The 123,298-nt window shown below is 39.4% G+C and overlaps 2 protein-coding genes across 2 annotated transcripts; one reads left to right on the top strand and one right to left on the bottom strand.

Annotated features, from left to right (window-relative positions):
• Window positions 1-361: 361 nt before the first annotated feature.
• Window positions 362-35,620, bottom strand: HEATR1 (HEAT repeat containing 1). Its single transcript, XM_084201969.1, has 45 exons — window positions 35,597-35,620; window positions 35,212-35,390; window positions 33,294-33,510; window positions 32,264-32,405; window positions 31,634-31,735; window positions 30,575-30,715; window positions 29,900-30,111; window positions 28,660-28,793; window positions 27,850-27,958; window positions 27,402-27,512; window positions 26,860-26,977; window positions 25,480-25,587; window positions 24,972-25,067; window positions 23,860-23,948; window positions 23,348-23,559; window positions 22,945-23,066; window positions 21,524-21,721; window positions 20,608-20,791; window positions 20,194-20,342; window positions 19,340-19,532; window positions 18,638-18,810; window positions 18,138-18,305; window positions 17,059-17,301; window positions 16,176-16,307; window positions 15,666-15,772; window positions 14,474-14,617; window positions 13,633-13,751; window positions 13,272-13,393; window positions 11,678-11,806; window positions 10,213-10,443; window positions 9,410-9,536; window positions 8,939-9,105; window positions 8,270-8,316; window positions 7,482-7,605; window positions 6,562-6,702; window positions 6,057-6,346; window positions 5,170-5,320; window positions 4,488-4,646; window positions 3,678-3,812; window positions 3,334-3,438; window positions 3,075-3,243; window positions 2,232-2,386; window positions 1,731-1,889; window positions 946-1,054; window positions 362-564 (listed from the first exon to the last, which is right to left on the bottom strand). Exons 2-45 carry the CDS (start codon window positions 35,351-35,353, stop codon window positions 476-478), a joined length of 6,474 nt encoding a protein of 2,157 aa, XP_084058095.1. The 5' UTR covers window positions 35,354-35,390; window positions 35,597-35,620; the 3' UTR covers window positions 362-475.
• Window positions 35,621-53,021: 17,401 nt separating this feature from the next.
• On the top strand, window positions 53,022-120,828 carry ACTN2 (actinin alpha 2). The gene is made up of 21 exons (XM_084202053.1): window positions 53,022-53,446; window positions 76,115-76,229; window positions 77,466-77,585; window positions 83,544-83,630; window positions 84,688-84,775; window positions 86,830-86,908; window positions 89,543-89,624; window positions 92,946-93,031; window positions 94,474-94,566; window positions 95,619-95,849; window positions 96,976-97,123; window positions 98,638-98,788; window positions 105,846-105,954; window positions 106,789-106,929; window positions 107,073-107,255; window positions 108,379-108,513; window positions 109,001-109,180; window positions 109,548-109,694; window positions 117,078-117,143; window positions 118,046-118,204; window positions 119,516-120,828. The coding sequence occupies exons 1-21, from the start codon at window positions 53,312-53,314 to the stop codon at window positions 119,672-119,674; spliced, it is 2,694 nt and encodes an 897-aa protein (XP_084058179.1). The 5' UTR covers window positions 53,022-53,311; the 3' UTR covers window positions 119,675-120,828.
• Window positions 120,829-123,298: the final 2,470 nt, after the last annotated feature.

Genomic DNA, 123,298 nt, shown 5'->3' with positions numbered 1-123,298 from the left:
AAGGCTGTAAAACAGATTTAGTTTCTACATGAATCATAGTTTCTTGGAACTTTTTTTTCAGTATCTTCAGTGGGTATACTTTTTACTTCTCTATAGCTGACAGAAAAAAAACAGATTTTCAGGATTGCCGTGAACTGGTCCAGTGAGGGCCATGCTTGGAGCATGACAGCCCCTCCACTGGAACAGTAACTGTATGCTCCAAGCACAGTGGAATTCACTGAGTCTCACATGTTGTCATTCAGGATTTGTTTATAGCCTGTGCCAGTTTCCCACTGATAAGAAAAGAGCAGTTAAGGAAAAGTCATAAGAAAAGTCCCCAATCCATCCAGAAATGATAAAGCCAGATTCTTAAAATATTTTATTAAAAAGTTAAAATCTTGTCTCTGATAAAAACTGTTATGACAGTTTGCCTGTAACATCTGAATGTGTAAAGCTAACACAATTCAGACAAAATTTGAAAATGAAGGGCATAAAATTAGAAGTAGCTTTGGAGTGGTTCTCCCAAAATGACTTCCAGCTGTTGAATTGTCTTCTGACATTGCTGTTCAACTTCTTCACATTCATCTAGAAAAAGAAATTGAGCAGGAATTAAGTAGAGCAGTGATTACAAGGCTACCCGAGGAAGGGTTCACCATCAAGGTTAGAACCATCCTCAAACACCATATATGAAATTATTATTCAGAAGTATTTTGTCACTGAACTAGGCAAACTCTTTCTACTAACAGTGAGCTAAACATGGGGAGATGTGCAAAGGCTACAACACTGAAGAAGCCACTGTAATTTAACTGAACTTCATGAGTGTTTGACATAATCCATTTTAGTTTGGATTTTGCACAGTATAAGCTACCATACACAAATTCATAAGATTTATAGTAGTTATAACAATTAGCCTGTCTGAATCTTTGAAATGAGTCCCCTTTTACTAATGCCAGTTTAGAGCATTACCTTCCATAAGCTCAGCTAAGAATGGAATAGATTCTGGTAGCAGGACCAGGTAGTTCTCCTTCAGTTTTTGTGCAACTTCTATCAAAGCAAGCAGGGCAGCAAATCGGACCTAAACCAAAAGAATTACATAAGGAAACAAACATTACAGTATAGTTCCCTATTTCCCCCACCCCTACCTTCCTTCCATTCATTGTAAAGTTATAATCTTTTATTACTGAAGGGAACTAGTTTTAAGCTAATTTAAATACTAACATCTGGGTTAACATAATGGCAAATAAAAAACAGGTAAGAAGCAGGTAATGTTGCTGGAAGTTATTTGATATAATGGGCTTTAACTTCCTGTCACAATGCCACTTCGACTCTTTCAGGGTTTAGCTCAGCACTGTGAAAAACCAAGTGCACTCCCTTGATTTCTGTAACCCGTCAAGAGGAGAGTCTTGACAAAACTCTATGAGAACAGGTCTGAAAGCTGATAATTGTCTTCCAGTTACCCCTCTAAAGTGCCCCTGTCTTTGTACACAAACAATTATCTCTTATTCCTACAGATACCAAATCTTCAAAAAGCCCAAACCCCACAGCACGAAAGACATGGAATATTAACTGCTTACAGCTAGAGCAGAAGAGCATGTTGCACCCATCTCTACAACTTGGCAGTACTGGGGTACAGCACCAGTATTTTAATTTAGACTACTATTTCAGCCATGACTTGGTTCTGATTTTGGGAGCACTGTTCCCATTTTCTAGCACGACAAAGAAAACCAGTTCATATTCTGATGGCTCCCAACCTTAGGAGAACTGTGCCTTGTCTTCAGCAGGATCTGGTAGTTCAGGGGTTTCCAAAGAGAATCATCTGCCATTGCCACTGAAAACTGAGCTATGCAGGGTATCAGGTGTGCTGTCACTCTTTCCTGGAACTTCTCATCTCCTCCAAGCACATTTTCTAGCTGTGGAAGTAAAACAGATCCAGGCTCAGATAAACCCAGCCAAAAACACTAATAGCTTTGGCTTTTAGGTACTCAAGAACTCACTCAAAGCTCATCAGTGGGAGTGCACGGGTCTGAAAGAACTCAGTAAACATGCATGAACCTTATAGAATGAAGACATTTAAAAAAAGGATACTAAAAGTCAGTAATTCAGAGCCTTAAGCAAAAAAATCAATACCGCCTGTGGCCCAAAAATGATGAACTAATGCCCCCTTATTTGTTAAGAGAGAGGAATGATTTTTTTTGTTAACTATGGAAAAAAACCAAAACAGCTATGAATTGTTTCGATGGATTTGTCAATACCTGATCGACCAGAGGCTGCATCAAGGTTTCTGCTCTTTCTTTACTCAAGAACTTCTGGGTGTCAAACAGGAAGAGCTTGTGCAGACAGTCCATGGTGAACTGCAACAGCAGACAGCTCTTTTCTGTGTTACTGTCTGAGTCAAAGAACGCTTCATCTACACGAGCCAAGAAGAAAAAAAATATCATCAATGATAGGAAAACACAAAACTTTCCACAAAACTGCAGGACAGAAACAGAGCTAGTCTGTCAATGCAGCTAAGGGATGTACTACATAGCAACTCATCACTCAAAACAGTCAAATGGATGTGATACATTATCTGGCTTTGAGCTACTGCCCCAGCAGGTCTGCTACTGATGGAAATAAAAGAGAATGGCCACTGGCTACGGAAGTGCTTGGCCATACCTGTGGATATGGAGAATTTCTTCAGGTCACAACTGTGATGGGCAACATTTCCCACAAAAAATAACAACACCTGTTTTTGCCCAAGAAAGCAGAGGAGTCTAGATACACCAGGCAGCATACAAGAGAAGTCAATGAATGAAAAAGAAAAAAGTGAAAAGAGAAACCCTCTTTCTACACAATTTCAGATTCATGGAACTCTCTGGGGCTGACAGAAAATTTTCATTTGGTCACAACATTGTAATAGCAGCCCCATGCCCATGGAGGAAAAACGTCCTTTGGTTCCATCAGAGAAAGATTTCTCATTTACCACAGGAAGAAAAAGGAGAAATGAATTCTGTGTGCTGTGAAATAAATCCTGTAAGACTAAAATTTCTGCAATTAAAGTTAGCCTCTCAGCAATCAAGACTAAGCCTCTCTGTAGCCAGTAATTGACAACTTACCAGTTTTAGAAATGTTGACCTGGTTCAGTGTCTCAGCAAACGGCTTCACTAAATGACCAGCAAAGAGGGTGAAGAGCCCCTTGAGCTTGTCTGCAATGCAGTCTGCTATTCGGTGGAATGTCAGCAGCCTGTCTCTTAGGGTAGCCTCTGTTTTGGACCAATCAAAGAGCTGAAAGTGAAAGGCAGATTAGCTGTTTCCTGTGTCTGTGCACTGGAGAACACAAACATGCTGATGCAGATGAATTACACTTAGACTTACCTTGAAGAAGAGGGGCCTGAAAGAAGCCTCGGAAAGTTTCATAACCATACTGATTAGACAGTCAATAATGTAAGCCTCTATCTTACCAACTTCCTCTAAATCATCCTAGAAAAATCAGAAAACATAATTCTAAGTTTGAAATGCAAAGAATCTGAGCTTTCAAAGCACATTTTAATTTTGTCTGTTTCAGACTAAATACTTAACTACCATGTTTTCCACCATAAAACCAATGTAGAACAGAATACCTGATACCCAGAATTTCAGAGTATGTGTACAATGGAATCTACTAATCTTTTCTTAAGCAAGTGATGCAATTGGCATGTAGAGAGGTGCAATCAAGCTACCTCGGCATGCTCTGTTCGGAAGTCCAAGACTTTCATGAAAAATGCTGTCAGTTCAGGCTGATGGGAGATCAGGTGCTCCTTCTCCATACCAACAATGTGCTCCTTCAAAATGTTCATAAGGGGACCCAGGCAGTTCTGCCAAAACAAAAGCAAAGCAATGCAAAGGCAACTGTGATATTGATAACAACCTAAAAACACAACTAGGGAATTGAATTTATGTACTTCATGCATTTACTCAACTAAATACTGTCAATAAAATAAATAAGCTTTTCCCCTGTACTTTTGGGGGTCTTAAATTAGTAGGATTCCTGAAAAGCATTTTGTCTACCCTCTGCCATACTGGAGAAAATTCTGAGTCACTCATGTTCCTAGCACATAAGTGAAGTCCTTTATGAATGGGATGATCTCCCAAGCATTCATCATCTAACATGCAAAGGACATTAAACTGCTGGATCTCTTCCAGATCTACCTTTCCTGAATCACTGCAGCACTACAAAAACCCCCAGAGATCATAATATAAAGACTGTGGCAGATTTGGCTGGGACGGAGTGAATTCTCTTCAGAGCAGCTCACATGGTGCTGTGCTTTAGATCTGTGACCAAAGCAATGCTGATTGCACAGCGGTGCTTTAGCTATTGCTGAGCAGTGCTTGTGAGACTTCCTTTGTTTCTCACCCTTCAGCCACAGCGAGCAGGCTGGTGCTGGCCAAAGTGCTGGGAGGGGAGGCAGCTAAACCAAATCTTGGCCTGGTGGTTTCTTTGTTTTGTCTCCTTCTTTATCCCAGTACTGAAGGATGAAGAAAGCCCTTACCTTGCGGGTATGCAGCACTTCACTGTAGCACTTGGTAACCGCAGGCAGGAGAATTCGGGGGGCCAGCCTTGTGGCTAGGATGCTTTTCAGTGCTGCTACACGGACACTGATCTGAGAAGTGGGACCAAACTCGGCCACAATCTTTTCCAAGCGGACAACCTGTGAGGAATTCAAACAAAAGTCAGGCCTACTTAGCAACTTAAGAACTTATTTTATAGTAGTTGCCTGCTTCAAATGTCAGACAGGAATTTTGCTGTTCGCACCACTTGGAACACCTTACATTAAGCTGTCTGTGTACAAAGCCTCACTGTCTTCAGAAGACAAACACTGAAAAATGCCCATGTGAGCAGCAGAAGGTCAGAATGACTCCCACAAGAGTGTCAGATACACATTTGAGGAGACTGAGTACTACAGAATGATTTATTGTGATTCATCTCCCTTTTCAAAGAGAAAAAATATAACCTATCTGAGGGAGGAGAAGGAGATGCTTTTAGGTTCTGCATCTGAGTTACCTGCATAAGAAAGTGAGTAGAAAGAAGAGTGCTTATGAGTTTTCACAAAGTTAGCACGCACTCCTACTTCAGTTTCAGAGAAGAAAAAAGTAATAATCTCACAGCTTCTTCCGGGATCTGGGCAGGTCCTGTCCCCCCCTTTACACACCTGTAGGAGTCACAGAGCTCACCTGCAACAAGCACTCCAAAAGGTAAGGACTAAGGAAGTGTGGCAGTGTTTCTGCAACCTTTAGCAGAGCAGTGATGGCACTCAGCAGGTAAATCTCATTGGAGACCAGCTCCTTCTTACTTTTTAAAGTCTTCAAGAGTGCCGGCATCAGCCTGTGAATAACCACACAAACAGAGAAATGTGAAATAACTGACCTTTTGGAGGTATGTTTGCAATCAAATAAATCCATCTGTTAAGCCTGCAGGGACAATTTTCACAAGAATTTTTACATGTGTATTTGAGAAAGCTCAGTATTCTGGGCTCACTGTCATATTTTATTTTGAAGCTAATGAAGGGTATTAGATTTATAATCACAGAATGGTTTGGTCAAAAGAAATGTTTAGAGATCATCCAGATCAACACCTTTCACTCTATCAGGTTACTCAAAGCCTTGTCTTCAGTTTAAAGACTTAATGACAATAAGAGACTTGTATTTGTAAAGAAATGAAACAGTTTTACAGGGAACAAGTTAGATACTTGGATTCTTCTTGGATAGGGAGAATAGTTTTCAACTGTACTTGTTCTCATGTTTTTAGATGCAATCTGCTCTACAGAAAAAAATACCAACGATGGTCTGATTTTTCTAAAGCCATAAAGGCTGCCTCTCTAGTGACAGCAGCAGACTCCATAAGGAACTCTAATATGCATTATAAAAGTCTTGCAATGCTCCCCACTAGTTTGTTAGTTCTATGACCACAAAGCACCTTCAAGCAATAGAAATACTTTAAATCTTATAGGCACAAAACACACTCAGGAGCAGACTGCTTTCATCAGCATTCCTTCAGTAATGCATTTTGGTGTAACTAACTCCTGCTGCAATTGGTTCTGTTAACAAGAACCCAACAGTACCTTGGAAGCTGAGGTATTGCTTGGGCTTTCAGTGTACAGGTGACCTCAGCTATACAGAGCAAAGCACTTCCCATCACATTTTTTTCCTCCTTCTCTGAAGAAATGAGATCAATGGCTGTTTTCAAAACAGGCACAAATGGCGCTGGATTTTCTGTGCCAAAGCCTTTGCAGAGCAGCTTGAGGCTGAACAAAGCAGTCTGCCTGTTGATGGCTTGCTCCTCCTCTTCCTCCTTTCTTCTGCACTTGACAATGGCAATGAGCTCAGGAACCAGCTCTAAGAGCTGCAGGATCTGAGAGGACAGGAGAACACACACATCAGACATTCTGATAGAAACTCAGGACCTGCAAGGTAGCTGTGGGCAGGTAGCCTTCGTGTCACTGCTCAAGAGCCCTTGCCAAGCTTGGCACTGGTACTTGCCATCCTTTTATGGGGTCAAGCACTGGCACATGAATCTCTCTCTGGGTACTTCTGCTAAAGGAACTGGGTTTAACCCCTTTGCCTCACCTGGCTCTTCTGCCACTTGGTGCGCTGCTGCACCTTGTTGTTCAGGAGGTCCATGGCCTTGCGTCTCACCGACGGCAGCTGATTCATCATCAGGCCCCCAATTACAGGGATGAAGGTTTCTGTTGGCAGTAAGGCATTGACCTACAAGAAAACAAACAAAACAATACCATAAATGCTTTTGCATGCACTGTGACATGGCAGCCTCCTGATACGACTCTGTTCAACTTCCCTCATGGGTTTCAAGAGCAGAGAAGAGAGGACAAGCCAGCAATGCTGTCTCTGAGGCATGCAAAACAATAACGCAGGTTCCAGCTAGTCTGTGTTCACTGGCTGCTAAGCAGCCATTATCACTAGCTCTGATATTTCCTCAGCAAGTCCTTATGTCTGCCCTCATGAGCTCTATCCCTCTTTACCCAAAATAATTCTGCCAATGCCCTCTCCATGTACATCATGAAAACTGAATATACTTTGCAGGTAAAAAAAAAATTCCAACAAGATAGCCACTCAAATTCTACAAATACATTTCAAATCAGAAAAAATGGTAAGATGAAAAGTGTAAGGATTTAATTTCATGTAGAAATACACAACAGCATTAGATAAGTCATTTTATGAGTTAACAGCGAGAAATGCTGCCAAGAGCCATTTTTCTCCAACAGACATAGTAAAATGACTGCTTACAGCCAGTAGAATATTAAACTAAAGGAAACAAACATTCCTGAGATTTGTTCTGCTTGTCCTAAGAAGCTGTTAGCTGTAGTTATTCAGGCTGTTAGCTGAGTTTAAAACTTGATGTACCAGGCTGCAGACCATCCAGTGAAATAGAGTACTAATGCAACAAGAAATCCTACAAAGTTTATAATCATATTAACAAGCAAAAGAAGCAATGTCCTAGTGCTAACATGGGGGCTGGTGAGACTTACTTTATCCAACATATCATAGCACTTGCTAAGCAGAACCCTCCAAAATTTGGCCGTTGGTTTGTCCACATTTCCTTCCACTGAAGATGCCACGGTGTTTATGTAGTGAAGAACTTCTTCTAACAGCCTAGACAGAAAGGAAGTAACTTTCAGCAAGTAACAAGGAGACTAAAGAAGTCCATTGTTACTACTGGAAAGCATAAAATCTTAGAAGGCAACAAAAATACAAGGAAACAAAACAGAAAAATTTTTAAATGAGCATTAATGGAACACAGCATTAAAATAAATCTTATACCCTTTTTCTCTTGGAACAAACATATAAGTTAGGCCTCTGCAAAAGAAACCCTGAATTTCCCTATCACTGGCTTTTACAGCACAATGGCTACAACTGTGATCTTTGATTACACCAATACAAAGCCACCTGTGAACAATGATTATTTTTTTTCTACCAATGAACCAATGTATTTTGCTAAAAATCTCGAATTCCTTTAGTGATTCAGACATGAATAGCATAACAATTAAGGCCAAGCATGTAAATAACCTCTACCAAAAGTATAGAAAAAGAGTGGATATTGGGTAGAGCAATCTTTCAGAAATATAGTTTCACATTCCATTAAAAGAAAAAAACCAAACCAAAACCAAGTAACTTGCACATAATAAATACTGCTTGTTGCAGAGGACATTTAAAAAGTATAATTAGAGTAAAAGATATTCTAATGGCACTACACTTAAAGATATTCCTGGCTTGCAGTAAAAGCTAAAAATAGGAGTAGGGCATATTTAAAGCATACCTCTGTTCCAACTCCTGCAGCTCTTCTGGTTCTTCATATTCAACTATCTGGTTTAAAAAGCAAGAATGAAAATATGAAACTTTCCACCCCTCATTAAACTAAAATGCCAGAATACACAAATTTGGTTTTTTTTTTTAATCAAATGTCCACTAACATAATTATGAGTCCCTACATTTGTACTTAAGCCATCATTCTAGAAGGAAATCTGATAACCTTGGGTAATGCAGCCACATTAGCAAATGCATTTCATGCTGGTGGATGATTTTCAGCTGAAAAACTGGGACTATCTGCTAGAGTCAGAGCCTGAAATTCATAACATTTTGTCTTTTCAATTAACAACATGAATCTCACACCGAATTTGGAGTTACACAGGCTGTGAGTGAAATCCCAAGCTCCATAAAGCCAGTGGGAATACACTGGGACCAGAATTTCACTTGGTTATCTATGCAACAGTTACATAAATGGAGACTGTCTGGAAAAGCCTTATTAAAAATAAATAACATAACTAAGAGGTTTCAAAACTGTGCCAATAAAAGTGTCACCAAGATACACTGAACAGTGCCCCCCCTTGAATATAAAGTCATACTAAAAAGTAAATTACACCTGAGCTATTACAATATGGCACAATCACTTACTGTGATCAGTCTAGAAGCAAACTGCCATTATTACCTTTTTCACAAAGCTCTGAGAGGACAGAAGTTGTGACATGAAGGAGACTGACAAGAATTTGAAATGCCGGAGTTGTTTGTCGGAGTGAGACTCCACATTAAAGAGCTGCCCCTCCTGATTTTTCGGCTTTGTCTTACACGTTCTTAACTGTTTTGTCCCAGGATCATCTGTTGAAGATGTTGACAAAACAAATTTGCATCCAAAAATAAAAGATATTTCATTTCTGATCACAGAAACAAAGTAAAATTACAGTTATTTAAAGTCCCATCCAGCCTGGCCTTGAACACTGATGGAGATGGGGCACCCACCACCCACCTGAGACACTTGTTCCAGTGCTTCACCACTCTCAGAGTAAAAAGTTTCTTCTTTATACCTAATCTGAATCAATCCCCTTTTAGTTTAAAACCACTACCCCTTGCCTCTTATATTAGAAAGGTTCACATGCATTTGCTGTCTCTGCTTTGTGGTTACCTTCTTTATTCTCTGGCAGCTCTGTCAGATACTGGATTATCTTCATCACGCTCTGGAACTGAGAACGTACATTAAATTCGCAGCAGATGGAAATCCAAAATTCAGTGTCTGCTTCCAGAACAGCATCCTGTTAATGGTTCAGAAAAAAAAGAAATATTTCAAGGACTAGGAAAGAATATCTCCATCAATACTAATAAAAAGACTCGAAAACACCTCAGTGAGCTTGTGAAAATGCCATGCTGAGCGGGACACTTCCAGGATTAACACCAGTAGTAAAAGCAGCAAGCCCTTGGAGAGAACATAGCTCCAGAGGGTAAAGAGAGAGATTAAACTGCTGCAGCAAAGACTATCTTCTCACCAATGTTCCTTTAATAATTCTTTCTGTTTCCTCCATAAACTATGCTTTCATGTAATCTCAGGGCCTGGCTACACAAAAACTTAATAGGGTTTTCATCTTGGTCTGTAAAGAAAGACCAGAATCATGTTTCACAAACACAACTGAAGGGAAAAAACCCAACTTCATTACTATTGAAGCACTACATAATTAGATCATCAGCTCTTCAGATCAAGGATTGCTGGACAATATGATCTGATCTATTGTTCAGGCCCCAGGACATAACACTATTGAATGTGCAGTACAAGTCATAGCCAACACAACCATCAGGTTCTGCTGTAGCACAAATCCAGAGCTCACTACCTTTTCCAGCATGACCTGGGGGTTATTGGGAACTTTCCTAAAGGCAAGACCGTGAAGAAAAGAGATCAGGCTCTCAAGGAAAAAACTGACCCCTCAGCCTGCTAACCTTGTCTGTGCTTGGTGTTGCTGTCACAGTTTTGGTCACGTACTGCTCAAAGAGCAGCACCAGGAGAACCCAGAGGAATTTGTCTCCTCCCACCGTAGTGATGAGCTGGGACAGGATGGGCAGGCGCCGGTGCTCGGGCACGTGGGGCAGGGCATCCACAAACACACGGATGATCTTGACCACCACCTCCTCCACGCTTCCCGAGGACTCCGACAAGTCACTGTCTTCAGCCTGGGCACAAACACAGCAGTTCAGACAGGTTACTGCAGGTGGGTACAAGGCCTTTCTTGCAACTTCAGAAAAGAAGAGAAAGCACTAAGTGCCAGATAACAGCACTGCCAAATGCATAACCTCAAGGAAAACATAAGTGTTCCCAAGTGAAGTTTGTAGTTGTGCAGCTCCTTTGCAGTGTTAAAGGAAGATGCTTCAAATAAAATTTAAAAAAGGAAGAAAAAAAAAAGAACAAAAAAGAGAAAAACTCTACTTGGCACCAGCTGAAACAAACATGACATTACCAAAAGAAAGCAAAGCCACATCCTTCACAAAACTCTGAGTTAGGGTCTTAGATTCAAGGGCCTAGGAAAAATAATATACATGGGCTACGTGGCCTCAAGTAACATTAGTCTCTTCCCACATGAAATAATTGTATGCAACAAATAATTTGTCACAGAAACTTGTGCGGGCTGCTAGGAAAAGTTTTAAAGAAAAAAATTAAATCAATTTCTCTCTCTTTTTATATAACAGAGAACTATAACTGATATATATAAGGATATATATAAGTATAAAAAATGTGTACACATACAATTAAATATAGTCTGGGAAATCCTCAGCCCATTTATTGAAAACATTTTTTCCTCAATTCATTTTTACATGACATTATACATCATGTTTCAGGTTTAAATATAATTATGATCCAGAATCAAGATTTCTTAGGTGCAAGTGAAATCTGACTGAAGAAAATGTTGATTTGAAAAACAAGGATCTATTTTTGTATCAGTTTATAGCCATTTATCTAAGAGGTCCAGGCAAAATCAAGAAAATCCCCACAAACACCAGCAGGGAGAACAAAAGCACTTCCACTTCTTTCAGACCACATCTACTATTCCTATGACCTTGACATATTACACAACTAATAACAAGATTCTTCCTTCCAATGGTTCCTCCACTGAACTTGCCTGCTATTTTTATGACAACAAACTTGAACTTAAAGTATGTTTCAGGTCCTCTCCATGTATATTTGTGGTAATTTTGGCTAAACCACTTAAAAAGTGCAGGAACTCAAGACTGAGAAGAAGCAGCAGTATGATGAACTTGGTCAGAGACAGAGGAGTCTGAATTACATTATATTACATACAATTTAACGTCTATCAAAATAATCCTAGAGTAGGTGACAACTTATTCTACCACCAATATTCCAAAGAAAGTTACTTAATTAATAATCTTTCCATTAAGTAGACAAATGTACCTTTATAAGAGCAGGAATAACCATCTGCACTGTCTTGTTGATTACTTGGAAAGTGTAGGTATCATCCAGACGCAGGACATTTGCTCCCATGAATGTAAAAATGGGCATAATGTTGTGAAGAACTTTATCCTGGAAAAGAACAGATGAAATTAGTTCATGCTGCTGTGCATATTGTACCTTGAGGCATTTCTCATTCCCACAAATGACACTAGATTCCTATTAAAAAAAAACCCCAAATTCAAAAGAGAATAATGATTATCTTTCAAAATCTCCCTAAATGAGTTTTAAATGCATATTGTCCCTTTATGCTACTTACTTGTAGCATAGTAGTGTGATTGGTAGAGTTCTAAACATTATTTAGAAACCAAGACACACATCTAAGCAAGTAATTAGAGAGTGGAAATTGAGAGTTTAGTGTGATAAAACACCTTGTATCCTTCCACTCAGTGCCAGGTGAACACAAGTAAAACCAGCTATGAGGAGATCTGCAGAAGCACTAATGTGGTTGTGGCACAATGATTTTCCCACCCACCTTTTTTTTGTATCTGTAAAACATCTGCAATATCCACAATCATACAGTGTAAACCATCCAGACTCATTTCAATTTTTGGCTTTTTGGAGCCTGGACTGTAATCATAAACCAATTTTAAGAAGGCTGGATTAGAGGTGTCACCTAGCTCAAAAGTTAGTTTCTTAGATTTTGCCAGGACTTAGAGCAATAAATTATGGGCATATTTTTCATTTAGCTTTAGTGATTGGAAGAAGTGTTTTAGACTTTAAAAGTGAGATTAAATTAATACAAAATGCTTCCTTCTATTCTGACCTAGAAAATTTTTCAAGAGCCAATATTAATGTAAAACAAATGCCTGGCTCTTTAGCAGGTGATGGCAGCAAGATGGAAACAAAAATCCCAAACAATAAAACTACAAAATCCTCCAAAAATTTATCAAAAACATCACAGTTTTATCTTTAGGAAAACATACTACCTTTCCAAAGGTGGAGAAAATATTGAGGTAAATATAAAGATGCAAGCTGAGTTTGATACACCTGGATACAATTTGCTGGTTTAGAGTTTCAAAGCAAGAGAATCTTAGAACAGTGTACAGTCAAATTTCAGTCCATACAAGAAAAGGCCTGTTTCTTGGTCAATTAAAATGAGAACAACCCAGTTCTATTATCAAGTACAATTTCATTTTTCAGTGTTGTACAAGATAGGAACTTGTAAAAATGCATGTGCTAAGAGGCCAGGTGTTTTCCTTTTTATATAAAAAAAGCAGGAGAAAGAAGAAACAAGTCATGGGAACTCTGACCAGCGTGGAAAGGTCAGGCAGGGCTGGTGTCAGAAAGCTGCTTCCATTTCTACTGCACTCCACTGCGAGTCACAAATGGCTGGTGACCAAAGCATCAAGACAGATGTTTGTTTTCAACTAAAATGGAATAGAAAGCCCTAAAAGAGCAGGGAACCTGTCCCTTTTGCCTCTGGCTCCTTTTCAGAAAGTTTTTCCCTGCAGAACAGATTTTTATGTTTTTCACTCTATCCAATATTTGGAAACCAAAGAGAAGAGCGGACACATAAATTCCAGGTGTTACTTACAGGAAATATTCCAGCAACAGCACCAAGGAGCAGCAGAGCATGGTGATGTGTCTGGGGCATTTTAGAAATCCTGATGCACTGAACTATCAGTTCCACGTTGAATTTTTCTTTGTCCAGGATATCTGCAGGTAAAAATACTCACTGATTAACACATTAATGGTCAGCCATGTAGGAGTAAACAGTACACTCAAGCACTGTTTTCAGTGCGCAAACCATAGATTAGGAAGGCAAACTTTGTATACCCTCATAGAGAAATCTCTCTCTCCTCAACAAAACAGTGTAGACTGAGGACGAAAATCGAGTTGAGATTAATGCTGAGCTGGTGAGAGAATTACCAAGAGTTGAGTCTGGTGATTTTTACCTGCTGGGACCTTGCTACCATCTGATGACAATTTCTGACAGATGTTCAGCAGGCAGCTGAGGATCAGCTGCTTTGTATACTCCATATTTTCTTCTTTTGATGCTGCGCGTTCCAGACACCTATACATTCATGGAAAAAAAAAGAGACGCAAAATAAGTAACCAAACTGCACATTAAAACACAAATAAGAAACTGCAATTTTAATTCCACATAAATTCTAAATAGAGGCTTCCAAAAAGTCTTTGCCAAAAGTTTCTTCTCTTTGTTTTTAAATGCATCAACTGGTCTAATAAAAGACACTTATCAAAGCACTGCCAAAAACTTAAGTATAACCTGGACTATAATTGCTAGTCTATGTACAAGCAAGTCATAAGGAAGGAAAGACAAACACCCAATCTATATAAATTTATCCTAAGTGCCTGGAAATAGGGCTGGCAGGAAAAACAATCACTTCTTTAGGTTACACTGGACTAAGACTGTTCCACAATGTATTGGGAGGAATTTCAAAGCTTAGAGAATTATAATAGCTCTGCCGAAGACGCGAGTTCTGCCAATTATCCAAGTTTTAGGACAAGTGTCATCTTTCTTGGTAATCCCAAGCCCTCTGCCCAATGAAATTTTCACACAAGAGAAGCTATGCATCAGGTAAAAATCTTACTGTTTCAAAGGGAAAAAAATCCTACCTTCCCATTCCCCTCCTCCTCCTGATTGGCCTAAAAGAAGTTCAGTGGAAAAAGGCAAGCTAAGCTACAAGACATGGCAACAAAGCAGAGACCCAGTAGCCCATACTTCCATGTTTAGGGTGTCAGCTGCAGCAGAGAGGGGTCCAGGCTCTGTTTTACCTGCTCAGAAGGTTGAAAAGTGCAGGTACCAATGCCTGCGGATGCCGAAGCTTCTTCTTATGCTGCAGTAACTCCAGAATAAGCATCACCCTCTGCCAGCTAGAGTGCCTTGTTTCTGGTGCCAATTCTGCACCTTCAGGCTTTCTAAAAACACAGGACAAACAATTATGGATTGTCAAAGCAAATGCTACGGTGCTTCAGGAAACACATAAACACACCCAACTAAAAAAAGAAAATTTTTCTTTTACATAGTATTGTATGTCCTTTACTGCTGCTCCCTGGAGGGGTGGCAGTGTGTGGGCTTTTAATTGAAACAACAACACATTTTAAACAAACAACAACAACAAAAAAAATCAGACCTAACTTGAAAAAAAAAAGTGTTTCTTGGAAAACACTTCTGGAAGTGGGGAGGAAAAAAACCATCTCTTGCCAGGTAACTCTCCAAATGATGATCTGCTTGCCATCCAGGAAACTTGCTTCTCTGGAACTACTAGTGGTTAACACACTGACTATGCAGGCAATGGGGGGGTGTATGAGTATGTCTGTTTGTAAACTGTGACAGGTACAGTTTACAGATGGGTCAATCTAGTGGGTGATAATTATTCAAAATGGTCAAGTGAAGGAAAATTAGAAAAGCTATTCCAAGTCAAATCAGGAAAATCAACTTAATATCCTGTTTCAATATGGCGGAAAGAATGTTTAAAGAGAGTAAGTACAGTGAACAAAACAGTTCCTCATGAGAATGGAGAGAAGAAACAGGACAAAAATCTAAAAATTAGTGATTATAGTCCACCTTATTGGAAACAAAATACTGTTTTTCAGTCAACTAACGAATATTTTGATGAACATCTGTTAGTTTTCAGCCAAGTGTATGCAATTTGTCCATGCATCTATATTTTAAACTAACCCTACCATTAACAAAAATGAGTCTTGTTCAACTGTGTCATGATTCTATAACAGCAACTGTCAACATTAATTATACAGAATTTTTAAATATATTTTGACTGTATTTCCATGAGCTCTCAAACAGCGACATGAGTTGGTTTTCCCATGCCAAAAGTAGCTTGGATTTATTTTACTGTGAAAAGAAGAAATAGTTTCTTGGGTTTTCAGTACAAACTATGCAATGTATTAAGACAAGTGGTGTTTTCAAACTGCATGGATAATACTTGTGGGTTTCTAGTTTCTTTACCTCTGTTGCTGTATTTTCTGCCTTCTAGTCTGTTGAACAGTGGCCAGACTTTTGGTTTTCTCAGGAGGCTCCAGTTCTTCGACAATCTGCTCAGCACACACTGTAATCTAAAACAAAACAATAACAATGCAAGCACAAATGAACAATTGGTCACATCACATATCTGTGCCCTGCCTTTTTTAAAAACACATCCCTTTCATGCACATAGGGGTATATAATCCATATATTCCTGTCATATTTCCAGAAAATGAAAATCAGTGCAGCAGAAAAGAAGTGACTTCTGCTGCATTCATTCACTTAGTGTAGTAAGCAACTGATAGGTGGCTATTAAAGAAACACCTTTTAAAAGCAGTCATTTAACAAAATTTGTGTGCTATTAACACTGTTCTTTGACAAAAAGCTTCCCATTCCTTTCCCACTATAAATGATATAAACAAGTGTTACTGAATGTAGGTGGCACAAAATCACACTGCAATGGATTTAAATATATTTCTGGAGGTTGCCACTTACCCCTTTAAACACACTGCTGATTGTCTGGGCACAAAGTGGGTTCTTACAGTTTAAGAGTAAGTCAAACAATACTTTTAGTAGCTTCTGTTGCACCATCCCATCTGACAGAGCTGCAAAGAACGGCTTAGTAATCTATAAAAGAGGAAAAAAAAAGGATGCAGAGAGGTTTACTTTAAGAGGGTAACAAAACCGCATGGTGTTGAATTAATCTATGCTGGATTCTGTATGACACACCCCATTCATGCAGTACTGCAAAAAATGCATATTAACTACATATTTGTCTATATCCAGGAATGGATGTATACAAAAAGATGTAGATCACAGACACACGAAATATCCAACAGACAAACTGCTTTCTGAAATTTTTCACACAACTGACTGGTGTGGGGAACAAACTTGCTGTTGCCAGCCTTTGCGAAGGACAAGCCAACACCTGGCCAATATAGGTGTGAATCTGTAGCTTCCTTCAAATTAAACTATTTCCCACCTACTGTATTTTGTTGACAATTTTTCCTCAGATGAAAAAACTTAAGTAAAGCTCTTGCCTGACTGACAAAAACCTAAAACCTGTGGAACAGTAGTATCTGTAATGATACAGGAACTCAAGTGCGAGCAAATGCAGTATTGCTATTTTGCGCTTGTCAAAATGCAAAAAATAGAGCAAGCAGCAATATCTCCTTCTGATAATTTTAAGAGTTCAAGTTTTGCAGCCTGTTTAGATGTTTCACAGACAGTATGGAGACACTGAAATCTTGTAAAAAAAAAGACAGGCTGAAAGCTATGGACTCTTCCACACTGAAAGAGCCCTTGTAAATCCAATCGCAAACACTGCTAGCTGCTTTAAGCATAAAAATAAATAAAAAGGCATTTCATAAAGCCATACCTGCCCAAGAGCTGTGATCTGAAATGGAGGAATTTCTTCATATATTTTATTGGCAGCATGCAGACTTCTGATAAATAAATCCAGACTCTTCTGATTCTTACACAGGAGGGTTGCTGAATATTCATTAAACTTTCCAAGGATTAGATGCAGGAGAATGACTTCATCTTTCAACATTGCCTCAGCTTTGTTAAAGACCTTCTCTAGCAGACGCTCTAGCGCAGGCAAGAGGTGAGAGAGAACCATCTGCAAAGAGAAAATGCAGAAGTTTTTATCCATTCTCAATTTAACAACTTTCCAGTAGCACAGCTTCATTTTACTGCAGCATCCCCTCTCTTGGACCACACTGCGCACAGTATTTTAGGCAGCAGCTGTTCAATTGGAAAGATACAAGGCATAATATGAGATTACCCCAAGTACCTGCTCATCTGCTCCTTAGCTATTTTCACTTGCAGAACAGTATTTCATAATTTCAAAGTACAGAAACAAGGTAATTTTTCTACCCATTCATGACTGCTGTTTTCCTCAAAACCAAAATGTGAAGCAAAACAACTAACCCTCTCTATGCAGTTCATAATCTTTTCAAGATACATACAACTGAATAGAACATAAAAATTCAAATTTAATTCATTTTTTGAACTTTGAAGTCATATTTTCCAGCACTTGGAGAATTCTGAATATGCTAGATAAGACTAGGTTAATATATATAAAAGAAATTCACAGTCACTACTTAATACCTTGCAATTCTGTACAGAAAACTCTATGTTCATTAACGAAAGTAATACATTTCTTCTGTAACAATCTCTTCTGAAACAGTATTTTTTAGTAATATCAAGGGAGTTTCCTTAAAAACTCCAATGCAAAATTCTGCAGTCATTACATTCCAGAAGGAGCATGGAAACATTTTACGTTTCATTAAACAATACTTTTCAGCTTTACTGCATATTACTGGAGGTGTCAACTTAATACCTAATAATCTAATACATTATGGGATTATTTAGCAGCATTATTACTAAATGATATGTGATTTCAGCATTTCACTCAAGTGCAGAATCCATAAAAACTCAAAAGGCAGCACTTACTTCACCATGGATTTCATGAAGAATTTTCATTAAGTTTCTTGCAATATATGATGGGAAAATACGGCTCTGTACACAATCAAGTATGTTTTCCAAAGCTTCCAACAATTTTTTTTTCTGGGATTTCTGTTTTGTCTGTGTCTCAAGATCCTCAAATAGAGTTCCCATAATCTAGTTCATTAGCAAAAAGAAAATTATTTTCTTGCAATAAAAATGCCTTAAAAGAACAATTATTTGATGCTTTTGTAACACTGTCATCTATATATAAGCAGAGTTCTTCATCTGGAAATAAACCATGGTTAATGCCTCTTAGGTTCTCAGCTCTCTGCATGTAATAAATCACCTGAATGTTTTTATAGATCCTAAAAAAATATATAAATCAGTCCACTATAGGATACAAAGACAAACAACTTTCCTGGTTAACATGATTTCTTTTCTGTGAGATAGAAGCTCACAGCAGCCGACAAAACTTGTATTAATATACACCTTAATTTAAAAAATACCTGTGCTATGTATGTAGGGTCAGATACAATCTCTTCTGTCTTTTGCTCCAAATGGTGAAGGACAGGATAAAACAGAGACTCCTTTACTCCTCTCAAGGAATGGAGGCAGTTGAGAGCAGCCCTTCGAACTTCACTCACAGGACTACCCAAGTTAATTAGCAAAGATATCACCACTGCAAGAAAAATGAGGGAAGGAGGAAAAGAACAGGGTAAAGTGAGTGGTGAAAATTTTATTGTAGCTGTCCCTGAAGAGGCATCAACATTACTTTGGAATTAAGAAGTTGTCTCTTTTCACTGTAAACCTCTAAGGTACACAAAACCAATACAAGTCTCACAGATTCAGGACTCTGAACTTCATCACAGTTCTTATATTCATGTTTAAGCTCAGAGTTCATATATTGCTACTGACTGTCACACCCTGAGACTGCACAGACAGTAATGTCCTGTAACTGACTCCTTCAGAACAGCCCTGTACTCCTTTAACACTTAAAAAATCAAAAAAGAAGCAGCTTCACTTATTTCAAGCTTGGACTTACAACTGCATCAGTGAATCAGCAAGAGAACTGTCTCAGCCCAGTGCGGCTGAACACAACTTGAGATACCCTTCATGGTATAAAATATTGTAAAATTGCACAAAGTTAAAAAGTACAGTGATTGAGTTCTAAGATGAGAGACAGACAGATGGATACTGTTTTACTTTACCTGGAGATGATGGTGAAAGCAGTTGTTTCTTTTTCTGGTTTGTTTGTGATTCAAGCAGTGCATAGCCAATATACAGAGCCTGAGTCTGTAGCATTGCACTGACTTCATAGTTCAGTTGATTTGAAAGGTTATAGTTATAAGTCCATAAAATGGAAAGGAATTTGAAGAGAACCTCTGAATCTTCTAGATGCACCTTAAATTTAACACAATGGAAAAGAAAAAAAAAGAAAAAAGTACTTGTTTAGTTTATTTGGCAAACTATTACTGAAAACGTGATAAACCACCCCTCCCACTTCAAAGGAGTACACCAAAAGAGAACTCTGTCTCAGAAAAGCAGAGAAACAGTGTCTTTTGGGAAGAAAAAGTTATTGAGTAAATGCTGCATGTATACACAAGACCAGATATCATTTACATATGCATGTGAAAAACCATGAGATGATGTAATAAGGAAACACAAAATTTCTCTTAGAAGTTTTCCTTCCAGTTTCTGTATTTAAACACTACCAAATTTTACAGAGCAACCCTTTGTCTTGCTACCAGATAAAACAAAACTTTTTGCTCAAACTTTAGGCTCTTGATCTTGTCCTGAGAATCAGTGTTGTTTTCATCTTTGCCTCCACTAGTACATTTGTGTTTTGTTTTGTTTTTTAACTTTAGTTTTTCATTATTACATTCAATTAGGGTTCAGTAACCCAACTGAAGCTTACACTTCCGTCTCCTCACAGTACTTGAATACCACAAGCAGTGTTGCATGACCTGTTGACCATTTTTCTTAGTTTTCCTTAAAAGTAATGCAACCATGAAATAGTTAATGACTGACTCATAATTCAAAGCAACAAATGCAAAAATAATACCTTGAAAAAGAGATTCATCAATGCTCTGTATTGAAGAGCATCGCTCCCCTCACTAGCTCCACTGACAAGCAGGTCAAACAGCCCCAAAAGGAGGTGCAGGTAGTTTTCGCTATCTTGCTTCAGAGATTCAGGATTCCACCAAGATTTCTCTAAAAAACACAGGTTATAATTAAGACACAGCAGGTGCATAAGAACACCCTCAGAAACCAGGAGAAAACAGACATCTCAAGTAAAAAGAGGACAATACATTTGGTTGATCTCATGTTCACAAGTAAGCAATCTTTACAGATGTCAATAACAAAGGAGAAGGTTAGGGAAACAACATCTCCATGATTCCAAAAACTTCTGAAGGAAAAAAAAAATTAACTTTCCTTTTTCACTGGTATAAGCAACAGGCAAAATCTTAACACCTACCTTTTACAAAGGACATGGGAGTTTTTAGGCCATTAATGAAGTTTTTCAATAAGAACAGGACCATAGCTGACTCCTCTGCATGAACAGTCTCATCATTATTGAGCTTTTCTATATATGAAGTTAACAAGTCCTCAGGCACCAAAGTGTCCTCTACTGTTTCAACAGACCAGCTTAGGGGAGTTTCCTGCGAATGAAAGTCGATTTTAATGTATTCTGTCACAATTCCATGCAAAAGAAACCAAAAATTTAGCATTAAAATTCAGCAACATTTCATTTACAACCTCCAAAGAGGTATCATTATGGAGTGAATTACATTTCTGATTTTACATTGAAACTTGCATCTGCAGTTTTAAAATCTATGCTAGATCTTTCTACCATAATTACAGTGTATATAAATGAGGTAACAGAAGAGTGAAATATCATTCTCTCTAAAATATCTCTTCAAAGGGATTTGGAATTGCAGCATTTTTGACACTCAGTTTAATGCTTTCATCTAGCTCTGTTCCAGAAAAATAATCCCTGTTTCAGATACTTGAATACACAAAAAATCATTAATGGAATTACCTGAGGTCAGAATAAATAATTACCATGTGCCACTATGCGTGTCTATGTGAGGGGATGTACACACAGAAACACAACCCTGCTCACATGGGTTTCTTGCACACAGAATAAAAACCTAGAGCTGTTTCTCAACAAAACAAGTCAAGAAAACTCCAACGGAAACACACATAAAATATTAGAGTAATTCTTAATGGCACTATTGCCAAGTGTGTGTTTTTGCTCTGAGAAGAAATAAAGGTGAGATTTTTCACTTCAAGTTTCTGAACCTGGTCTTCAGTAAAAACAATTTAAAACACCTTCTTAATACTGTTTTCAGTACAAAGAAAATGCCTTCTCCACACTGTTTACATCTTACCTCTGCAGGTTCACAAGTTCTGAGATTCTTAATTTTTTTATCCAAGAAGCGGTAGACTCTGATAGCCACTGGAAAATAATTTTCCTTCATCTGTGCATTGCAGCAGCACTGAACAAGCACTGCACCAATTATATGAGTAGTTACTTTCTGTCTCACACTGTCAGATTCTGTTTCAGCAACGAGTATCAGGTCATCAACCTTAGAAAAAAAGAGTGCAAGACAACAAAAATCAGTGTAACAGTGGGACTTCCTTATGACTAAACTGAACATGTAAGTGAAAAATGGTGTGTCCTGGATTGCCAAGCAATATGTATTCCATTTGCCATCTGTATGGCAGCTGTCTTCTGTTAAGTGGGTAGTTTTCCATATCTCTTCCACAACCAATCATCCCTCCAGAGAGACATCTGCTGATAACAGGCTATTGAATGTCATTGCATGGCTGATAAGAACTATAACATCCCATCGTGAGATGCTCCGCCCAGAGGGAGGAGCCAAGCATTCCTACCCAGATATAATCTTGAGATTCTAGAACACCAGCATGGCTTCTCCACTGATTTCCCAGAGGAAACAGTTGCCTCTTCCACTGGATCTTCAGAGGAAGAGTACATCCTTTCCTACAAGATCCCCCTGCTCCAACAGAACCACACCTGACACTCCAGGAGGACTGCAGCCACAATTCCGGTTGGACTGCTACCAGCACCCTGACCAACAGGGTGTCAGGTTGTATTCTTACTCTGTCTTGTTTTAGCTTACTGCATTGTTTATTTTATCTTTTAAAAATTTTCTTCCCTAAGAAAGAACTGTTATACCTGCTCCCATATTTTTGCTTGAGAGCCCCTTAATTTCAAATTTATAACAATTCGGAAGGAGAGGGTTTACATTTTCCATTTTAGGGGAGGCTCCTGCCTTCCTTAGCAGACACCTGCCTTTCTAAACTAAGACATGGTGAAATACTGCTTAGTTTCTATCATAGGTAAAAAGTTACTGTCTGCTATAATTGTACACTTTGAAATCTTGCAATACACAAGCATCAGTTTCTATGATCTGCCCACAGGTATACCTGCTTACTCTCTAGAAATTTTTTTTCACTAAAGTAAAAATTCCTCAAATTTAGTTACAATAATCATTTGTCAAAAAAGGTAATCACTTCCTTAAGTTAAGGAAGAAATTGGTTTTACATGGATGCCATTGTGGTTTGGTATTTTTTATATATATTTATATATGTAAATTGTATATAAATACAGACAGAATATATATAGATATAATTTTGTACATATACATATATTTGCCTAGCAGCTTGATGATAGCATATTAGTGCCTAGAGCAGCCATGCAAAGTTCTTCAATATCACATCTGTTTGATTACAGTCACCACCTGAAAAGTAAAACTTCTTTAAGGTTAGGTTGACATAGTATACTTACCATTTGCAATAGTGAGGAAGGGTCCCCTGATGTCAAATTTCCAGAAAGTAGAAGAATAATTTTCTCACTGGCCACTCCAACCAACTCTGCAGACTCAGTAGATTTAATTGCCTCTTCAAGAGCTATTCCAAGAGAAAAAAACCCCAAAAAACCAAATAATCTACGTATAAAATTCACGTGTTAACATACTGGTGGCTCAATAATATTTAGAATGAGTCAGAAACATACTAAACAATTTCTACCTCTTTTCAAAGAGATTTTTTCATAATCCATTCACAGTTACAGGATGATAGCCTGATAGTGACAGCCTGCCTCCTTCAGTATGTGTTTAGGTTCAATAAGGATGAGGTCCTAACTTGCCACAAGTTTTCTCTTATCAAATTAGTTACAAGGAACACTTTACCTTCTGGCCAGCCTTTCAGTAAAGGATGTAAGGAGCAGAGATCAGACTGTGACAAACAAACAGCCATTTTCCAATCTGCAGATTTTGAATTTGCATTAGTGATTATCATAAAAGGTAACAACTGCATTACTGCTGCATCTAGCAGTTCTTTCTTCTCTTTCAAAATCTCCTCTTTGACTAAAATTTTTACTGCTTGCTCCAGAACCTTGTACCTGAAAGAGAACAAATCATGTTGAAAATACATTACTCAAGCACATCAGCAACATTTCTTTGATTCGTTCTCTATCCTCCATGGTGATTTTCTGTATCTAAACAGCCGTAACAACAAATAAGGAATTAATGGGAAATGGTACGAAAAGAATTGGACATCTCTCCTGTTACTCAGCACAGACATAGCATAACAAAAAGCATTTGCAGAGAAACACAGTTTTTAAAGTACTCTTTATAGTTACTTTTAAAAAAATTAATTTGTACAGAAAGAATGTAGACTGAAAAAAACCCCACAAACATACCATTTTCCGTCCTTTGAAAGATCAGCTTTCTGGAAAATGTTCAAAAGACTTGATACTATTACTTCTGGATTGACTTGTTCTCTGAAAATCTGAACGATAATCAAGCAAAATGAATGAAAACACAATATACAAAACAGTCTGCCACATCATAATGGAAAATGCATCTGCTATAACAAGTGGGAACAGAGATGAAACATGACTAACTGCATTGCTGCTGATGTTCATGTAATGAAAATACTATCAGGTGAAAAGAAGTAATAAGGCCACCCAGTATGCCCTCTTGATATGCTAAAGTATGGAGAATTTATTGAATGTGGAAATGTTTGGGAAAATTGATAAATGATACGTAAACTATGTTATAATTAAACAAGAATTGCTTTAACTTTACATTGCATCTGGATCACAAAAATGGAAGGCACATTAACAAAAGACACTAAAGTTTAAAGGAGCCCTCACGTGCTTTTATTCCTATTTACTGGTGATCAAGAATGAATGAACACACAAGACCAATTCCACTACTACTAATAATATTCTCCACTACTACTAGCAGAAGCCATAAAGACAGAGTGTTACTCTAGCTGGAAACAATCAGTACAATGCATACCAGAGTCCTATCCAGTAAACCTGAGCTGGAGCTCAGGACTTTGCCACTATCAACTGACCAAATGACTCGCATATGGAAAAACTCAGCTGAGCACCTCTCACTGGAGTAATGTCTTGTGACTGCACCACTTTCCATCCAAAAGACAGATAGTGTGGCTTGCCTTTTTATAGAAAAACATACAGAATAAGCAGGAAGTGTGCCTCAAATAATAATCAAAGATTTAAGTATGCTTCAGTAGCTACATTAAAAAAAAAAAAAGAAAAACAAAATTGATAAATTCACTTTAACTGCCTAGCCTTTGGTAAGGATCAGGGAGCAGAGATTTGGAGGGAATTTGTGAGATGGCAAACAACACAAGCCTCCTGTATTTGTGCTGCTTTATCCTGTTAAAGGATAAAAGTCATGCAATAGGAACACAAGGACAAGAAAGACAACTACACAGAATACATTCCAGGCACACACATTCAAGACCAGGTAAAATCTCACATGCCAAAAGACACACACTTACCTCCAAAGAACTGAGAGCAGACATCACAACATCTCTGTTGTCATCCTTGAGCCGTCCAAAAATTGCTTCTTCTATGAAAGTCTGATCAAAGCCTTCCTGAAAAAATAAAGGAAAACAGAATCAAAAGGAAAATAAATCATTTGTCCGTAGAACGCTTTACAGGCTTTTAATGAAATATCTGAATTCTAGTGTAAGAGAAGTGGTAATATCATCTAAATTAAACCTCACAGACAGACTAACTTCCAATAATAAAAGAAAGAAAACTAGAAATATTAACTAACTTGGATTTTATGAGAATGTGAGCAGCTAATCAACAAGAACTATATCCAGACTCCAGAATATGGGGAAATGGTGACAGAAGCCTACTGAAAACACCATGAAAAGCAGTAAGGATGACACAGGCACAGTTTCACACACCACTCATCTTCAACTGGTAAGTCTGGCAAACAGCTTTTTGAACACATTCTATGTTAAATCAGTTCTGTAAGTGAGAGGTTCAAACACAAACCTTTGAAGTTTCAATAACATCTTTCAAATGCTGAAGAGCCAGGACCCGCACAGCAGGCTGAGGATGATTCAAACTAAGCAGAAGGGAGGTATCAGAGACTTCCAGAAACTGAAATACAGATTTCACAGTGACCCCATTACATGTTAAAAATATTTTAAATATACATAAGGATAATGGGAAACATTCTTATGGCAACTTTTTGTATCAGAAGAAAGCCTGCACAATCAAGACCTAGAAAGTTAAACTACAGCACAATGATATTGTAGAACTGTTTTATGTCATTAAATTTCTTCACTGTTGCAGACAGTTTTTGGAAAATAGCTTGAAAAGTACAGTAAGCCACAGACACCACTATGTCCTAGAAAAGCATTATGCTTATCTAAGGATTCTGAGAAAGCTCTAGTGACAATGTCAGTGTGACAGAGCACAGACAGAAACTGCTAAAAAGGCATCCCTGCTAGTCCAATTGCGTGCACTTATCTCAGGAACCTTAAAAGCTGGAAGAGAGTCATATGCCTTTGTTCTGCATGCCTGGTGTTTCTGTTAATCCACTTGTTACTCAGACACAGAATCTGTGCCTTTGTTAAATCAGTACAAAAATACAGGAAGTGCCTCTTTATGGAGTTCGTCATGTTTGCTTTCAGTCCATCAATCATTGCAAACAACAGCCATAATACTAACCAGCTCTTCTAATAAATTCCTTGGCCAGATCTGTTGTAGTAATGGTTATTCTGTGTTAGGCTGAGTTTCAATTGCTCTTCAGAAGTGGCACAGGAAGAACTCTGTGGTCACTCTGTTCTTCCCTGTTACCGACTGCAAACATTCATAAAATCAGTGCAAGGAAAAGGACCAAGCCATCTTCTCTCAACAGTGATAAAGTTGTTTCTCAGCTTTCCCAAAACAGACACCTCTGCCACTGACAACATCCTTGCTGGGCACCACTGTGTTGTCACTATTGACCCCAACAGTGTATGCAGTGGCCATGTTTCTAAGGAAAAAAATATTGGTAGCAATTGGAGCAGGTGGAAATGCAGACATTTTAACCAGGGGAAAAATCTCACACTTACAAGTCCTTATGACAAAAAAACCCAAACACTTAAATGATCTGATAGCTTTTGTTTAACCACAATTTTGACCAAGCTCCCCCCCAAAATATTTAATCAAGTTAGGGTCCTTTACTTTGGTGCTGGTTTTTTTTTTCTTTGGAGTGTTTTTTTTATTGTTGTTTTGTTTTTTTTTTTCTTTTTTTTCTTTTTTTTTTTCTTTTTTTGTGGGAATGGTCATAGTTTGTTTATAAGGAGTAATAGAGAGCAGAACTATGTTAAAATCAACCTTCTGACAGTATAACCATATAAGAGCTAGGATCATAATCCTACCTACCTTGTACTTGCCACAGCTTAATGAAAGCGAAATAAATTGATGAAAAAGATTTTGGTCAGCCTCATCTGTGCAATCTTCCAGGTGCTTCTCCAACACAGAATCTAAGGCTTTAGGATACCTGCCAAAAGGCAAAACCATCAATACTTTCTGCAGAGAATCATAGAAAAACATGTATTTACAGGAGAAATACAGGGAAAACCAAGGAAACAATGCCCATGCATTCATCCAAACCAGATATTTTAAGTGGTTTTGCAAAGGCAATAAACCATTATGTCTTAACAGAGATGAACGATTTGCAGACCACTAGGAGACATAATGAGCAGAGAAGGTCATGCTACAAAGTAAAGAGCTGTACAAAGGCAGTAGGTCTGTGTCCGTGTATTACAGCGATAACAAAATATGTAAGGACGATCAGTAAAACAAAATTTGGACAGAGATTAGGAGTCAGTTATTCCTCTTGTACTTATTTCAGCCAGACTATTGTACTTACTACACCAAATAATCCAAGATCATAGTGTCTGTCACAGAAAAATGGAACTTACTTTCTCTCAAGAAGTCTGATGAGAGGAAGGACCTTTTGATTGAGTGCAGCCATTTTGGTGGGATTAGATTCAACCTCTGTGCCACAGGAGATAAACTCTTCAAGAAACTTGCTAAAATTACAAACAAAAGGAAAAACCACCATGTTTTGCATGGTATCTTTTCATTCCTGTTATAAAGCACAGTGCTTAACAGATTAGGATTAATATACATTATTTATTTCAAGTACAGATTTGCTGCTGGCCTCAAGTTTCCCACAACCATTCCCACAAATGCTAAATGAAAGGCTCTTCTGGGTTACCGAATGTTTAAATTTCAAAATTCACATCTGGACTTATGAACTCATAAAAACATGCTCATATAATGCTAATGCCATTGTCAGGAATTATTTATTATTAAACCAGAAGTGACTGCACTACTGCATAGGAAAAAGAACTGAAGTCAACTCACGATGCCAACAGGGAATCTAAATCCTTTTCCAGTGGTATACTCTCAAGAATAGCTTGAAGATGCTTGATATAAATGTCATTTTCTGTCTCCTCGGATTCTTCTTCCTCCTCTAAGGACAACCATAAAAGATGAACAGTAGTTAGAGAACAGGCCCCTCCTACTGATTAAAGCAAACAGCTTCTACAGACATTATCCACTGCTGAACCAAGCACACAACTTGAAGACCACAGTGTTCACTGATTACCAGCACTAACTCTCTGTGATCCATTAGCAATGCTTTATACCAATGTCATTAAAATGCCAAAGCCTGGATTGCTGCCAATAAATTCAAGGATGCTTTGGCATGTTCCAGACCTGCTGCTAAAAGCTGTGCCAGTAACTTCCCTAGGGCATTCCTTGGTGTGAGTCTGGACCTTTTTAACAAAACAGCTTTCCCAGTCATGATTCAGCATTACAAAGCAAATAGACTCTCTAGCACAGACACAGCACAGATACAACTGCATGCCAGCCAGCCTTGGTGCCCCAAGCACATTTAATCACTGGGTAAACACACCTGTCCCCTAATTAACCATGTATGGAGTACATGCAATCTACCAAGGTTTCATTGTACTATAATACTAGAAAATTTTCTTTTTCTAAGAAGAAAAAAAAAATAGAAAAAAAAAAAGCAAACACACAAAAGCTCAATCAGGTCATCACAGGTACTGGCACAGTTTCAATGGAAGAAGCAAATACACAGCTATGACATCTACCACAGTTATCCATTCTTAAGGCTGATCCAAGTTTTACAAAGAACCTGTGGTAACTTACCTGTATCACTTTTCATGATGGTGTGAACAAGGTGAGGCAACAGGTAGCGAAGGAGAGGAGAGATATCATAGCCTGCTGACAGGCCTTGCAAAAGTGTTACCAGTTCTGGGGTTTTGCACAGATAATTAAACGGCCTGCACAATTGAAAGCGGGGAAAAAAGAAAAGTATGTATGCTCATCTGGGTTACAAACACTTTCAAAACTACACAGACTTCTCGAGGATACAATTTTCAGTATCAGGTAACAGCCCCATTGTAAACAAACACTGAAAGGGCTCCAGTTAATGCCAGATGTTTACTGGCAAATTTAATATCAAGAAGAAAAGAGGGTACTGCCAGCCATGTTGAGCACAGCTGCTGCAACGGCACAGTGAACCTACCTACATTTTTTGCAAAGCTGGTAGTAAAAAGACTTGTATGAATTACAGGAAGATATCCTCACACTGCAAGGAGCATATCCATCCCCCAGAAGCAGCAAAAGGGTCAAGAAGTAATTGTGTAATAGCAGATCCTCTGAGGAGAAGCCACTTCCCTTTCAGCTCACACAAAGCTTCACCTTGTCTCTTACACCCACCTCTGGATGCTGCATAACACATCAACCCCACACCTGCACTTTTTAACCTATGACAGTGTTTAAGCATCTGGAAAGTAATCATTCTATATATCCCTCAGAAGATTTTTCCTATTGCAATACTCCTCTCTGCCAGCAAGCAAATTCCTTGTAGCATGTGAGACTATGTTCAAATGCATGTTACCATCAGAAGCCAACTATGCCAGAGCAGGGCAGACAGATGGATGGGAACCTACCACACAAGCCTCCAGGAGAACACCCCACCTGAAGTGAGACCAAACAAGTGGTGGCAGAGAAACACTTATGCTTCAGGTGCTAAACTACACCAACTCAAAGCCTTTCCATTGAAGGGGCAGAACTTCTTTGTACTTTCCACAAAACCTCTAACTTGACAGGGCTCAGTTTTGCACTCTGACATCAACCCCTTACTAAGAGAAGTAGCAGAGGCACCAAGAGATGACCAGCTCACACCACTGACACTCCTCTGCTGCAGTGAGCATACAAATTTTCAAAGTAAGCCAAAGGAACTTAGGAGCCCTTTGAAATGTCAACTACTACAACTTATGACAGGGAAGTATCCCTTTCATAATGGAAGATATAAAAACTGCAAATTATCAAAGTGCAGTTTGGAATTTTAGAAAGTGGGAAAATCTGATTCATACAGACTTACTTTTTCCCAAGTTTATCTCCTTTCTGAGTTTGCAGAAGTAGGTTCAAGCAAGCCAGCCCATCCCTGATTAATGAGGGCATTTTAAATAATGTCTTGCTTATCTGTACCATCAAGGAATGCACCAAGGAAGTCTCCACTGTCACTTTTACTGTCATCTGGCAGATTATCATGTATGTTGCAGCTCTGTAATCCTGTACAGAGGATTTCAAGCCCTAGAAAAAAATAAAGGTGAATTTTTAACACAGCCATAAATTCAACTTTCAAGAAGAAAAAGCTGTTGTGCAGCATCCACAGATAAAGAAGATACATTTATTAACTACTGCTTTGTTTGCTGACAAAGCAACAATCATGGACAAGAGAGGATATTAAAGCAAGCTGTCTACTCTGACACAATTCCCCCATGGTTTAGGGTGATAAATCTCAAAGCAAAGACCCTCTTCCACCTGTGTATCCATTTCTCACAGCTCCATTCCTCATGCAGAGTAGAAAACAGTCTTAAAGTGCTCATCTGGGGTGTGAAAAAACATTATTTCCCATGGATCCTCATCTGCCTGAGGTCTCAAATCAGGCTGAGTGGTACAGTATGTATCACACAGGATGTCTCTCTCGGAGGTTGCACATCTGCAGAACACAGTGCACTTCCATCACACAGGAGGGAAACAGAGCTTCACCTACCTTTTGGACATAAGGGAGCAGCAGCGAGACCATAGTGTCTGTTATCTTCTCTGCAGCTCCAAGAGCTGACACAATGGTGGAAGCATAAAACACAAGGAGAACTCTCAGTTGAGCTGAGTTGCTGGAAGATTCTGAAAAGACCTGGATCACAGAAAAAAATTGGTTGTTCAGACCTCAGGGCAAGTGGAAATGCACATATGGCTTCCCTCAAACTACCAAAATCTTAGAACTCCAGCCTGCAAGCTCCGGCAGCTCCTGCTGGTACAACTGAAGTCATCTCCTCTCACAGCAGCAACCCTCACCAGAGGTTCCTGCTCCTGCTCACAGACAGGGCAGATGGAAATGGGTGCCAATGCGGTAATCAGAATAAGGCAGCCAAAATCACTTGTGATCCTGGTGTACTGCTCAAGACTCTCAGCTGGACAGCCAAGAAGCTAAATGGTGTTATGTTTAACAACTCCTTCTACACCTGTGAATAAACTCTGTAACTGTGTCTGCTTTGCTTAGTTTGACAGCAGATGCATCCCAGCTCTTGAAATAACTGGCTCTGTCATAGATCTTACCCTGCTGAGACTACAGAACTAGCTATTTGATATTAACTGAAAAAACCAAAAAAATCTGCCCACCTTCTAACATTCTCAATTTCAAATTCTCATTAGTATTTGAAGATGTGTATTCAAAATGCCCATGACAACCCCCAGAAGAGACATGGAAATTCAGAGCACAGTTAAAGACTAATAGCAGATAAAGACTTCCATAAAGACTAAAAGACTTTATGGAAGACATTAAGACAATTAAGTACCCTGAGGCAACACAGTAAATAATACAGTATAGCCAAATTGTTTTGTCACGGCTCATTGGTTCTCAGTCACTTCCTTATAAGAACTTCTGACAGACTGTCATCTTCACAAATTATAATAAAAGAAATCCTCATATTGTTTACTGATAAATTATTTTACTCTTTGATATGCAGTTCAAAATCCTAAGAAATAGCACATTACTATAAGAACACAGGAAGACAAAGTGACAACAAACAATGCTCTAGAATAAATAAACAACCTTCACAGATTTTGCCACCAGCCTGCAGATGAAATCCATGAAATCCAGGTCTTTGTAGCAATGTGTGATGACAGTACCCCTTGCCAGAGGGACTCCAGGTTTCTTTAAACAGTGAAAAAAAAGTGAAGTTAGAACACTTAGAGTAAAGTGAAGCACGGAAAGTAAAAATTACTATAATCTCTAAATTAATCCTATTGGTCAGTTAACACCAGTGAAACTGAAATAAGTAATGGATTACCACACACTGCTTTAGAATGTTTTGTGTCTACATTAAGACACATGATGAAGAGAATTACATTTAACCTACATGCAAATAAACCTAAATTTTAGTAATTGATGTATCTTCCTAGCAGTAGCAAATATGTACACCTTAAAAGCATGCTTTATCTTAGCCAAAACAAAGAGTAATTACAGTCAAAGTCTTTTAATATCAACTTCACCTTTAAAGAAAGATAGCAGAAACAACATGTGGGCATCCAGGCCCCATTCCTGTAATTAAACCTTTCAGAAAAGTTCTACAACTAACCACGTAAATTGGTGGACCACATTCAGAAGCAGAGTAGAAGAGTCAAGATATTATTAAATAGAGTCCCTCAAGGTCCTTCTATCTTGCATCTGTTAATACTTTACCCGTATTGGATCCATCCAATGCCATTTATGAGTTGGGCTTTTTATATCTAAAAGTTGAATAACTCTCACAAATAGATTAGTCTCATGATATGGCAGAACACAACCAATCAAACTGTCTTGATTGTAGAGATGAATGTGAAATCTAAGGAAAAGAACATACATAGGTAGTTAAAAAGTATCTGGAAGCCAAAAAGGAAAAAAGACCCCTCCACATTCTTCTCAGAATACCTTGTTTACTTGCTTTTAAGCAAGACCTGACATGGTTGTCAGACTGACTCAGATCTATGATCCACCTACAGTCCAGAAACTCAAGGTAGCCTGTATGTGCTAAAAGAAAAAAAACAGTGCTAGCATATTTTTTCCCCTCACTATCAACAATTTTAGGTCCCTGTACAACTAAAAATTACCTTAATTTCTTCTGCACAAGCTTCAATAGTAAACCAGATGCTACAATAATCTAATATGAATCTCTCAGTACAATACATGTATAGAAAAAATGTGATTTGGAGACGTATGTTTCAGGAAAATCACACACTCGTGATAAGAAGTACTGCACTTTCTGCATTTGGACAGGTTAATTTATATAAATAAATATAACATCACAAAACACTTCATTTTGTTTTTTTTCTTCACACCTTCTTACAAAACCTTGAAATAAGAATAGTTAGGGCTCATGGTTCAGTGTTAATATCGAACTTTGCTATTTACAAAGCCCACTTCTAAAAGCACAATATAGAAGTGCCTCTCTATGTGATCTCTAAGATGCCTAGGGCTGGGCAACTTTGGTGAAATTGATTTTATACAGAGTACTATGACAGATCAAAACCAGGAATTTATCAAAAGACAAAAATCTAATTAGCAAAGAAGAGCATCTGGCCCCGTAAGGACTAAGTCTAAATGCACATTATTAACATTCTAACCTATTTTCAGAAAGCTGAAGTAAAAATATCCAAAATTTTTTTCACTGGGGAGAAATAAATCTTGCACTTCTAGCCTTATCTATTGAGATGTAGGATATTCAGTGGATTACCTCTGAATCAGCCATTCAAGGCACTTCTGGGCTGGTTTAAGCATAAAGTAGGGGGACAGGTGAATGAGGAACAATGAAATATTCTTATCCAGCTGCTGATTTACTGCTTTAGTCTGAACACTCCGTTCAAGGCCTTTGGATGTGGAACTAAACAAACTGGACTGGAACTCTTCAAATGAAGGATCAATGCCCATCAGCTCTTCTAAGCCAGTGCACCCTGTGGGGGGAAAAAAAAATGGGAGGAATGCTTTTAACACGATAGTTTTTGTTCTCCAGTCCTACCCACTTACTTCCTCACTGGCATATCCAACTTTTTTGGTATACTGGTACATGTCATCCTCACCAAGCAAACCAAAACAAATAGTAAAGACGCCTAAGACCAAAACCTTTGATATACTTGAACTATTTCTCAACTGACAAAGAAAAACAACCTTAACAACTATCAGCAGAGAAGGCCAGCAGCCTCCTGGGTTGTGCTCTCCCTGAGATCTTGGCCAGCAGGCTGAGGGAGGGAGGAACTGTCCCCTTCCATTTGTGAGCTGCAGCTGTGTGGAACTTTGCACATCAGTAGAAGAAAAACATTTCTGGATGTGAGTTCAGCAGAGGAATGCTGAGATGGTTTAGGGGATGGAAAACAACATAAAAGGGAAAGGAAGAACTGTTCAGCCTGGAGAAGAGAGAGTCAAAAGGAAATCTTCCCACTGTCTGCAGCTACTTATCAGGATATAGTGTGGGTTATCAAGGAGATGGAGCCAGACTCTTCTCAGAGTGCACAGTGGAAGGATGGGAGGAAAACAGACGCAAGCTGGAACATAGGAAACTCAAACCCAATGTATAGACTTTATTTTTTTCAAACAGTGGAGTGATGAAATACTGGATCAGAGGTCCAAGATTGGATAAGAGACCATATTCAGCCAAACAGTTCTAGAGTAGCTATTTAAGAAACCTCAAGCTCAGCCAAACAGTTCTAGAGTAACTATTTAAGAAACCAAAAAAACACACTGTGCTGCATCAAAGATACATATCTACAATCTCGTCAGTTAAAATTAAAACATGATATCAATCTGCATGGTTTTAGAAAAGAGCTTTCTTATTTAACAGTATCACATGCCTGGGTAAAAATTTATACAAAAATGGAAAGGGATAGAGCATAAAGAATTTGAAGTGCGCCAACACGGCAAAGGCTACTGCCACTTCACATTATTTGTGACCATAATGTTACCCAAGAGCAGGGCATCAGCATCTTTTCATGAAACAAGAATTCATGTCAGAAGGCACACTGGGAGATTTCCAGTCCCAGGCTCTGCTCAAAGCAGGGTTAAAAGGGTCTCCTAAATTGGACCAGGTTGCTCAGGGCATTATCCTGTCAAAGTTTTCAAAAAAGTCACTTTTTTTCTTTCCCCAACCACAATCTCCCCAGACAATCTTAAGTGCTTGACTGTCCTCACACTGAAAAAGCTTTTCCTTCTGTCCAGTTCTAACTCCTATTCTTTCAACTTATTCCCACCGTCTCCTGTCCTCCAGCCATACGCGCCTGGTGCATCTTCTGGGAACCTCCTCAAAGGCAATGGCAGGCTCCTATGAGACCCATCCAAAGCCTTCTCTTTTCCAGACTGACTGAGACCAGAGATATTCCTCTCATCAACTTTCCCTTATTGGGCAAATTCTCCAGTCCCTGAGCATCTTGGTGATCCCTGACTCTTCCCCATCACCTTACTCTCAATTGCCCAGAAACATGCTCGCAGAGGCACTGCTCCCTGGTTCTCTCAAGGACTGGAGTGATGCTGACTAGCCGGCAGCTTCTTCAACTATTCTTTTGGCCTTTTCTGAATACGGGTTTGCCTTTCCTATTTATCTTTCTCCATCTCTTTTTTGGAGTTGTTTTTAAAACCAGTGGCATCTGAGCAGCCAAACTCACCGATGGCAAAAAACGTGTCCCTGTCGATAGTCGCGGCTTCCTTGCAGGTGAAGAGCAGCGATGCCACCTCGCTGCGGTCCAGGAGGCTGGGATCGGTCTGGGGAAGCGCCAGCCGCTTCAGCTGCTCCGCCAGGGACGTCATTGTTCCGAGGTTCGGGGAAAGGAGCCTCCGGAGAAAACTGGGGGAAGAAAACCACAGCAGGCCCGCCGATGCAGCAGCCGCATGCAACCAGCCGCCTCTCCCGGCCCCGGCGCGGCCCCGCTGCCGCTCGGGGCGCGCACGTGTGGCCGGGCCGGGCCCGGCCGGGGAGGAAGGGGGCAGAGCCCGGCGGTGACACGTGTCCCTGTCCCTGTCCCGATCCCGGCCCCGGTCCCCGCCACCGACCTGGCTCCCGCCGCTCCCCGCCGGGCCCACGTGGGCTGCGCGCGCCGCTCACCCGGAAGCGGCTGCTCCCGAGGCTCGGGAAGTGCCCGCCCCGGCGGAGAGGGACGGCCCCGGCCCCGGCCCCGGCCCCGGCCCCGGCCCCGGCCCCGGCCCCGGCCCCGGCCCCGGCCCCGGCCCCGGCCCCGGCCCCGGCCCCGGCGGGAAAGGGGCTGGAGCCGCCGCGCGAGAGCTGCGAGACGCGAGGCAGTAGCGTGTCCAGCGGGCCGTGGCACCCTGGCCTGTGTCAGGAATAATGCGGCCAGAAGGAGCAGGGAAGGGATCAGATCCTGTGTCCAGCTCTGTGCCCTGCAGTGCAAAAAGGACATGGAGGCGCTGGAGCGAATCCAGGGAATGGCTGCAGAGCTGGTGAAGGGTCTGGTGCACAAGTCCTGTAAGGAGCAGCTGAGGGAGCTGGAGGTGTTTAGCCTGGAGAAAAGGAGGCTCAGGGGGACGCTGTCCTAGACGGTGTCCAGGTGGGAATTGGCCTTTTCTCCAAGCAAGAAGTGACAGGACTAGAGGAAATGGCCTCGAGGTGTGCTTCTTTAGATTGGATATTAAGAAACATTGTTTCACCATAAGGGTGGCCTGGCTTTGGGACTGAAGGGAAGTGATGGAGTCACCATCCCCGAGGCAGTTTGAAGACACGTAGATGTGGATTAAGGGACACGGTTTAGTGGTGGGCTTAGTGCTGGCTTAGTGGTTGGACACAATGATCTTAGTGGTCTTTTCCAACCCAAATGGTTCTATGATCCAGCTGAGTATGTGCCACCTCCAGGATCGGCCGTGCCGGCGTGTGGCTGGTGTCTGTGAGGAAAGCAGCTGCTGTGGCCATTGAGGATGGTGTCACCCATCCAGGCAGGTGCCTCGCAGGGCAGTGTCCCTTTGGAGGCATCATCCAGGTGTGGGGCAGGCCCAGTGTGCCTGGCAGCGACCAGTCCAGGCACCAGCCAGGGTGGGAAGGCAGCAGCAATGGAGAGATGGAGACGCCTCAGTGTGCCAGCGCTGCTGCTGGCTTTGTGCTGAGCCCAGCAAGGCAACAGCCTGGGCTGGGAGTGGGTATCCACCAAACATCTCTTCACAGAGAAGCGATTGGGGTGTTACCTTTTAGTTAAATGGTATGCTCTGTCTCACCCCTCAAAAATATACGGTTTGTTCCAAGCCTGTGATCCTCCCCTGAAGTATCATGTATCCATAATCCCATTGGCCCGGGCCTTATTCCGCGCCCACTTTGAATCTCCCTGTTCAACTGTGCGGGGGGGACACCACAGCCTCTCTTGGACCCTCTCTCCCTAGGCTCTCCCTTCTCCCTCGGAAACCATGGTGCTCCCAGGGGTGGGACCCCCAATAAACCCTCATCTAATGAGCCCCCCCAGAAGCCGTGTGGAGTCTCCTTGCCTGCTGGCTGCTACCAGCGAACATACAGCTTAGGGTCCCCCCGGGGACTCCCCGGGAACCAACAAACGACCAGCAACAAGAGGTGGAACAACTAGAACAACTAGAGTTGTTCCACTTTAGGATTTTTCCATAGCTGGAGTGAATGAAGTTAGGGAAAGTGCAGGACTCCCATGAGCAAAGGGTATTGAAAGCTGCAGTGATGTGTGTGGGCTAGTTCCTAGCTGCAGAACCAGAGGATGATATAGACTGGAAGAGCCCTCTAAAAGCCATCTGATTCAGCCCCAGAGCAGGGCCAGCTTAGAGCATTTTGCTCATGGTTTTGCCCAGTTATGTTTGGAATATCTCCAAGGGTGGAAATTCCATAGCTTCACTGAGCCTCTCATCTGAGATTTGGTTAACCTCAGCTTAAAAATAAATTTCTGATGTTAAAACTGATGTCTCCCATCAGTTTACACTCAAGGCTGAAGAGTTCTGCTCCTGGAAGTCGGTGCACAAAGCCATAAGGGGAATGTGACTAGTGACAAACCAAGACAAGCCTGCCACAAAAATCAGAAATAAAATTTATCCCAACTGATGTCAGCAGATGGACAAAATGATACCAAAGATAACAATTCTAGCACCAGTTCTGTAAAACTTTCCACATGTTGTTGAGAAGCTTCATAGCTATGACAGAAGTAACAGTTTTATTTGTAAGGCAGCTGTATTTGGCAATCATTTAACATGGAGTAGAAATATGAAATGCTGATAAAAGTCTGGGATTGCAGAGATTTATTTAAATGCCCAATTTTATCCATTGTGAGTGTCCCCTGATTTCAACATTTTGTTATTCCTCTCTGATTTTTCTTTGCTTGGGTTAAACCATTGTAGGGGTGGCAGCAGAGGGAGGAGATGCAGCTGGATATCCAACTCTGTGCCTGATGATATTTACCAGTGCCTTGTTAGGGAGTGTGTAACTCTGTGTCACGTTCCTTCTGACACGGTATGATCTGGATGTAATTAATGACAGTAATTGCTGAGCTGGTAAGAGTTGCTACCACTGCAGTTATGACACTGTCAAAGTGTTTGGCAGATGTAACTGATTTAACAGGAATCGATAATATTTTTCTGATGGTTCTAACACTTGAGATTCTGATCACCTAGCAAAGGAGCTGGCTGGCAGTGGTGCAAACCAAAAGGCCAGTTTTATTGCGCTTTTTCACATTCTCTGTGACTTCTGTGCATCCTTTTCTTTCATGAAACTTTCATGTGACCTTACTTTTAGCATATCTTAAAACCTACAGAAATATGCATATTTCCATGGCTGAAAATACCAAACATTAAAATATCAAGGAAATATTATTGCAAGGGGCAGAAAGTTGGTTCTAAACCAAGAAAACTAGTCTTGTTTCTTTGTTTGTGTCTTGTTTCTTTGTTTGTGTTTAGCAATGTGGTTCATTATTTAAGCATTCTAGCCAGACAGGTAAACTGGAAGTTGTAAATGCTGGAATGTGTTCAGGTTCTGTTTTTTCCCCATGGAGAGCTGCAAGACATAGGTTTTATACCTTTGTGCTTTCTGTTCCATCTTTGTTTGGTTCCAGAGTAAAGCCGGGATTTCCCTTGGAAGTTAACTGGAGGAACAGAGAAACCTTCTGCAGAGGGAAAAATATTTGTTCTTGATTTGATTATGAAAAAGTGCTTTGTGGAAAAATATTAGCTCAGAAAGTCTATCAGGAAATATGCTTAGTTGGCATTGCAATTATTCAGTATTGAAGCTGAGCCTCATGGAGATTTGCTCCATGCTGGACTCTAAAGAGGTGTTTTTTTGAATGGAAATCCAAACCTGTTTCAAGTAGTCCCTTTATTTTCTCATCATGTAGATGGTCTGTGTAGGTGGAATTCTCATAGCCACACTGCACTTGAGATCACCTCTGCTGATGGCTACTATTAATCTGTAGGCACACAGTTTGTGGTGGTTGGGAGTGGGGCTGCACTGAGCCCCATCCCCAGTGGGCCACGGCTGTGAGAAGCAGGTGAGCAGCGTGGAAGGCAACGAGACCTGGAGTGCCCAGGTGCCCTGACCAGTCACCAAAGGGAGCAGAGGGCACACAGGTGCAATGCACGAACATGAGGGGTGTAAAAGGTTGGGCTAAACAACAAGAAGAGCAGATGCTTGCAGCCTTCTGAAGTGTGATGACAGTGCTCTGTAGGGGTAGCTACTTGAAGCCTTCTGAAGTGGTAAGGTGTTACTCTGGGAAAATGCATAAAGCCTTCTGGAGTTGTGTGGTGATGCTCTGTGTATTGTGGCCATCTCAACTGTGACATTAAATTGCATTTGGAAGAATGTATTGCCTGTTAAAATTCTTAGGGTCTTAGAACACAAATTGTTATATGCTAATTTTAAATTGGGAAAACGGTGATCTGTTTCAAGCGCTTTCTGTAAGTTGTTTGCTTGTAAGCATTGGTCTGTTTGAAAAGGTTTGATTGAGAAAGGTAAGTGCTATGAAATTTTAAATGTTCTTTGCTTTTGTAAAAGTACCATCACTAAGTTTGTGGTACTTTTGGAGAAAATATAATGGATGTCTTTATATAGATAGAGGTCTAGTCTTTATGTTCCTTTTCTTCCAACTCATTTCATCAGCTGTGCATTGAGCAGAGCTTCATCTACCTTGGTAAGTAATGCGACCCAGCAGGAAGAGATTTGTAGAATGAAGTGGTGCTGAGGAACCCTCATCATGCTATATGCATTTCAGAGGTTTTATGCAGGCCAGATCTCATTTGGTCTGATCAAACCCCTGTGAGTTGCACTCCTGGAATGCATCTTTCTGGTCTGGCTTCATTTGTAAGCAAGAGGTGGGAGCAATTTCATGCGGAGAGGAAAAAGGAATCTCTTCTGATTAAAAAAAAAAAAAAAGGAAATGCTCAGTAGTGTTCAATTGTAATATGTCAGAATGAATGTGAAGGAATTGAGTGCTACCTATGCAATTTACTTTTTACATACCAAATTACAATTCTTGTATGAAATGCTCTCAGACATTCTCAAATTGTTATTAATTTACTAATATGATTCTTCTTTTTTCCTTCTTGCCTCAACTTCTGTAATCTAGTGAGCTACCAGATAAACAATTCTGAAGGAGAGAGAAGAAAGCCGCCTTCCCTGTGCTTCCCATCACTTGCTAATAATTTTGGTATGTTCCCTGACATTTCCCTATGCCATTTCTAATTCTGGCATTTAAAATACAATCTGATTGCAGCATAATGAAGTAACATTAAAACCTTTCTAGGATATGCAAATGTTGTCACTTTTTCAGAGTGTGTGAAGTTCTTTAATGTTTTAAGCAAAAGTAGGTTAATAAATCTGTGTGTTTAATGTGGGTTTGTGGCTGCTAACTGAACTGTAAACCCATCTGTGTTTCAGGGTAGCGGCTTGAACATCTTGTTCACCCAAGGTAATCTCATTGTGTAGGAATATGTTGTGTTTCACTGTTGGTTTTATGAGACATGGTGAAGTTTTGTAGTTTTGGAGACTGCTACTCTGAGCTAATCCATGCCCTTTTTTCTTAATTGATGTACATATCTGCTTCCTATTAGAACATTATCATTTATAAGAACACACCTATGGTCTCTGAATTTATAGAGTTACTGTGATTATCAGGAAGAACAGTGCTGTATTGCATTCTTCAGGCTGCATTAATATATTTTTCTCTATTTTTCAGTTCTTTCTGTACCCTATGACAGTGCAGCAGTCACCCTTCACCAGTGGGCATTGTGATTATGAGGCAGTACCTTTCTGCAGGGTACATGTTGATAAGGTCTTGAGGCCATTATTTCCTTGGCTAGGCTTTTGCTAAAAGCAAAGAGATGGAAGCTGTTTTGTTCTATAGCAATGCCCAGCTCTAAAATGAGGAAGGTAAGACTTCTTTTCCCTGCCTGTTTTCTCCCATAAGGGTTTGATCTTTTTATTCTTGCATCTGTGAAACTCAGGAGTAATTCTGGTGAGCTCAGTGAAGCTGTATGAGCGCACAGCTGGGGTACCTGGAGGCAGGCGCAATCAAGCATAATTCATAGAATCCCTGGATGGTTTGAGTTGGAAGGGCATCTAGTTCCAACCTCCCCACCATGGGCAGGGACACCTTTCACTAAACCAGGTTGCTTAGAGCCACATCCAACCTGGGCCTTTAACACTGTCAGGGTTGAGGCATTTACCGCTTCTCTGGGGAACCTGTTCCAGTGCCTGACCACCCTCAAATTAAAGAATTTCTTCCCACATCTAATGTAAAGCTACCTTCTTTCAGTGGCCCATGTCCTGTCGCTACAGTTCTTGACAAGGAGTCCCTCTCCTGCTTCGCTGTATACTGTCGCAGATAGTGTAAAGTTACTGTTACATCTTCACACAACCTTTGCTCCTCCAGGGTGAGCAGCCCCAACTCTCTCAGCCTGTGTTACCACAATAGGTGCTCCAGTCCTGTTATCAACTTTGTGGCCCCCTCTGGACTTTGTGGCCCCAGCAGTTCCATGGTCTTATGTTGGGAGCACCAGAGTTGGATGCAGCACTCCAGGTGGGGGTCTCACAAATGCAGACTAGAGGGGCAGAATCCCTTTCCTTGCCCTGCTGGCCATGCTACTTTGGATGCAGCCTGGGATTCATTTGGCTTTTTGGACTGTGAGCACACATTGCTTGGTCATGTTGAGGTTTTTTTTCAGCTGTCACCACTCAATGGTGGTTGAGGTTACAGAGAGTTGCAGTTCTCACTGCTGGATCAGGGTGAAAGGAGAATAATTCTGGAGTTGAGCTGAAGGGCTGGAAGAAGTTTCCTTGCTAGGCAGTGCATCCAGCACATCATTGACTTACTGACCACTGTGGGAGGCAGTGTCATGTTTTCCTGGATTTCCTTGAAAATCTACTGTTGTTTCTCCCAGCCATAAATTCCCATGTTTAGCTGCATTCCAGATCTAATAATAAATAGAAACCCTTTAGATGGGGTAGTGGAAGCAGTTTTGGGGATTTTACTGTATTAAAGGCTTTCTGATATGGTAGTACAGGAAAAAAGCTTTTGAATCAAAATTGCTGTAAAGGAAGCTTTTAAATATATATTCTACATAAGGAGAAATAAACCCAAAATAAGTAAACTGGCTTCAGCTAGACAGATGCAGAGAGAGCATTGTCTTGAAAAGAGTAGGCAGTAGTCATCTTTGTAAATCCATTTGTATCCATTTGAGGTAGTCTAGTTTATCCTAGGGGCATCAGGGAGAGTAAGGAAGACAAATGGAGAAGGTAAAGAATGGAAGAAAAAAGGCTGTCCTATCAGTGCAGAGCTGCTTGATGAATTGTGACTTTCTTGTTTGTGTAAAAAGTCAGCTAGAAAGTTGGATTACAGAGACTGCATAATGGTTGCAATGAAAAGTAGGAAAATGTCTCTCATGATTGCTGTGAATGTATAGTCCTTTGTCATGCTCTGATGTTTCTTAGCCTGGGGAGTACAATATTGGGTGTATAAATTAACTGTTATTTTGGAAAGGTGCCTATGCCAGACAATCTGCTGAGACAGTAGGTGTTATAGATCTGCTGTGTGGTAGTCGTGAGTCACATTGTTTAATGCATTGGGAGAACTTGGTAATTGAAATGTAGCAATGTGGCCATTTGGGACTTGGGTGTAATGAACAATAAGGAAAGTGTTGTGTGCTAGACATGTCTCATTGTTCATAGCAGGGCTGTAAACAGGAGGAGAGACGACAAACTGAAGGATGGGAAGGAGGAAGAAGTGATCAATAGGGGACATGCTTAACACACTTTTCTTACTGCAGTGTATGGTCCTGCTATCACCTTCTTCAGTTCCCTGTTAATCAAGCAACTGACAGGTGTTGGAACAGCAGCAGATCTCACTCACCCATTCCTGACCTGTAGTTGTTCAAACCTCTATTTCCTTGTCAGCCAGCCACTTTCTGTGTCTTTTTAAAAATGTTAAGATGAATCACAGCTCTTTCCCTGAAGAAGAAACAGTGTTGTTCCTATCTGGATGCACTAAATACAAATTCCTTTTTCCCAGGCTGGCCACTGAAGTCTGTTGCTTTCATTTCTGCTTTTGTCCCAGCCACTGCCAGTCCATGGGCCTTTTCTGTAACTGGTGAATACATGATTTAAACTACAGTGAGCTCACAACTTTATATGACAGTTCCTGAAAACAGGTATGTTCTGCATTCAGTAGCACAGAAAATAATATTTGCTGGTTTTGCTGTTCAATTATATTCAGTTACATATTTGGCTTATTCACAGTCTAAAATTTAATTATTTTACATATTTTTTTTGTAGGAATGAGCTGTGTTCATGTAATGCCTGCCACAGTGGCACTGTAAACACTGTGAGAAACAGAACACGTTTTAATGTTTGTGTATGTATATATGCATACATATATGAGAGATATTAATACTATTATATTTAAAAAGTATTAAAGAGTTAGAAAGTGCATTTTCTTGATACTTAGTCACATAGAGTATTTTCAGTCACAAAAATCCCCCAGTTTTTCTGTGTTTCAGTGCCATTTAAAAAAATGTTTGGCTTTTTTATTTGCTTTCATTGTGGATTGGAAACTGTTCATGCTCTTATGTATTGTGGGGATTCTTGGAGGGGAAAAAAAATCCTGTTTTTAGAAGAAATAGTGTGTTAGATGAGGGTATGCATCTGAGTTTTACTAATAAGCCTACATTTCTAGATTTGCTGATTACTAGAGGCATCATGGTTTCAGATTTGAAATAGTGGCCCTGCTGTTTCTGAGCCTTGCATGGAGTAGTCTTGACAACTGGCAATGTTCTAGATAACTGCTAACAGCTCTTACTGACAAGTGTATGTCAGTGGTTTCTCCTCTGTGTCTCTTACTCTCTGACACTCTGCCTGCACTGTCCATATTGGGGACTCTGCAGGGAAACTACTTGAGAGACAACTTAGTGACCCTGTGACATCAGAGGCAATTCCTTGGATACACAGAGATGAGGGTACTATTTCTACACGATGCTTGACAGGCACTTAGTGTAGGGCCAGGAAGGCAGCCTGGCCTTGAACATGTAGTGGAGGGGAGTGTGGAGCACTGAGCATTAGGGGCTTCTGGCACTGATGCTGATACATTTCTTTTAAATAAGCCTGATAGTAAAACATTTCCTGCTGTGATACTCTCAAGTACTGCATGGGAGAGGTTGCACTTCAGAATCTTTCTCACTTTACTTACAGTGTGATCCCTTTGGTGTGTATTACCTGCTGATTCTTAACAGTATGGTGATGTATGTGGCTCGTTTTAATTTGCAGAGGGGCAAGAAAAAATACTTTAAACAATTTATGACTAATTTAATGAAAAGTCTAGTCTGTGGCAATGTAACACATTTAATGACTCTTGTGTGAGCTGCAACAGACAGATCTGAGATGCAAAACATGATGTTGTTTCTTGAGCAGATGCTGTAGGGGTTATGCAACTGCTGGGCTGCATTGGAACCCTTTAGTGCTTTTCTTGACATTGTGTATGAATTGTCTTCTAATTCAGAACCCATTTAAAATTACTTAATTGTGCTATAACTAATTGTAAATAAACTATAAATTGTCTTTAAAAAATGAAGATCACAATTTAATTCATGGTGGGCTGTGCCAGAGTTAAGTTTTCCAAGCTGTTTTGTATGTATCAGAATGCAGACGTTATTTGCATAGTCACAAAATTTTTTCCCAGAAATTGTGCTTTGTTCAGTGTGCTGCATAAGCAGTGCTCAACACCATTATGATTTTTCTTCTTTGTTCAGTGAATGTCTGTTGCACTCAGTTGGAGCATGTTCCCAAATGTATAATTTATGGTTTTCTGCTCTGGTCATCACAGTATTTGTACTTGACTTCAAGTATTCCAAATTTATCTGGTATTTGATTTTCACATACTTCCTTTTACATCACAGTATTAGTATTATTCCTGGTCTATAGAAAGAAAACTGAGGCACATGCTCCAAACTGTATATACTTCCATTTCCCTATACAGTGCATGGTTTTAGGATAATGAATGCTGCTAGTATGGAATTTGTCTTTTCCCTTATGTGCTTTACAGAGTACAGTTACATACTGGACTTTTCCCCACTGAGTAAGCCTGATGGTTTGAACCTTTAGGCCCATCAGAATCCTAAACTTTCCTGGTATTTCCATCATGCATTGTTTTAAACATTCTCTCCTGCAACTGGAAGTGCAGTGACTTTCCTGACTCCCACCACTGGTACTGTCACAATAAAAAATCAGGCCCTACAAATTTAGAGCCTGAACAGCCTGATCTTCCATAGTGCCAGGCTTACCAATCAAAGTGGTACAAGAGGAATCACTGAACCATGGAGAACAAATGAAAAAGTGTCATGGTGTTCTAGAAGCACATTCATGACAAAATAATTTCCTGTAGAGAAGTCTCAAATATATTTGAGTCCATTCATTTGAATTGCAAAATGAGCTTTCTGCAGAATGTTTTTATCAGGGAAGATGTGTTCAGATGGTATTTACTGAAAAATTAGTGTGGGAGTTGGTATAAATACGTGTGGAGCCTTACAGCCTGTAGGGGTAATTTCACCTTTGTTGCTGACTCCACCTCCAGTAATTGTTCATATGATCTGAAAAATTACCTAGGACAGCTCCTGGCTTAGAAAAAAACCCCCACACATGCTGAATTTGGTTCAGGTGTGAAATTCTGGGAGATTACAGCTATTCTGAATTCGACTACAGGACACAAAAGAGATCTAGGCTGCCCTTTAGCCAATTTATTGTAAAAATGAACTAGTTTCAAAGTGGAGAAACATTTAAATGCTCTCCTGTCCTCCTTTGCTTATGCTTAACTGAACTTAGGCAGGGAGTGAGGTTAGCTAGTTAAAAAACAGAGGACTTGTCGACATTCAGAGGGATTGAAAAATAGACAAGAGCCTTCACCATGAGTAGGTCATGGCTGGTAGATCTCAAGAGCAGGCCAATACTGGAAAGTGTGTAAAACTGATACTTCTTTCTCCTGACATAAGAATGTCAGGAGAAGTTGGTGAGAGGGATCATAGCTGGAAGGAAACAATTGTCTTTAGAACCGGAATTGGAGAATTCAGGCCTTGCTGCTTTTGCATCAGACGTGGCACAAACACTGCTCATTTTCTCAGTGCTGGTTCTTAATGCAGCTGAGTGTCTGAGTAAGACTTTGTTGGACAGCATGGAAGGACAACAGTTCTGGAAAAGGAAAACTTGTGCTATCCATAAAGAACATAATTATCTCTGTTTGGCAGTAATTCAGGTTGTGCCTAATATTGCTGTATACAAGGATGAATTTCCTGCTTTTATTAATCTCTGTATCTCTTCTGTGGAATGAATAATAAATAGATAGTACTCCTTTTTGCAAACTGGCAGTTTGTTCAACCAGGTTGCCTTCTTGACTGTGTAACTTGAGTATCTTTGATGTTAGTGATATTACACTGGTGTAGCTGGAAAAAGAAATGAGGGCATTGAGACTGCAACTTGTCAAAGGTCAGTCAGTCAATGCGTACAAATGCTGAGTTTAGAACACAGCAGTGCCTGATGTCCTGTGCCCATAATCTCTACCTCATACCTCAGTGATTTAAAACCTGTGGCCCTCAGATAATTGTCTGGAAGCTGACTTAGTTGATGGTGTTTGTTTCTAGATAAATGAAGGCATATTGTCTTTGCACTCCTTGTCTCTCACACACACACCTCTCTCATTGTGACCAAAAGTATTGCTGAACGATGTGCCGCCATTTTAGATGATAGTCTCAGTTAAATAATTTAAGGGTCACAGGCTGGCCTACAATGGGTTTTTTTAAGCTGGTTGTATTAATGAATTACAAATTGTATCATCAGTTGCAGCTTTCTCATTGCCCTAGTCACACAGGGCTTGCTTAGTATCTCTGTGTGTTAAAGCTAAGCCAGCATAAAATAGGAACACAGGCAGGATTCTGGGAACACATGATGTGTGAAGGTTTCTTCAAAAGGTTTGTAACAGGCCATGCTATACCCCTAGTCCTGCCCCTTGCATTCTCGTCACTGAACCATTTTTAAAATCCTGGATCTGTCTGACCATTTTTTCCACTATTACGCCAGCCCTATTTGTAGTTTCCCCACCTGTTACTGTGTGTATTGCTCCACAAGTGCCGTGTGCCAAGACTGACTGCAGTGTGGTATATAAATTACAATATACTTTTCCCAGTTTTTCTTTTGCCCACTTGTAATCTGTGCAAAGCATCTGTCAAAGCTTCTGATATTTTGTAGTCCATGATCTAATCTTTGTGAGTTGCACCTAGCCTAACAAGAACCATTAAATCAAAAAGACAGTCTAGCTCAAGGGATATGGGACTTCAGGTGTCGTGATTCCTTATGAATAAAAATGCATGAGAATGGGAAGTCTGAGGGCTCTTCTCACTCATGGAAGGTATGATCTTTTGCAGTGCTGCCTGGCAGTGCCATCACTAGAGGGTTTGCCCAGCTATGTTACACCTTTCAGCACTCGCCTTGCAGTTTGTGATTGTTACTATGTACCACAGTACTGCCTAGTGACTCTGGCAGAGACCAGATGTTGATTGATTCCTACTGCCCTCTCTGAGGACCAGGGCCATCTGCTGTGCAGGATGTAGGGCTCTAAGCATGGCCCTACAAACAGTGGGAACCCTGCCTCCAGGGTATAAGGGACCCTAATTCCCTGCCATCCTAGAATAATGCTGGCCGTGTTTGGGTGCAAGCCACACGCCATCAGGAGAGGTGGACACGGAGGTGAAGGATGTGTGATAGGTAAAGCACACTGTAATCATAATTGTTGTGTAGATTCCTCGGGGCTTTTAGACAGACAAAGCCTCTGCTCCTGATAATTCTTTCCTAGGTGGGCATTAGGGACCAAAGGAAGCACTGCTTATACTGTTTCAGAGAGGCCAGAGTGCAGCACAATAAGCTCATTTCTCTCAATGAGAACAAGCTCACACTCAGATTTTTGGGAACAAAAATCACTCTCAACAAGTTAACACTCAGATTTTTGGGAAAATTTCATCTGAATTGATTTGCTCAAGGTCACATAAGGGCATCTTGAGCTGGTATGGTCATACCGCGTCTCAGCCCCGTGATTTTCCTTCCGCACAAAGAGTTGGCAAAAGCTGGTGATGTCAGTGCAGTCAGCATTTTCTCCATACCCCTGAAGCCCAAGCTATGCTTTGGTAGTATTTGTTGGTCCCATAAATGTTTCTTGCTACACTTCATCCATGGCTGAATTCCAGGGACAGAGTAAGTCGTCTCTATATATAGCTGATGAAACACTTCAGGGTCTTCTGACAATGACAGTTGTTACTATGAAGCCAGCAAATGAGTTTTTTCTTTTCTTTCTTAATTTTTATTTCCAAATCTGTCATTGGAAATAATGTACTTTAAAAAAAGTAATTAGCTACTGTCTAGTTAATATCACCATGCATGACTAGCATGGAAATTTTTCAGAGTCAAAGTTTGTGCCTCTTGGTGCTAAATGTGGGAGAGCTAAATATGCTCAGTGCCCACAGTGCTTTTCCTTAGCTCAGACAAAATTGGGGTTTTGGTTCCCAGATATATAGCTCTGTTCTCTTCTCTCTTTCCGTTTTTCTTATGTATGTGTTGGTTTCAGAAACATTATGTGAGTTTAAAGTTTATTCATACTACCTTTACAAAATGAATTTAATTCCTTGGTTTTCTTCTTACAATATAGTGTGTTTCTTACATTGAAGAAGGCAGGTTATATTTATTGTATTGCAAAAAAACCCAAACTTCAAAACACTGCTAATAAATGATGAATACATTTTATAACACACCTTACCTTTCTGCTTAGCTTTGTTAGGGAAATTGATGCATAATTTTTACCAGAATCCAACATTTTGGCACAATCTAAATAATAATTTTCATAAATAATTCATTTTTTTTGTTGGTTAAGCTTTAAACTAGTGGATATTTGCTACAAAGAAAAATATATTTTACATGAAAAATATATTAGATTTTATTTTTTACAAGTGACAGTTATGGCATGCTTTGAAAAGAAAACGCTTTTTGATCCCTGTTTTAAGATTCTGTTAACAGTTTACACAGGAGAATAGTCACTTTGAATTAATTTTGTTTTACTTTTCATTGACTTCTTTCTTGAGAAAGCATCCTACTGTTCTTTTTCACAAAGAAACAGGCTGTGACTAGGACAAGATGATTACTTAAAGACTCAATGGCTGATTGAGCTCTCCTAAGACTCTTTATCTTCCTGTGGCCTTTCTGAGACAGTTTTGGCAGATATGAACTACTGTGTTCCTACACAGAACTGTTACAGCTGAAAACTAATGGTGACCATTTCCATGTCAGTTAATTGTTTCACAGGCAATTAGGGTAGAGAGGGAAATTCACAGGCAGTTTAAGTAGAGAAATCTGGCTGATTTCTTATTCTAGCTCTCATTAAGTTCAAATAGAAGGATGACTGGCGAAACACTCTTGCAGTGTTCAGCTTTTTGAAGTTTTATTAAAAGTTGTCAGTTTATTCTACAATTCTGTGAGAGGGAAGTGTAAGAAACATGTTGAAGGATTGAAAATCCGAGAAACAGCAGAAATGTAAAGAACAGAATTCTTGAAAGAATGATATGATGGCTTTGACAAGTAAATGAATGTTAAATATAAACTCTGTGAAAACCTTCAATTTCATTAAGAAGATGATTTAATTAAGAAGAAGAAGATAGAGATTAATGTCCTTTAGGTAGAAAAGCCTTTTGTTTCTCAAGGAGCTTCATGCAAAGCATACAGAAGGCTTTCACTTGGGTGGTCACTTGTGTGAACTGCTGCTAGGAAAGATCTGGCCTTTTGGTGCTCCTCATGCATGGGAAGTGATGCCTGCTAGCCACAGCATTCTCCTGGGTTTGAGGTACCATTCTCCTGGGTAGGCTCTTACTAGTTTATATGTTAGCATGAACAACAGCTGCACATCTTCTGTCAAATAAAAGACAAAAGTAGTTGACAATTCAGCTCTGCCCTCTCTACTCCTGATCTCCCCCTGCCAGCTTATTTTTTTTTAATTGGTTTGGCAGTCGTGTATTCTTTTATCTTGCCTCATTGTAAACAACCTGTGTAATTTCTGCCTTAAATATACTTTCTGACTTTCAGATACCTTGCCATGTCAGCTTTAGATTCCCTATTCATATGGTTTGTGTTTCTTTCTTTTTCTCTCTTTGAGACTTTTGTCCTTTCTTTCCTGCTCAGGTTGCTTATTTCTTTTTTGGTTTTATTTTCTCTTTAGGCACACATAGTTCATGGCTATGCAACTCTGCCAGCTTTATTTGGGAATAGTCCTAACTTACCTCAGATGTGGGAAGCTTGGTGAAGCAAACTGCTTTATTCATACCACTGTGCTAGGCACAGCTTTCCTATTCTCTTGTTGAGCAGAAAGAGGCAGCTCCCTTTCCACTTCACATTTGGCTGTCTTTCCACTACTGACCTCCATTCATATGCTTCTCATTACCCTCCACACAGTTAGTTTATAAAATTAAATTAAAGTAGTAAACAAAATACCAGATACTCCTCCTAAAGCTCCATCTATAAATATCTCCCCTGCCTACTCATGCTGTCTGATTAAGAGACAGTAAGCAGTTAGTTAGAGAACCTAGAGCAGGTCAGATTCCATCAAGATAGGCAGGATTTTCTTGAAAAATGGGGCTGCTCCATTTATCTTCCTGTTTCATAGGTAAAAAGGCCAATGTTCCCAAAATGCTCACTGACAATGTTGAAGCCTCCTATTTTGACATTTTCAGAATTAAAAAGATTTTTCATCCTGAAATATTTTTTGATCCAAAATGGACTAATATAACATAGCCAAAATAGGTCTTGAGATACTTGATTTTTTTAATCTCTCAGGCCAGCTGAGAGATACTATGGTTCTGGCTGTTGGTTCCTCGGAACAATAAAGAAATGTTTGTTGCAGCAGTGGCTAGCTGTATTTTGAGAAAATCCAGTTATTTTATGAAAAACTTAATAACCTTCTTTAAGAATTCTAGAAAATTTGGGTAGGATGTCCTTTGATTCTAGAAATCCAGACATGGCTCTGATTTCAGTCCTAATCCACAGTGTGATTGGATATTCTTTATCAAAGAAATTCTCTGCCAAAGCAACTCAGTTTTTATTTCATGACTGAGGTGGGTACCCTGGCCCATATTAGAGGGTGAGGCTTAAAAAATAAAATGTGGGCTGTAGCTTATACCTCCCTGTATGAAGCCATCAGTACCTGTAAGGCTCACCTGTACTGCACAGTGGGCACTGGTGCAGAACCATTTCCATCCATGTAGATCCCCAGACACTGCAGTGCCAAGGAAAGGCACAAAGCAGGCTGCAATGGCTCCCCTCTAATGAGGGAGTGTATGGAAGGTCACAGGTTTCATCAGTGCAGGAGAGCTCTTTGCATGGGGGATAGCTCTGGGTCACAGCATCACAATTTATATGTGTACTTCTAGGACTCCTCTGACTTCTTCCTGCATTTCCTTTAGAAACTTCTCCTGTGTTTGATATAGTGAATAAGAAGAAATGGTTTTAGTGACTTTAAAGGCTTGAATTATCATTTAAGTGATTGCTGTTAGACTTGTATTGAAAACAAAACATGACTACCAAGCTATAAAAATAAACCACACCAGCATACATATAATGTGTTATAACATGAATTATGTTGTTTTGTAATTGGTCTTGTCTCAGAGTATCCCAAGAGAATGCTCATTTGTGTTTGAGCAAAAAAGGCTAAGCATAGCATTTGCTTTGGTATGTAGACAGAATTGTAGCAACCTTGAGAGTATTTGCAGTGAGCAGGTGAAAAGCATGTGGTTCTGTCTGGCTGCTTAGATTTGGAATTTCATTTTTAGACTGTTTATCTCACAGTATGTACATCAGTCTTCAGGAGTTCAGCTTGCTATTATTGCATGAGTTGTTGCAATCCTTTTCTGAATTCCAATTTGCAACCTTAGTGCTGCGTTTACCAAATTTTTTTGAGCTGAGGAGCAGGTATTTTCTGTGCATGTGTGCATATTTTTTTATATTGCTTGGAGTTAAGGGATAGAAAGTGAATTGGAAGAAAACAGAGCTTTAGCTAGCAATATGAAATGGAGGGTATATGCTGTCTAGGTGTAAATTATCCTGGTTATTCATTCCCATTGGCTTGGAGACCTACTCAGCCTTTAATGAGCACAGTTTTTCCTTACACCTGATTTTGTAACTTGCAGCTTCCAAAAGCACAGCTTTGGTGTGAGCATTTTTGTTCTCTAGTTGAGGTTGGTATTGTATCCGGTATGGACACCACTAGAGAAGATGACCTTGGCTGATGATAGGTGCAGGCATTAATGACAAGCTCCATGAAGAACGTGGTAAACTTGCCAATTCCCAGAAGAAACATTGTTGCCAAAGCAACTGAAGCGAGAGGGCACGGGAGACACCGGACATGCTTGCCAGGATGTTTGATCTCGGCGCTATCCTTTGAGATTTTGCCCTGTGGAACGCTCGGGCAAATGGCTCCTGCCGCACACTTGTAAAGTTACTGGTTCCGCACAGCTTTGTATGTGCTTCTTGGTGCCTGCTTTTGGGTTCACTGAGCGTGGTTTTTGGCGAAAATACGTGTGTTGCTTTTTAAAGTTGTGTTTCCGTGCTTTCTGGTTAACTCCGCTGGAAAACGTTTCATCACTTGGGTGTCCTTGCTGGGCTGGCTCGCGTAATCCCTATAATCTGAAAGTGCTCAAGGCGGGACACGGGCTCAGACTAACGCTGAGCAGCGTGGAACTGCATTAGCAGATCGTAGGCGGGCCTTGGGCAGCAGGAATACGTGTCGGTAAGAGAAACAAACCAAAACAAGGACCAGGTAGGTATCAGGCTGGAAGAACGGGCGGGCATTCCGTCCTGCCGTGTCGGGCCGGGGCGCTCGGCAGCGCTGCCCGCCCGGTGCCCGCGGCGGGGCCGGGGCCGCCGCCCGAGCGCCACGTGACGGCCCGGCGGGGATAATAAGCGGCGGCACGGAGCGGCGCCGGGCTCCTCCGCAGGGTCAGCCACAGGGACCGACAGCAGCAGCCGACAGGGACAGGACACAGGGAAGGAAGGTCATCACAGGTCAGCGCCTACCTGGCAGTTTCAGCCTCTGCTCTCAGCAAGATTAGTCAATATTCGTTTCCTGTCACCTTGCAAAAAGAAAAAAAAAAAAAAAGGAAAGAAGGAAAAAAGACACTGATACCTACAACCTCCCAGCAAGTAAACGAAACTTAAATTGTAGTAGAAGTCACAGCAGCTGAAGCTGATCCCCGGGTAGCATGAATAGCATGAATCAGATAGAAACAAACATGCAGTACACCTACAACTATGAAGAGGATGAGTACATGACCCAAGAAGAAGAATGGGACAGGGATCTGCTCCTGGACCCAGCATGGGAGAAACAGCAAAGGAAGGTCTGGAAATAATGTGTATCTGTCTGTGTGCTTCTGTGTGAAATGATGCCCTTACTGCCACGCTGTGTCTGGAATTGTCGGGGTTGTACAACAAGGGGTTCTAATAAAATATATTTTACATTGTATAAACCATTTATATAATGTATAGTAGCTATGCCATCTTTTTAGTTTAAAGCATTCAATTTTTTAATTCTGAAGTGAAACCTATGAAACAGATGAAAATAATTCATGAGAGCCAGGAGTTTGTTTTTGTCTTGCACTGCAAATATTCTGTCAGTACTTCTAGATTTATGTATAACTATTTCGGTAACTTTCAACTTCACTTCCTGGGCCTTCCTTTTGGAAAGCAGACTCTGAATTGATATTTGTGCCTGATTTTCAAAAAGAGTAAATTGCAATTGTAGGCAGAGATGAATGAGATGGTTCAAAATTAGCGTGCAGAAAAGTTTGCAATATTTCTGAAAGCAGACTGAGAAGTCACTTTTGAAATTGTGATCTTGCAAGTCGGCTCTTATTCTCCATTCTGACAGAATGACCTGGCAAGGAAAATATTGTCTAGAAATATATCCAGGCTATATTTGGAAAACTGTATGTCATGATTATGTCCCTATATGTCAGTTCACTGTCTGGGGAAAAAAACCCCAACAACATGTCTGCAAACTCCTCAGAATACACAGTTTTAGAAGAAATGCTTCTTGCCTTGTAGGTATAAGAAAACTATTGTGCCACCAAGTACTGTCCATGTTCTTTTTCTTAACATAGGCAGAAATTATGATCCCAGCTGCAGTCATGTCAATATTTTGGTACTTTATTAATATTTGCAATATCTAATTTAATGACATTAAGTTTTAAGCAGCATATGGAAAAGAGAGATGAAATAATGCAAAGGATTTATTGCTTTCTAATTTAAAAGGTGATGTTGGAGTCACAGCTGACAGATCTGGGATTAAAAGGTTATCTGCTGGTTACAAGAATGAAAAAAAAGGGAGGGAGTGAGAGACAGTGCTCTGGACAATAAGGCTGAATATGCATTTTGCATAGATGAGCAGCTTAAGTACTAGGTGCCAATTTAGATCTAATGACAGTCTGTCCCACTGTTACAGTTTCTATAAAAGCTATACTATAAAAGTGTAATTATAAAAGTTAGAGCTGTTAGAATGGTTGGGGCCAGTGAGTTTGCTTTTCCATTAAAATTTGTAGAAGCAATATTTTCCCTCTCAGATTTAGCTTGTAGCCTCCCTCTTTCTGTTACTTGTAGCTAGTTTTGTTCATTTTCTTACATTCATACCTGTTTAGATCCTGCTGTGTGAGGATAAGGGGAGAAGTTCTGTTCTAAGTTATAGTTCACTTTTCTTGATCTACCAGCTGCTGTAACTCGTAACGAATAATTAAGTTGCACTCATCAACACTGGTGTTTGTTTTAATTTGGTGCTCTTCAGATGGTGAACTATACTTTCATGTTTTATAATGAGAATGAAAATTATCTTAGTGCTAAAGTGCTTCAGTGATTTGAAACTGCTCAGCTGTGAGGGGTTGTGTTACATCTGATTAGGATTCCATTGTCCAGTATTTCAGAGAAGGCTGTTTTCAAAAGAAAATGGGCAGGTTACTAGATGCTAATGCACTCTAATGCAGTTTTCCTTCAATGCAGATAAATGTTTAAGAGAGTTTGGATTAGGTAGATATTCTTATAATAAATCTCTTGATTTCCACAGGAAAGCAGGGGGCAATTAAACTGCATTGAAAATTTTATGTTTTCATTCCTCTGAACAAGCAGAAAGTCAGATTTCCACACTGTCAAATTAAAGCAGACTGTGCTTTGCTTCGAGAGAGTGTGGTTTTTCTACTTAATGTTGCCAATTCCCAGGATTTAGTTTTAATATTAATGTGATACCATATTCAAGTAAAATTTACAAGAGGGGATCCTTATTCTTCATCTTGGAAAGAAATCTGAATTTATTATTATGTGAAAAGTAAGTACTCTCATCATAAAGGGCATGATAAACTTTGTGGAATGTCAAGGCTTCTATCTTTTCCTAATTTGTGCTAAGACAGTTGCAGAAAGGGCTTTCTTAGTTTCCTTATTCATTAGGAGAAGACTGCAAGTACATGGGCACAGATCTTTGTTCTAACTGGTAATACAATATTCAGAAGTTATCTTGGTGGAGCCCTGGCAGTTGGCAGCATATATTTTCTATTAGATGATCTTGGAACAAACGAAAAATAAATGCCATTGTTTCTATTGTGGGCTGCCCTCTCCAGACTTGTCATTTCAGTGATATGCCTGGTATGAAATCTGTCAACAGATGCTGGTAACACAGGATGACGTCCATAGGATTACAATGGAGGTGACGCCTAATTATAACCATGGTTTGTAGAATATTATGGTCTGCTGTAACCCATGCTCCTTGGTGGTCGCAGATGTCCAAAAATATATGAAGAACACTATAGGGAGGAAAGCTGAGTTGTAGTTTAGCACAGTCTCTCTGAATGTGAAAAACAATTTCAGTGACTTAGTTGAGGTAACATTTAGCCTGTGTCAACTCAGGATATCAAAAAGCAACAATTTGACCATTTTTGCATTAGATGCTCTTGGCAAAAACTTAAACGTTGTTGGGCATTTCAGACAGCAGCTTTAAAGAAAGGAAAAATTATATTTTGGATAGAAATGCTGTCTACTGTAGAAAATAATTAGAGAACCGTGGCCTTTGTGTCTTTTGAATATATAAATATGTACCATGAAATAGGAGACTTCTGAAGTCTGCTCCTTGACCCACTACACTTCCAATGCCCGTGTGTGCTAAAACAGCAGCTGAAAGATCCTTGGAAGTGGCCCCTTGTTTCTTCAGTACCACACAAAAATAAAGAAGTATTGGAAATTAGAAAGCCTGGCCAGAGAGGGTGGGATTTTCTTCATTCTGCCTTGTAACCCTAGGCAAGGTCAACTCACCTCTGACCTCAGTTTTCTCACTGGTAGAAAGAGGACCGCAGTGGTATTTCTAAGAACTGGTAAAGTGGTTTGTTCTATGGTCTGTCAGACTAGAGACCAGCTGTCTTTTAGTCCCTACCCTGCTGGACTGGAGTGGAAATGGAAATCATACTAGCTTATAATGGAAGACTTAAAACATAATTTCTCTTTTCTTCATGATAAATTTATTTCTTAAGTTTTCAAGAAAAGTTCAACAGACTCCACAAACCTTTTAGTTTCACTACCCCATATCTCAGTAGAACTAAATGGAACATAAGGAAATGCAGTGTCCCTTAGCTTAGGAAACCAAGGACAGCAATGCTACTTGAAATGCACACAAGCTGTATTTTTGCAATGTTTTTGATCTGCCAACACTGCTTGGTTAGCCATGTGTTTAACATGGCTCTTGCCTATTTGCAATTTTTGCTATAAGTAATTATAAGAGTGAGTGTGCTTTTTAAAACTTTGACATGAAATGTAGTTTGTTAGATTTTCAAGGAAGGTTGTAAAACAAGTGTGGTCCCTTTTTCAGGACAGTTGTATTGTATTGTAGGGCATTAAACTGAACTCACATATTTAACATGTGTCTTCTGCAGTCATAAAAACATGAGTGACACTATTGCCCTAACACATGTAAGGGAAGAACTGGGAACATGTTCCTTGCCTTACTGCCATTGCTACAGATGAATGATCTCATTCTGGCTTGCTCTGTAGCCCTGGTACCACTTCTTTGTTAATGCAGAAGGGTTTTAATGTAGACGTCAATGTAAATGATGACCATTTGGATGGTGTTATTTATACTGGTATAAAATAAACAAGATGATTTAAAATATTTATTTACTTTGATATTGCCCTCTTTCTGAATGCAAATTTACTTGTTGACACTGAATGTTGTGCAGGAGTGAGGACTTTGGAAAAAGTTCTTAAGGAAAAAAGCTGCGTCTTTTCAGTCTTCAGCAGTGCATATCAGATTACTTTTCAAGTGTGACCTATAAGGATTTATCTGCATTACCTCCTTTGGCTGGTAATATAACTCCTGTTGTCCTTGCAAGCAAAAAAAAAACCCAAAAAACCATTTCAAAGTCATGTGTATGGCAAATTATTTGGCAGGAGCTATCAGAACTATGGATTATGGAAAATGTTCTTATTTTTATGTTGCTGCAGCTTTAAGTTCAGCAGGTTTGAAGGGTTCATTGCAGCCTGAAAGAGAAATTGACCTTGTGTTCAGTCTGACTTTAGAGTCTATAAATAGAGTTACAGTCAGTATCCCGGATTTACTCTACAGTTTGCTTGGTCTTCTATGGATGGAATTTAAGTTGCTTTCTTATCAGAAACCTCTTTCTGTAAGAATTCTACTGGTGAGTGAGAAGGCAGATGTAGCTGAAAGAAACAACTTCATTCTTCACTGGGCAAGAAAAATAAGCAAGGATGAACGAATGAAACATAAATGTAAGGCGGAAAAGGGTTGGCAGGAGAGGCTGGATGCCTTCAACAAAATTAAGTTCTACAGGATCACTTCTCATGGACTTACAGGCTCCAGAGTGAAATAGTTTTGGAGAATATAATGACACTTTCAATGTGTAGAGGGTATTCCAGCCTAGGTCTTCCTCTTTTACTGAAATTATCTGAAAATAAAATTGGCTTGGGTTTTGATTTGTTTGTTTTAAACCATGTAAAATTCTTTCCTTGAATAATGAGCCTTGGGGTTAGGCTCATATGGCAGACACAGAAACTACCACTAGAGGGTTTTTACTGAGGTGGCACTTTTTACCCACTTGGAATACCAGTGGGACTGGTGAGAAGGCATGGATTCCCCTCTGCAAGTGAGCAACATGAGCAGGGTCTGGACATGAATGTAGGAGGTGTGAGGAAGAAAAAGGTCTTCTCCTTTTGAAGAGACTATGAAAGCTTCTCATTATCTGTTCCCAGTACTAACCTGTTAACAGTTGCATATTTCTTACAAAGAGGATATTTCTTATGAAGAGTTGAGTAGCTTTACTCAAAGAGTTGAGAACTACTTTGAGGAGGGGATTGTATATGCCGAGAGGAAAATCATCCAGAGTCAAAACCAGAATGATAATGGAAAAAACCATGTGCCACAGTAGCATATGCTATTTCATAGGCCAAGTCCTACATTGCAGTTCTCTCCCTTCCTTACCTTTTATGAAGGTAATTAGGATTATGAAGGTGAATTGGGCATTCTGTTGGCTGAAATGCAGGATTTTCTATTAGAATTAATAGTTAAAAAGTGCCAATAATTCCACCTTCTTTAGACTTATTTTTCCCCTGGTGTTCAGAAAGTATTTGGCTGTCTTGTATAGAATAGCAATGTCTTGCCAAATGATACATGTTACTCTAGATAAGGTACTGCAGAGTACACCTTATGAAACAGAGGTTTCAGCATTCCAAGGCCAAATGCTCCTCTTTCAGGTGCATAAAGAATTTTTTTTTTCAAACAGTGGATGCCAAAAGCTCTAGAACAGAACACACAAAGAACATCTCTTGTTGTCTTTTTAATCTTATGTGCATTCTCAGTGGGAGATGGCCCCATAGAAGGGGCTGAGAACTTTGTAGTCGATAGACAAACATTTTTTTTCCTACAACAGCATGTCTTGATTTCTCAACATATACTGCAACTGTCCAAAGTATTAGACACTGATGCAACAGAAAGCCATGGAGTGGCAATTTCTTTTATCCTGTGAAGAGTTGCCATGAGAGCAGGAGTCTCTGTAGAAATAGGGAATGTGTTTATGGCCTGTTCTGTACAATTTGCCTCTTAGAGATTAGTGCTTTTTAAAATAGTAACATGTTAAATTCCTCTTGCTGATGTTACTTGCATGGAATGGTGCTTGAGAGGAGCATGCTGAAAGGATAGTGGAACAGTCATATTTTGGCTTGGAAGCTGTCAATAAGGTGTGCAGCCCTGAGTACTGTGGTGCTGGTATATAAAAGAAAAATCAAAGAAAACTATTATGAAATTCACTTTACTAGAAATTATTATGTAGGTACTTTGAATGGGAAGGTTTTCTTTACCAGTACTAAGTGAGAGAAATCAATATTATGGTTTTTATTTAAACTCAAATGAACCTCTCAATGTTGACCCATTCCAGGCTCTTCATGCTTTTAAGTGTTGTCAAATTGATAATTCCTACAGTCTCAGTTTAGCTGTTAATTTCCATTGACCCCCAAATATCTGCCAGCAACAGATTATGAAAAGAAATTACCAGAACCATTTTATAATCTGAAGCAAAGGCTACCTGCTTCCCTTACTCATAGATACACACCACAACCTCCCCTGAAATTTGTGTAGTAGAATGTCTGTCTGTAGATATGCTGATCCAATTAGTAAGACAATAAGGATTGGAAGAAAGTATGCATCTAAGTGGGTTTCCATAAGCTGCAACCAATGTGCTTAAGAGCTAGAGAAAAGCTGTGTGTTAAGCAGTGGACTTTGCAATAATCTCTTGGGGCTGGGATGTCTGCTTCTTGGCTGAATCTCTGTTTGGGTCATCAGAGAGCTGAAGAGAGAGGCATGGAAGGTGTTTGCTTGGAAGACCTCTGAGGGTTTTCAGCCCTGGGACCGCAGTAAAAATGAATCAATGCTTTTACAGTTTCTAGCCCTGTGCAAACAAAAGCAGGGCTGGGGTAAACTCTGTAAACTAATGAATATCAGTAAGAAAATATCATGATACCATCATCAATTTCCAAATTAAACTGAAACAGCTTACAGAATGAATTTTGACTGCTTTTGGCCAATGAGGCCAGGTCAAAATCGTTCATTAAAACCCGTCTGTCCTCTCACAGGACAAAAGATGTCATTATAATGGAAAAATCAGTTGCCAACAAATGCCTCACATGAATTGATCACTTTTGCATAAATTCTGATCTATTTAATGGCTTTTAATTTAGCTAGTGATTTCTGAATTTCACTGTACAGTTCTACTGATGAATTTCAAAAGGACATTAAGATTTTCTTTAGTTGCAGATAGTGATTAATATGCAGATATAAGTAGTATTTTACAAATTGTACTGCAGATCCTGCTTACATGACCATGCATTGGATTTGCAGCTGGAATGCAGGTAGATGTGATGCAGGAAGAAACATGTCAGTGAAATAGAATTAGGTGGGAATTTGTGCTGCTTTGCTTCGTCCCAAGTAAAAAAAATGTCCCTCTTGTGTGTTATTTTATGTCCTTACAAATAAACAAATATAAAAGTGCTTACACAGTTGGCAAAGTTGAGTTGGTTTCAATGGCTTTACTGCCAAGCATAACTTCTTCTGAGCCATAATTGTTGGGATAAACAATGTGTAGCTGATGTGGTATTCCTCCACTGTGAGCAATGAGAAGTTGCTGACTCTGAGTGAATATCTCCTTTATGGCCATGCGTTTTTTACTCTCAGCTAATACCAGAAGGAGAGTGTATTCACACCGAGTACTCAATTCCGTCCTTCATTAAATTTCATTCCTCGTCGTTTGGGGTAATTTTCTCATCTCCAGTGTTTGGGGAACACCATTTCATGAAATGCTGTGATAAGAGTGTGTGATGTTTGTTTTTAGATCACTGGATTTTTTGGTTTGAAATATGCCTCAGGCTGAGAGAGTTGATGCATAAATGTTATCATAACTATACAGGTCCTATACAATGCTGTATTTCTACACCATAAAATTTGGCAGTTATTTAAAGATAGAAGGTTCCTCTTTTTGCATCGTTTAACAGCAAACACAGTGTTATAATCACATTCTGTGTCTGTTCTGTACAAAACCTGTAGTAGCTCTTCCTGCTGGCAGTACAAGGAACACTTCAGTACAGATCAAGGCAGTGTGGTCTCAGTAATCCTCAAACTGCTGGTGTGAAAGGCTTACAGGGCAGGTCTTACTGCTCTGCAGGAAGAGACTGAGGCAGAAGGCTTTGAAATGCAATGATCTCCTTTTATGAAAGTGTCTTCTACTTGAAATGGTAGCTTGTGGAAATACACTTCATACTTTTGAAGGCCTGTCCAGAGGGAAGCAGAAGGTGACAGCTGTCTGACTGATTTTTAGTTAGTTTCTATAATTGGACCTAAAATTTGAATGTGTACTGAGGGGAGAAAGTAAATCCTAAATTTCTGTCCTAAGTGCAAGAAGGGGCACTGCTGCTCCTGTGTCTGGTCCTGGTTTTACCCACTTTTGAGTTATAAGGACACATTGCTTTGTCCATGTCTTCATCTTCAAAAGAGTGGTTGTAATACCTATGTGCTGGCTTGGCAGATGGCAGTGATAAGTGTTTACTGTACTTGATATGAGTAAGATTTTCCATTCACTTCAAATGCTTTCTCCCAACTGCTCTGAACTGCCAGAATTCCTTCAACTTGAGGTCTGATGTTTGTTTTTATTTCTCTTCAAGAAACTTGTAAATTAAAGAAGTCCAGCCATCCATTTCTTTGATAACTTGCAGAACCTAATTTAGAGCAGACAGATTCTAATTTAACTGCCCCTCTGAAAAGCCTTGCTCACCCCCACTACCATAGGGAGTCTGTGGAAAGTGACTACCCCAGGCTAAATTTAGCATCCATGATTATTCCTTAAGCATCTAAGGAAACTCATTTTTTTTATAGGTGTTGAACACCCAGGCATTTCCACTGACGTCAGGAGGAACTTCTGTCTATTTTGCACCTTTGAAAATCAGCCTGCTATTTTGGCAGTCACAGAAAGGCTTAACTATCTAGCATTAAGTGATTTTTTTAAACTCTGTTTTATATTTAATCTTGGCATCAGTGTAGCTTTTCACTGCTGCAAGACTTAAGACATTGCACTCTTTAATGTGAAGAAAATTGGTACCCAGCTGCATTGAATTTAAATTTTAAAAAAAGCAAAAATCGCAAACACCCAACTATAAATGATTGTGTAGCTCTGGGGTATTATTTCACCTAGAGGAGTTCCTTTGAGCTATGAAAACCTCTATAGTCCAAGCTCATCTCCGGCTCAGTTCTGGAGAGTAGTTCCACTACAAGTTTTCTTTGGCAGAGTAGCTGATCATCTTTGACTCTACTACTACCCATAGGCTTCCAGTCCCCTTCATTTGCTGGTACAATGATCTTATGCTATATACCAGATCATGGAAGAAATTTGAGGCAACCCTCCCTCTTCTTAATACCTCTTAATCCTAAATAATTTCAGTAATGTGGTTTGCAGTGCAGCCCCACAAGCAGCTGTGTCTGTGCATGCACATATTATGTACAATGCACTTGTCACCCATCTGGCATTATAGTAAAAGACAAGCAAAACACCAGACGTGAGGCTGAAGTTGGTTTTCTTTCCTTTTGTCTAAGGCCCTTATTTCCATGATGGAGCACAGGTCCCAGAAAGGCTGCTGTTGAGAAGAGAGTCTATAAACAAAGAATTGTTTATTTAGTTGATAAAGCAGTTTGCTTATCACAAACTGTCTAAAACTGTTGTTTATGCCTTCTGGAGTTACAGTCATCATTGTTTATTTACCCATCCATTCTTAGTTAAGTGCTTGAGAACTGGTTACTTAGTTAAATTTCTTATTCATATATAATCAAGTCATCCAAAGATCCCAAGTAATGTTTTGCTATTTATTCTGGTTTAAAGAAAACATAAGTAATTTAGGAGCCTCACTAAATGCTATTTAGAAACTTGAAATTTGTCTGAAAGTCTGCTGTTTTACAGGATATTTTAAATGTTTTAGAAAATGGTATTATATAGATAATGCCTCATAAAAAACAATTAAAGCATAAACAAATTAACCCAGTATGTTTAAGTGGTATCTTTAACCACAGAAATAACTAAATTCTTTAAAAATCAGTTTCTTAAACCAAATGTGAAATAAAAGTTGAATTTTTTTTTTAGTCATCAGTTACAATAGTGAAGTAATTCACATGGACAGATTATGTGCTTTGTGGATTGAGAAATACTACATTGAGTAACGTAGCATATATGCCACAGAAGAGGCTTTTGTTGCATAATTGGAAATTAATGTATGAGGTTTTCCTTTTTCTGTAAGAGTATCAACTGAAACCTTAGTTTAGATTACAAGTGGAACTAGATTTGGTTGTCTCCAAATGTGCTACATAACAGAGTACAGACAACTTTACTGTGTAAATGTTTTGGGATCTGACTATTGGCATATTTTTTTATCATTTATTGGTGTCAGAGACTTAAGGATGTGTGTTTTGGTAAGGGTAAAATTGAAAAAACTTTCAATATCTGTCGCAACCTGCTTTTATGATTATGGAAGTGCTTTAAAGAATGCTGCTAAATTGAATAGGGGCATAGTTTTATCCTGCTCTGACTGTATTGACAAATTTATAATGTATTTACTTACTCACCTGGCAATGTAGTGTATAATTACTGGATAAAGATAGCATGATGAAGAAAATCAACAGAGAAAGCAAAGGAAAGACATTTAGAAATCCAGTCAACTAAATCCTGCATTAGCCTACTTTAATTAATCCTTCTATTTCCAGAGAACATACCTTTAGTTCCTTCCATACTGTATGTAATGTGTGACTGCTTCTTTCATCTCATCCTAAATAGTATCTGGCCATTAAAATATGTATTTGCTGAAACAAAACTGTTAGCCAGTGCTATCTGTGGTAGTTCATGAGCTCTTGGGAAACCAGGAGGAACTGTAAGGTACAGCTGGTGGATGAAGGACCTAAGAATGGAAACAATAGGAGATCCTATCTCTTTACTAAGAAGGTTCATTTGGCACTGACAGGGTAGTGACAGTGCGTGTTCCTTGTTAATACACTTGAGAGAAAGTCCCAGACAGTATGAGGGGCATTGACTTCCCCTTTGAAACACACCTCACACCTGTGGATTTCTGTCTTGAAGATCCACCACAGAATCCTTTTGGGATTACCTGCACTTCATTTTCAACTCCCCACAGGGAGAGACAAATGAAACAGAGATTGTTCTTCTGTAGTAGTGAAGAAGTGGACAGTTGGAAAAGAATATAGAGGGAAAGAGAAAACAGTAAAATGGCTGCTCTCAAATATTTTATCATTGCTGAAACTGTTCCCTTCAAACCTATTGGCTTTTTTAATGCAAATCTTTTCCTGAAGAGGCCTTATAGTTTGCTGATACTCTTGTAAAACAGAAATACAGGAAAGGTGGTGCTCCAAAATTAACTCATTCTGAGCCAAGTAGAAATGGGTGAATTTCTTTTGACCCTATGACATTTCAACTTTTTGTTGTATACTTTGGTCCCATGACATATGAAATACCATTTCATATGCTTTTTTTGGTCGGCTTTTCAATATTTAGATCCTTTGTCTAACTAGCATTTTGAGTGAGACTTCCCAAATGTCACTTAGCTCAAAAGTGATTCAGAAAGCACCAGAATGCAAATAGGTCTCTGCTCCATTGACTGAGCGTGCCTTTGAAAGTATCAGGAGTTGTCTTAATTTTGTTCACCCAAGATCTGTATCTAAAAGTCTTGCAGAGAGCAAGAGAGAGGGTGCATGGAAAAGAGATATTTTGGAGTGTGCATCAGTACTTTGGGGTTTCTGACGGAACCTACGTACTTCATGCTCTGCAAGCTCTCTGCTTGGGTTCCTAGTGCCCTGCCTGACTGGAGGGGTATTTGGACAGCACTTTATGAGATATGAATATGTACTTCTGTATAAATGCAAAGATGCAGTCTTTATTGCATGGATGACAGAGTCCATTAAAACTCTTATAAAAGTGTGTACATTTCTTTGTGGCACTCAATTTTGTGCAGTGTAGTGGCAAATCTATTTTAATGCCCTGACAACTGGGCAAGAACTAATTTATTTCTAGGCATGCACTGTGAGGTTCTGTGGCATAAAGTGATTGGGAGTGCTGTGTAAGATGTTAGTAGCCATACTACTGCAGGTTCTAATGTCAGGCTTGCTTGTTTATAGAGTGTACATGCAAGCTCTGCAAAGTGCAGTGTATCAGAGCAGAGAATATTTGGTTAGGGCGCTCTAAAGTTAGCTTACCCTGTTAGAGGGAAATTCTGTTGTGCCATGCAAATAGCTGGCAGTCCTCAGAGGTTCAGGCTGGATGCTGTGAACTCCCTGCTGCGCCGTGTAGGAGTACCCTGGTTCTGTCAGAAAGGCACAGGTCCTTGTGGGGGATGCATCTCTATTTCTGCAGATTTCAGTAGGAGGCATTTTGAAGGGCAAAATTTGGCAGTGCTGCATATAAAAAGAAAGTCTCCCATGATTTGTTAATTGTTGAATTAATAAATTCTAGAAATAATATGGCAAATTTAAAGAGATCAGCATGTTCATAAACTTTTCCTTTGAGAAAAATACAAAATCAACATCTAAAAAGAAAAGACAAAAAAGCCATTGACCAAAAATGGATTATTCAAAACTTTCCATTTGTGTTGTTCCATTGATTCCTTTTTTTGGTTTGTGTTTGGTTTTGTTTTTAAAGCTTTACTGCCATTTAAGAACTGTGTTCTGAATATACTTGATTCACAGATAATTTTTTCACCAATATTTGTTTTTTGAGGATTATGAAATACAATTTCTGTCACTTTCTACAGCATTTTATGTTTTCAAAATATACATGACACCGTGAAATACTTTCCATTGTGAAGATTCACAGAGCCTGCCTCATCCTGCATTTAGAGGTCTCAGTCCATGGAATGTATTTATATTTCATCTCTACTGTGGAATAAAGGTTTTGGACATGTAAAGAGGTTTTATGACTTGAAGGAACTTGTACAGAAAGCTGTGGAAGAGCAAGAACTCAAACACTGAGTCATTGCTCACAGCCTGTCTTTTCACTCTCATTGGAGAATGCAATCTAATATGGGGGCTATTATAACTTGGAAATTTGTTGGTAATTTGAGAACTTTGTTTACTTCATGGACTATACAATTATTTACCATTCTCCAAAGCTAATCTTCCACATTGAGAATGTGCATTGAATAATGGCATGTAATCCAAAATCCAGAGGTATTAATTCTGTTATGATGAGGTATTAACATACCTGTTGGTTTACATAAAAGGCAAAGAGAGCAGAGTCATCAAAAAAACTCGTGTAACTGTAAATGTTGTCATGCATATTGTTACTGAAATAGAAGGGAAAATGAAGAGGTAAGAGCATTATAAACAGCAAGGGATTGCTCCCCATCATTCCATCTGGCTACTGTGAATTATCCAGGGCTAACATAATACAGCTGGACTTGTGCATTTGGGCAAAGGATTCTCATAGAGTATTGCTGTTGGGGACCATCTTTTTCCAGGGATTCATGCATGTGATGTGAATGAACAAACTGTACTTTAAAAATAGTCCCTCACATCCAAGAGAAAGCTGACCTGTACTGCTTAGCAAGGTGGTGGCATTATTAATTAAAAGCCTCAGTATTGCAAAGCCTTCCTAGTGGAATATTCTGATAACTCCCACACCCCAGCTCATTATGAAAGATAACCTTGTGCTGAAGATGGACTTTTAAATTATTGGTTGGGAATGTGTGGCTGATGTGAACCTTTCACTTTTAGGTCAGTGTTTTGAACCCAGGCCAGGTGAGTAAGTGACAAGGTTGCTAACACATGCAGACTGTTTGGTAATATCTATGAGGTGAGTTGTATGCTCAGTTTAGCTCTCAGAGGGACAGGTGTCCCCATCATTTAAACCACCAGAAATGGCAGCTTCATTGGAGGTGCCCAAAACTGACCTTATTAGTGAGAGGTAGGGACAGTGACTTTTCATCCTAGAGGTGAAAGCTAAAAAAATTTCTGTATGTGAAAAAGCTTTCTCAGATTGCATCTCTGGGGTTACTCACAGTCATTGCTATTCTTAACAGTTCCCTGAGCTGCTTCTTTCTCCATGCTGGAGGGGCTGGCACATTCACTAAAGAGTTTAAGGAGAGAAGAATAACTAGCATGTAACTAGATTTACAGTAGTAGGTAACTGGTTTATTCTAAAAAACTCAATTTAGTTTTTAAATGCAGAATTAACATTGGATGAAAGTGAACAGATATTGAAGATGTTGGTAGTTGTTATGTATTGTTTTCTGTCTGTTCAGAGTACGTTCAAGTTTTGATTCATTTTTTCACAGTTCTGTATTTACAAGACATTTATAGTTTTGTCACCTTTCTAATCTCTCTTGGTAGTCTTTCTTTATTGGACTTTTTTCAGGGTAGTGTTTGAGCATCTCAAAAACAATGATTAATTTCCCCACAAAATAGTGCTGTGAAATATGGAGGGTCTATTATTATCCATGAATACAGAAGTGGGATGCTGAAAAATATACTCAGCTGTGGCTAACATTTGTTCCTATTGTTGTGAAAAGGATTATAGTCCTTGTGAGGAATCATGGGTCATAATTTGCTCAGCATTTAAGACAGTAAAACATTTTAAAAATTCCTGTCTTAAGTGCCTTAAAGGCTGTTGCAAAGCTTGGGAGAAAACACAAGTGTCAGGGTGTCTTCTCAAGGATGATAATACAGACCTCAGGAAAAGCGTGTACCCATAAAACAGATCATGGAATCCACTTTCATTTTATTTTGGTTTGTTTAGTTCCCCATAAGCACTCTTCTGCCTATTGACTTTGACTGTCCCTCTACCCTCTGTTTCTTCAGCTTTGTTTCATTATTGTTCTCTGTCTTCACCATCTTTTCTTTTTCTCTAATATCACTGACAAGTCTCCAATATTAGATTTCTTTTTGCTAAGGGAAATTAGAGGGTCATATAAAAATGGAGGATGGAAATGGGGATCACCACTTAAAGAACACCCTGACAGAAACAAAATTTATAGCTACCTTTTGCTTGCCAAGTGCTTGGATTCCTTCAAGGGAGTTGTTTTCTGCTGAGTGTCTTCTCATTTTGTAGTCTTTGGATCACTTGTCTGGCAGGAAAAACAGTCTTCTTGATATTCTCCCTTTTCAATGCTGCAGTGTAGATGTCTGTTAGGATATAAATCTTCCATGAAGATCATAGGAAGTATGATTGGAGGAATTGAGACTTCTTGCTTATCTGAATCTGGCTTTCTTCAAGTTATTTCACTGATTTGTTGAGATTAGTTTGAATTGTAGCTCTGACATGAAACATGCTTGCAGACCCATAGTTTGTTGTCTTACTCAAATGTGATAGCATGCCCCCTGTTCTGTTTTCCATATGAGTAAGTAAAGGGTAATATAGGAAATGCTTCAGGGCAGATTCCTACAGAAGTCTGTTTCGTAAGCCCTTCTACTTAGAGTGGGCCTCTACTCACAATTAGTAGGAATAAACTCTCTGTCTTGCTAAACACACATTTTTTTCCCCCACTATGGTTTTGTGTTTCGTTTTCCCCTCTGATAAATAGCTGGCTGCTATTGCAACCAACTTAGGTACAAGAAATAAAAGAGATCTGCCTCTGTAGAGTCTGGGTGGAGGAGCTTTAAAATACTTTGGCTTAACCAGTGCAACTAGGACTAATGGCTAGAGTCTAGATAAAGTTGTGAGCAGACGATGTGAGTATACATAAATGCAGGCTCAGAACTGTAGTACAATATAAGTTTTTGCTTACTTGTCCTTGGAAGTTGATTTTTAATATAAGATTGGATTTAGCAGAAGCTGATGCTTATTTACGTAGTTTCCCACTTTCATGTAAACAAAATATGCCAGACCTTTTGTAAGACCGTGTTTCTCCCTTTTTTACTCCAATTGCCACATGTAAATTTTTCACAGACCATTCTGGTCTGCTTAGGTGATAGGAGGGTGTCAAAAAATAATCAGAATTCAGAGAACACATCAGAAGCAGGCAAGAGTGGGGTTTTTTTCCCCCTGACAATTCCTTTGTCTTTCTAATTCCTTCACCTTAACAAATTGGATAGCTTGCTATTGTTGTAAAGATAAGAATGAGTAAAAAAAAATCTTACTATTTTTATAATGCAAGATAAAACCATACCCATGCTTTTACTAAAGATTTTCATAGGATCCCTACATCTTTTATTTCTATGTTATTTTTCTGAGTAGGCATCTCTTACATGCATGATGCTCGAAATTCCAAAAGTAGATTTAGATCAGCATTTTCCTATGGATCCTAAGTACCTTTTCATTTCAAATGAGATTTTTAGTATTGCTTATGTTCTCACTTCTGAAATACCAAATTTTTGGTTTGAAAATACATTTTGAATAGGCAGAATAATTTTAAATTGAAAAAATACCCCAACAGGCAACCCTATGGTACTGCGTGTAATTTGAGAAGTCACATATTTGGATTTTATAGATCCTTTCTTAATGGGTGTCATCAGCAGTACTGAAGAAGGAAGGGGCTTCCTTCAGAGAATGGAGCTGTTGGAGCATTATATCGATGGTCCCTCAAAGCTCTGCCTTGTCTGAACACTTGCCTAAATTTTCACATTTAAGCCTGAGGCTTTCTTGCATGTAAAGATGGGCTTATGTGCCTAAAACTTCTTTGCCTTTTCCAGCTAGCTCAGGTGATCCAATAAAGATATCTGCCTGCTACTAGTAAAGGTTGCAATATTTTAACTGTTTTAGCCTCTTCAAATACCTTGTGAAACCTCTCAGCTTTCTTCCTTTCCTTCCGGTTCTTTCCTTAAGAAAAAAAGGCTGAGGAGAAGTGCAGGCAGTGACCCATGCTAAATTTTCAATGCAACTTACTACCACCTGAGGTTTTTTTTCCCCAGTTTAGACCACTGGAAAAACATAAACTTTCTCTGTTGTCTCCTCTGAAAGAGCGAGCTAATGTCACTTTGTAACAAAAGGCTTAATAATCTTGACATTGCTCGGGGTTCAACCTTGCCAAATTATTTTTCAAGGGCTATTTACATGCTCTGGGTATTTTTTTGGTAATAGTGAGCACTGTAAAACAGACGTGCAGTCATTCAGTACTGGAGGGAGTTGCATGTTTTACAGGAAACCCTAGACTCACATGGGATTAGGCCACCTGCTTTGCAAGGACTGAGGTCTCCCCAGGCTCTACCATGCAAGCAAAATGCAGAGTGCCAATAAGACGTGTGCAAAGTCCTGTGTGATGAATGCATCCCTTTGGTGACTTCTCCTGTGAGTGATAAAACTAAGGGACTGGAAGGAAGTTCCCTGAGTTAGTAGAGCAGATCTGCTGGCAGTGCAGAATGTGCCAGCATATCCTATCTGACACTATCTGTTCAGCTATATGGATGGATGTGCTGGAGCAGGAAGGGCTTACCCCAGCTTTGGATTTGGGGTTCTTGTGATGGAGCTTCTATTTGCTTTCATTGTGAGGTGGTTCTGTGCTTATCCTTTCTGGCATTCCCAGGAATTTGGCTTTGACATAGTTCCTGTGATTTGAGGGCTTCATTTTAACACCACTTTGGAATATGCTAAACATTTCCCCTACCTTAACCTTCATGCCATCCTTCACAATATTTTGCTTCACTTGAGTCGTTGCTGTACTCTGGTACATTTGGTGTTAAAATCTCACGTTGCTTCCTGATGTTCTGGCATGATACTGATGAAGCACCTCTGCTGTTATTCTAGTTATTTCGCTAACATATGCACATGTATTTAGGTTTCCACTGCAAGGGAAAAGCAGAGCAAGGGAACAGTTAATAGTAATTCAAGCCAACAGCTAAAATAGAAGATTTTATTTCTTTTCAATTCATAAAAATATACTCATGCATGTATGCAAGTATAGCTGCTCTAGATCCTCTAGGAACAGCTGAAGATACCATGTGTAGTTATTGGTTTACATGAAGCTAGTTTAGAAGTGCTGTTTTAAAAATTTTCTGCTGCATTTCACCTTCCAGCCTCTTTTGGGAACAGAATAAACAGTCAAGAGAATGAGGGCCAACACAGACTGTATCCTAAGTCCAGAGAAAACCCCTGATTCTGCAGCCATCAGGACATGCTGTGGACACAGGAGCTAGGATATCATGTTGCAAGTTCACAACTTATATTTTAAAACATGGATAACAGTCAGATGGGAAATTCTTCAAGGGGAAACCTCAGTCTGGCCTACTGGGAATGTTCTGGCAGAGCTCCTTCTGTAACACCCTTGTCATGCACTCAGAGCCCAGTAATGTTCTGTATAATTGCAGAGTGAATCACTGCATCCCATTTAGCCTAGAAGTAATGGAGACCCTCAGCCAACACAAAGAGAGAGGAAAAGCCCTTTAGAAGAAGGACTGTAAAGCAGTTTAAAGAAACAGCTCTATCAGACTGAGCTAATTCAGGATAATATGTATGTAAACAAATGTGTTGAATGTTTGTATTTGAAGTTAATTTTAGTCAGGTGAGTTCTCCTGCTCTAGTTATTAGAATTTAAGGTCCACGAGAAACAAATTGTGCTTCTGTTTTCCTTAGAAAACAGAAAATAATAAATTTCCAATTCAAGTAAAACCAAATGATTCCTTTGAGCAAGTAGCCTTTCTTGGGCTGCTGATAGGGGTACAGGCAAGCAGACTCATGGCTTTTGAAATAAATATTAATTTTGAACACTTATAAATACTATAGCAGACAGAAATTGATTTGAGTTGGAGTGAGTGAAAGGCAGAGTTAGACTTGATAAGAGATATATGTACCAAATAGGATACAGGTCCCCCGTGCTTCATTAGGCTGGATCCACTTCTGAATTTCAATGCTGAGTGCAAGTGTGTCCCCTGTGCACACAAGTTATGCTGCTGCTCTAGCGATATTCATTATGGACTCGCTGTCAGCATCAAACTAGAAATTTATTTTACATCGGCAGGAGGTGCAACAAGTTGTCTTGACTCACCAGTATTGGAGGGTGTGGTGACTGTTGCTTTCTCAGTTGTCTTTATCTGTACTATTACATGCACATGTGAAACTTGTTATCATAGCATCTTGTTTTCTGGCTTTGAGCCGCTATCTAAAGCAAGTTATCATTACGCTCACATTAAAAGGACACGTGGGCGTTCCCAGAGCTGTAGGACAACTCAGATCTCAAAGGCACCATTTTTGCCTGCAAAGTGTCTTTCATACATCTGTGTAAAAAATATTTGAACAAATTGGTCATACCTTTTTCTTTTTTTGGCATTAATTATTGATTGATAATTAATTAGGGATATCTCCTTTTGCTGCTCCTGGGTTGCAATTTTATTTGTCAGAGAATTGTGAAATTAAGTGGCCTGAGTAAATTACCAGGTAATTTAGGGTGTTTTTTCCCCCATAGGTATACACTTTGCCATCACAGATCTGTGAATTGTGGAGAATATATGCTATTGGCAGTCTTCACAAGGAAGCTAAGTGGGCATAGAACATAAACTGCATTCTCTTTCCTGGAGTTACTGTTTCCAAACTAGACCTGTGACAGCAGTAGACAATTAATGGTGCATTAAGAGAACATTCACCTGTGGGACTGCAAGTTCTCTGGCTTCCTGCCCTGCATCCTCTTCTCTGGGGTCTCTCCTTCAGAACGTTAGCAAGCTTTCTTTTGTAATAACAAACTTGGAGAAAATTTTATTTATTTATATTTTAAGTTTGTAGAGTCATGAAGGGTGAATACATCCTAAAAAGATATGTCTAGCTTTGTAGGCATTTGTTTGTGTTCTTCCTGGTATTCAGCCTGGTGCCTTAAGTCCTGCTTTGTTTCTCTGAGCAATCTGATACTCTGAAATGTTCTGTACAGCTCAGCAGAAAAAGGAATTTGCTTTGTCTAAGTCATTTAATAGCTTTTAAATCCCAATGGATTACAAATTTCCAGGATACTATATGCTGGATGTATCTTGATCTCTAGGACTTGAACGTGCTTTGAATTTTTTCTCAATAACTATGAATAGAATTGTTAGTTAAAGCCAAAGCAGTGAGAACAAGCGGTATCACAGGGATTAGGGTTAAATAAAATGTGGATTGAGAAAACTGTTAAAATCTGGAAGTTAAATTGTACAGTAGCATTCACACAGTCATTAATGAATTGGATCACTGAAACAAAGCTAACACTTCCCTAAGTATCATTTCTATAACCATGTTTAGTCCTGGGAGAAACAAGCTAGTTTGGAAGGCACCAGGCTTCAGAAGCCACACAGCAGGAGTCTGCTGTGAAGTGCAGTGGCATTTCCATGAGGCACAGGACAGCTGTTGGGAGGGGACAGACAGCACCAAGGCATGGCCTGGGGCACTGGTAAAACAGAAAACTGAGCAACTGTAGTTTAAATAAAAGATGTAACTCTCTTATTCTAGATATAGAAGGTAATCAAAACTATCTAGATAGATGGTCTAAATAAAGACTCCAATCACAGTAGAGTTCTTCAGCAGAACTTCTTATCTCATTGATGAGGGCCTTGTGGTAATTCCAAATTTATCTTTCAAAATGCTACATATGCAATACAACTGGAAAGAATCATAAATAACCTAGAAAAATAGAAAAGCAGATCATAAAAACCACTCTGTCATCAAACTATTTCTTGAAAACAGTTTGATTCAGCAGTAGCAGCATCTTTTCCTTGTCTATATCACTGCAACGTAGGCTGATTATTGTCTGCATAGAAAGAATAACACTAGAAAACCATTTGTCTCTCAGGAAATTCAGTGCCATAAAAATGTCCATTTTCAAGGGAAATTATTTAAATTATTTGAAAACTTTGTGATCTTTGGATAAAACTTATGTTTTGTATCTATCAGTGCAACATCAAGTAAGTAATTCATATACATATATATGTATGTATGTATGTATGTATGTATGTATGTATGCATGCATGCATGTATGCATGTATATGACCTAAGAAGTGCCAAGATCCTTTTCTTCTTAAGAAACTGAGTCACAGTAGGCATCAGATTCATATTTTAGGCCTTCTCAACCAGTGGGGTTATTGCCATTAAACTCTTAATTAAATGTAAAATGAGGAAAACTCATTTGCTTGAGTGATACAAGATGAGCATTTACCATAAATATCTAAAAGAAGAGATGGGAGTGGCTGAGGTTGTTCTCCAACTTCATCTCTGAGTTTATTATAGTTTACTTGGAACAGTTCTACAAACTGCAATAGCATCTGCCAATAAGCACATGTCCATCACTTAAGCCTAATTCATGAAAGGCTCATTTATTTAAATGTTCAGATTTCTAATATTTATTGCCAGGTTAATGTGCATTTACCCTTGAGTGCTTTCAGCTTTTTTTTTTTTCTGTATTGCCATAGTATTATTCCTTCCAAGAAGCTTGTAATAATTTTTAATGTTTGCAAATGACTTAATGTGGTGCTAAGCCTTTTGAGATACATACCACCAAAACAAGACACTGCTTGAGGCAGAAAAATTAGTCTTGTAAACTGGATCCTAACCCTACAATGATCCAAATGAAATGCCATCCTAACACCCCATCATGTCATGCCCTGATGCTGGAGGTGCCTACAATCTGTGCTGTGAGGATTGGGATGCTCAGGTCTCTCATGAACTCAGTAAAGATATTTACCTTAAAATGAGGAGCATTCTGCCTTCCTGAATGGGAGCTAACATCCCTTTATTAAAATGTGTTTGCAGATATGCTTCAGCTGCAACCTTACTTATCTTTATGTGCACGCAGAACAACTCACATTCCCACCTACAATTTATCCTCTGCATGTCAACACGGACCTCTTCCCAGGAACACTTCCAGTATTTTCTTCTCTCTCCTCTTTTTTCTGGGTACCTAGAATTAGGGATTTCACTGCACAGCTCTGCCATATCCATAGCACTTCTTGCTTCCTTTCGATTCAACAGGAAAAGATGATAAAAGGAAGCTGTTCCTTGTCAGTGTAGGAGCGCTGAGAAAAGAGCCCAGTAAGCTGCCCATCAATTCTTCACATAAACTTGTTGAGTCAAGCCCAACAATAAGTCACAATGTTATTCTTTAACAGAAAGTTGCTTTTTTAAGATTAAACCATTTGGCATAGTTCAGTCCATATTTTGTTAAGGTATCAAATCTGTCTAGAATTTGTAGAATTCGATTCCAGGGAAGATCTTTGTCTTAATCTACTGGCCTTCTTTATTCATTTCTGAGAGATCAGAAATTAAATAGTCTAACGAGAACAGGCAAGAATAAAGAAGGCCGAAGGGAATTTCTTATTTACAACTGGGACATATCTTATTTCTTTTTAATTATTTGAATTAAATGTTTTTAAAACTGGAAATTTGATGTAGCAAAAGAAGGGGAATTCCAAATATCTGACAATTTTAACAAGCTGAAATCTAATTTACTAAAAATGTTTAGTAACAATGACTTTGTAGTATAACTAGAGGTAAACACCTTCTAAAATACCTTTATATATCTTAACAGACACTGAAAAGCAAGGACCATTTGTCAGAAGGCTGAGAGAACTAATGGAGATTTAAAACCAGACTAACTACTAATTTTTATAGTAGCCTGTGTTTTGACTACATTCATATAAAAGGTAGCATGTATATGACCTCTGCAATGGAATTAGTTCTGTTTTTCATCTCTGCAAGTAAAAGCAGACTTGGTTACTAGCTGTGGACACAAAAATATTCCTGGTGGCTTTTGTGGTCATTTCTTGCCCCGCAAACTTCAGTATCTGCATTTCTGTCCAAGTTCTGCCTTTATGTGTAGAACTTCTGTCTGGAGATGCATCTGCAAGCAGAATCTAGCACAAAATTGTTTCTATTCAAGAAGTTCTTTGCATCTTCATGAACATCTGGGATAAGAATTTTGTACTTGGCAATATGTTTAGAATGAATGGGAGCTGGACATCCAAATCTCAGATGCAGTATTTACTCAGATGGCTTAGCAGTTGTTTGGAAATAAGTATTGATAAGTATTTTTTTTAATTGCTCTTACAGACGTTTACAGCCTGGTGCAATTCCCACCTCAGGAAAGCAGGCACACAGATTGAGAACATTGAGGAGGACTTCAGAAATGGCCTCAAACTGATGCTCCTCTTGGAAGTTATCTCAGGTTAGCTAAAATAAAATTTTCTGTGTATTTACATGAACTGAAACACTCTTAAAGGAACAAAAATTGTTAACGATTCAAAACAGTGAACACAAAATCTGAGTAGACTGAAAAGTGAGAGATGTAACACACTGTAAAGCAAAAAGGAGGAGAAAAGAAGCTCTGCTTTTTGCTTGTCTCCAGAATTTTCTGGTTTGTGCTTGTGTTCCAGGGTATCACAATATATCAGGTTACCATTGACATCACAGTATTGTTGAACAAATCAAAAACATTGAGGACCTTGTCTTAGCCCCTAACACTTAAAAAGCCTTTGCACATAGGTTACAAATTCATTTTATTCTGCTTTTAAATAATAAACATTTTTCTTTGCTTTTAATGTCTTTATTGGATGTACCAAAGCTTTCAAAAGTGAGTGCCCAAAGCACACCTAGATCAGTATTTAGTCACAAATAAAAGGTCTCATTTTTCAAAAGAGTGGAGCATCCAAAAACTTTTGCTAACTGATGTAAACTCATTATGTCCCTTTTGTTATGCATTATTCAGTGGGGCAGTCTTCAAGGTAAGATCAGAATGACCCTTAATGGGAAGGGAATAGCTCAAGCAACAAATACACAAGACAGTTTAGATTTTTGCTGGAGATTTCAGTGTGGAAAGAAGTTTTTCAAATGATCATTCCTCATGAAATGGAGAATCTCTTTTGAAATTATTATTCTTTGTGATCATTTGAAAAGATAAGTTTGTTCAAACACATCGGCCCCGAAATGAGCTCTCTGCTGTGCTAGATGAGGTTGTTAAAAGCCATTCTTCTGGGTCAGATGTGCGAGGATGCTATGGCTGATCTGCTGGATAGAATCCAGCCTCTTTTTATGGTCTGGCAGATAAGGATGATGAGCTCTGAGAACATTCTGCCTTCTTAATATTCAGCTACTGTAACAGACAGTAGCCATAAACCAGAAGAGGAGTAGGAGAAAGTACACATATCTTCCAGATGTTTAGGACAAACAAAAATTTTACTGTGGTTTTACTGCTATATCAGAAAGATCAAAATCAGATGCTTCAACACTTGAATTTTCAGGGTTTGATTCAAACCTGTTTGGCATTTTTTCAGAAAAATACCTCTTAAAATAATTGCTGACTTTTAGGTAGTGGTAGGGAACATCCACTCTTGATTTCTAATCACTTTTATGTCTGTAGCAAGGTGTATTTAAGAATAATCACATTAAATTTGTTGTTCTGCAGGGGAAAGGCTACCGAAACCAGACAGAGGGAAGATGCGCTTCCATAAAATTGCTAATGTCAACAAAGCTCTGGATTACATCGCCAGCAAAGGAGTCAAACTTGTGTCAATTGGTGCAGAAGGTATGTGACAGATCTTGACAGTGCACCTTACTTAGTCACATTACAGAGCAGTCTGGTGGAGACCCTTGGCCACATTATGTTCTCTACATATGGGTGCCTCAAACATCCCTTAATGTTGATTGCTGGACTGTATCTGTGAAAGGACAAGAGGTGGAAATTTTTGGACTGCTAGAGAGGGATAGGGGTATAAATAAGCACTAAGCTTAGTTTGTCTCTAAGGTTAAATTGAATTGTCTGTGTTTCAGTAGGTGTTCAGATAATGATTTATTTTTTTCTTACAGAACATTGTGGTTTTCCCATAGATTATTAAAAGTAAGGAACTCCTTTAGAAACCAGGTTGGATTCTGGGCTGTGCTTTATATGGTCTGGCATCTTTAGGAGATATTATTCAGCCGAAACAAAGGATGACATCACTGCAGAGTGGCTGGAACCTACTCCAACTTTGTTATGAGATTTTCTGCAGCTGTGTTTCTAAAATTCAGATGTAGAGTTAAGGGAGTGATCAAAAGAAACTGGTAGCTGGGGAGAGATTGAACATATGAAAAAAGTGGAGTGGGATGCTATTTACTAAAGTAATTGCTTTTTTATTGTTCTGCTGTTCAGGTAGCTAAGTACCAACATGTGGTTGGCTAGCTAGATTCTGTTAGATGTAAACTGAGCTAAAGAAGGCAGTCTCTCACTATGAACCTATGCCTCCCTAGGAGATTCAATTAATTGTTTAAAAATTACAAAGATTATGTAGAACTTGTTGCTCCATGCAGATATTTGCATACTGGTTTCCATAGCCCCTACCATACCAAGAATGATGTGGCTAGCATGACATCCAACTATTTTGATTCCATAGCCTGAATGATGTGCTTTCTGTGCTTTTTTCTCCCACTCTAACATGTCCTTAGAGCAAAATTTTGGTTGTAACCACATTATGATGATAATCACTCCTATATTCTACTGACATTTTTAGGCCTTTTTAGATTGATTTATGAGCCTCTTCTTCCTGTTTCTAGATTCCTACAGGCTTCTATCCTTATTCTTATTCTGGCTTCCAAGCCTTGATCCCAGGGAGCTTACTGTAACTGTGGATGGAACAGGAGATTCATTATGTGGGATAAGGGTATCTGTAGAAATAATGGAGAGACCTGGCAGCATACATTGGTTTTACTATGGTTTGACCTAGCCCACTTGGTTCCTCAAGGATTGTTCACCAAATGTGTTCAGTTTCTAGATCTAGAACTCAAAAATGCCAAGGAATGTGCTCCATGGGCAGAGTTTGTTTGAACTCCCTCTTTATTTATTTGAGACTGAACAGGGTGAGTCACCTGAGTCCAAATTCACACCATCTGTCTTTAGGCACATAGTAGAGACTTTTTTTTGGGAATATATCATCAGTGGGGAGAAATGGGCAATTCCCACAGGCACTTCAGATCTCAGAAGAGCTCTACTGCATTTCAGAGGTGCCTGGCTCCCTCCATCACTTGTACAGACTGCTGGGGCACCTGTGTCCTTTGCTCAATTAAATGAAGTAGGATGGAAAAATCCTGATTCTACCTTAAACCTCTGCAGTAAGGCTCTTCTGAGAGTGACATGGCATTGAATGGACAGCAGAGGGTACTGAAGAGACAATTTATGTGTGGAAATGAAAATTAAGAATACAGAATACAGATAAGAATTAAGAATACAGAAGGTTTGATAGCTAGTGAAGAAGTGCTGAGATTACAGAGCATGGAGCAAATGAAAGGTAGTTTCTGTCATGTCGGGCAGGAGAGACTGAGGCTTCCTAAGCAAAACCAGTGCATAGCAAAAGGAATATCTTGTGGGACAGACTGGTTGTTCTTGCTGATCACTGTTTGCACAAGGCTGGAGTAATTAAACCAAGATACATCAGCTCATATCTGCTCCTGAAAGGAGCAAGCCAGCCCTCTGCACTCCCATCTCCCTTATTTTGCCCTGTTTGTTTATTGCTGGTCACTACTGCCAGGGTACTCAGGCTGGGGAACAGCACTTGAGCACTTTCTGAAGGCTAAGAATCTGGGATAGCTCAGATCAGACATTAAAAACATTTAAACTAACTCTGCTGTTCTCCTTAGCAGCAACTGGCATGGGTTCAAATGCTCTATGATTCAGGTGCTCCGTGATAATTCCCTTTGGAAGGTGGAAGAAAAGGGGCAGTAACCTCTTTCAGCTTTTCAGGCACTTGCTGCAAGTTGACTGTCCATGACAGTATTTATTCATGGATGCAACAGCAGGCCATACCTGTAAACCAAGAGATAAGGGTGATGGTTTTAGGTATTCCCTGTTTCTGGAATTCTCAATCTGTAAAATGGATGTATTGAAAGCAAAACCAAATTAATTATCATTTAAAAAAACCCTAAATTCTTCTATGGAAGCATGGGAGAAAAATTCCCAGCCACTATGATAGCCTAGGAGCGGGGAGGAACCTGTCATGCTAAGACATGATGCTATGTTGAGGGTGGCCTGGTGCCCACATTAGATGACATCCATGTGGGCAGGAGCAGATGGATTCACGTGCCTTCCCTCCCACTCTGAAGAGGCTGAGCACAAAGCCAGCTCTGGCACAGACATGCTTAATGCCCTGGTAAGTTTACTGCATCCCCTCTCTAGATTTGTTACCTAAAGCACAGCGTTGTGCTGATGCAGCAAAGCAGTATCACATCTGACTGGGTATGGTTTCACACCGTGGGACCTCTGGCACCAGTGGGTGTTTAAAGAGTCCCTGTGCCCCCTGGAACTGCATTCCTGCTCCCACACTTCACAGCCCTGTCCTCTCACTTGGGCTGACAACTGTTGCTGTAGCTCTGCTGGAGACTGGATCAGCAATCTGATCTCTTTTTAAAACGCACTTCACTTTTTCTTTCCCTTTTGTTACATTTTTCAGCATTGTTGACCAGGCAGTCATTACAGTAGGTTGGAGTGAATGCCAGAAAGGAGGAGAGCACAGTCTCCTCCAGTTTTCTTCCTTATCAAAATCTACAGTCCCTTAACTCTCTGCCCCTGTGGGTGAGCATGGGGATCGTGGGCTGCCCCCATCTGTTTGGGCATTCTCTGCATTACATGGATGCTTGGAATACTTTTTAATTTCCAAAGCATGAAAGTTTTGTATCTAAATCTGCTGAGGATCATGTTCCATTATCTGACATACTGAATAGTGAAGAGCACGTAGGCCCAAGGGGAACAACTGGCATTTAACATGGGGCCTCAAAAGAGTGATTCCTGTGGGATATCAGTACAAAAATAAAATTAGTATTTTTAAGGGTCCAGGGATATTCTTTGAAGTCATCATTATTGTTCTGAGCCTGACTTCTCTGGGCTGCCTGTGGAGTGGAGAGAGCTGATCACTTTTAATTGTGATGCTGAGCAGGAGCCAAGTTTATTTACTCTGACCTGTGTTGTCCAAGAATCTCTCTCCCCACTGGTCATGAAATGAGACTAAGAGTCAAGAAGCTAAAATTAAAAACTGTGAAAGTAGTCCTTATGAACTGTTAAAAGTCCAGGACTTAGAAATTTTCTCTCAAGTTTTAAAAAAGTGCAGTAACTCCATTTGGAAGGTACTTGCATCCTGAATGAAATCAACTAGATACAGAGAACCCCAAAAGACAAGTTTCCTGTTAATAGTATAGGGAAATACTTCTGTATTGCTTTTCTGGCAAATGGAAAAAATGTTAGACCATATGATCTGTGAATCTGCTACAAGATGGTTAGAATAACAAAATAAATTAATACATAAAACCAAAGCAGAATAATAAAAAAAAAAAAGGGACTAAAACATTTGAGAAATTGCTTTGTTTTACTTTTTCACTTGACAGTTTTTATTGTTTCTGCTTAATTTTCTCTTCTTTTCTGCCCTCATCCCCAGAAAGCTGTAGCTTTGTGTATGTGAGGGGTAGGAGCTATATTCCAGCCAGAGCCAACAGGCAGTCTAAAAAAATTCTTGAAATCTTCTGTTGACCTGTAGAGCAAAATTATAGGAATGAATCAATGCCTTTTTGTCACTGATACTTTGTTTTTCTTCCTTGTCTTGTATAGGAGTCTTTTTTGTTGCTGTTGTTTTATGCTAGCAGTTTTGTGAGAAACCAAAGCTGGAAAATCACTTGAAAATCCTCCCAGGGCACAACACAGAAAATTCCCTTTCTTGCTCTTTCATTCTGTATGTGTGTACATACAGATATGTAAATCTAAACAAGGATGTAGTAATTATGCAAATCTATTAATGGATTGCCTGAGAATCAACAATGCCTCCTGAGTATTTAAATGCATTTATTTTACATTTGAAGAAATTTGTTTTTACTGTATATACATATCAGACAGCTGATCAAAATAGTGAAGTGACTTGACTTCACTCAGGAGGAGGGAAGAAAGAGAAGTAGCTACATGCTCTAATTGCCATTTGGTCTTTTTTTTTTTTTCTGTCTGGAAGGGTTTTGTTTTGAGATTTGAGGTCTTCCAGGGCCAATAAGGCAGGATGTGTGGAAGGCAGGCAGCATAGTATAAGAAATCTGGAAAATGAGTGCAGGATCTAAAGGGGAAAGTGATAAATTAGCCATTTTTATATAAACTTGATTTATGACACTAATAAAATAAGTATAGGGTAGTGATGGGTTACATATTTCCTATCACATTTGTTAATTCCATAGGTTCAAATGACAGCTTGTGTCACGTCCTACTGCAATTTAACATGTATCTCTAGTCTCAGAGACAGCAGCTGCTCTTGTTCTGTAAAAGTTCCCCCTGGATTCAGGCAATTTTAAGTAGCAGAGTGACTGCATTTTCTGCTGGCACCTCAATTGGCATTTGATGTTAAATTGAGGAAATTCCTCCTGCTGCAAGTTCCTCCTCCTCCTTGCCCAGAACACCAGTGGGCCCCCAGGCAGACACAGCTGCTTCCCTTTTGGAGAAAGGCTGGAGGTGACTTTTAAGTAGGGGAGCAGCTGGTGCCTTCCCTGCTCCACTGCTCCTTCAGTGTGAGGTGACTGGAAAGTCAGCCTGCAGTCCCACCTCCTCTCTTCCCAATGCTGCACCCTCCTTATAGTCTCACTATGTTTTCCTGAGTCTCTTAACTCACTTTTGAGAATGATTTAACCTTCCCACCACACTGAAGTGATCTGGCAGTACATTTTGGTGTTGAGAAATTTCAGCAGTATCACTTAATTACAAGTGATTCTGACCCAGCTTGTGGCAGGGATTCCCACATTCCCTGTGTTACAGGTAGTCTCAAGCAGTCTTGGAACAAACTGAAACCCCAGAGGTAGAAAAACCCAACCCAAATTTATATTAAAGATACTTAAATGTGTGTATGCTTCAGAGCTGTGAGGCATTACAGCCCGGTGGCCGTGGTTCTGAGCAGCTTGGCAGGAAGCTGTGTGGCTCAGTGCAGCTCAGGAGGTGCTGTGTCTCCAGAGCTGCTCTTCATGCCTTGTCTGGGCTGGCACTAGAGGTAAATTCTCAAACATATCTAGTTTGTACAGGGGAATAGTACAGGGGAAGTTCTGAGTACCATTTTATTAAAAACCAATACTGTTAATGTCCTGTAGTTTCTTAAAAATTGGGGTAAGACCCCAATGTTTTTTGGTTTTGTTGTATTTGAAAACTGGTAATACTGATACTGTTCAAACTTTGAATATTTCCCTTCATGTTCTCTCCAAAGCATCATCCCAAAATGTAAAGTTTTGAAACTGTTACAACTACCCTGAGAGAAGCCTTTCAGCATGGAAGGACTGAAGTGACCTTGACCTCAGTAACCTTCAGTTCTATTGACAGAGTAGCACAAGCACCAGTTTGCTGAAAAATGAACCCAGATGAACTCTGTGTGCATAAAATATTATAGTAAAAGTAGAATTAACTTATTAGTTACAATGTATTACTTACAGAAATGTGTGATTAAATAAGATGAAATTGAAAAAAACCTATTTAAAATACTAATACTATCTCTATTTTTCACCTTAGAAATCGTGGACGGCAATGTGAAAATGACATTGGGTATGATCTGGACTATCATCCTTCGTTTTGCTATTCAGGATATTTCAGTGGAAGGTAAGAGTAATACAATTCTATTAAATAATTAAGAAATGTGTTTAAAGGATTTTAAAATGAGTTGTGTATAAGTGAGAGAAGTGTTATAGAAATAATTTTTTTCACAGAAAATGATACTGTAAGTTCTCTACCTGGTGGCAAAATGAATTTCTGGAGAGAAAATTATCTACTCCCTATCTTGACAGAGACCTTGAGCCAGCTTTCTAACTGCAGAAGTTCTGGTCATGTCTCTCAGCTACAGAGATAGAAGCATGACTATGTTTGTGAGCTTCTGAGCTGTAGCCTTTGTGTTTGGTTCTATTTCCAACATACATTTTTTGGTCCTATCCATTTGTCACATTCTTTGCAAATAAATGTGGTCTGATTATATCCCTCTTCTTTCAATCTATCATTTCCCCCCCTCACTGTTTCAGATTTTTTTTCTTAACTTCACTTGGTAACTGGCTCCAAAAAGCATGTTGTTACAGTACTCTTTAAATCAAGTCTATGCTTTGAAAGTCTAGAATTCTAGAAACTAATCTCAATTTTCAGCAAAAATAGAATTGTTTCAAGCTCTGCATGTTGTCCTGCACACATAATCGGGATATTAAATGTGGACCTAATGGTTTATTTAATAATTTCTGACCTTATGCACTCAGATGCCCATAGGGTTCAGATAATAAATGTGGGTTTTTGGCACTTAAACCTCCCCATAAGCAAATGAACTGAGGCTATGAGCATATTTCATGTAGGCACCAACACAATCTTTTATGTCTGTTTGCATTATATTGTTATTGCGTATTTTTCTCCAGTGTACAGTCTACTGTCCAAAAAAATATAATTCCTTTAATTTCTGACATCCCAGAACATTCTGTACAGGCTGAGACTCTAATCTTAGCTGACCTCTGTATTTTAATGAAAGGCCAGTAGTCCATTTATATGAACAACTTTTAGGATTAAATGTTGGTTTCTGCCATTCAGTTTCAGATGGCCAACCACATTTAAGATGACAAGAATTTAATTGCTTGAGCAGTTTTAAAATTTTTCCTTTTTTTTTACTTCCTTGTGTCTTTTACAGAGACCTCTGCCAAAGAAGGGCTGCTGCTGTGGTGTCAAAGGAAAACTGCTCCTTACAGAAATGTGAATATTCAGAACTTCCATCTTAGGTAATCTTCCATTATTTCAAGAGATAGAAGCAATCTCAAAAATGTTATGTCAAATTTTCCCCACAGTTGTGTAGGTATATATTCAATCAGAGAATTTTGCTCTTCCCTAGACCTTTTTCAAAATCTCCTCCTCTGTCTTCAGAGTGTAATTTTGGTTAGCCTTTAGCATTATTTACTATGACTTCCAGAGTTACTATTTAAAAGAAAAAGATCCTGCTACATACAGAATTATCATATTACATCTTTAGAGTCCTTTGTATTATGTAGTAATTCCTGAGTACTGTAGCATAGTGGCAAATGACTTTCAAATGAGAGCCACAGAGAAGTTCTTCTGGCAAAAAGACCAGTGTGTTGAGCATGTGAATATCTCATGATTATGACGAATCAGTCTGTATTGTTTTGCAATGTACATTACTATAAGGAGCATTAAATGCACTCAGTAACACACTGAGCACTGTAAACACATTTGTTTACAGAATCAGGCTCATAACCTAAGTTAGAAAATTTAGTGAAAGCTTCAGCCTTGTGTTTCTGTGTTTTCATTAAGAGTTAGAATAGGAATTCCAGGCCCTATACAGTCTGCCTGGTTTGGGGATTTCTCTGGGATAGTTCCTGAATCTGTGACACTAGCCTACCTCATTAAAGTACCTGACTTACCACGTGCACTGTTTAACCAGGTGATCTTCCCTTCCCTGGGAGCCTATTTAAAACAAGAGCTCTCTATTAGTGTTTTGAATTAATTCTTAATGTGTAGTACCTAAAGCACATTTGGTGGCAGAGAAGATACAGTTCATACATATGTTACAAGATAAGAAAAATTTGTCTGATTTACAGTCCCTGTACTGCCTTTCAGAGATCTGAAATTTCTTATTTATTAGTTTCCTAGAATATGCAAAGATATTTTAATAGAACTTTTTATGGATTGATGGTATACTGTAAGATACAGTGTCAGAATCTTAGTGTATTTATGTACATACACTGGTCTGATACATGATATGGGGAAAACGTGTTGAAATGAAGTACCTTGATTTATGTTTGTGTGGATTATTTATGTTTATGTGGATTGGCTCTTACAGTACTACTTTGCAGTGGGCTATCCAGATCATTTTATTTTGCAGCTTTTGGAAAAAGAAATTGTTTGGTGCTCAGTTTTACATTCTAGATGATTTTATATTATACAATGTAGGTATATTCTGCTTGATTTTGTTACTTTTTTTTTGGAGATGGTTCTATTATTTGAAAGACCTACCCAGACATCTCAGTAGTAGGGATTTTAACAGTGTTAACATGCTTAGGCTCACACAATTACTGCACAGGACAAGACCTCAAACCCTCAGTCCCTGTGATTGCTTAAAGTCTTTACATAAAGTATCTTCCAGAATAATTGTTTCTGGCTGAAAGAAACCTCTCACAATCTTTCCAAAAATATGTTATTTGTAGCTCCATTCATTTCCTGTTCTTGCCACAAAAGGTAGCAGGTCTGAAGTCAGGCTGAAGTGTAAGAACTCAGATCAAAGCTGTCATATGTGTGAAGTGTTTTAAATAAACTGAGCTGATTGATGATTTCTTACTTCTCTAAGCACTTGGCTTTGCCAGTAAAATTCTCAGAAATTACAGAGGAAAAGCCAATGGCTTCAGCAAATTCAAGTAATTGCAGATTTTCTCTCCTTTTATTTTTTCACAAATACTCTGTGAGTGTAATGGGAGATGATGCACTTTCATGGAGGAATGTGTACTTGAGCTGTCCTAGAACACTGCATGAATTAAGAAATTGAAATCAGGGACACTTGCACAAAATCTACATTGCCTAGAAAGTATTTGAAGTCTACATGGAGTTTATGGAGTATACCTTAAGTGTGTATGGAGTGTAGAGTAAGATGTGTACTATAGATAAAGGAGTACAGTAACAGAGCAGCTCAGAGAGAGTTGACAGGATGTAAGTTTAGGATTTGACAGAATTCCTGCTTTAATTTAAGCCTTTGGCAAGGATCAAACTGTAAAATGCCATGACTTTATTAACTAATTTTTTTTCCATTTTATTTTTTGCTGTAAAGCTGGAAAGATGGCCTTGGATTATGTGCACTTATCCACAGACACCGACCTGATCTTATTGACTACTCCAAGCTAAATAAGGTCATCAGCCTGGGTGGTACAGCATGCTGTCCTGCAGTGATTTGGCTGGCTTCTGGTTTGCTTAGCATGTTTTCTAAAAGACAGGCTGAGGAGTGCATACTAATTCTGACTGACTTGCTAAAGTCCTTCCCAAAAAAACCTCAATGACACAAGGGAGAGGACCTCCTGACTGTGTCCTTTCCTTCCCATTACAATGACTTCAGCAGTTAATTGCAAATAATCTGGCCCTCAGATTCTGGCAGTTGATGAAGTCTTTACACTGCCCAATATGGATGGTAAATCAAATACATTGGAATTATCCATTAACCACTGATAGTATTGTCCATCCTGGTTTTATCTGGTGTAAATGACTGGAGATTGCAGACCAGTAAGCAATGACATGATAATTAATCCTAAAATTCCTTAGAAAAAACACTGCTCTTGCTAGTTAGGAATACACAGTAAATTACTAGTCTTACATATTCAGGAAGTATTCGCTGATTCTCAGATCTACTCTTCTACCTGTACTTCCAGACAAGTGGAAGCAAAACCCATAAGCTAACCTCCTTAGGTTATCCCTCATGGAGATTAAAAACTATTACAGTGTGCTACTTATGGAAAAGTGCATGTTTTCTAAAAGATACTTTGGTTTGAGAGGGAGAAATGAGGAATGAGCAGTAATGTCAGAATTTCTTGGTATCATTACTGAATGAAAAAAAAACCTAGAAAGAAGTAGAATGTTGTTGTTTCACAATAGCTCTCAATACATACACGCTGTTTTCTCCTCTCTGAAATGAATGCAAACACCAGTCTCATGTAAACACAGTGCAACAGAAACATTAATCATGGTTTTAATCTCTTGTGTGCAACTTTGCATTGATGAGAGAGAGTGGTAAAATACCAACTGTATCTTTCCATTCCATGCCCTTTCATTGCAAATTGGTTCACTAGTGGAATCAACTGTTATTAGAAAGTCCTTGGTGAAGAATAGATAGATGAATGAACTGAAACTATTTTAAAACTTAGTCTGCTTTATATGTTTATATGTTCAATTTATGCCAGAGTCCCTGAAATGTGCAGTGATGATAATTAAATGAACTTAGTACTGAACACATTAGACTTTAGTTTAGGCAGCTGTTAAGATAACTTCAAATCTGAACCAATGGGCAAAATATTAGCCATCAATACCAGCTTGTTCTCCAATTCTATATGCAAGCTTTCCTACAGATAAACAGAGTAATGGAATGACTGAGCTACCTGTCTTTGTGCACATGTGCTTATTATGCATGGCATGAACAGAAGTGAGTTTGATTGAATCTGTGCTTTGAAAAGTGGTGTGTGGTGCTGAAGAACATCACAGTTAACCACCCCATAATGAGTGCTGAGAAAAGGGAACAGAACATAAGCAGGTCTGCTTCAATGCTACTATTTTCCTCTTAGAGGTTTCCAAAATGAGAACAGGTCAGGTTTCAAATTGAGGCTAAGCTGTTGCACATAAAGCACATGCAGAAAAAAAAAAAATCCCAAAATAGATCTTGCTTTTCTGGCCTGGCTGTGTTTGATTGACTCTTCATTTTGGTTACATTAACAGCTGTCTTGGTGTCTTGTTTCTTACCGCCTGCATGCTGTCCTTTCCTTTTCTCACCAATACATTTTGTGTGAACTTGTAGCTGGAAAGATGGCCTTGCTTTCAACGCCCTTATCCATAGACACAGGCCTGATCTCCTTGACTATGCCAAGTTAGATGAGGTATTTCTTTAGCTGTAGCAGAGATTTTTAGTTACTGTGGCTTGTAGTTCTGTTTAAAAGGATGGGTGATGGAAATCTCCAATTATTCAGAAGCTGCTATGATTTTAGAGCAATCCTTTACCAGTGGAGCACTATTTACTCATGCACTTAGTACCAAGCACACAAATAGGAGATGCTCATCACTCATTCATAGGCCAAATGCTTTAACCTAGTCAATAGGTCTCACTTAGATTTACTGTCTTTTTGACTTTTCTTTTACAAAGTCTGTGCTCTCTGTCTGAACTGTGCTCACTGCTTGCTTTCTCTTTCCTTCAAAAACCAAAATCTCAAAACCAGAGGAAGCGCTTGAATTTCCACAGCCCTAAAATTCTGTTTATAGAGGCATTATGGATTTTTATTTCCAAGCCCAAACTGGCGAGTTTCACTCCTTCTGGAGAACAGCTCTGCCTGTGCTTGCTTCTTCTCATGCATGCACCTAACCAGCAGAGAACTCAGTGGAAGTCATATCCCTGTGATGAACTGTGGGTATAAAACAGGCAGGGCTAACTCTGTGTTGAACAGTCTCATTTAGCCTGCTGGTCCTAGTGGCATTTAGTGTCTGTATTGCTGCTGTGCTTCATTCAGAATTAGCTCAGAACTGAGGATGCACTGTTATCTGTGTTCACCTCCAGAATGCATTTCCAGCAGAGTTCTAGCTGTAGAGAACAGCTTATTAAAGTTTTCATTTGAAAACGTAGCAGCAGTTGGACCAAAAGTTCATATAACTAGACTCTGTTTTTGAAGAATAGTTGTGACTCCAGTTTACAGTTTGGAAAAATAGAAGCTAAGTTTTAGTGTACCTACTCTAGTCTTGCTTCAAAGAAAAACTTCTGTCTTTGACTCACTGTATTTTTTTCTTTAATGCAGGATGACCCCATAGGGAATATCAACCTTGCCATGGAAATTGCTGAAAAGCATTTGGATATCCCAAAGATGTTGGATGCGGAAGGTGAGAGTTATACCTTACTGAAGTTTGTGTTGCTTGTAAGCAGGACATGATAAAATTTCTTTTTCTGTTTTTTTTTTCCTAACAGATTTCAGTATTCCTTCCAAACGACTCATAATGTAGCAACCTGCTTCATTTTCAAAAAATATATTCATTCCTTTCTGGCATGTGTTGGATAATTTCACTCACTTTTTGCTTTCTTATTTATTGTTTATGTTTGCATTTATTCTAGCGCTTTGGACCCTAAACTCAGCACATGGTCCCACTGTATTGAGGTAAAATGCAGGATCAAAAGTTAATCCTTGCTTTTGATAATTCAAATTTAATAAGGGGAAATGTAACTGTTAGCAACTTAGAGCATATTCAGTTTTTTAAACGTTTAAGCAAAGAGCCAGAAATAGAAATAGTAGAAGTACTTTCAAAGCCTTCAAAATATACTAACACATGCCTCACCTTCTAAGAAAGAGCTAGGTTGAGGGAAGCATCTTTTTGGTTTGTTTTAGTTGAAAACTTTTCACAGTGATACTTTTAACAAATAATTCATGTGTCTCCAATTACCTTGAAAATTTCCCAAATTTCTTCAAGATAATCAAACTTTTGTACTCTGGGCTAAAAAATACTGCCAAACTACTGGAATTTGCCTAAATTAGTTCAAAGCATTCTTCCCCAAGAATGGAGACTCAGCTCTGGTGGCTTCTCAGTAAAGCAGTGATAAGATGTAGTCAGTTTCAGTGCTCTGGATGGGAATCATCCAGGGCACTCAAACTCACTACACCTGCTCCTCTTGAAGTCTTCATTTGGAAAGTTAGACAGGATGATTTGGAAAATCCAGGCACGTTCATGCTTTAAAACAAATTGTTTTCATCCTTTGAACTGCAGTTCCCCTTCCAACAACACCACTTAATTATTTTGTTCTGAAATACTGTGCAAGAAATAAACAGAGAAGTGCTGTCCTCTTGCCATTGAGCAGCTTTCTACATTTTTCCCTCTTCTCTTCATAATCAATATAAGAAACCTTTTATTTTCCTCACCAAATTTTCTGCACATTCTATTCCTTATCTTGCTGTTCTCCTCTTGGCAGGGGAGGAGGTAATGAAATTATATTCTTTCTAATACTCTTTAAGTATTCATGGTCACTTTCTGCCATCTTTATTTTCACTGTGCTCTCTACGGAAACTTTGCAAAATTTTGTTCCTAGCTACATAAAGTAGATGCAAAATCAGTAAATATATTGATCCTGAACTTAGAAATCTCACTGTTAACATTAGAAATTTTCACTGTTAGAAATCGCACTGTTAACATTAGAAATTTTCACTCATTCCAGGGTCTTTTCAAGTCAGTATCTTCCCACTCCTTTCATTGACAGGAATCCATGCAGGTTGCACCAGAGTCATTCATTACTCAGCCATAACTGCTGTAAAAACACCTTTTCCTGCCTTTCTCTGTTAAGTATTGAAAAGGTCCATTTTTACCCAGGGATGCATACCTTGGTTGCACCCAATCTATATTTTCACTCTCCTGCCATGGCAGGGACAAGGCTATTAGCCAGCCAAGCCAAACCCTCCTGTGATTTATGCTATTAATGAAAAAGATGGGCTGGCACAGGGATTGCAGAGCTGCTACTGTCCAACTTTTCTTAGCACAAAGTGTATTTCTGGACTGCAGGAGTTGTACAGGTTCCCAGTATATGCCAGTACCCTGTCAGCCACAGGGACCCTGTGCTGATACACACTGAGTGCAGTTCTGGTTTGTGACTGTCAGTGGCTGCGTTTAGCTCTGCAGTAATTGCAGTGATTCAGATGAAGTTGCCTTGGAGTGGCAGTGAAGCTGAACCCAGCAGATCTGCCAGCCATGCCATCTGCTTGGAAGTTTCCACAAACCAGAAGGTAGCAATACCCTTCTGTACAGTCTCAGCCTTCAGATGTTTCGCCATTTCAGGGAGTATTGTATCTTTTGTGTTTGCTGATTCCTAAACCTTAGGTGGCTTTGCACTCCTATCAGTAAACAGATGCAACCTGAATATTTGTGTATTTATTTGGAATCCTTACAGCACTGAGGTGGCACCATTAGCATAATCAGATGAAAGTACCTTGTGAGAATTTCTGAGCAGTTAACCCTCTTCTCTCCACACAGATGTAGTAAACACTGCCAGACCTGATGAAAGAGCCATTATGACTTATGTTTCCTGTTACTACCATGCATTTGCTGGTGCTCAGAAGGTGAGATTGTAGATGGATCAGATCTCATCCTTCACCTTCTGTCTTGCTTTTTTCAGCAATTTTTTCCTTTTCTGATCTTTTCCTCACTAGTTACTAGAACAACATCTTAGAGCTGAGCTCATTTCCTGTCACCTCTTTTCTCTGTGAGCCACTGTTTTGGTAGAGCCAGTAGCAGTCTATCCATTTGTTCCATAGAAACAAACCTTCCTGTCTCATCTTTCTGCATATTTACTAATAATATCCAGTAGGTTTTTGACAGCTAGTTACTGAATGGGAAAGGATGATGTTCCCCTTAAAATGAATTTTGTGAGCATTCATTTGAGGCACCATTAAAAATGTAAGATGAAAATAAGCTCAGATGGAAAAATAATTGTAGAATTTCATCTTTCTTCTCTCTGCTGGATATTATTTCTGCTACAGATGTCAAAATCATCATAACATGCTCAGAAAATAAACCCTTCTCTTATGCTTTCAGGATTGTTTTTAAAATGTTAAATGCTTAATGGTAAGTACAAACAGCAACATCAAATGATGCTACTAAGAAAACAGAAACATGTATAGACATCTCAGACAAGCTCTCGAATCATGTTCTAAAGAAAAGAAGGAAAATTCTGAAAAGTAGGGAGTTTGGAGTTGGGTATACTTCAGGTATTGGTAATATGAAAAATACTGATGCTAAAAATGCTAACGTGCAACTTCCAGAGAACATCTCCCCAGACTCAAATGTAGTCTGCCTTTCCTGTGTCTTAGTCAAAACCCTCACAATTTAAGTCACCAGGCTTATATGTGCCAGTTCTTAAGCAGGTAGTCCTGGTAAAGTCAGGGTCACTCCCCCTATGACAATACTGCTGGATCGAGCTTAATGGAAAAAATCCTCCTCTTTATATGCGCTTACACTGAATTTTTAGTGTACTTTTTATTCCATCAGCACCCCTCAGTCTAACACTAAATTTTTTACAGCTTTGTAGAATTTCTCGGATACAGAGCTAAGGACAAGAAAACAGTAAGAAGGACATGAAGTGATGCATTTATTTACTCACCCTTATTTTCTACTCCTCAATTCCATTTTTTCTTGTTTTATTTTAATTTCTCCCCCCTCTTGTAGATATTGTGAACACTCCCAAACCTGATGAGAGAGCTATCATGACATATGTGTCCTGCTTCTACCATGCTTTTGCTGGAGCAGAGCAGGTATTAATCAACTGTCTCTTCAGGTTGCTGTGTTTTTGACTGGTTGTTTTACATTTCCACTAGTTTATTTAAAAAAGAAACTCAACTAATTTATTACTATGTGGTTTTAATTAACATTTGCAAGTATTACTTGAGCACTAATATTTGTTTTTAACCAACTCTCAAACCTGTTTTAGTTAAATGTTGTGTAACAAGTTAACTTCTTTAATTCAAATACACATTCTGTTTCTAATTTTGGGTCTTTATTTGGTAATTTTAAGGACTGTTTCAGAAAACACTGATTTGAAGATATTGTTAAGTGGAGTTGTTGCTTGTTGCTACAACATCTTACGTGTTTACTACCTAACAGAATGTTTGACTTTTGGAGATTGAGACTTACTCATGCTGAGTAGTAATTTAGGGCTAGATTTTCAAAGATGCCCAAAGAGACAGAAAGGCACAGAAGACATCCAACACAGTTTTTGTGCCTGGTTCCCACTGAAGTCAACAGAATTATTTGTGGATGAAAGTACTAGTATAAAAGGCATGAACATCAGCAGCAGATGTTCATATCATTGATGGGATATTCACTTATAAATGTGGCACTTCCCACTCTTCTCTTTCATACATTTCTAGCCTTCAAATGGACATAATCCAACTTATGTTACAAAAAAAGCAACAGACCTTTAAAGTAGCTTATGTTTTCCCTTCATCCTCAGGACTGAATTTCCCATCCTGTCTGCTAGGTCCCCTATACCTTACCACAGCACAGCTATGCTGTTGCACTCTCTCATTCTTGGGTAGGAGGGTTTTGCTGTTCATGCAAGAGGGGAATTCCAAATACTCTGTAACACAGGAGTCTACATGGATATTTATTTGATTAGATATATTCCAGAGTCATACTTTCATTAAAGTACTGCTTTGTGGTATCAAACTAGTAAATTTAAAATATGGCAGAGCTACACAGAGCCTTCACATATAAATTTGTTAGGAGGCATGAAAAGATTTTCTGTTAGTGGTTGAGCTGCACTTATTCTCAAGGGTTGTACATATGATATGCAGATATAGAGTGGTCTGAGACTCCTGCATCACATGTGGTGTCTATCCAGTGTGGCTAACAAATCTAATACTTTTTGGATATGACTTAAAAAATATCGTAATAGGATATCTTTATGAATGGCCTAAGTTGTTTTTAAAAAGAAAAGATTTATTAGACAACTATGCAATAAGGCTTCATTGTACAACAAGGGGACCTCTGTGCTGATCTGTGCCTCATTCAAGCCATTGGATTCTATGGCAGCAGAAGGAGGGAAAATGAGTATCTAAGCAAGCATAGGAGCATAAATCACCAATTATAAAAAAAAAGTGATCTTTTATTTGCAGCAGCCACAGTGTCTCTCTTTCTTCAACCTTTCTCAGAATGTGTTTATGAATATGTTCTGTTTATTTGCTGTGTGTTACAGGCTGAGACTGCAGCTAACCGGATCTGTAAGGTGCTTGCTGTGAATCAGGAAAATGAGAGGTTGATGGAAGAGTATGAGAGACTAGCAAGTGAGGTAAGGATGCTCCATCTGCAATGTGGTGACAACAATGTTCATGAAATATTGAAAGCTGAAAGATTCGTGCACTCTCTTCAAGACAGAAGAGTGGAGACACCGTGAGGGTAAATCTCTCAGTGGCAGGTTACAAAGCCCGGCTGCCCAAGATAGGGAGTTTCGGGTGAATCATCCGCCACCGACTTCCTGTGTGACTGAAGGTAGCACAGGAAGTCAGTCACTCAGTTAAAGTGCCCAAGTCAGTCAGTCTTGTTAACATGCCCAAAAGGGTGTCTTGAGGATTGCCATCCATCTGCTCCAAGACCAGGCTTCCTGTTTCTCTAATCTTCAAAGACAGCCAACCTTGACCACATGTGGAACATACCAGATCAAGCAAGCCCCTCGGCTTTGTGTACTGCAGAGCACACCTAGAGAGGCTCTGTCAGGTTGCTCACAATCCATCTGTGAGCAAGGACAGCAGATAAATGTACAGATGAACGTGCTCCTCCTGTCCTTTCTTGTTTAATGGCAAATCTGCTGAGCAGGACTACAGATGTAGAGTGCACAAATGAGAGCTCTCTTATCTTTTATTGCTTAACCTGCAAAAACATACTGAGATCACACCACTACTTTCTGTATCTAAATTTGCACTAATGGCCTTCTGAGTGAAGATTTTTATATGACCTGAGGCTGGTTTCTGTCCTGATCTCATAACTATGACTACCTGAAACACCAAGACCAATAGTTTTGAAAGTGGCAGTTGATACTGGGTAATTCAGATTTTGAGTAGTTAGAGACACCTTAGATGTGTGTTAATCTTTCTGAAAAACAGGTTATTTCTAGAAATACCTGGAATATCTGGGCAAATTTGCTATTTGTATAAAGCAACCCAATATAAAAGTATTGTTTAGCTTTGAATATCTTGTGCTTACTCACTATTATATCATCAGTACCAACTGAAGTCAATAATATTAAAATGGAACAAACTTAATTAAGATTTGTATGTTCAACATAATCTTTTTTTGGTTGTTTTTCCATTGCCTTTATTTGACTTGTTTTTGTTGGTTTGAAAGCTTTTGGAATGGATTCGCCGGACAATTCCTTGGCTGGAAAACAGGACCCCAGAAAAAACAATGCAGGCTATGCAGAAGAAATTAGAGGACTTCCGGGACTACCGCCGCAAGCACAAACCTCCCAAAGTCCAGGAGAAATGTCAGCTGGAGATCAATTTCAACACCCTGCAGACAAAACTGAGAATCAGCAATCGGCCAGCTTTCATGCCATCAGAGGGGAAAATGGTTTCAGTAAGTAAAGGAGGCTTTAATGTTCTGTTTGTTTTATCAATGATCTCCCAAAAATGCCAATGTGAAGGATTGAAAAGCCATTCTAAGTCATTCTCAGATACATCAGTTTGTTGTATTTTTTCAATACCAAACTCCTTTTACACATTCCCTTTTGTTCCAGAATCTTGCTTTCTAATAAGCATGCTCCTGACTCTTTGAAGGCTTTCCCAAAAGCAAATTATCTGGAGATGCAAGACAATATAGAACTTCCTTTGGCAGTGTTACCAATACTCGTGTATCATTGAGCCAATGATGGCTTATTTAAACAAAACTCAGTGGTTTCACTGACACTTTAGTCATCAAACAAACAGACATTGCTCAATGCATGCTTCTACATTTTTTGTATTCTGCTTTTTCTCTTATCTTCTTCTATAAAGATAAGAATAGTCCATTACCAAGAATTCTCATCTGCTGATAAGTACTGTGACTTGACTGGGTCAAAACATTTCCTGTGGAATACAGCAAACCTGTTTCTGTACTCTATTCTATCATTGTGTTTTGTTTTTCATAAACAAAAAAAATTGCTCTGTCTGGAAAGGGTTATTGTCCACGCTCCATATACAGAAAATAAGGACCCTGTTACTTCAGCTTCCCACTCATGTCTTTGAGTATGCAAGGAAGCTCACAAAACTTTGTGTACCACAGAAAGTGAAATGAATTTGTGTTCCAGGTAAAACATGCACCAAATCCTCTTGATACTAATTACTATGCTATTGTCCACTTGTGAAAGCAAAGCACTTTCATTTTGATAACAGATAGATATGTTATAAAAGAAACACACACACATTGTAAAATGGGAGGTAAAAGCAATATATTGTGAAGACATTGGACTTCTAGCCATGCTTGGAAACCATTTCTCTAGGGGCTCCTTTCATGAACCCACCTAAACACAACGCACTATGAGGAGCAGGTGTCTGCACTAAAACACGACTGCCTGACAACGTTTTGTATGATTCTCTGATTTTACAAAATCTGCACATAAAACCTTCTCCTTCTGAAGCCAAATTTTGAATGAATCAAAAATCTGTAAACTGAGATAAAAAGAGATTATCGTTTCATCCATCTCTCCCATGTATTCTCGTCACAGGATATTGCCGGCGCTTGGCAGAGACTTGAGCAAGCTGAGAAAGGCTATGAAGAGTGGCTGCTGAATGAAATACGACGACTGGAAAGACTTGAACACTTGGCTGAGAAATTTAGGCAGAAGGCTTCCACTCATGAACAGTGGGCATATGGTGAGGAGAGATGGCTTTTAACGTTCTTCGTATTTTAATGTTTGAAGTTGAACTGTCAGTGCTGAGTATTTGCCAGCTACAAACTCACTCATGAGTAGTTTGGACAATTTCAGACAATCTAAAATAATAACAGATAAAATGTCAGGTTTTGTTGACTATAGTCACGGTCCTAACTTGTTGGCATGTTGCTAATGAGATGTAACTGTAAAAATCATACTTGAGGCAGTGAGTCAAACTTAATGGGAATATTCTGCATTTGAATAGAGGCCATTACTGCTAATGTATTCCTACACAGTTGTACACCAGGAATGCAGTCATACCACTGGCTGAGTGTAAAATTCTTAACAGAAGTATTCTGAGTTTAATATTATTTGGTTATTATGATGTTCTGAATAGTCCAGATAAACTACTCGATAATGGACTTGTGTCTGCTTTGCTCCAAACCCTGAATTACAAGCCATTTATAGTTCTGGCTTCTACTGGTAACCTAACCTTACCTGTAGCTGTGACACCTGTAGGACCTTACTTTGACCTTCAGTTTTGTTGGGGTCTATTAAACATAGGTCTGCTCTATCATCCTGATGACTGTCTTCCTGTTTCTGCCATGTTTCTGGCTTTTCCCAGCTAGATTCTTTTGACACTGTGAAAATGAATCAAGAGTCCATCCTCTAGCAGTTGCTGGAAGCATGCAAGGCTGTAGATGGTTGCCAAGCAGATACTAGAAGGGAAACTACAGTGTTTATCAGCCCTGAGAGCCGATTTTCTGAGCATAAACTACTCATGGTGACAAGTCATAGCTGTTGTGTAGGGAAAACTTCACATACGCTGGTACACAGCAAGTGGAACAATAGTTGCTTCTGGCTCTAGGATTCACAGAGCTGCAAATACCATGTGGTGAGCGCAGCTGCAGGGCCTGTCTGTGTGGATTCAGTTGTCCAACACAGGAGCTACTCAGTAGTATTTCAGTTTCTACTTAATCTTTGTGTCTCTAGCCTTTTGTAGATGAGTTGGCATTTTCCACTTAAAATTCAGAGTTTAATACAAAAGGCAGTCACACATCTCAGGTTCATTTTTTTTTAAGTGCTGAAATGACTAATGAATTGAAGGCTGAACATAAAAAAGAATAACAGATCATTAGTAAGAGTGAAGCTGAGCATAGCAGTGTAATTTCAGGTTTTTTAAGTCTATTCTACAAAAAATTATCACAGTGGTTTAGAGATACAGTTTTTGCTAATATACCATTTTTATGCCAGTTTCTCCAGCAATGTAGTACTCACTATTTTAGACCTGTATAAGCTGCCTATGCAAAAACCAGGACATTACTATGAGAGCTTTAAAAATATATGTTTCTAATTAACATGTGCTGACAATTTGCTGCTGATTTCAGTGGGGGTGGGATTTAATTTCATACATATGATTTTCACCACGCCCAAACTAAAAAGTTGATTAAATGTACAATTTTCCTAACAAATAAATTGCTAAAAAATGAATAATATTTTCATTTCCTCTTTCAGGCAAAGAGCAGACCTTGCTTCAGAAGGATTATGAGTCTGCCTCTCTGACAGAAGTCCGTGCCATGTTAAGGAAACATGAAGCTTTTGAGAGCGATTTGGCTGCTCACCAGGACAGGGTGGAACAGATCGCTGCCATTGCCCAGGAGCTGAAGTATGTTCCATTTAAAGGCTTGCAGCTGCTGACATTTAACTTTGCGATAAACTCTTTCCAATGAATTTGATAGTGTCATAGGTACCAACGTAGGAATTCCAGGCATAGCTTCATAAGTATATTATCTGAGCTGGTCACTGAGACCTTTCCCTCATCTCCCCCTTACCCCCAACCAAATATAGATATTCAACCGAACAAAACTATTTGAAAAGAAACATTTTCAACTTGACTTCACAGTAATATTTTAGATTAGCTCTACCCATGAGTCCGTTGTGTGTTGATGTGAATCCTGGAGGTGTTTATTTCTCAGTTCATATGGTCTGCTGAGATGTATGGGCTATCAGTTTTTTACCTTAGAAAATAATTTCACTTACACAAATTACAGATCAAGTATCTTCACAAGAATATTGGTCCTTTCAAAAGGCTTCATATCCCTTTATTATCTCGATAATAGTGGGTTATACACTAACTTCCTGCAGATTTAACTGTCTCTAATATGCTTATTTTCACAGTCTCTTGGTATTATATTGGAAGTGCCGTTGTCTCCATTTTACAGAAGGGACACTGGAAACGAAATAATTTGCTCTCAGATTCCTGCCCTTGGCTTCAGCTCTCCAAATTTCAATTTCTCACCTTGAACAGGCAGAACAGTTACTGCTCAGGAATGAAACCTTAGAAACATGCTCTTTTTTCACTTTGTGAAGGACCATGACTCACAAACAGCTCCATCTTCATTAACAATTAAAAATCAGATACTTGTCTAAAAATGTAGTTCATATCTGATAGCAGCAGCACTTACTGTAATTGTGTAATTCACATGGATTTAAAAGAAAAATCCCATCTTCAGGATTATTTAAAGGAAGAAAAGATAAGCATAGTGGGCAGACTAAGTAGTCATTTGGTTAATGTGAAAGAAATCAGAAAAAACCACAGAGGATGGAGATTGCCCTGAATGTGTGAAGTATGAAATGCTTTCTGGCATGCCTTGATCTCTGTTGTGGTGTTATTTCATAGGATGGCTTGGGTTGGAAGGGATCTTAATGATCATTTAGTTCCAAGACCCCTATCATGGACGGGGACATCTTCAACTAGATCACGTTCTTCAAAGCCCCATACAACCTCGCCTTGAACACCTCTGGGTATGGGACATCCACAGCTTCTCCAGGCAACCTGTTCCAGTGCCTCACCACCCTCACAGTAAAGAATTTCTTCCTAATATCCAGTCCAAACCTGCCCTCTTCCTGTTTAACGCCATTCCCTCTTGTCCTCATTAAAAGTACCTCTCCAGCTCTCCTGTAAGCCCCATTTAGGCACTGGAAGGCTGCTATAAGGCATCCCCAAAACCTCCTTGTCTACAGGCTGGACAGCCCCAACTCTCTCAGCCTGTCTTCTTAGGACACATGCTCCACCCCTCTCATCATCTTTGTGTCCCTTCTCTGGACCTGCTCCAACAGGTCCATGTCTTTTCTGGGGATCCCAGAGCGGATGCAGGGTTCCAGGTGGGGTCTCACCAGAGCAGAGCAGAGGGGCAGAATCCCCTCCCTGGCCCTGCTGCCCACGCTGCTCTGGATGCAGCCCAGGGCACGTTTGGTTTCTGGGCTGGGAGTGCCCATGGCTGGGTCATATTTAGCTTCTTGTCAACCAACACCCCCAAGTCCTTCATCCCAGGGCTGCTCTCAATCCATTCTCTACCCAGCCTCTATTTGTGCTTGGGATTGCCCCGAGATTTGTTTCTCTTTATACTAAAGAAAGTTTCTGTAGCACCTAATCATTGCTAATTCAGCTTCAGCTTCATGAATTACGAGAAACTTTGGGAATGTAGCATACATAGCACAGCATCTGCTTACCAGTGTTTTGAACCCTCTGTCCTTTACCTCTGGTGACGCCAATGAGCACTGTATCCTGTCTATTTTGGGATTGTCTCTTCTCAGTTGTTTCAGTAATTTGCTGTGTGAAGTAAAACAAGTTATTTGTGGCCTGGGCTGCAAAGGTGCTGAAAGCTGATTGCATTTAGAGATGCTCTAATTTAACTTCTCTGCTTCTCCATACAATGGTGCTAACAGTGCCTGATTTTTCACTGTGTAACTCAATTAGGCTTAATGCCCATGGGGAACACTGAATGAAAGGTCATAAAGGTCAGGTTTTATCACTGGCTGCAAGCAAAGGGCAGCTTCTATTTAAATACTGATTTTAATTATTTATACATAATTCCTCCCAAAATAAAATTATGAGGGAAAATGCTAATTTCTTTCTTAATCCATATTTTTAAAGAAGGACTAACGTCTGAATGCAAAGAAATGTGCATTGGCATCTGATACAATGCCTGTTGAAGTCAGTGTGGGTATTTATTTCTTGATTTTTGTTTGGTTGATTGGTGGGTTGGTTGTTTTTTTTCCTCATCACTGGAGCAGGCCCTTACAGAAAGCATCATCATCTGTGTCTAAATTCCAAGTCAGTACACCTCCATGTTTTGCTTTAATCAATCTCTTGGATGCCTAATGTTGCAATTTCAAAGGAGAACTATTGCTGTATGACCTTGAACTCCTCTAGTTACAGTTTCCTGTCTGGGTATTTTCTGCTCCAGCTCAGTCCACTGTGTGCCTAAGGTTAAAGTTGCTATAGCTTGTTGATCAATGATATTTAGATAGAGAATTTATGTGTGTATGCAAACAGGCAATTCCAGCCAGGATGCTGCTATAAGATTGTTGTGTTCCCAGCCTATATAAACTTAGATATTCCTTGGCAAAGAGGCATGACAGGGCTTGGATAAGGCTTAATACAAAGCTGAAGGGAGACAGGCATTTCTAAAATGAGATTTGCCATTTGTGACATAGAAAATGCTCATTTGAGTGAGCTGTACCATAAAAACCCATATTAATTTATGATCTTATGTGCTCATTTCAATGTTTTCAATCATCAAGACAAAAATTTTGGAATGCAGTTTCTTGTATATCCATCACTTGTAGTACAGTGACTGATTTTCAGCCAAGCAGACCATTATCTGTAAGACTGATTTTAGAGTCATTTTGATTCTGGAGACCTGGGCTCAAATTGTGCTTACGTGCATGGTTAACATGAGCCTTGTTCTGAAGCACTGCTAAAACATGTTGCTCAGCAGGTTATTTTTGTGGCACTATCACTGTTCCCAAAGTGAGCTCACACTTAAGTGCTTCTCTGGATCAGGTCAAAATTTGACTGAATTTTTAATTTTTGACAGATAAGATTGAGTTACTTGTAAGACCAGTAGTGGTAACTTAATGACTTTTAAATTCCCAAGGCTGTAGGTTTCAAGTGGCCAAACAAATAGAAAGACTGTTCTCTTACAAGGTCTGTAACACATGAGAAGCAGTACTTAACACACGGCAAAGTAAAAATTTTTACAAAATGTAAATCTAGTCTCTTCGAAGTTGAGAAAGATACAAAAATTAACAGGACAGGGAATGTAAGCCTGTGTTTTATTTCCAGCTAATTAATCTTTGATTACTTCCTCTGCTCCTGCTTTGAGCAGAAAAAATGTTCTTTGAATAACTATAGTACACTTGAAGTAAACAACAGCAGGCTCAGAAAGGTAGTGGAGCTATACTGCTTAATGCCACTTGGTAAACTAACTTACGATTTAGTTAGTTAGCACCATGGGTGCCCTTTTTAAAAGTTGTTTTGATATTATTCTCCTACCTTTTTGTCCACAGCACATATCCCTGGGAGGAACAGGATAGTAGAGATCTTGCAGGGAATGACTGAATCTCCCTGGCAGAGCTTGTGGAGGAAGGTGGCGTATCACCTTCCAGGACTTTGACCACAGCTGGTACAATCAGTCCCTCAGTTTCACAGAAGGACACCTGCCCTTACCCTTAACTGACAAAAGGAGATAAGTAATCCATTGAAGCAAAAATAAAGTTTGCTCACTCAGGAACATAATCTAATAAACTTAATATACTATAACGAAAAAAAACCCCCCAACTTTCAGCCAAAAGCTCCTGACAGCAAAATCAATCTCAGCCTGTTTCATCCAAGACTCTATGCTTCTGACTTAAAATTTCTTAGCAGATAAGTGCCTTTTGTTGTACCCCTTGAAGGCTAATGAAAAGGCTTCCAAAGAAGGAAGTGAGTTTTCCAGTTAAGGAGCCCTTGTACAGTGTGACTTGCTGGCAGTTTTCTCTTTACATACAAGAGGTTACTTTCACAATTCTGGGGTTTTTTTGTTATTTTTAAAACTTGCTTAGAGAATTGGATTAGAGAATATCTAGGCACACTTGACATCTTGCAAGTCTATAGGCTCTGATGGGCTGCATCCATGAATGTGAAAAGAACTGTTGGATACCATTGTGAGGCTGCTCATGATGATCTTTGAAAGGCCATGGCAGTCAGGAGAGCTGCCTGAGGACTGGAAGAAAGCAAATGTCCCCCTAATCTTCAGCAAGAGGACTCAGGGAGCTACCAGCCTCCAACCTCATCTCAATCCCTGGCAAGGTGATCGAGCATCTGATTCTGGAGGCCATCGCTAGCCACAGGGAAGACAGGAATGTGATCAGGAGAAGTCAGGTAAATCACACTTGACCAACCTGGTTGCCTTCTACAATGAGTCCTGGATGGATGCAGGAAGACCAGTATATTTTGCCTCTCTTCACTTTAGTGAGGCTTTCAACACCATCTCTCACAACATCCTCATGGGCACAGTCAGAAGTGCAGGCTGGATGAGCAGACAGTGAGGGGGATTCAGAACTGTCTGGATGGCAGATCCCAGAGGGCTGAATGGCAGATCCCAGAGGCATGTACCCCGTGGCACATGGCTGAGTTGGAGGCCTGTCACTTGTGGTGTCCCCCAGGGTCCAGCACTGGGCCCAGTGTTGTTCACCTTGTTCATCCATGACTCAGGTGGAGGGGCAGATGCCTCCTCAGCAGGTTCACTGACAACACAAGGAGGAGGGGGCAGCACCCCAGAGGGCTGTGCAGCTCTCCAGAAGGACCTCGGCAGGGTGGGGAGCTGGGCAGAGAAGAACTGACTGAAATTTATCAGAGGCACGAGCAGGGTCCTGCACCTGGGGAGGAAAAGCCCCGGCACCAGCACAGGCTGGGGGCTGAGCTGCTGGAAAGCAGCTCTGTGCAGAAGGACCTGGGGGTCCTGGTGGACAACAAGCTGTCCAAGAGCCAGCAGCATCCTTGTGGCCAAGGAGGCCAATGGTGTCCTGGGATGGATTAGGAAGAGCATTGCCAGCAGGTGGAGGGAGGTGATCACACCCCTCTACTCAGCCCTGGTGAGGCACATCTGGAGTGCTGGGTTCAATTCTGGGATTCTCAGTACAAGAGAGACATGGAGCGGGCAGTGGAGGGATGCAGAGGTGATGAGTACTAGAACATCTCTCACAAGGAAAGGCTGAGGGAACTGGGCCTGTTCAGCCTCGAGCAGAGATGACTGAGAAGGAACCTCATCCATGTCTATCAGTATCTAAAGGGAGGGTGCCAAGAGCCAGGCTCCTCTCAGTGGGGCTGAGCAATAGGACAAGAGGCAACAGGCAGAAACTGAAGCACAAGAAATTCCATCTGAATATGAGGAAGAACTTCTTCATTGTCAGAGTGAAGCGCTGGAACAGGTTATTGGGAGAGGTTGTGGAGTCTCCCTCATTGGAGATATTTAAGAATTACCTGGCCTCAATCCTGTAACATATGCTTGAGGATGACCCACTTTGGTCCCTTCCAACCTGACCCACTCTGTGATTTTGTAATTCTGTGATGCTGGTATGGTATTGTTTTACCATTCTTGACTTCAACAATCAATTGATTGCAGCACATCTGAAGCTCCTTTTAAACAGAATGCTTCTCGTACTTCTCAGGTTTTTCCCAAACCAGATTGCTCTGACTGGGCTTAGAAGAGGAAACATGAACACTGCCCCTGGCCTACAGAGCTGCTGGCTTCTGGCCTCTGGCTTCAGAGAGGAAAGCTGCCTCTGTTCTCATTTTGTCCTCTGTGATTCTCTGTATTACTGGCAGTGTGATCTGCTCATTCCTCTTGCCAATTGCCTAGAGAAGAATGCTCAGACAAAAAGGGAACAAATTCTATCAGCATTTGCTGTCTTGTTCAAGCCTCAAGTAAACCTTAGATTCATTATTGCCACGTGTCACGTATTTACAGTCTCTGTAACGTTTAGTACTGGGCAGAGTGTTCTCAAGGTGAAGCCAAGAGCTAAATTCAATGGATGGTGATGCACCAATAAAAGGGAGTTCCCAAAGTGTCAAACACATGTGTTATTGATGATTTTCATTTGCCACTGAGATCAAAAGTTCAGTTTGAAGCAGATCAGTCCAGAATCTCAGGACATAACCTCAAAAATTTATTCCAGTCTCAGGCTGAATAGTAAGTTGCTTTCTTCAGGATGAAACTAGCCTATTAAGCAGGTGAAAAAGCAATGGTAACTGCTATCCTTGGTGAATGCACTCATTCATCCTGGTGGCATATGTGGGTCTGGAGATCCCTGTTCTCTGAAGCTGCCAGTTCTGGGATGTAGATCTGTGAGGAGATCCTGGAGAGGAAGATGAAAATTATTCTCCGCTCCCCAGATCCTGGAAGCCCCTATTAGTATTGCCAGGCTTGTGAGAGATTATGCTTTGAATGCAACCTGATTTGTGTTTCTCAGTTAATTTCAAAGCATAAAAGGATAGGATTATTTAAAACAAAGTGGATATTTCAGGCCAATTAATTAAAAAAGGTTCTAATCTTTGCAAACTTGTTAAAGACCAAGACTGAAGCATTCTGGCCATCAGGGGATCAAATTGCTCGTGTCACAGATATAGCTGTGACAAAGATGCTTGGACACCTTAATTGTGATAAATACTGCATGTCACTTGATTTTTCTCAGAACAGAGGGGATTGATCTTGTACCTGTGCTGTGCTTCTTGAAATGCTGAATGCCTAAAAACAATGTCTGTACTGCAACACTTGCTTACCTTAGGAGAAATATTGCAAAGAAGAAGGGAAGAATTGTTGAAGGCCAGTGAATGTGTGGACACTGTTCTTGTCTTTCAAAAAGTCACACAGAGTTTTGCCTTTGCTCTTTCCTAGTGAACTGGACTACCACGATGCTGCAAGTGTCAATGATAGATGTCAAAAGATATGTGACCAATGGGACAGTCTGGGAACACTCACTCAGAAAAGGAGAGAGGCACTGGAGGTAAACGCTAAAATAAGGATCAGCAGCTCAGCTGAGGAAGGGAGAGGGAAATTAACCATTTATTTCAGATCTGGAAATGGTGCCTTTGAGCATCTACTTTGGAGTCCAAATAGCAAAAAAAACCTTCCTCAGATCTTAATTTAATTTTGGTGTGGTTACTCTTGCAAATGGACTGAATTACTCAGAGTAGACTTGACAGTACTGAGCTGCCACAGACAGTTCTAATGCAGCAACAAATGGCATGTGGTTTTGTAGCACCCTCTGTGGGAATCTGATGTCCAGCAAGGCTAAAAAAAGCTATTGGTTGGTTACCTTTTCATACCAGTCTGAGTTTGCAGTCTTGCATACCTTTCTGTCCAGCAGCAGGTAAATTTTTGGTAGTGAGTATTTCAAAGCACTGAGATACTTTGCTAAACCTTGTTCTTTTGGAAAAGAGCAAGTCACACACATAAATGCCAAGGTGGGAAATGTGTACTTTTGTACTTAAAAGAAATTAGTAAATCAAAATTAGCGGATTTTAATTCATCTGCAGATAGATCCCAATAACAAAAATACTTAACATATATGTATATAAAAATACTTAAAATATTAGTATTATACTTCACAGGCATACACCCACCCCTTTTAATGTGTTGGATATGAGAGTACTCTTCTACTGCAATTAGTCCTATTGCCTTGAGTGGGAATCCTTAAAGCAGGTGGTGAAATGAGTCAATGTAATCAAATGCATTTCAAAAAATGAGGCATGACTTTGTTTCTGGGTGGGTATGTGGTATGTGTGAAGCTAGATCTTGCCCTAATAACAAAAGAATACGCTTTTTCCAACCTGTACAGAGGACTGAGAAACTGCTTGAAACAATTGATCAGCTTCACCTGGAGTTTGCCAAAAGAGCTGCTCCTTTCAACAACTGGATGGAAGGTGCTATGGAAGACCTACAGGACATGTTTATTGTTCATAGCATAGAGGAAATTCAGGTAATTCTATTATTTCCTGTATCTACAGTAGTCAGAATGTTTGAGAACCTGAGAGAGGACCTGTGCTTATTTACAGAAGATCTTCCAGATGCTGGAAGAAATGTTAGAGTTTTCATGCTTTCCCTCTCTGTTTCTGATTTTAGAGTTTAATCTCTGCACACGATCAATTTAAAGCTACTTTGCCAGAGGCAGATGGTGAACGACAGGCCATACTGTCAATCCAGAATGAAGTTGAAAAAGTCATCCAGAGTTACAGCATGAGAATAAGTGCAACCAATCCTTACAGCACTGTTACAGTTGAAGAGATTCGCAGCAAGTGGGAAAAGGTAACGTATGCTAAATTGCTAAATACAGAAAGGACATTATAGCACGTTATTCCAGTTGAGAATTACTGAGCATATTCAGAGAACTTTACAATAAATCTCTAAATTATTCTAGATCATCAGATGCCAGAATGAATTTCTGCAGTACCTTATGCTCTTCCTTATGCTTGCCCAGCTCGCTTCACAATGTCCCTTGCCTCTGTCACGCAATATTACCTATGTCCTCTCTGGCTTTCTGCCAGGACAAGAGAAGCATGTGTTGAGGCTAGTGCAGAGCTGGTGCCTAGCTAGGGGTGCTGTTAAAAGAACAGGAAACTATTGTATTCTTTCTCTTAGTATAAAGAGTAATTTTTGTGTTTCTTCTACTCAGATGCTGCTTTTCAAAATATGTTGTATAAAATCAGCATCTTTGGAACCATTAATGTTTCTGTCCAATTAGATTAAAATTGGCATTAGGAACTGAAAAGTACTGAAAAGGAATTAAAGAGAGGCACCTAGAACAATCACACCAATTTAATTTCATTAGGAACCAAGACAGAAAAAATGCTGCAGGTAAATGATTGTGTAAAATGTAGAATTACAGAAACTTACATGGACAAGAACACACCCTCAAGCAGTAAGGATTAAGGTTAGAATCTCCCTGGGCAATTCAGACGGGTAGGCCAAACAAAAGCATTTGCAATGAATTAGAGACCTCCCAATGTGTGTCACAGAACACATCTCATGTTATCCTATTCTAATGGTGGTGCTCAAATAAAATGTTTTGCATTGACTCCTCTTAGAAAAATTACTTAGAGATTGAAAAATCACCTTCATTTTTCAAAAGAAAAACAAAGTAACTGCTCTAAAAGCAGTTAAAGTGGAATTGTCTTGAACTTGAATCCAGCCAGAGGTGAGAATGTCTTCTCTCTGTATGTCACTCTCTCTGGTCAGGCTGCCTAAGACCATGTTACAGACTTCTCATGTTAGCACAGAATTTGTAAATAAAATAGTGATCATTCTGCCTTGTTCTTCTGATACCAGCTTTCAGACCAATAATGAAAATTAGTAGCTGGAGACTTGTTCCATTGGTTTTTAAACTATTCAATTGTGCCTACTCACATTTAGTGTCTTCCCACTGTAACAGGTGAAGCAGCTGGTGCCTCAGAGGGATCAATCCTTGCAGGAGGAATTAGCCCGCCAGCACGCCAACGAGCGCCTGCGCCGCCAGTTTGCTGCTCAGGCCAATGTCATCGGGCCATGGATCCAGACCAAGATGGAGGTGAGTGCCACACCCTCATGCAGAAGCTGATGAGCAAAGTGATTTTTAATTTTTTCATCTTTATATACAGGGCAACAGCAAAGTCAATGACAGTTTGCCAGCTGTTTGAGCCTAAACTATTTAGCACCTGTTAAGGTTATTCTTAAAAGTTTGTGGAACTTTGTACAAGTGGTACCTTGATGATGGACCAGGAGATTCAGCTTTGAAAAATCAATCACTAAACAATTACTGTTTAGCTTCTGCTTTTTGTAGAAAAGATACCAGGTTCACTGGGGTCTCAACACTAATTCCAGATATAAATGTGACACATTTCTTTCAAAATGTGTTTTCTGCAGTAAAGTTTCTTATCTCCACTGTACGAAGGTGTTATTAATGTTGCTTCTTAGTATAAAAATAAAACATATTTATGTGAACATTGGTCAAATTAGCACAGCTGAAGCTTAAATTTTGTGGGACCGGGGGGGTGTCTTCTTTTTTTTTCTGACAGGAAATTGCCCGCAGTTCTATTGAAATGACAGGGCCTTTGGAGGACCAGATGAATCAGCTGAAGCAATATGAGCACAATATCATTAATTATAAACACAATATTGACAAACTGGAAGGAGATCATCAGCTTATACAAGAAGCCCTGGTGTTTGACAACAAGCACACCAACTATACCATGGAGGTAGCCATTTACTCCCTTTTTTATTTATTAGTTCATTCTGTCCTCTTGTGCTGTGTAACTACCTTCCCTAATTTAAAAGGATTGCCACAGCAGACAGAATTTGGCAGGCTTTCTGACAGTCTCATAAGACCTATTTTGTTTTCATTTATTTTCATTGTTTAGTGAAGGAGTACCCATTTAGGAACCAGTTTTGTATTTTTCTGAAGGCCATTTTTATTTTTAGTGATCCTTGGTCATAATTCAGAGTTAGTGGTATGGAAAAAGTATCGCATAAATATTTAGAGGTGATTTATTTCTTATTGTACTTCTTATACTCTTAAAAGAATATATTTGCTTCTGTAATAACTCAGAATTTTCTCTCTCATAGCACATCCGTGTTGGATGGGAGCTCCTGCTTACCACCATTGCTCGAACTATCAATGAGGTTGAGACTCAGATCCTCACAAGAGATGCCAAGGGTATCACCCAGGAACAGATGAATGACTTCAGAGCATCGTTCAATCACTTTGACAGGGTACAGTACTCCTGCTTTTTCTCAACTAGCCATATTTATTCTTCCCAAAAGTGAGTTTCTTGGCATTCCAAACATAAGCCTTTTAAAAAACCTGAATATGATCTAGCAATGGGCTCTTTTTAAAAGAGAAAAAAAGATCTGTTAAGAAAGAATTTATAGCCTTATAAAGTTAGGGGATGGCTTGGGTTGGAAAGGACTTCAAAGATCATCTAGGTCCACACTCCCCACCTTGGGCAGGGATGCCATCCACTAGATCCTGTTGCCCAGGGCTCCCCACAGCCTAGTAGCATTGTGCACATAAATTAAAGATTAATTTTTTTTTTTAAATGTGATGCAGAATCATAGCTGGGCTAATATGATTTAGTATTTGTTCAAATAATAAGCAGAACTGCATAAATCCGTGTGTTTTGGAAAACAACATGAACCTTTTTTTTATTTTAAGACTGTACAGCGTGTTCTAAGTACTTGCTGTTGTTTGCATCACATTAAATTTAGCTGTAATCTATATCACAGAGGTTTTTTTTTCCCTCACCACTTGTCTCCCTAGAAATGCATTTGTAGGGAATATAGTTGGGACACTTACAGCTGTCCAGGAATATCCTTTATTTTTCTGGCTGTATGTGGGAAATAAGAGGCTGTTACTTTTTTTAGTTATCTAAATATGGATGAATAAAAAAGTAGGAATGAAAACAGTGCTGTGAAGAAACTTAACTCACTTCTGTGAGTTATGCAGTATTCATGGACAGAGTATTATAAAGATAACTATTAATATACACAATAGCAAAATATATGGAGAGGGGGATATCTGACATTTGCAGTTGGAGAACAATCTGAACATGAATTAGTTCTGATGGCTCTGTGCTCACATGAACCCACCTTTAAAACCAAGTTCACAGTTCAAATACTGAAAAAACTTATAATGCAGCATCAGTCTGTCAAGTCAGTCCATAAATCATTTCAGGGTACAGCAAAATGCCACTTTCTTTTCACTAAGATCCTGTTTGTCCAGCTCGACTCAAATTGGTTGCCCATGCTTTCATTTGATATGGAATGGATGCTGACAGTCAGTTTACTAAAACTTCTTATAATACCCCTAACTGTTCAGGAAGAAGACCAGAATCATCAAACCTCTGCCTGCTGAAGAAACATACAATCATAGGGAAATGTGGCTACACAGAACTAGGAACGGATTTTATGGAAAAATCTTAATGTGATTCTAGTACAGCATAATTCTTTTTTGTGTTTTCTCAGGAAGCAGAAGATAACATCACAAAAGCAGAGATAGTTTTCCTGGGGTGGAAGGAAGTAGGATACCAAATGGTTTTCCCAACGCACTGGAGCAGATAATTGGGCAATTAGAGCTATTAAAAGCAGACAAAGTACCAGGCCTGGATAAATTACATGCCTGTACTTGAGAGACTTCTCTGAGGGAAACCAAGGTCTTTGCATAAAGATTTGACAGTTCCCTAAAGATAAGGAGGCAAAGTGACTGAATCCAAGTCTGACACTGGATGGCCATTTTTAGCGTCTCTGTGCCTTTGTAGTTCATAGGTGAGTTCTCTGTCCCGCTCGCAGCAAGGCTGGCTCAGCAGCTGAGGAAATATCGCAGTCAGCTCCTGGTGCCTCAGGCTGCTTGAAGGGAGAAGCTAAATCCTATACCAATTTGCAGATGCAGTAAGACACTGAAATACCAAAGCATAACACAGATCAAGGCCTTAGGAAAGGTTGTATGATCTGGAAGAAGGTGGTTGTGTCACACAGCTGCTAGCACGCTGGAGATGAGCTACAACACTAATGTGTAAGACAAAATTACTTCCTAGCTCTTAGATTCTTACCTGCCCCTGACTGTCTCCTTCCTCAGGCTGTAATGGGTTATGGCTTTAGGCTGTGTCCCTTCTGTCCTGGCCCCTGTTGCAGGAAGCTTGAATGGCCAGGTCAGAAGCAGGAGACAGATGTTTTATCTGTCATACATCCTTATCTGTTTCTGCAGCCTCAACAACCTGGGCCTGGTCTGCAAGTTTAGCTGTAGACCCTGCCTTTCCCCATGACAGATATAATTCAATGGCTTAAAAAGAGAGGTCTGGAAGGATCACATAAGGAAAGCATCGTTTTACAAATTTAGTATACCCCATCCCTCAGAATCAAACATGGGAAACTGGTCTAGGTGGACTTTTGCACTGACAGAGTTATTTTCTCTGTGGCATAATGCAAGTTAAAGAAAGGAAGAAGTAAGATCTAAAATGACTCAACCATCAAGCCAGGCTTTATGCAGGGAACAGATAGTAGAAACACTGATAAAAGAGAAGTTTATAAGGATTAAATTATACCATTACTTAATGGACAGATGCAACTCAGTCTGCACAGGCTAGAAGGAGACTTTGAACAAACATGTTGGAGAAAGACAGGCTTGTTTTTCATTTTTCTATCTTTCCTGTGTCCTTGCACATTCGAATATTTAGTGTTGGTGAATGAAGGCAACTCAGGGTGCTTCAGAGTTATTTCAGTGTACATAAAATAATGAAGAATTTATATTTGTTCATCTTTAGATAGAGAAAGCAGTAATGGATTATTTTATGGTTTTGATTTCCTTAAATAGAAATGAAGATAAAACTGGATTATCTGAACATAAGCACTAGCATGAAAAATACTGTCTTCTTCATGTCAGATGGAATTAACAATATATGTAAAAATTTTGCGGCACTTAGCAGCATTTCTGAATGCCTGATATAGTTTAAAAATACACTTGAAGGACTGGATTGCTGTTCAACATGATGAATAGCCAGAAAGGATCCCAAAAATTAATACTGTCACTGACAAGGAGGCTTTAAATATCTAAGTACAACAGAATAATTTATGCATGGTATAGCTCTGACTTGTGTGGCGTTTCTCACATTTAAGACTTTTCTTAATGTCTGACAGTGTGTGTTGAGGATGTCAGCAAAGTACTAAAATGCAATTCCTTTCCCCATTTAAAGTTTGTATTTTGGTATACATAAATCTAAAAACTCTTTTTAGGGTGCTTCTAGAAACAACTCCCTTTACTTGTGAATCTGAGAAAGGAACCCCTGTCTTTCTCCCTGGGAAGAATATATTAAAAAAATTCTCACAGTGCATGTGAGAATTACAAGGGCAGGAAGAGTCATGCTTCTTTTAGTGCACCCCCAGCAGAGATGTGCTGGCACAGAGAGCTTTACAAATCATCCTTGAAAAGGCAAGTGGCAAACATGCTCTCTCCCCTGGCTCATGGGGCTGAGAGCCCTCTTGGCTCTTGTGTTCCCAGCAGGCATGAACATATGCTGGTGCCCCAGAGGTTATTCCTGACGGTGTTGAAGCTTACCCTTGCTTACCACTGCTGCCCCACTCCTTGCTAGAAATTGTGCCTGAAGGCCCAGTCTAGTTGTAGTTATAAATATAAATCTTTAGCATTGCTGCTATATTTCCTTCCTTAATGTGACTGCATGGAGAAAAAAAGAGAAAGTGGGACACAATGTCTGAATCACAGAAGCGGTTTAGAAGTGTTCAAAATGGTGCATAGCTGAATAATGGTATGCAGCCAAATCAGGATACCACACAGATAGGTTGTCAGTCACTGGTTTTGACATCTCTTTATGCAGGGATTCCTTTTTCAGACTCAGTATATTTAGTAAATTCTAAATAAGATTGCAAAGTACGTGATGAAATATCTGCAGCTGCTCTGCCTGTACTATTTTAATGGCTGCTAATACATTCTACTATTGATTTTTCTGCAAACTACAGATTTCAAGTAGGAGCTCTGCATGCAGAAAAATAGCATCATGCCGCCCTATATTTTGCTAACAGAAAAACAACAGCTCTCTATTAAAGGAATCATATGTTCAGGCTTATGCAGGTCGATTAGCATTCAGGAAAATTAAGGACATATTTAAGAATGGATTAGTTTGACTCAGAAGTTCACTTGTTTTATAAGGTCACATATAAATCACAATAAGAAGGGAAAAAATTTCTGGGGACTAATAATGAAACATGAAGGAGATTTTAGTGTTTTTCTTTGTATTGGAAGGAAAAGATAAACAAGGCAAAGTTATTTATATTTGTTAAAAGATTAATTTCAGCTCCTAATGTTGGTCTGCAAGCAATAAAAGTAAATGTCAGGAATCATTTCCAATTGAGAAAGCCTTCACATGGGCTTGATCTATGCCTTAATTGCAAAATGCCATTGAATTCCATGAAACTCTGATATACTTCAAAGATGCTTTTTTAGGCAACAGATGATGAAGATTTGAAAATTTCACTACAAGAATGTGAAAACCTGCTATAGCACTTGGCACTACTACTTGGACCCTCACTAGGAAGTCCCACTTAACCATATGACTGTTCTGAGCTGCAGCACAACCACGGCACTTCTCTCCTAAAGAAAATGGGATCTTGGAGCATGTGCCAGCCCCTCACTGCCATCTGCCCTTCACTGCCTCAGTCCTGCTGCTGAGTGTGCCTGGTTGGGCAGCTTGTGCACACACTGCCCACCCACCCCCTGTGGATGTGGTGGTAGCTGGTGATCCTCCCCCAACACCGGCCAGAGGAGATGGAGGGGCAGATTTGGCTCTTAGCTCCCATTTTTGTATCGTTTTGTTTGGAGTCACACAGAAGTACCTTCAGCTTTAGAAATGAGGTAAAATGAGTAACTTCACCCTTGGTGGGACCTGCCATAGCCTGTCTCCAGGACAGCTTTTGAAAGTTTCAAACCAGCCTAGATTAATATTGTGAGAATGATAAAATAAGCAATTTTGAATGCTTTATAGCATCATCATAGCTTTATAGGAATAATATAAAATGGAAATATTAAAGGCTAGAAACTAATGTGATTATGGCTTTTAACTAAATGCTGCTTCAGAGTTTTAACTTTGCTTTTTTCTTTTTCATTGACTTCCCACTGTGTTATTTTTCATCTTTCTTTTATGGGGCTGGTGGATGTTGATGCAGAGGGAGTCAATAACAGCATGATATTTTAAAAATGCATGGCGTTATTAACTTACTAGAGCACCACTTCATCCTATTAGTATATTAAATAAGCCCAGTACATTTGTTAAACTTGTATAATTTTACCTATACATAGCTGTATAGAAACGTTCAAAAATAAATTATTAATCTAGCAGGCAAGTATGTAGCAGACAGAAAACCTTGGATCTTCTCCAAACTGTCTGTAAAATCAATAAGGGTAATAATTTTTCATCTTGGAATATCTCCTTAATTGTATTTATGTTAACTCGCTCTAAAGTACCCCTCTGATAGGACACATTTTGTATGAACAGGAATAAAAAGACAAGCCAGTCTGTTTTTAAGAAGTTAGTGTGACCTTCTTCACCTGCAAAATAGAAAAATATATTGGTTCAAAACCATGTTCCAGTTTGACTGGTTTTACTAGGAACCATTTAACCTGGAATTCAGTGGTGCTTTTTAAGTCAGTTTTCAAAGCAAAACCTAACTATATATATTGTTAAAGAAGACAGATAACTGAAAATAAGTTGTCAATTAAAAATTTATTTTTTACTTGTCTCCTTTGAGATATACATATTATATTAAGTAGTATTACCACATCAAGAACGAAGTAACAGTAATTGAGTGGGGAAGACACGTTTTGCCTGGGTTCAGTGATATTTTTATTGCATCTCACATACACTGAATCACAGAATCACCAAATTACTGGGTTGGAAGAGACCTCCAAGACCATCGAGTCTAACCCGTTCCCTGGCACCTCAACTAAACCATGGCACCAAATGCCGCATCCAGTCTTTTTTTAAACACATCCAGGGATGGTGACTCCACCACCTCCCTGGGCAGGCCATTCCAGTACTTTCAGTGCTCTGCATGACAACAGAAAAGGAAGGAAGCAAATGGAAGTTCATAGAATGAAATATGCCTTGTCAGCAAAGGTATTTAAAAAAAAAAGATGGAAGGGAGCAGAGTTTTACCTCTGTAGTTGAAGTGAGGACCCTCTTCTACTAAGAAAAAGTCTAAAGTATGAAACTGCAAAAACTGCACACTTTTGAGGCATATGTTGACATTACATTTTCATGAAATTCTGGAAGAATGTGATTATTAATTTGTGAATGGAAGGCTCTTTACTAACCAACTAACCTGATCTGTGACTTTTCTTTCCTTTCCCCTTCCCAAATGCATGGCCTGTGATGGGATGCTAGGATGAATCTGACAATCTACAGTCTGATGAATTTAAAGCCTGCCTCATCAGTCTGGGACAGGTTGGAAATGACTTGCAGGTAGAGGAAACTGAAATAATTCTATTTTTAGATGTAACAATAGCCAAAAAGATTGCATGTTTAAACTGTTGGTCATGTCTGTTGGTCATAATGCTTTGAAAAGATCCTGCCTCTGGGAAAACAACTGGTTTAGATGGACTGTCAGTATCACTTTGAGCTGTATTTTGTCATTTTTCAAAGATTTTTCAGTTTGTTTGTTTTACTTGGTTTGAGATACTTTATTTGGACACTACTAGATAACAAGGAGGGCTCTTATGCTTCTTGCATTCAGACTTTTATCAATTTTCCTTTCCTCAGACTCAATACAAGTTCTCCTACGTTCTCTCCTAATACAGGATGACACAATTCTCTCCAAGCCACTGCAATCTATCACAGCACAGAGGAAAGATTTATTTACCTTCTTACTTTCATGCCATTTCATGTTTACTCAGCCTCAAGTCTAGAATGTTGCAGATATGTTATTGCCTGGAAAATGAGCAACCTCATTTCATACAAGGTCTTCAACTCATCTCCGTCTAAGTCTTGCAGGTCTCATCCTTTAAGCCAGTATGTACATCTCTGCTGTGTTCAGGGTCTTGACAGCCTGCAGTCAGAAGGAAAATCCCTGTACTTATTTCCCATGTATTAGCAGACTGCTCTCAAAATGTATTTACTTTGGCCTTGGAATGAAGTATTTCATTGTTTTTCACTTTATTTTTGGCTGCTAGAGTTGCCACACAGAGCATTTCAAAGATATTTCATAATCAGGGAGGCAGCTTGAGCATCTACTGAATTTGACTAATTTAGTAACAAATTTTTCTCCTGGCTCTTCTCTTTGTCTTCTCTGGTTGTGTTCTTTGTATTCTTGTCCCATTCATCTCCTCTTCTCCCTTATCTCTCCCCTGACCTTTCCTGATGTTACTTTTTTTGTGGTGAAAATGTCTCTCTCCTGTGTGTAATATGTTAGTTACTTCTTCCTCTTATTTTAAAACTGATGATGGTTCTGGTGACCTGATTGGGCAACATCAATGAACATCGTTCATGCACTGGATCCAATATGCCAATGGTCCAAACTCGTCATCTCTCTGGAAATTACCTTGGATTCTTCAAACCCTCCCTTCTATATTCCTTACGTTGTTTTGGTCAATAGAGGAAGAATGGATTGATGGACCATGATGATTTCAGAGCTTGCTTAATTTCAATGGGTTATGATTTGGTACGAGCTTTAAGAAAAAATGTCAACTGATTCTGCTCGCAGCTAAAACATTAACCACAGCAATACTAAAGCTTATTTAAACAGAGAGGATACTAATGTCCTTCACACTAGAGATAGTAATTTCTTTGTTTTTTCTTTATTTTGAAATGGTTAAAAGGGAAGTTAAAAGTAAAACAAGACACTCAAAAACCATATTCTATGGTGCACTGCATTGCTCTTTGAATTAATGAAACTTTAAAAATTGAAATTAACAGTTATTAAACTGATGTTTTTGTAAATTTCTCCTTTTCTACCTGCATGTTGAAGAATTAGTTTGATACTGTTTAATTTTTGTAAACTTGCCTTGGAGGTTACATTTTCCTTGCTTCAATTGTTTATTCTAAAAATTTCCTCTGAAATTCACCTTTTTTATGGAAAAGAAAGAGATTATCCTTAGTTAAGCTGTCCTGTATTTGGCATGAAATTTTCAGAATTGTTTCCCTTCTTAGTTCTGTGGGTCTATGTGTGACTACCCTGCTTGTTGGGCTATTGTTTCACTTCCCTGCATGGTACCAAAATTACAGTGGTTTTAGGATGAGATGGAAAATGAAGTGTTAAGTTAGAACAAGCTAAAAAGGTATTGTGGGATGGTGGGAGGGAGAGAAGATGGTGACGTTTAATTGAAAGGTACACATTATGTGGTCAGGACAAAGGATACAGTTTCCAAAAGCACAATCCTTTTTACAGGAGTGGGGTGGGCATTTAAGGTGCAGATTTCACTGGCTCTGATTGTTGATGCTCCCGAGTCAGGAAGATACTTTATAAGCTCTATAGCCAGTGCTTCCGACTGGTTCATGAGAGGCTTGGGCTGCTGGAGATCAGTATTATGGTGACCATTTTCTTTGCTTTGGATTTTGTGAAAGGGTGAAGCTGAGTTTGCTCGAATCATGTCTCTGGTTGACCCCAACGGGCAAGGAACTGTCACTTTCCAGTCCTTCATTGACTTCATGACCAGAGAAACGGCAGACACGGACACAGCTGAGCAAGTGATAGCTTCCTTCAGAATCCTGGCTTCAGATAAGGTCAGTCACCATGCTGCTGCTGCTGCAAGGATTCTCCTGTTTTTGCTCTCCTGTTTAGCCCTTCTTGTTTCAAGCCTTTTGGTAATAGTAAACTTTGTTTGCAGTTTGTCAGACTTCAGAGAAAGCATGTGTGTTTTCTTTTTGTTTGGAACCAAGGCTCTTACCTGAAATGGGCGCAGAATACAAGGCTTGGTCTGTGTACCCATATCATAGAGAGCCAACATAAAATGAGGCATCTTAGACAAGACTTAGATGGTTGATCTGTATAATGGATATACTGTACATCAGGTTACTTCCACACCACAGCTTTGATTAGTGGGGAACTCGTTCTGCCTTTCGTGCCTGGATGTTTCAATGCAGTTTGGCCCATAGCCTAGATCAGGTGCACAAGGCTATACCTGGTTGTGAGCCATATTGTGACTGGACAGCTCACTCAACAGGACGATGCAATGTGGTGTATCCATATCCTAGAAGGAGCAGCCAGAGGAGGCCTCCTGTAGTTACTGGGTTTGTAGAGAAAGCTCCTGAATCTGGCATACTTTCATCCCCACTGCCAGATGCACTTGTGACTGAGTGGTGTTTGGAGATGTAATGGCAACACAAGAGCTTCTGGAGGAGTCAGGGCCATAAACAGTGCTGCCACAAAAACAATCCTGTGCTTTGGAGAAAGGAGAGATCACAGCAGTACAGGTCTATTTGCCCAAGCTCACTCTATTGATTTTCTCATTTCAGCTGCTTGTATTGATTTTGTGATCTCAGTTAATGTGGACCACATTTTAAATTCCAGACGTGTTCTCAGTAGCAATTCATGTGGAAGATGGTCTCAGGAAAAAGTGGTTTAATTAGATTGCTATTTTAAGCAATGTCAAGTCTCTTAACAGAGGGTATCCCTCATGTCATAAATGCAAACCATTAAGAAAAATAATGCATCTTTCTTTACGCATATATTAGAACCTTGAAACTAACAGGAACTACCTGCATCTGTCCTGTCACTGCAGAAGGGGCAGTAGTGCACTGCAGAGATACTGACTATCTACATATCAGCTGTATGTGTAGCAGTCTGCCCATGGCTGCATAGTGCTTGGTAGCTGACATACACAGTCACATATCCTGACACTGCATTTTGACCTAATCAGTTTGTTGGTGGAATTGCCCCCTTCAACTCATAATTTGTGATGGAATTTACAGAGGAAAATATTTGGTCTCAGAAAAATAGGCAAGATGCCCAAATTTATTAGTTACAGAAAATAAGTATGTTTTGTGATTTTGAAGAACCGATACTGAATTTGTCAATCCTTTTCCCCCTCCCAGCCTTATATCCTGGCAGATGAGTTGCGTCGAGAGCTGCCTCCTGAGCAGGCTCAGTACTGCATCAAGAGAATGCCTCCGTACACTGGCCCGGGCTCTGTTCCTGGGGCTCTGGATTACACCTCATTTTCATCAGCACTGTATGGAGAGAGCGACCTCTGATTCAGTAATTGGCTGTATTCATGGTAGACACTAAAAATACCCACCTTATTGCCCAGATTGCTTCTCAAAAGCTTTGACAAGCTGATTTAAAACAAATTTTACAAATACAGTAGGTACCGTCAGTGTAAAGTGCTAGTAACTGAAGTAAGCAATGTATATTAAAATGTGCAGCACGCTAGATACCTGCCTTGGTTGGTTTTAGGTTGTCTGTCCTATCCAATGCTAGAAAATCTATTAAAAAATTGAGAGATATTAATTTTGGAAATATACATTCAGAAAACAGAATGTAAAATCTAAAGACGTTGAAACTTGCAAAATATTTCTCCATTTTCAAAATGTTTCAATGCCATACGCGCTTCTTTTATGATGTTCAGAAAACCGTGTTAGAAGTCATGCTTTTTTCTTTCATAGAGCAATATTACTTTCCTCTCATGATTTCTGATTTTGTATGCTTCTATTGGTGGAATTTAATGAAACACTAAAATGCAGATTTTCAGGGAAGAAATATAACAACCACATAAACTACTTAATTACAAAAAGAATCCAGAATGCTATGCTTTTGTCTCACAGAGTTGTAATATAAGGGGGAAAAGCTGATTAAAATGCAGTTTTAGAGTTCTGTAAGCAGTTCTTTTCTTTTAGGCCTTTAACTTTTACAGCTGAGGGAATACAACTTTTATAATCAGAAATAATAAGGAAGCTAATTTCATGTGAACTGTTTTGTTATGAAGCCCTCATTCTTGTCTATGTTGGACAGTCTTTGTTTCTCAGTATAAGAATGCATTATTGTATGTATTAATGGGCAACATTCATCTCTATCCTGCATAAAGCAAACTCCCATCTGAGCAAATGTAATATGGTTGTCTTGCAGCTTTAACTGTTCAGTGCTCAAAATTCAGTTTGTCTTGAGTTCTGCTGCGTTGCAGGCAGTTCTGTCTGTACCCTGCTCCTGTGCGCTAGACGTTTACTGTTTTTTTCCATCTTGAGAAATGACAGAGAATAAAAGCAGTAACTTTTTTACTTGAATTCTATCGACACTGAGGAAATGCAATGTAATCAAACAAAACCATTTACAAATGGTGAAGCAAGCTGTGCAGCCCAGTGCTATTAAAGCAATGATGTGCCTATTAAATAAAGTCTGCTTTTCAAAACTTTATGAGACTGTCGTTGGCAATTAACCTAGTGGCTCCCTTTGTGAACTGGAAACATTTCTGAACATCAAAGGAGTTTTCAGATGCAAAAAGTTCAGTCTGTCACACATTTCAATACATTGTGTCTGCATGAACAACAGTCTCTGTGTGCTGGAGGGACAGGTCTGGTTTCATGAAGAGAGATGGAGCTCAGAATGAGTTGGAGAGTTTCCATTTAGGTCACCTGAGAACACATGTCCATAACTTGTTAGACTCCAAGCTTAGATGGATTTTAGTGGGACCTAGGCACTACTGCTTTTGAGGACATTTGCCTTAACTTCTCTGTATGTCACTTTTTCCTCATGAGCAAAAAAGCAGATGTTAAGTATGCAATGGTGCTTTTGCTGGCCATTGTTTGGAAATGTATGGATGGCAAGCATTAAAATTCTGTGTGTGATTTCAATCCTAAAACAGGCACCCTGCAGGTTAAGGTGGGTGGAGTGGGAGCATTTTAAAACAATCCCAGAGGAGACAGACAATGACCAAATACCTCTTCCTTCTCCCTTGTGTACATAGGCCAGCAGAGGACTTGCTAGGGCTAGGATCTCCTCTCCTACAGTGCATGTGGAGCCTTGCACACAGCCAGAAGCTGCTACTGCCACTGCTGATAATGACATGGTGCAGTGCCATCTCCTTCTGTGATCACAGTGCCTGTACAAGCTAAGTCAGGAAGCTCTGCCTCAAAGCAAAGCCATCTCCAGCTAAATGAATGCTGGTCAAGCTGAATCCTATTAAAAAATAAATCTATGTATCTCTCATTGTCACGGTTTAATGAAACTGGAAGAATAAAACATGGCACTTCTGAATGTGACACAAAAGCAAAATGTCAATGCTACAGGCAGGATTATGCAAAAAAAAATGGCACAAAGACAGTTTATATCTGACACCTCTGTCAGGTTCATGTTCTCTATCCACTAATTTTTATATTGTGATATTATTCCTGTTTCTGATAGTATGGAAGGGACTTCTAAGCTCCTCCTTTAGCTGTGTTCTGTTGGTAAAAGCATGTGAGAGATAATGTTATCAGCAGCAAGAGAAAAAACTTTTGCAAAGTAATTTTTCCAATCTTATATCAGTTTTCTAATTTCTAAAGCAGAATTAACAGAACCAGTAGCTGAGAACTGCAGGGATTAATTATCCACTCACACTTGCCTAAAAATGTTATACCATAATTATTACTTTTACATGTCTTTTGTATAAAATGAAGATATATCATAAAATGTTTTCTCCCAGGATCATATAAGTAAACTGTGTTATTTTACCCTAGAGAGCGTAATCCTCAAAGTCCTTTAAAATGCTCTGTGATCACATTCAGGGGCTGTGGGTTTTACAGAGAGATTTTCTTTTCCTCTAAGGCTCTGTTTTTAGTAGGTGGCATGTGTATATTTCTGCAGGATCACTTTTCCCACCAGGAATCAACACAGCAATATTTTCTGTCCACATAATTCTGGCAGCAAACTAGTTTTACTACGAAAAAAGTACAGTAGCTGAGTCAAGGGTAATGAATGTGTCAACCACAGGGGCCACATCAAGGTTTAATAGCTGGAGGTACAGCATTATTTTGATGAACATGTGAATGAAGGTTGTAGAATAAATTACAATTCACAAAAGTTGCTAAGATTTTGACTTGCTTAAATGACTGCAATACAGATGTCTTCTGTGACTTTACATGAATACAACAGTTCTTTGATAAACTTCATGCCAAGGTAATTTTGATTTCATAGTAATAATTTCCAGACACTGAATTTTAAAAGGTGCTGATACAGGCAATGCTACCTTCACACCTCCCTTTGTACACAGTTTCCATCACTGTTTTTTTATCCACTGACCACAAAAGGCTTGGGTCAGAGCCACTCCTAGAGGCTTTCATTTTCATCAGAACATCCTGTTCAGTTTCTGAATTCTTGGAGATTGTGTTCTTTTATTCAGGTTGTTCATGGTGTCTGTAAAGGTTATCCCAGACACAAGTGGTCTCACTGAAGGAGGAATATAGTTCCTGTTAGCAGCTGAATTTGGATGGTAAGCAGTTTCCTTTCTTGACAGAAATAGTTTGTGGTTGAGACCAATTCTGTAAGGAAGTAATTGTTTGATCATCATTAGTAATTGAACATGCTTTCCTCACTGTAATGGTATCAATATTTTTGGTAGGCTTCTACAAATAGTTCCAGTAATATTTAATAAGAAAAATAATACCTGTGCCACTCATCCCCAAGTTTTCATGGTTAACAACTGGTGCACTTATTTGCTTGTGCATAAGTCTACCTTCTGCTCATGTTCAGAGGGTATTTTATTTGGGACCCACTTCAGCAGCATTAAGCCTGGACTATAGACAGTTGTTAGCATGTTCTGGTGAGATTCTACTTGTTTTAGATCAAATATTATTATATAGGGAAACTGACTGTTCTAAGCTGGATTTTATTTCACATGACTCTCT

The sequence above is a fragment of the Fringilla coelebs genome (assembly GCF_963513975.1).
Source record: "Fringilla coelebs genome assembly, chromosome: 3".
Classification (NCBI taxonomy): Eukaryota; Metazoa; Chordata; class Aves; order Passeriformes; family Fringillidae; genus Fringilla; species Fringilla coelebs.
This window is presented reverse-complemented; position numbering and strand designations above follow the sequence as displayed.

Excerpts from the sequence above, each read along its gene's own strand:
- HEATR1 (XM_084201969.1), bottom strand. The coding sequence starts at position 35,353 with ATGACGTCCCTGGCGGAGCAGCTGAAGCGGCTGGCGCTTCCCCAGACC. Across the intron at positions 20,343-20,607 it reads TCCCATGTCCTTTGTAAAAG|AGAAATCTTGGTGGAATCCT; the intron begins GTAGGTGTTAAG and ends TGTGTTTTTTAG. Across the intron at positions 11,807-13,271 it reads CTGTTGCTGGAATATTTCCT|GATAAAGTTCTTCACAACAT; the intron begins GTAAGTAACACC and ends GTTCTTTTCCAG.
- ACTN2 (XM_084202053.1), top strand. The coding sequence starts at position 53,312 with ATGAATAGCATGAATCAGATAGAAACAAACATGCAGTACACCTACAAC. Across the intron at positions 76,230-77,465 it reads CCTCTTGGAAGTTATCTCAG|GGGAAAGGCTACCGAAACCA; the intron begins GTTAGCTAAAAT and ends GTTGTTCTGCAG. Across the intron at positions 77,586-83,543 it reads TGTGTCAATTGGTGCAGAAG|AAATCGTGGACGGCAATGTG; the intron begins GTATGTGACAGA and ends TTTTCACCTTAG.